Source organism: Rana temporaria, chromosome 13, assembly GCF_905171775.1.
Source record: "Rana temporaria chromosome 13, aRanTem1.1, whole genome shotgun sequence".
Lineage (NCBI taxonomy): Eukaryota > Metazoa > Chordata > Amphibia > Anura > Ranidae > Rana > Rana temporaria.
Window position 1 is genome coordinate 49,957,740 of NC_053501.1, and position 110,930 is coordinate 50,068,669.

A 110,930-nucleotide genomic window follows, 5' to 3' on the forward strand; every position below is an offset into this window, starting at 1 on the left:
ATGTGTGTTATTATCGTGATTTATTTTCATATAAAATAATATTCACATACATCTAGACACAAACATGAAAGTTTTATTTTATGTATATCTGACTTCTGTAGCACACTAGGGCCCAGATTCTCAAAGGGCTTACAACGGCGCAACGCAATGTACGCCGTCGTAAGTCCTAATCTGGGCCGTCGTATCTATGCGACTGATTCTTAGAATCAGTTACGCATAGATAACCATTAGATCCGACAGGCGTAAGGCTCTTACGCTGTCGGATCTTAAATGCAATTTTTTTTTTCGCCGCTAGGTGTCGCCTCTGTCGTTTTCCCCGTCGAGTATGCAAATTAGCAAAATACGCGAATTCCCAAACGTACGCGCGGTCGACGCAGTCAAGTTACGACGTTTACCTTAGATTTGCGACGCGTAAAGTTGCCCCTGCTATATGAGGGGCAACCAATGTTAAGTATGGCCGTCATTCCTGTGTCGAAATTTTAAAATTTACGTTGTTTGCGTAAGTCGTCCGTGAATGGGGCTGGGCGCCATTTACGTTCACGTCGAAACCAATGACGTCCTTGCGACGTCATTTGGAGCAATGCACCCTGGGAAATTTTTCGGACGGCGCATGCGCAGTACGTTCGGCGTGGGAACGCACCTAATTTAAATGCTCCACGCCCCCTACCCGGCTCATTTGAATTAGTCGGGCTTGCGCCGGGGGATTTACGCTACGCTGCCTCAACTTTACAGGCAAGTTCTTTGTGAATAAAGCACTTGCCTGTAAAACTTGCGGCGGCGTAACGTAAATGACATACATTACGCCGCCGCAGTTTTATGCCCATCTACGAGAATCTGGGCCTAGGAGTTGTAATACCTTAGCTTGTCCCCTTATTAAGAGTGATTGTAAAGTCTTTTTTTTTTCACATTTGTTACAACCACAAAACGTTATAAATAGCATAGGTATACAGAGTGAGTGAGTAACTTGTATAGCGCTACAAATGCGAACTAAATCGCATCAAGGCGCTTTTTGCATCCAGTGTCAGCCTGATCCTTCAGAAGAAGTGGGTCTTTCGTTTTTTTCCTAAAAGCTCAATGGTTTTCTTCCATGCGGATGGTCGTGGGTAGAGTGTTCCAGAGCCAAGGTCATTGAACTGCAAATCTTCGATCTCCCGGGATTTGGGGATTTGGAGGAGGTTTTGGTTGGTTGACCGGAGGACGCGATTGGTGACATAGGGTTTTATTTTCTCGCTTAAAGTGGAAGTAAACCTACCCATTTACCGGTTTCAAAAAACTGTTTCATTTCCGGCACGTTTCCCGGAAATTTAACACACCCTTTGGTTTTGCTCTCAACCAAACTGTCAATTCATCCAATGGCTGGTGTCATAATGATCATGTGCAGCATCATTGCAGTTGTAGATTAAACAGAGGCAAAGATGGCAGCTTCCTTGGTTAAAAAATATAGGGGGTTTACTTAAGCTTTAAGTATTGAGGAGCGTTTCTTTGTTAGCATTTGTGAGTGAGGCAGAGGGTCTTGAATGTGACCTGATACTTTACGGCTAGCCAATGGAGGGTCCTCAGAACCGACTGACAAGTATTACAAACCGATACATGTGACATAACTTGAGGTTGAATTCCAAAATACAATGGAGCGAAAGGCAATTACAGTAAGTCAAATATTACAATAGGTAAACAGGACCACTGTAGTGTTCTAGCATTTCTCCCCCCCCCCCCAACAAAAAAAAAAGTATAATGATCAGTAGAACCAAAAAACGAAAAATAGAAGAGCTAGAGGCAGCCAAGCCTCAAAACTGTGAAGAGAGGCACTGAGTTATAACCCGCTCTCGGCTGCTAAGCCGGGAGGATGTCAGTCAGTTGATGTGTATAGAGAGATATGGTATGAGAAGGACCTCTTTGGTTAAGAAGAGTGAGAATGCTGTATAAGAGTAAGGGCCCTTTCACACGGAGCGGATCAGTAATGATCCGCTCCGTGTGTCCGCAAAGCTCAGCGGGGATCCTCCGTAAAATCCCCGCTGAGCTGGCAGCTGACAGGGTGGTCCCCGCACACTGTGCAGAGACCGCCCTGTCTTTCCTCCGCTCTCCCCTATGGGGGGATCGGACGAACACGGACCGTATATCCGTGTTCATCCGATCCAGCAGACGGAAGAAAAATAGGATTTCTTCCGTCTGCAAATGCAGATCTTTGCAGGGGTGGACAAATTACGGGTGTCAGCGGATGTTCATCCGCTGACACCCGTAATCACATAGGGACCCATGTATGTCCCGTTTTCATCTGCAAACGGATGGATGAAAATGCGGACATACGGTCTGTATGTGTGAAAGGGCCCTAAGGAAAGTAAGAAAGAGAAGAAAAAAAGAAAGAAGGGGAGAGAGAGAGAGAGTGGTCTCAGAGGGCAATGTGCCTAATCTAAAAGTATAACAGTATCAGTAGCGTTTGGTCAAGGCGTGAAGGATGAGCGTAGGCTTTACAGGGTTGCCAAACTCGCAGAAACTGGTCATGGGTATCAGAGAGTATAGCTGTTATTTTCTCATTGACCATAGTGTTGTTCATGCGATGTTTCACCGCTTCAAAACTTAGTGCTGGAGTTTTTCCAGGCTTTCGCTATAGTTAGTTTGGTTGCAACAAAGAGGTGCGTTGCCAGCTTGCGTTCTACTCGCAATAAGGATTCTATAGGTTGGAAGAGAAGGGCTTTGCAGGGGTTTCTCTTTACATCTGAATAAGGTGATGTTCATAAAAGCACATAAAACACGGATCCACAATCAGGTGGCCATAGGGCAGTACCACCAGATATGGGACATCCGTGATAGCAGGTTGATGGGTATTGGGGAATTATTTGTGCCAGGTGTGTATAGTACCATCGGTATATGACCTTTTAAGCATTTTCTAGAATGACTATGTCTGGAATTCTTTGAAGCACACTGGAGCATAATCTGCCAATCCGCCGTGTCATCTCCACAGCTAGTTCATGTCCCCAATGTTGTTGGTAACTGTAACACATTTTCATTATTGAATTTCAAGTATTTGAAATGGGGTCATCTTTTATGTAACACACTGTATAATATCTGGGACAGAGTTATCTTTTCTGTACTTCTGGTGAGTTCTGTACATTTTCTCAAGCTCAATATCGTGGGCAATACATAGCCGTGTTGTTATTCCATGTACACTAACATGCCTACAATCACAGCACACAGCTCTTCCTGCCCCTCCTTTACCAAGATGGCGCCCCAGTAGCCCCGCCCCTACCACTGCGCACGCGCTCTCCGCCCTCTTTCGCGCGTTGCATGCTGGCCCTCGCGAGCAGCGCTGCGGCGTGAGTGCGGCCTAGTTTGTGGATCGGAGACCCGCCTCACAGGAGAACATACCGACCGAATCTGAGAACACGCCGAACTTTCCCGCCGGTGAACTGTGGAGCCTCAGGGAGAGAAGAAGCGCACAGTCCTCTGTTCAGTCAGGTGACCCCATCCATACCGGGGTAGGTGAGTGAGTCTGGCGGCCGCAGTGTGCCCGTATACGGGGGGCCGGGGAGCTCCGGGGGGACGGGGTGGCATGTGTGGTGCGGAGAGGGGCGGCTGTCTCACGTTGTCCGCCTAGCAGTGTGCGGGGAATCTTTATTGTCTGCAAGGGGAAAGGCCTCTCCACCTGGCCGGACCGAGGGCATGGCGGGAAGACCTCCCAAACCATCCACCTACAGCCCGGCTATGTGTGTGAGGGGCAGGCCGCCCATTCATCCTCCAGTGTGGGAGATCGGGGACACAGCCTGGGTACATGTCTGGGTACCCCCATTATAGTGCCCTCTACCCCCCCCACATGTATGGGTACCCCCATTATAGTGCCCTCTACCCCCCAACACATGTCTTGGTACCCCCATTATAGTGCCCTCTACCCCCCCACATGTCTTGGTACCCCCATTATAGTGCCCTCTACCCCCCCACACACATGTCTGGGTACCCCCATTATAGTGCCCTCTACCCCCCCCCACATGTATGGGTACCCCCATTATAGTGCCCTCTACCCCCCAACACATGTCTTGGTACCCCCATTATAGTGCCCTCTACCCCCCCACATGTCTTGGTACCCCCATTATAGTGCCCTCTACCCCCCCACACACATGTCTGGGTACCCCCATTATAGTGCCCTCCGCCCCCCAGCACGTGTCTGGGTACCCCCATTATAGTGCCCTCCGCCCCCCCAGCACGTGTCTGGGTACCCCCATTATAGTGCCATCCGCCCCCCCAGCACGTGTCTGGGTACCCCATTATAGTGCCCTCCACCCCCCTAGCACGTGTCTGGGTACCCCCATTATAGTGCCCTCCACCCCCCTAGCACGTGTCTGGGTACCCCCATTATAGAGCCCTCCGCCCCCCTAGCACGTGTCTGGGTACCCCATTATAGTGCCCTCCGCCCCCCAGCACGTGTCTGGGTACCCCCATTATAGTGCCCTCCACCCCCCCAGCACGTGTCTGGGTACCCCCATTATAGTGCCCTCCGCCCCCCAGCACGTGTCTGGGTACCCCATTATAGTGCCCTCCGCCCCCCAGCACGTGTCTGGGTACCCCCATTATAGTGCCCTCCGCCCCCCCAGCACGTGTCTGGGTACCCCCATTATAGTGCCCTCCGCCCCCCCCAGCACGTGTCTGGGTACCCCCATTATAGTGCCCTCCGCCCCCCCCAGCACGTGTCTGGGTACCCCCATTATAGTGCCCTCCGCCCCCCCAGCATGTCTGGTTACCCCCCATTATAGTGCCCCCTGCCCCCCCAACGTATCTGGGTACCTTCATTATAGTGCCTCTGTCCCCCAACACATGCCTGGGTACCCCCATTATCGTGCCCTCTAGCGCCCCCCCAACACATGTTTGGGTACACCCATCACAGGGCTCTCTTCCTACCCCCCAAAACATGCCCAGGTACCCCCATTACAGTGCCCTCTACCTACCTTCCCAATACATGCCCGTGTACCTACCTATCACCCAAGATTTTTTTATAGTATTTCAGCACTCCTGGTCTTTAGATGTGGTGGCTGCATTTGTATTTTTTTTTTCACATTTTACTGCCTTTATTTCCAACTGATTTGCCATCAACCAGTTTCCTGTACTATGGGAACTACAGTACAGAGCCGCGTTGTCAACTATGGATTGGGGGACTTGTCAGCAGAAGGCAGAGAAATGGTAGGGGTCCTGCACTGTATGCCGGCCCTTTAGAGCGCATGCGCCAGTAACGTCATCCACTGCATGCACTCTGAATATCTTCTAAACGGCGCACGTTTAGGAGATATTCATAGTACCTACAGGTAAGCCTTACTATAGGATTGCCTTTAGGTGCCAGTGGTAGAACTGAGTTTACTACCACTTTTAGTATGTAAATGACGATAGATTGATGTTGCATGTTAAACCTAGTACACGCAAGATCATCCGTTTTTTGTATGCTAATCTCATATCAAAAACAAATAGGTTACTAAAGTATAAAAGTAATGTAATGTAGTGTATTTGTATTTTCAAACGGAAACTGTATTCATTAAACTAAAATCATAAGACTTGGTATCGTAAGAGGAAAATGTTTGTCCCTTTAGAAAATTTCAGACATAAACTGTATACCAACGATCAGATTATCGTACGATCGTTTCGAAAGCGGTATTTTTTTGTACGATATTCTGATCATGTGTATAGGGCTTTGCCCATAGCAGCCCATTAAAAAAATCTCCTTTTATTGTCACACTGGCAAAAAAAAACGTAGTATTGGTTGCTATAGACAACTAACTTTTCAAGGATTTTATTGGGTTTTGAACATGCTATGTCATAGATGGCTGTGGACCCTGCCTTGAGGGTCAGGTTGCAGAGGTTTATCAAATAAGTGGGGAAAAAAAAGAGAACGTTTCCACCTATAAAGGCTTCACTAAGAACAGGCCGATGGGTAGCCCGGGACAGATTTTGCTATTCGATGTGGCACTAGGTACCATCTTAATAATGCTTTATATAGAATGTTTCCTGGGCAGAGATGGCGCTATATCTTGTGATTTGCTTGCCATATGTCTGACCAGTTAACGGCGTAAGGTTCAAGTCTAAGTCAGTTGCCCAGTTGGAGGTGTAAGCTGGGAGAGGGGGGTCTTTGGCGTGGTTAATAAAGCAAACAAGAGTTTGGTTATTACTCCTTGGTCAGATGTACAGACGTCGGTATGTAGTCATAATGTTGAGGCAGTTTGCTGGTGGTGTAAAAAATGTTTTATCTGAAGGCATCTAAAAACCTTGGAGCCAGAGTTTTTTTTTATTTTTTTTAAAGTGACATATATGCTTCTGTTTCTGCTCTCCTTAAAAATGCTAGTTAACTAGCTGTCCCTTGTTGTAATCATTGAAAGGGAACAAGTAGGCTGTGGGGTCGGTGCGCAGGGGGTAAGATTTTTCGGGGCAATAGCTGGTGTTAGCGCTTCAATCATCATGGCACCATGGTTGGTATGGTGTCAAAATGATTGAAGTGCATTATTTTTTACAGTATATTTCAATGTAATCAGTGAGAGCCCCAAGTGTGTCACGCCACGCTGCCTGCCACCAGGCGGGGGAATGCCACGCTGCCTGCCACCAGGCGGGGGAATGCCACTTTCCACGCTGCCTTCCAGTGCCACCAGATGTGGATTGGATTGTCGCTGCATTGGTGGCACTGGTTAATTTGGCACAGAGGAAGTCCTCTGTGCAGTGGTCGTTCTTGAGTGAGGGCAGGTTATGCGGGGTGGGCGGTGAGAGATGTTTTCTCTCTGCTCCCGCTACACCTCCAACATTCCGCACGCTGTGAGGGCGGAAGAACGGTGATGCTAGGCGAGCAGATAGAGATGTCATGTTTATAAAGCGCAAAAAATAAAGACTGCAGAGGTGATCAAATATCACCAAAAGAAAGCCCCATTTGTGGGAAAAGGGACCTCAATTTTATTTGGGTGCAGCATCGCACAACCGTGCACTTGTTAGTAGGGTTGTCCCGAGATGCCGATACCAAGCATTTGTGCGAGTACTTGTATTCGCACAAATGCTCCCGATGCCTGACCCGATACTTGGTCGGTGGGCGGTGAGGGCGGGCGGCGTCAGTAGGCGGATCGGGCGGAGTGGGTGGGCAGTCTCAGTGGGCGGAGTGGTCGCCATCAGCTTGGACATCCCAACACCCATCTTGGCACACCCTGCCCTTGGCCACAGTAAACCAGCAGCTCATATAGTTTGGGCTGGGTGTAACAAGATGTCTGCTGATACCGAGTGCAGGGTGTACCAAGATGGGCGCTGCAGCATAGCATTTCAAAATACTTTCCTCATGTCATTTATTGCTGCATTTCAGTGCCTGCCCATAAATGCCAGCCACCTGTCAGTGCCATCAGTGCCAGCCACCTATCAGTGCCCATCAGTCCGTTCCATCTATCAGTGCCCATCAGTCAAACTGTCACATGGCATTAAAAAAAGTATTAGTAATTGGTTTCGGGGAGTACATGGGAAAAAAAGTATCGGTACTTGTACTCGGTCCTAAAAAAGTGGTATCGGGACAACCCTACTTGTTAAAGCGACACAGTGCAAAAAATTGCTCGGTCAGGAAATGGGTAAAACCTTCAGGGGCTGAAGTGGTCAACGTCTGAATTAGGCTTGAGATACCTGGCTATTGGCCATTTCTGCTTATGATGTTTTTAAGCGTTTGAGTCTTTATGAATGCAAGTGAAATTCTGGTGTTCATAAATGGTAACAATGACATGTTTTTGTAAATCATGTCACTTTTCCATTTTTAGGTTTTTCATTGAAAATAATTTATGTAATTCACACAGTAATTTGAAGTTGAAGGTAATCCCTTAGTACCTCATCTTTAGCCAAGGCTCCAGATGCCCGTGGTAAGGAACCTGGCAGATTTAGATGTGTGACCATTGGATGGTCTTTGGAGCAGGATCTTTGAAGTGATGGTTGGCAGCACACAAATACAATGCAGACTTTAGCCTTTTGTACCCAGGGCATCTAGCATCTGTGTTTCCCATCCCTGAGTTTGTGTGCTCGTGAGGCACAGGTTTAACACTTGCTGGTAGTTATGTTCATGGTGCTATGTGTTGAAGGACGAATGTAGGGCCCTAGATGAGTTCCTCTCACTGCAGCTTCTGCCCTGTCAAGTCGCAGTCTGCCACATGCTTTGACGTGCTGCAGGTAGCAGAGCTGGATGCTGCCCATATGCTCCCCTCTGGCATGCTAAAACACTGGGATATGATACTCAGGTGCTAGGTGTCCACTGAACCTCAGTCTATGGGTGCAGTCACACCTACGAATACACTCTGCAAGCGATTTACATATGAGAACTCCAGCTGAGTAGACAGCCCCATTGAAAGGAAACAATCTCTGTGTCTAGGAGATAACGGACTCAGTCCGAGGGGATAAAAAGACCATCTTGTGCTTATGCTGTTATAGACACCAACTGAGTCTTAGTTGGAAGGGTGATAACAAAACCAAAGAGACGTGCACAGAGTACCAGGATGTGTGGTAATATGAGGCCACAGTATATGGACATTCTAATGTGGGCTACATATCAGTGCTCCCAGACAACAGCATTGAGCCTCCAGCCTATTGAATGTCCTTGTATGCCTATGCAGAATCATAATGTGCTGTACCTGTAAATCAAAGTATGGACAGTCCCAGCGGTTGGGTCCCAATTAAAGTTTTACAAGTCTTCTAAGTAAATGAATATGTCCACTTTATTGGAAATGAATAAAATCCTCTCACATGGGAAAAGGGTAGAAAAGACTCTCCTGCATGCCCGCCAAGCAGTGCTGTGATGTTGAACATTGCACTCCCAAAATCTTGTGGCCAATCAAATGGTGAATGTTGCTCTACTGACAGCCCAAGTGTGGGGTAATGGAAATGTTCAATCTACTGCTGAAGCGCTCTTCCGTAAAACCCGAGAGTGATGTCACTGCCAATACTCCAAGCCACTTCCGAGTGGAAGAGGAACGTCTGATTCTCCAGGGCAATGTGTTTTGAAGAGATGGCTTTTGTGAAGCCCTGGGTTGAAGGCTAATGGAAGATTTAAATAGCTCAGGACACTGAAAAAGATGGGAAGGGGCAGAATAAAACATTTGTGTGAAGCCACCCACAACACCACAGCATTATTTGTGTTCAAATCGATAATCTGGAAGACTTGACTTGTTATCATTGAGATACAAGTGCCCAAAATGCAATTATATTATGGAGCTTCAGCCCTCAAACTGTGGGATGTTGGGAATATACAATATGTGTACAGAAATGTGCTTTGAAAATGTGACAGGTGAGTGGGCCCTGATTAACTTACGGAAGCCGGAAACCTCCTGTTGCTTTCATTGGGGCTGCCTACTCGCTGCTAATCACAGGAACCACCACTGGCAGGAATCGCTGTAATCGCTGGCAGGATGCATTTGCAGGTGTCAATGCACCCTAATATTTCACTTTGATAAATGAGCTGGCAATTTCCGCTTCTGGTGAAATTAACCATATACAAACAAGAATTTTTGTCTTACAATTTTTTGGTTTCTAGGGCTCAGTATAATACTAATATTTATTTATATTTATTATTTTTTTCCTTTTGAATAGGTTGCTATTGCAAATATGTCTTACCCACCGCATCTGAATCGACCCCCAATGGGGATTCCGACTCTTCCTCCGGGAATACCTCCTCCACAATTTCCAGGATTCCCTCCACCCCCTGGTAAGTACACTTCTTCTCGTTGTTCAAAATTCATATTGAGTATAGAAAACTGATTTTCCACCCATCCATGAAAAACATTGCCACACTCAAAGTAGAGTTACACAGGAGCTTCATTAAAGGGGTTGTAAAGGTACAACTTTTTTCCCCCTAAATAGCTTCCTTTACCTTAGTGCAGTCCTCCTTCACTTACCTCATCCTTCCATTTTGCTTTTAAATGTCCTTTTTTCTTTTGAGAAATCCTCACTTCCTGTTCTGTCTGTAACTACACACAGTAATGCAAGGCTTTCTACCTGTTGTGGAGTGTCGTGCTCGCCCCCTCCCTTGGACTGCGGGAGAGTCAGGACGCCACTAACACACAGCTCCTTTCTCTACCTGCAATGTAGAGAGCGTCCTGACTCTCCTGTAGTCCAAGGGAGGGGGCGAGCATGACACTCCACACCATGGAGAAAGCCTTGCATTACAGTGTGTAGTTGCAGACAGAAAAACAGGAAGTGAGGATTTCTCAGAAGAAATAAGGACGTTTAAAAGCAAAATCAAAGGATGAGGTAAGTGAAGGAGGACTGCACTAAGGTAAAGGAAGCTATTTAGGAAAAAAAAAATTGGACCTTTACAACCCCTTAAGTGTTTTTTTTTTTTTTTTTACCACTTAAAGTCCAAGTCCACCCTAAAACTAAAATCCCTCCATGTACAGACATCCACGGTCTACCACTAACATATCTAACCCTGTAAAGAAGAAATTGGTATGCATACCTTTTCTGAAGCCGATTCAACCCGCTCCAACGCTGAGCTATCATCCGTGGCTTCGCTGTGGAGACGGGTGCAGAGGAGGCAGCAGACAACGGAAGCCTCATAGTAAGTCTATGGGTGACATCACTCCCCATTCATTTCACAGCCGTTGTCGGTTGTGTCCTCTGCAGAGCTTCTGCCGCTGGAGACTGGACTAGCTTCAAAAAAGGTATGTGTGCTAATTTCTTCTTTACAGGGTTAGATAGGTTAGTGTTAGATCGTGGATGTCTGTAGATGCAGTGATTTTAGTGTTGGGGTGGACTTATCCTTTTAATGCTTTGCAGTCGCATAAATTGTGCTATTTTAGCACTTATCAGTAGTGATGCACTTAAATTTAAGCCGTGGAAAATTATCGACTGAAAATAGGGTTTTCAGTGTTGTGCCGAAAGGACTAAAAGCGCTGATAAAGGCAGCTGAAACTGACAGCAATTTTACTTATGGTTGTTTTTCGTAGTTCATGAGACTCAAAAAATGCATCAAAAACGCAACACAGTTGCATTTTTGATGTGTTCTTGCTGTGCTTTCAATGGGTGGGGGGTGCATTTTTTTTTTTTAGTGCAGTTTGCCAAATATGCACAAAAAAAAGCAGCATGCTGGATTTTTAACACTGCTTCAAAAGGTACCGATATTGACCAACAATAAATTTATATTCATTTTAATTCATGATATTAAAAAGTCAACTATAATAAAATTGGTTATAAAAATATATAATTATATTTTTAAAAAAACATCAATTAGGGGTTCGGCCAATTGCATCCTGAATTTTCGGTTTTGGTAGCAGAATTTTAATTTTGGCGCACCACTAATCAGATCAGTGGGAACCTTACAAAACGTGACATTTATCAGACAACTGGGACATACAGTTTCAGAAGAAGGATGGGGCACTATGCATTATGCCTCCTCATTAGGCTTTATCCTGCAGAAGAAGCGAGGACTCTGTATTAGCTTGGTGTTCTAAAAGCTTTACAATATTGGATTTTTTGGAACAGACGGTTTTCAAAATTTCTTTAACCTTTAAAGTCCTATTTTTTTCATTCTACTTTACCCTTAAAGTGCAATATATTTTTGTGCCTTTTTTTTTTACATTTTCATATACTTATTATTTTTTTTCTTATAGGAACTCCAATGATTCCTGTACCAATGAGTTTAATGGCTCCAGGACCAACTGTAAGTCTGTTTCTACTGTACCATAACGTTCAGTCCTAAATAAAGTTACTTCTGTTAACTGCATTTAAAATGCATTGCATCCAGCAAATATACCCTTGCATCTTCTTCTCTTTTGAGAGTTGTCACCAAAGGCCCAAAACCAATGTAAACCTTGTTCTGTTTATAGTCAGCTTGTCTGCATCGTACTGTAGACAATAATATAAGAAAAAGATGCACAGAAACAAATCCTTTGGTGGGTGAAACGGCTATCGTATCTGTATTTAACAAATGTTTTGGGTGTGTGTGAAAGCAATTAGGCGGATGCAGAGATGCCCAAATGCTTTTGTCTGACAGACCGCTTGTCAGATTTACACACTCCCACCTGCTATAGCGTTGGCAGTGAAAGGGGTTAAATGCATAGACAACTTTTTTTCTTTACTTTTTGGAAAGAGAACTGTCAGTTTTTATCTCAATCTGGCAATCTCCCTCATTTACTGTCTTGACAATTTTACCAAACACTGGGTGAAGAAATCTTGAACAGCATCAGACCAAAACAAAAATGCATTTTTTTTGTAGAGTAGTGAAAGGCTTAGCACTTGGATAGAAGTAAAACCCAACAAATGTTTAAACCTTTTTACACTTTGTACACCTAACCTTTAATATTGCAAACTGCTGACCGCTTTTTATACATCATACCAGTACTGGCAAAGTGTTCTGTAGTTTAAAGAGACATATAAAGTAACATCCAAGTCTGAGCAGAAATGGTATGCAATGAAAACAAAGATAAAATGGAGATGGTGGCGCTACCTGCACTTGATAGACCAAGGGGTCTAGAGGGATAAAAGCCTGCAGCAGGCTCAACCTAGGCCCAACCCCTGAGACCAGGGGTAATGCTACAGAAAAAGACTACCTCTAGGACAGCAAGGGGTCCTCATAGACAAGTGTAGGTATTTGCAAAGAAATATGACTGGTGTAATATAAACTACCCTAATGCCCAAGTCATACAAGCTGGCACAGGGTAAACAATTCGTCTTAAGCTGATGAACAATATGTGAATAATAAGTGCAAACCTAATCACAAGTTAATAATAAATAATAAGAAATAGGTGATGCGATCCACTAGATAAGTGAGTGAACCTGTGGTTAGACCCCAAAAGTGAAAAGGGGGAGGGGAATCCTATTGGTTCAGACAATTATATATGTATAGAAAAGTGTCCTTAAACCACATAAAATAAATAATGCTCCCTCAAAGATGGGAGATGTCTTGTGAAGCACAGTGATAAAGCAATGTGCAAAAAAGGCTAACTGTCCATTAAATAAACAAGGTGTGGCAATATTAAAAAGTGACTTAGTCCATAAACATAAAAAATAGTGTCCAACACTGCATGTAACCCCAAAAGGCTGAGTCAAATTGAAAGGATAACTAAGCATCCATAAGGCTCCCAGAGGTATCCACAAACTGGCAGTGTATGGGTTAAATATTCGAGAAGGTTCTTTCAACAGTTCATAAAGTGTCTGGTGCTCTGTGCTGACAGGGGTAAACGGGTGACTTCAGGTGCTCCCCCACATGTGTCCCCACTCACCAGATGCTGCAGCCCCTGCAGGGGAAAACTGCGTTTATCAAATGCGGCCCAGGACCTCCTTGCCACCACTCACTGGAATTCCAGTATACGGATCTCCAAGTCCAGAGGTGAAAGACAAAAATGTTGGGCACTTCGGTATTCACCAAAGAAGAATGAAATTTGCATTATCTGCAAAATTTCTTTTAGCTGTTTTGACAGCCTAAATTTTGTTGCACTTCTACTGATTGGACTTTACCAAAACTGAGAGAATGACACTCTTTGGCAGTGGTGACGGGAATGGGAACCCTGACACACTTCTCGCTGCTAAAAATTTTGAAACAGAGCGTGTGACTGACTGTCTAACATTCAGTTATGGAGGGCCGATTGTACACTGAAACAACCAAACCGGCTTTTATACACAATAATTCAGTTTTTCATCTAAGCATAGGTGTTGTCTACTTATAAGAAGATCGTCTCCTCTGCTGACCAGATGTAGGTCTGCTTTGAAAGTTTTAGGGCCCATGTAGGTGGGCTTGGTTGTGCTATGTTTTATGTGCATTAGAAGTGCACATGAAAAGTAGAACAGATCAAATCATTTATCACAATCCTTGGCTCCCAAACAAAATTTACGTCCCTTTTTTTTACCCACAAATATAGCTTTTTTTGGTGGTATTTGATCACCTTTGCGGTTTTTATTTGTGCCATGAACAAAAATAGAGCGTCAATTTGGAAAAAAAACAAATATTTTTTACTTTTTGCTATAATAAATATCCCCAAAAATATATAAAACTTTTTTTCCTCAGTTTAGGCCGATACGTATTCTTCATATGTTTTGGTAAAAAAAAAAATCGCAATTAGCGCTTGATAGGTTTGCACAAAAGTTATAGCGTCTACAAAATAGGGGATAGTTTTATGGCATTTTTTTTTTTTTTTTTACTAATAATGGCGGCGATCGACTTTTTTTTTTTTTATATCCTGACTGCGACATGGCGGACACATCGGCCACTTTTTACACATTTTTGGGACCATGGTCATTTTTACAGTGATCAGTGCTATAAAAATGCACTGATTACTGTGAAAATGACACTGGATGTGAAGGGGTTAACCACTAGGTGGTGCTGAAGGGGTTAAGTGTGCCTAGGGATGTGTTCTAACTGTAGGGGGATGGGCTGTGTGCGACAGGACAGTGATCACAGCTTCTGATTACAGGAAGCTGTGTACACTGTCCTGTCACTAGGACTGTTTACATCAGCATTCCCCACTTCTTCCTCACCGTGACACGATCGCGGGTATGCCCGCGGACATCGAGCTTGCGGAATGCCTGCGTGCACAATGCTGCTTCTTAAAGGGGACGTATATATACGTCCTTTTGCATGCCTGTGCCATTCTGCCGACGTATATCTGCGTGCGGCGGTCGGCATGTGGTTAAACTGCCTGATCAAGTTTTTTTTTTTCTTACATTCTTTGGCTTGCATTGCAAAATTAAAAAATGCATCTTCTGTTCCATTGTGGTTAAAATGTGTTTTTTTCCTATTGAAAGGTTTTACTACCTACAGTATCTATGGTTGGAAAACATCTCGGGCCTCGGAAGGATCTGATGGGTCTTAAGAACAAAGAAAATGATGAGAACAGCGGACCAACAACCACTGTTTTTGTTGGCAATATTTCTGAGAAAGCCTCTGATATGCTTATCAGACAACTTTTAGCAGTGAGTACAGTTTTAAACACATTCACCAGTAAGTTGTGTGTTCATTTTTTTTTTGGACCTGTTTTCAGGGCATTCAAATTGAAGAATAAATTATACTGGTTAGAAAATGAAACAAGCATGTAGCTGCTGTAAACAAGTACACTTTTCTTCCCATATATGTGGAAGGCCATTTTTTTCAATTAAACACTATAGCGCTGATGCTCATTTAGCACTATAATGTGTTAAATGTAAAACTAGAAATATATTGGCCGCTGCGAGTGAATTTAAATAGCTAGGAACATGTTCTATTAAGGCAGACTGTCACTGTATGAATTAAAGGAGATGCATTTTTTTCCCTAAATGGCTTTTTACCTTAGTGCAGTCCTCCTTCACTTACCTCATCCTTCCATTTTGCTTTTAAATGTCCTCATTTCTTCTGAGAAATCCTCACTTCCTGTTCTTCTGTCTGTAACTCACCACTGTAATGCAAGGCTTTCTTCCTGGTGTGGAGAAAGCCTCTTGAGGGGGGAGGGGGCGAGCAGGCAAGTCAGGACACTCTCTACTTTGCAGATAGAGAACGGAGCTGTGTGTTAGTGGGCGTCCTGACACTCCTGCTCACCCCCTCCCCTCTCAAGAGGCTTTCTCCACACCAGGAAGAAAGCCTCGCCTTACTGTGTGGAGTTACAGACAGAAGAACAGGAAGTGAGGATTTCTCAGAAGAAATAAGGACATTTAAAAGGAATCGAAGGGTGAGGTAAGTGAAGGAAGACTGCACTAAGGTAAAGGAAGCTATTTAGGAAACATTTTTTTTTCCTTTACAACCCCTTGAAGCACTGAATTTAGTAGTAGCCGCTTGTACGTGTTTTAACAACATTTTGGAATAAAGAGCAATGCATTATTTATTCACATGACCAGTGTCATTTTAGTTTTTTTTACAAGTTTTTTTCACATTTAATTTTGTTTTAGAAATGCGGCTTGGTTTTAAGCTGGAAACGTGTGCAAGGAGCATCTGGGAAGCTTCAAGGTAAGTGTGGTATGTATGAGCATCATTCCTCTTCTGTTACTGAATTCCATAGGTATGTATTTCATAAAATGAATGTATGCTGATGTGTTTTTATGCATACAGTAGTGTGTGTGTGTATGTGTGTAAGATAGATAGATATATATCTATCTATCAAAAGTGAGTACACCCCCCACATTTTTGTAGCAATTTTATTGTCTTTTCATGTGACAACACTGAAAAATTACACTTTGCTACAATGTAAAGTAGTGAGTGTACAGCTTGTATAAGGGTGTCAATTTGCTGTCTACTCAAAATAACTTGACGCACAGCCATTAATGCGTAAACCGCTGGCAACAAAAGTGAGTACACCCCTAAGTGAAAATGTCCAATTTGGGCACAATTAGCCATTTTCCCTCCCGGTGTCATGTGGCTTCCACTCAGAACAGGCCTCACCATGGTCGACCAAAGAAGTTGAGTGCATGTGCTCGGCGTCATATCCAGAGGTTGTCTTTGGGAAATAGAGGTATGAGTGCTGCCAGTTTTGCTGCAGAGGTTGAAGGAGTGGGGGGTCAGCCTATCAGTGCTCAGACCATATGCCGCACACTGCAACAAATTGGTCTGCATGGCTGTCGTCCCAGAAGGAAGCCTCTTCTAAAGACGATGCACAAGAAAGCCTGCACACAGTTTGCTGAAGACAAGCAGACTAAGGACATGGATTACTGGAACCATATCCTGTGGTCTGATGAGACCATGATAAATGTATTTGGTTCACATGGCGTCAAGCGTGTGTCACAGCAACCAGGTGAGGAGTACAAAGACAAGTGTCTTGCCTACAGTCAAGCATGGTGGTGGGGGGGTCATGATCTGGGGCTGCATGAGTGCTGCCGGCACTGGGGAGCTACAGTTCATTGAGGGAACCATGAATGCCAACATGTAATGTGACATACTGAAGCAGAGCATGATCTCCTCCCTTCGGAGACTGGGCTGCAGAGCAATATTCCAACATAATGACCACGAACACAAATCCAAGACCACTGCCTTTCTAAAGATGCTGAGGGTAAAGGTGATTAACTGGCCAAGCATGTCTCCAGACCTAAACCCTATTGGGCATCTGTGGGACATCCTCTGTGGGACAGTAGGTAGAGGAGCGCAAGGTCTCCAACATCCACCAGCTCTGTGATGTCATGGAGGAGTGGAAGAGAACTCCAGTGGCAACCTGTGAAGCTCTGGTAAACTTGATGCCCAAGGCAGTGCTGGAAAATAATGGTGGCCACACAAAATATTGACGCTTTGGACCCAATTTGGGCATTTTCACTTATTGTTGTACTCACTCTTTTTGCCAGCGGTTTAGACATTAATGGCTGTGTTGAGTTATTTTGAGGGGACAGCAAATGTACACTGTTATACAAGCTGGACACTAACTACTTTTATATTGCAACAAAGTGTTATTTCTTCAGTGTTGTCACATGAAAAGATATAATAAAATATTTACAAAAAAGTGAGGGGTGTACTCACTTTTGTGAGATACTGCACACACACTTGGACACAGGCACAATTTTAATACTTTTGGCTCTGTTGCCACCAGAATAAAATGAAAACGAAACAATCCAAATGAATTTGAAGTAGACTTTCAGCTTTAATTCATGGGGTTGAACATAAAGTACAGATTTTAGGAACTGCAACCTTTTTTATACACCCCCCCCCCCCATTTTCAGGGGCTCAAATATAATTGATCAAATTAATATCATATTGAAAATGAACATTTTATTTTGTTGAGAATTCTTTACTGGCAATGACTGCTTGAAGTCTGGAACCCATGGACATTACCAAAGACTGTTTCCTCCTTTCTGATGCTTTGCCAGGCTCTAACTGCAGCTAACTTCAGTTATTCTTTGTGGGACTTTCTGCCTTTAGTTATGCCCTCAATTGGGTTAGATCAGCTGATTGACCCGGCCATTGCATAAAAATTCACTTATTTTCCTTCAAAGGGTCCTCTGTTGCTTTGCATTGTCCATCTGTACTGCGAAGCGTTGTCCAATCAACCTTGCTGCTTTTGGCTGACAGTATATCTCTAAACACTGCCAAATTCATCTGGCTGCTTCTGTTACATCAATGACCCAGTGCCACTGGAAGCCATGCGTGCCCGTGCCATCACACTGCCTCCACCATGTTTTACAGATAACATTGTGTGTGTGATTTGGATCATGAGCTGTTCCAAGCCTTCTCTGCTTTTTTTTCCTTCCCATCGTTCTTGTACAAATTAATCTTAGTTTCATCCGTCCAAAGAATGTTCTTCAAGAACTGGCCTGGCTTTTTAGATGTTTTTTGGCAAAGTCTAATCTGGCTTTTCTTTTCTTCAGGCTTAAAGGTTTGCACCTTGTGTAGTATTCTCTTGATTGTAGACATTACCCGTGATACACCCACCTCCTGGAGAGTGTCCTTTAAATGTCTGGATGTTGTGAATGGGGTTTTCTTTACCATAGAGAGGATCCTGCGATCATCCACCGCTGTTAATCTTCCGTGAATGTCCAGTCTTTTTTTATGTTGCTGAGCTCACCAGTGCATTCTTCTTTCCTCCAATGTATAAAACTGTTAATTTGTCCACTCCTAATGTTGCTGCTTTCTCTGTTGGATTTGTTTCATTTTTGAAGCCTTACAATGGCCTGTTTCACTTGCATGGACAGCTCCTTTTTGAATGCATGATGCAGGTTTACAGCAATAGATTCCAAATGCAAATACCACACTTATGCCTCTTACACAGTTCGATTGTTGGAAGGGTATTGTCTGTTGACAGACTGTTGTCCTAAATTCTTACCCTTAGTACGCTCCTTTAGACGATTGTTGTCCAATTTTAGGCCAACAAATGTTGGCTGGCAGTAAATTTTTGGCGGACAACATGTCCACGCCTAATTTTCTTATGGTCCAGTACACAAATCCGTCACACATCCATCGAAAGTACAAACACGCATGCTTAGAATCAAAGCTTGCCAAACACGAAATTCCTCGTACGTTACTACGTTTGTGTACCGTTGGTATGCAAGACTAAATCCTGCCACACGCCCTTTTGAAAAAATCAGACGCTCAGTTGGCCAACAATCGTACCGTGTGTACGAGGCTTGAGAATCGACCCTTTACATGCTCAATTGAAGAAGAAATAACAAAGGAGTAGCCCACACCTGCCATAAAACCACTTTTGATTCAATTGTCCAATTACTTTTGGTCCCTTGAAAAGGGGGGATTGCTATTCTTAAGATCTGTAATTCTTAAACACTTCCTCTGATTTGGATGTACGTACCCTCAAATAAACCAGAGTGTGCACTTTCAGCCCATATCCATTATTTAACTATAGCTTGAATATGTTTTGGTAAATACCTGAAAAAAACTAAAATTGATCCTGTGTCCAAATATATATGGACCTTACTGTGTGTGTGTGTGTGTGTGTGTATTTTCCTCACAATTATAAAATCAATACCCCATAATGACAACATGAAAGAAGTTTGTTTGAAATCTTCTCAAATTTATTGAAAATTTTAAAATGCATGTACACAAGTATTCACAGCCTTTGCCATGGCACTCAAAATTTTGCTCCGGTGCATCCTGATTCCACTGATCAACCTTGAGATGTTTCTACAACTTGATTGGAGTCCACCTGTGGTAAGTTCAGTTGATTGGACACGATTTTTAAAGGCACACACACACACACACACACACACACACACACACACACCTGTCTGTCTAAGGTCCCACAGTTAATAGTGCATGTCAGAGCACAAACCGAGCCATGAAGTCCAAGGAATTGTCTAGATCTCTGAGACGTGATTGTATCGAGGTACAGATCTGGGGAAGGGTACAGAAAAAGTTCTGCAGAATTGGAGGTGCCAATTAGCACCGTGACCTCCATCTGTAAATGAAAGAAGTTTGGAAACACCGGTACTCTTCCTGGAGTGGGGTGCCTAGCCAAACTTTGCGATCGGTGAAGGGCCCTACTCGGGGAGCTGACCAAGAACCCAATAGTCACTCTGACAGAGCTCCAGTGTTTCTCTCTAGAGAGAGGAGAACCTTCCAGAACAACCAAAATCTCTGCAGCACTCTACCAATCGGGCCTGTATGTTAGTGGCCAGACGCAAGCCACTCCTCAGTAAAAGGCACATGAATGCCCACCCGGAGTTTGCCAAAATACACAATTCTCTGTTCTGATGAAACAAAGATTAAACTTAGGTCTGAATGGCAAGCGTCCTGTCTGGAGGAAACCAGACACTGCTCATCTCCTGGCAAATACCATCCCTACAGTGCAGCATGGTGGTGACAGCATCATGCTGTGGGGATGTTTTGCAGCGGCAGGAACTGTAGACTAGTTGGGATTGCAGGAAAGATGAATGTAGTAAAGTACAGAGACATCCTGGATGAAAACCTGCTCCAGAGCGCTCAGGACCTCATACTGGGGTGAAGGTTCATCTTCCAATAGGACAACGACCCTAAGCACACAACCAAGATAACAAAGGAGTGGCTACGGGACAAGTCTGAGTGGCCCAGACTTGAACATCTCTGGAGAGATCTGAAACTGTCACTCTCTGTCCAACCTGATGAAGCTTAAGTCCTGCAAAGAATGGCAGAAAATAGCCAAAATAGGCGTGACAACCGTGTAGCATCATACTCAGACTTGAGGCTATAATTGATGCCAAAGGTGCTTCAACAAAGTATTGAGCAAAGGCTGTGAATACGTTTTGTACATGGGATTTATTTTTTTATTTTTAATCATTTTGCAAACAATTCAAACAAACTTTTTTTCACGGTTTCATTCTGGGGTAAAATACTTTGATCCATTTTGGAATAAGGCTGTAACATTACAAAATGTGGAAAAGTGAAGCGCTGTGAATACTTTCTGGATGCACTGTATATACATTCACCGGCCACTTTATTAGGTACTCCTTGCTAGTACTGGGTTTGGCCCCCTTTTGCCTTCAGAACTGCTCTAATTCTTTGTGGCATATATTCAACAAGGTGGAAACATTCCTTAGATACTTTGGTCCATATTGACATGATGGACTAACGCAGTTGCTGCAGATTTGTTGGCTACATGATGCAAATCTGTTCCACCACATCCCAAAGTTGCTCTATTGGCTTGAAATCTGGTGACTGTGTAGGCCATTGGAGTACAGTGAGCTCATTGTCATGTTCAAGTGGTGATGATTTGAGCTTTGTGACATGGTGCATTATCCAGCAACATGTGCATCAAGGTTCGATGCGTTGGAAGTTCAGAGATGGTATTTTGCATTTCTTGGTTGTAATTGGTGGCTTTTTGAGTTACTGTTGCTTTTTTATCATCTGACATCAACAATGCATTTTTCTCCACACAACTGGATATTTTCTCTTTCAGACCATTCTGGTTGTGCGTTAAAATGCCAGTAGATCAGCAGTTTTTTTAAATAAACTGAGCCAGCCTGTCTAGCACCAACAACCATGCCACATTTAAAGTCACTTAAATCCCCTTTCTTACCCATTCTGATGCTCAGTTTGAACTTCAGCAAGTTATCTTCACCACATCTAAATGCCTCAATGCATTAAGTTGCTGCCATTTGATTGTCTGATTTAGCTATTTGTGTTAACCAAGCAATTGAACAGGGTGTACCTAATAAAGGGTTCCGGTGAGTGTATAAGTATGTGTGTATAGATGCAGTAGATAGTGTGTGTGTGTGTGTGTGTATATATGTGTAAATTGGTGAAAATGAGCTTAACAGTTTTTGCTTAAATCCCATTAATTACTATATTTAACCCTAAATCTCCTGTATACACCCAAATGTTCATGTTTATCCAGGGATTTGTCCCCTGAAAATGTACGGCGAGTAGAAGATTTGCATGTCCATTTTACTAGGGCAAACGCACACTAGATGCTAATATAGAAAAACATAAACTTGGTGTTTGACACTGTTGAAATTTATACATCATCCTTTAAGCTTATAGTTCATTTGACCACTTATCCTTAGGTGGTCATCATATGACATCCTTGACGGTGTTATCTAAATCCTTATATAAAGGAAGAATACTGCGCATGTGTAAAAACATAATGTCAATCGCCGCTATTAAATTGTCCAGCAGCACCACAAAAGTGAGATATAATCCCAATAAACATGTAGGAAAAAATGCGCTAAACAAAAATCTCATTGGGTTATTAAAATCCAACTGTAGAAAACGCACAATCCGTGATAAGTATTTAAATCCCCTTAAAAAATACACCTCGTGCCTGCACAGTCACCACAGGCAATATAGACTCTTACCAGAGAGCCTGGACCCTTTATTATGAAGTGTCAAACAGGCTTGATGTAGAAATCTTTGCAAGGGTGATCAGCTGGAGATGTGTCCTCAGATCAAATAGGGCAGAAGCAGCATATTCAAACCAAGCTCCATCCACCCCACGATCAGTAAAATTCTAAAAGGTTTGTTTAATATAAAGTATTGCACTTAAGACAGGGGTTGACAAATTTGCTCGGAATCTAGGAGCCAGCTAAAAAAGTTAGGAGCCAGAAAATCACCCCGTCCCGACGAGCTTGCGCACAGAAGCGAACACATACGTGAGCAGCGCCCGCATATGTAAACGGTGTTCAAACCACACATGTGAGGTATCACCGCGATTGGTAGAGCGAGAGCAATAATTCTAGCCCTAGACCTCCTCTGTAACTCAAAACATGCAACCTGTAGATTTTTTTAAACGTCGCCTATGAAGATTTGTCGGCATTCCACGAGCGGACGCAATTTTAAAGCGTGACATGTTGGGTATGAATTTACTCGGCGTAACATTATCTTTCATAATATAAAAAAAAAATGAGGATAACTTTACTGTTGTCTTATTTTTTAATTAAAAAAAGTGTAATTTTTTTCCCAAAAAAGTGCGCTTGTAAGACCGCTGCGCAAATACGGCATGACAGAAAGTATTGCAATGATCGCCATTTTATTCTCCAGGGTGTTAGGATAAAAAATATATATAATGTTTGGGGGTTCTAATTAGAGGGAAGAAGATGGCAGTGAAAATAGTGAAAAATTACATTAGAATTGCTGTTTAACTTGTAATACCAACAGCCACCACTAGATGGCGCCAGCTTACACATCTGGTGGTAATACCTTGTAATACCAACGGCTCACCAGCAGATGGCACCAGCTCACAAAAAAAAAAAAGTTTTTTTTGCCCCCCTTCCAAGCCAAGTCGCCAGGACCCTATTTCTAGTCGCCATGGCGACCTGGCGCCCGGGATTTGTCGAGCCCTGACTTAAGATATCCAAGCATTGTGCAAACAAATGCGATGGCAGGAAACGGCTCCCAACGCGACTGGTTTTATCACAAGGACTTCTTCTATTCTAGGGCATCAAAATCTTTACATCAAGCCTGGTTGACTCTTCATATAAAGGGTTGAGGCTCTCTTGTAAGAATCTACCTTGCCTGTGGTAACGGTGCACACACGAGGTGGAAGTGTTTTTGTCTTGTTTTTTTTTGGATTCAACTACTTGTCACGGATTTGTGTTTTCTACAGTTGGATTTTGATAAACCAATATAAGATTTTTGTTTAGCGCGTCATTTTTATCTAAATGATGCCTGCAGAATTTTATTTTCCCAGAAGGCAATTCCCTGCAATGTTAAAGCAATCATAGCGGCTGTTTAAGCCGCTTGATTGCTTTTACAGGCAGCAGGACTGGGCGTCCCTTCACCGCCCTCCAGTGCTTTTCCTGACTCACCCATGCGATTGGGAAGCTGGAGAATGAATACCCTGGCAGTGGCAGTTTACAATAGAGCTGGTCGTGGACCAGATAATCCCAACCATCTTTGACTCTTGAAGGCCCGAAGCGGCATCATGACATCGCTGCTGACCCGGCAGGTGTAAACGCTGCCTTTTTTTTTCTGGAAAGTCTGAGCGCCTTTCTATATTTGTTTTATGATCTCAGGCTTTCCAGCATAGAGAAGAGATCTGGGGCCTTAGTTTAGTCCCCAGAGCTCTCTGTAAAGAGGACCTGTCACGCCCTATTTCTATTACAAAGGGGTGTTTACATTCCTTTTACTAGGCATAAAAGTGATCCAAAAATTTAGGGGAAAGTGTAAAAATTACAAATAAAATGTATTTATTTTTTTTAAGCGCCCCCCCCCCCCACCAATCCCCCTTGTGCTAGCACACAAACGAATGCATGCATAGGTCACACCTGCATATGTAAACAGCGTTCAAACCACAAACGTTAGAGCGAGAGCAATAATTCTAGCACTAGACCTCCTCTAATTCTAAACATGCAACCTGCAAAATAATTTAAAGCGTAGCCTATGGATATTTTTTTAATGGAAGTTTGGTGCCATTCCACGAGCTTGCGCAATTTTTTTAAAGTGTGACATATTGGGTATCTATTTACTCGGCGTAAAAAAAAGCTAATTTGTAAAATTGTTGCGCAAATACTGTGTGACATAAAAAATGGCAATGACTTGACATTTTTTAGAGGGTTCTGACAATTCGTTTTTAAGCAGAATTTTTGTAAAAGAGCAATGCCAGAATTGGCTTGGGCTGGAAGTGGTTAAATATTACATTTGTGATTGATTTTTTTATATTTTTTTATAGCTTTTGGGTTTTGTGAGTATAAGGAACCTGAATCCACTCTTCGAGCATTACGTTTGCTTCATGACCTGCAGATTGGGGAGAAGAAGCTTCTTGTGAAGGTCGATGCCAAGACAAAAGCCCAGTTGGATGAGTGGAAAGCAAGCAGGCGTGCTTCCAACGGGGTGGGTAACAAATTGGCCCCTGTGCAAAATGGAGACCATAGAAATTCAGACTTTTTTTTTTTTTTTGTAAATAGTTAGGATGGGGTAGATTTTCTGTCTGCCATAACATTTTGTACCATAAGAGAATCTTCATAATTATAAAACTTAATTTAACTAAGGACATTCTGAAATTTACGTTCTGTTCTGCAGCACGGAGTGGCTCACAGCAGGGGTTCGGTGCGTCCCTGTGCACAGTTTCAGGTCTGATTCAGTCCGAATTTTTGGCTGAATTCAGACCTAAAACGAACAAGAAAATGCACATGACTCCGGAGCCGCCCTGGAGATGTGTGAACTGGCTCCATAGAGCTGATTACAATCTCCTGACATGCGAATTGGATGTGGCTAAACCGCATCAGATTTGCAATAGTGTGAACCCAGCCTTAAAAAATGTCTATTTTTCATATGTAGACTGCCCGGCCTGAATCAACAGCAGAGGAAGATGATGACCTTGATGAAGAAACAAAAAGACGAGATGGAGTCATTAAAGGTGCAATTGAACTCTTAATAAAAGAGTACTCCAGTGAGCTAAATGCCCCTTCTCTGGACGCTGACTCGCATGCCAAAAAGAAAAGAAAGGACAAGAAAGAAGAAATCTCGGTAAGTGGTTAACACTTTTATCATTGCATTGTAAGTAGAATCTACTGAAACAGGCTTAGAGTTGTAGTGAACTGTCTTTTGGAAAAAAACACTGACGGCCATGGTTTTTATAACGGACCCTAGAGGTCTTTTCTGTCATAAATGACCACCCCTGCCTGTCAACGGGTAATGCGAGCTGACCCACGCCATGCGCAGCTCAGACTGCATTTACAGTCCGCTGTGCGTGCCGCGGAGGAGTGACTTCTGTTCGTATGCATGGGAGTGGCGTCACTGCAGCCCGGCTATTCAAGCACCCAAAGGGTTGGAAACCAGAAGAAAGACCTTACAGCAGTATTGAACCCAAAAGCAAACTTTATTATATTGCATCTTACCAATTTTTCCTTTAGGCTTTTTTCTATTTTCATCTGGTGATCCAACCAGTAAGTCTGGATTTTCAACAAAAGCTCTCTTTGCATGTACAGGGATGAGAGAGCATTTAACACTGGCAGGGGTGCTTAACCACTTCCAGCCCAAGGACGTCGATACGACCACCTTGACTTTCATTGACGATATCTGAAAGAATCTGCTGTCGCCAGATGAAGAGCATAGAGATCTCTATAACCGTTGGAGGCCCGTGCGCGACGTTATGAAGTCACGCCCGGGTCGCAGATGTAAACAAAGCCGAGATCTCGGCTGGAAAGCATCAGATCTGTCTTTTGATCTGATGCTTTCCAGCCTGGAGAAATGCAGGGTCTTATAGACCCCGCATCTCTCCATAAATAGGACCTGCCATTACTATTACAAGGGATGTTTACATTCCTTGTTATAGGAATAAAAAAACAAAAAAATTAAAGAGAAAGTGTAAAAGTTAGAGTAAAATAAACAATTTTTATTTATTTTTTACGCACCCCCGTCCCTGTGTGCTTGCTTACATTTTGGTTTTGGGTTTAATACCTGAATATATAGTGGAGATTGTGATGTCTTCCGCCCACCTCTCCTCAGCCAGTCATAGAAAGTCATGTATTGATGAAATACAGTGCTTCCAGGTGATGGCTGAGCAGCATCCAACTTAATTTTTATTCTGGGAGCGAGAAAAAAAGACCCTACCCCTCTGTTGAAATATATTCCAATTAAAAAAAAAAAGTTCCTTAGTTTAGGCCGATGTATTCTTCACATTTTTAGTAAAAAAAATAGCAATAAGCGTATATTATTTTGAGCAAAAGTTATAGCATCTACAAAATAGGGGATAGATTTAAGGCATTTTTATTATTTTTTTTTTTACTAGTAATGGCGGCGATGTGCAATTTTTTTTGTGACCGTGACATTAGGGCACACATATCGGACACTTTTGACATTATTTTGGGACATTCACATTTATAAAGCGAACAGTGCTATAAAAAATGCACCGATTACTGTACAAATGTCACTGGCAGGGAAGAGGTCAACACTAGGGGGCGATCAAGGGGTTAAATGTGTCGCCTAGGGAGTGATTCTAACTGTTGGGGGAGGGGACTCGCAAGGGGAGGAGACCGATCGGTGTTCGTCTGTACTGGGAACACACTGACGGTTTCCTGTCACCTGACAAGACATGGATCTGTGCGTTTAAACACACAGATCCACAGTCCTGCTCTGTTACCGGGCAAACGCGGGTGCCTGGCTGACATCGCGGCCACCGGGCACGCCCATGGGCTCACAAATAGAATACTGTTAATAAAGATAAGTTTATTACTACACAGTGTGTATATATGGGCATATCTGTTCTTTCGTGGTTACTCTGCTGCTTTCAAACTGATCCGCAGGTGCAGAGCAGTGCACCTGCAGTTTACTTGTACTGAGCCATAGACTTATATAACTTGTAAGTTTGGTGATTTTTCTGAAAATTCACCACACCTTCAGAATATATTAGCAGTCTATAGCAAAGTGCAGCTAACTCACAGGAAAGCCACAGGTGTACTGCACCCGCTGTGGGGGCAAACCACAGCACATCAGGGTGAAAGCTGCCTTAGGCCCCTTTCACATGGTCAATCTGACCCTCCATTCACCTCTAAGGAGTAGCGGTTGTAAACGGACTTCTGTGCTCTATAGAGTAGTGGGCTGTGTCCGCTCAGCATATGCAGAGCGAACGCGGATCTGTCATCCGCCCACTCCACTCATTGTGGCCCACAAGTGCTTACCTAGTCGCTTAAGTGGCCCTCGCTCTTTAAAAGGTTTGGCACCCCTGGTTTCCATCCACTTTAAGGCAAATGTATGCCCCAGCTTTCGGCCTGTGTCCAACTGTAAAGAGGGTAAAGCAGTGGAGGAATCCCTGTTCATCTTCAAAACAAAGATCTAGAGGAAACAAGCAGATTCTCTCAGAAAACACTACAGCATTCACATATCTGAATTGCCATGAAGAAATCAAATCCAAATCTCTGAGAACTACCTAGCAGATCCTATTGTTTTGATGTGTCGAAAAAGCCTTGAATGATTGATGGCAACTTGCATCGAGGACTCTAAGAACTTTATGTATCTCCTGAGCCCTCAGATGGGCGCCCCACCAGGGGATCTTTGAGCTCCTAGTCTGATGCTGGGGCCTCCTTCAGAAAGCCTTGTTTAAAACGGCATAAAACAAAGAAATGTTTTTATGAGCCTGTAGGACAGGGGTCTCCAAACTTTCTAAACAAAGGGCCAGTTTATGGCCCTTCAGACTTTAGGGGGCCGGAGGACCATTGGGTGTAAAAAATGTCCAGTGGGAGTAAAAAATTCCATATCTTTGGTGACAGTGGGAGGACTAGTGCCCCATCATTGGTGTTAATGGAAAGAATTGATGGTGTCCGTTGGAGGAATAGTTGCCCCATTGGTGTCGGCAACAAGGATTATGCCCCATTTAAAATGGATGGAATAATGCCCCAAGGGCCGCATTAAGGAAAGAAAAGGGCCACACCCGGCCCCAGGGCCGCAGTTTGGAGACCCCTGCTGTAGGATATCTTACAGCTCTCCTGGGCAAAGTAGTACAGAAACGCAGCCTATAGAGTTCTAAAGTAATCCTAATAACCTTTTCTGTGTCCGCAGAGGACATGATTCTTGGCTCTACAGCACATGTTAAATGATCCTTTCTCTCAGGCTTGACCTGTCCTAAAGACAGAACTTACTACCACAAATTGGAGAACTACATTTGTTGGCCTAGATCAGGGATATGCAATTAGCGGATCTCCAGCTGTTGCAGAACTACAAGTCCCATGAGGCATAGCAAGACTCTGACAGCCACAAGCATGACACCCAGAGGCATGATGGGACTTGTAGTTTTGCAACAGCTGGAGGTCCGCTAATTGCATATGCCTGGCCTAGATCGTGCAAGAAAATTTCTCAGAAATGACAGCTAAAAAGTAATCCCCATCCTCTTGTAATACAGGAAGCCTGTCACCACAGTAGATTACAGGAAGATTTGGAATAAGTATTCTGCTTGGAATAAGCACTGCATATTCAACCCAGCAGATACTTCTCTTGCCCAAGACTTCTTTCAGAGGGAAGCAGGATAAGGGTAAGGGTCTTGCCATCAGTATGTACCCTTAAAGTGCAGGTAGCAGTACTATGAGTATATTGCAAAAAAAGGGGATTTGAGGCATATTGCAGAATGTGGCATCACATCCAAGGATAATTGAGCGAAAAAAGAAAATGGAGGCAACTTTGAAGGTTGTAGTTATAGTGGCAACCTTACAAGTCCATTTTTTTTTTTTTTTGACATTCTGATCATTAGATTCTTCAAAGCATTTCAGACTCAAGCCTCTTTGGAGTTTGATGGTACCCTCTTGAAAACTCCTTTGATACTAGACCGTATGTCCCAAAGCTCCCTTGAACGAAAGGAAGAGAGGCATTCCTGAAACTGAATTCTAGTGACCTGACCACTGTGTCAGTGTGAGAAGTCTGAACTCCAGGCTTTTTCAGTGAAAGTACTGTTTTATACCCTGCTTCAAGACGGTCATCCTTAAAACGGATCATACTTTCCTCCCCAGTTTGGTCGCTAAATTCCACAGAACCCAGGAGTTGGCCTTACTGTCGTTCTGAATAAAATGCCGCAAACCCAAAATTAGTAGCGTTTTGCCTTACTGGATGTTCGCAGGTGTATTTTTCAAATCAAAAATTTATAAATGGGGTGCTACAGCGCTACAAGTATTCAATAATTATAGTGGACAATCAATAAATAAATGATAAAGCTGCAATTATAAGCGGTGAACCAAACCAAAAAGACAAAATTATATGCAGAGAAAAGAGAGAGACCAACATAGTATAGTACTGCCAGGATAGATAATGGCATTCACAGTATAATGAATATCACTCACGAATCCCCAGTTTGTATAAGGCTGCAACGTTGTGTGCATGTGTTGCTCAGTTTGTCAGGCTCCTCATCCGGCACCTCCGTGCGTCCCGTCACTCAAGCTCCTCCCCCACACGTATCGTCACTAGTCAGGTGACTTATTCATGGGTCAATGTTTGACTGAAAATGAATGAAGCTATAAATAGCCAATCACACGCCCGCAGGAGCGGACCAATGGGGAGGCACCAATGACTACATCATTGCAAGCAACACCAACATAGCACGAACAAATGTCATACATTTTAACAATAGATACATCCATGTGATAATTTTAATCAATAAGAAACTGCTTAAAAACAACAATCCACCCAGAAGGATCAGCTTCATTCCTATTACTACCATGCGATCCACATAGCGCGGCACTCAGCCACTCTTGTTATTATGTATACATATGCCCCTAGGAGACGCATGTATGAACTAATATGGTGCAAACAAACAAAAAATCTAATTCTTAATGCTGCATATATTGCACCACTGATCCCCAATATATTAAAATCGGTACTCCTTATAAAATAAAGTATTTCATTAAAAATACATGGATTTACTTGTATCATAATACCTTTTAAAAATACATATATATATATATATATATTTTTTATGTATTTTTTATTTGTATATATATAAATATGTTCAAGTGTGTACCATACTGCTACAATAGGCACTGTTAGAATAATAACCACTAAAATGCATATAGAACCATCAATAATATCCATATAAAAATATATAAATATAAAAACACTATACCAACAAAATCAATCTCTAAATAATTAATAATCAGAAATAAAACAATTGAGATCAAAATCAATGTTAAGGCAATTTGGCCAGAGTGACCTCATCTCATGAATCCATCTGGATGCAGCCTTGCTGATCTCTCTCACCTTATGGCTTCCTCTCCAGTGGGGGCTATATTTCTGAATACCCCAAAATGTCATTCCCTTGGGGTTTTTTTTGATGGCATAGCTCAAAATGGAAATGCCTTTAAAATATTCTGGACATGCTCTCTTAGGCGTTTCCATAATGGATGTTTAGTACGCCCTATGTATTGTAAAGAGCATGGACACTCCAGAACATACACAACGCCCTCTGTTCTGCAAGTGATTAGATCTTCAATAGTGTACTCCTTCTTGGTGACATTAGATGAAAATTTTGTACATTTCTGACCATTGAAATTGGTATTTTTACATGCAAAACACCTCTTGCATGGAAAGAATCCCTTTCCCTGAAAGAAAGTAAGTGCATTGTTCCTTATTGGTGGATCAGGAACATTTTTAGCTACTAGATCCCTCAGTGTCGGTGCTTTTCGGTATACTACCCTGGGATTCATGGGTAGAATACCCTGTAACTGGCGATCAGCTTTTAGAATTGGCCAGTGCTTTTTGACTTTAGGTTTGACTTTATCTTGAATGAGAGAGGATCTCGGTGTCTCATATACTTTAAGGATTTGTTCCTCAATAAACTTCTCATTGTACCCTTTATTAACAAATTTTATACCCACTGATTTAGCTTGCTCCAGGTAAACTTGAGGGTCGGGACAATTTCTACGTATTCGTAACAACTGTCCTTTGGGGATGTTTATTAGCCAGGGTTCGAAGTGGCAGCTATCAACTGGAATGTAGCTATTACGTTCCACTGGCTTAAAATATGTTTTAGTTGATATTTGTTTATCTTCCAGAGTAATTTCTAAATCCAAGAACTGTACAGTATGATTGCTGATTGTATAGGTCAAAGAGATATTTTTTTGGTTAAGATTCAGATTCTCAAAAAATGTTAGAGACTGTTCATCACCATCCCAGATAACTATACAGTCATCTATGAATCTTTTATACAATATCAGCTGATTGGGCATATTGTTATAAATTGCCGACTCCTCCCACTCTGACATAAATACGTTTGCCACGATAGGTGCATATTTTGCTCCCATTCCTATGCCATTAAGTTGCCTGTAGTACTGGGATTGATGCCAAAAATAATTATGCTGTAAACCATAAGCTAGACATCTCAAAACAAACTTTTTTTTGTCTTGAGATGAGTTGAAATTATTCATCGCCCACTTAGTGGCACCAATCGCTTCCTCATGGTTGATATTGGTATACAGCGATGCTACATCAGCTGTTGCTGTCAGGAACTTGTTCTGTGGGGAGATTGCTTTTTTGTTGTTTTTAAGCAGTTTCTTATTGATTAAAATTATCACATGGATGTATCTATTGTTAAAATGTATATGACATTTGTTCGTGCTATGTTGGTGTTGCTTGCAATGATGTAGTCATTGGTGCCTCCCCATTGGTCCGTTCCCGCAGTTGTGTGATTGGCTATTTATAGCTTCATTCATCTTCAGTCACACATTGACCCATGAATAAGTCACCTGACTAGTGACGATACGCGTGGGGGAGGAGCTTGAGTGACGGGACGCACGGAGGTGCCGGATGAGGAGCTTGACAAACTGAGCAGCACATGCACACAATGTTGCAGTCTTATACAAACTGGGGATTCGTGAGTGATATTCATTATACTGTGAATGCTATTATCTATCCTGGCAGTACTATACTATGTTGGTCTCTCTCTTTTCTCTGCATATCTGGTGAGCATTGAATATCTGGTGGAAAGCACATTCTGACATGACTGCTTGATTTTTGTGATCACACTGCTGCAAATCATCAAGTCGTTTGAATCCACACACAGTGTATGTGTGGTTTGGCAGAGTGTCACTGAGCTGATCCATGATTGCAACATCAATGGAACTATACATCATCATATGAACTGTGGAACCTAATGGTTCATAATATATTGATCTCCTCCTTTTTAGCATTTTTTTGCGTGTTGCTATTTCGCATGATCAGTTGATATAACGCTATATATAATTTTTCAAATCAAGCCTATCGGAAATTTCAGGAAATCCTCTATTCATTCTGCTCAACAGTTGCAGCAAATAAAAGGGGCACCAAAAGCCTCTATAGTATGGAAATCACTGTGCCTTACAGGGGGCAGGGTCAGCCAGACCCTGCCCCCTGTGGATCACAGCACTCTAATGGAGCATTGTCGATGTCCTGGGCGTTTCTGTGGTTAAAAGTGCAGTTATCTTGCTACTACTGAGGTTGCTGCCTCCTGGGAGCTGTTTTTTTTTTAACGATCTAGTCTTCTATTTCCTGCAGGTGGGCGGAGCCATCTCTCTTCTGTCTACAGTCCTGGATGATAACTGGAAAAGGGGTTATCAGGTAATAACTTTTTTTTTTTTTTTTTACTTTAATACCGCAACTCTCCCTTTTAAGGTCCCTTTTAGACCTAGTGAATAAAAAATGGAAATTAAAAAAATCCCTAATTTTTGCAGCAAGAAGACATTAGTGCAATAGAAATGGAGGAAGATAAAAGAGACCTTATATCTCGTGAGATCAGTAAATTCAGAGATACACACAAGGTAATTTTCACTTTTGTTTTGTCATTTAAAAGAACGTGCTTTTTTCAGATTGAAGAACCACATAGTTGTAGCACAAGCATCATCCCTATATGTGAGAAGATGAATGCAGGCATTGAGGTTGAGCGGTATATGTATATACTTTCTTTTCTTATTGTTCAGCTTGAACAAAGTAATTCATGGTAGTTTATCAGCTGATATGCTATGCCGCAAGAAATTCAAACAGTCTCACACACTTGTGTTCCAAATTGAAACATACAGCATTTAAACATTTGATTAAATTAATCTCACTACCATACATTGTCATATCTGTAACACCATCACACTTCACTGATAAAAAAGCTGATTAAATTCAAAGCTTTTTACACACATTTTAGTGATTAAAAATAGATAAGTGGTTTCCACATGTGCCACAATTAAGATGCATGGAAGAATTGTAAATTCCCTTTAAAGCTAATCTATTCATTGACCCCCACCATTATGATAGAGATCATATGGTGACTAATGCAAGATGAAACTCACAGCTTGGAAAGTAACATGGAATATGATTGTAAGTATGAGCTCCTGTTTATATTCTATATATTTCGGATACCCCCTCTGAAAAGAATATGCAAAGTGGCAACTGGCTTTGCTAGTGTATAATATACGTAGCAGGCTCCCAGTGTCCTTAACCAATTCAGTGTAAGATTTTCAGTTTGAGTCCATTAATTGATTGCTAGGGCTTTTCATGTCCTTATTGGCTAAGAAAATCTTGTGACTTTTTGGTGACAGTAGTGTTTGAACCTGTGTTTGCCTGAAAGAAGCACTCCAAGTATGGTATCTTTCTATAGGCTCAGTGTTTAGTTTCACTCAAAGGTTTGAGTTATGTGAGTTTTGGTTTTCAAAAATTTAAATAATTCAAAGTGTATTTTGCTGAATTTGGGCTATAGGTTGTTCATTTTAAATGCTCTGTTGTGATTTTCCCAGAGTCAATTCCCAGAGCACAGTGAACCTTTGCATGTTTGTGTTAGGGATGTCTAAAATAACACTGTAGCCTCCTTATGGGCTGTCAGGGTATCAGTAATGTAGGGGGTGTCCATTTACAGCACTGATGAATCTGAAGACAATAAGGTAAGAGTTTTTTTTAAATAAGTCCTCTATCTCTCTGGTTTTACTTCCTGTCCCTTTGTTTTTTCCTCCCCCCCCCCCACATTCCTTTAACAAAGTGCAAGTAAATTTAATTGGGCCCTTGTAGCATATTCGGCAAATTATTTCCCTAAATTTGTTATCATAGATTGCCAACCTGCTTTTTGTCTGACTGGCAGAAGGTCTTATTAATTGCAGAAGCCCTTAATATTACCCTTTAGTTCCTAGATGGTAAAATTGCCTTCTAATACTTTTGGATCATTCCATGAAACCTGGAGCATGTAATGTAAGTATTGATTATACTGGTTCAGTTTCACTTTTCAATTGTCATACCTGAAAGAGGTAAGTTTTTTTTTTTTTTTTTTTAATATATAGCTTAAAATACCCCAAATGGCAATGATTAATGTAGACCTATAATATAGAATCAATTTGATCATCCATGGTGTGAAGCACTTTGTACTTTTAACTCTCCCTTTACCTTCCTTTCCTTTGCCATTTATGCCTGTCCTTGTAACATTTGCAAAACACAAACACACTATGCTAACCTCCCTTGCATTTGTGGCCCTATACATTTGCTTGCGAAAGCTTTCACCTTTCTGTCCCTTTCACCTGTACACAATTTCCTCCTGGACTCCGAATACAGCTGGGTATAAAGGTAAGATGTTTTAAAGATTTATTTTATTGCCTTTATCTTAAAAACAATGTGTTTTGCTATGCCTGTATTGCAGTAGTTTACTTTAAATTTTCATTTCAGTGATGTTTAAAAACATACCATTGGAGGGATTTAAGTATTTGTTAGGAAATGCCATGAAGTGTAAAATATTTGTGCCCTAGAATGGTCTTGTCTGTCTTTGAAAATGTACTTGCTCTTCCTCCCAGAATCATAGCTTGTAGGCAAAGTTAATCCCGTGTTGGAGAGCCATGTCCTAGCTCATCATCTGTAAGTTAATTCAAACAATTGCTAACAAGGATGAATATATGATCTTTGGATGTCTTGTTCCCAATGTGTTCAAGGTACTCTGGGCGTAGACACTTTTGTTTTTGTTTTTTCCACATTAAACTGATATTTTTGGCCATTGCTATGGAACGAATGGATTACCCCTGTAGATTCCATGTTGCAAGCGATTTCCAACCTTCCCGACTGTTTCTAAGTTTAGCAACACCTCTGTGAAGAGCTTTGCCAACATTTGTAAGTGCTGAAATTCTTAGTCTCGCTGTAGGTAAATGTTGCCATTACATTCAATCGATGTCCACCAATTTTTTGTTTTATTTTTTCTTGTACAGCTTGACCCAACACCCCACACTGTGTGCTTAGCTAGTGCACACATTTTTCTCTTTTTTTTTAAGATGCTCCAAAGCAGCATTTCATGTTTGTTTTTTCCCTCCCAACATGTAATCATTTTATGTAGCCATTTTTAATAAAATATGTAGTGGGTGTTAAACTGAAAGCAAATAACTAAAGAATCTCATCCATCAGTACAATTTTAATAGTTCTCATATGGCCAGCTCATATTGAGCCTCAGGTCATTCCTCTTGCCTTTCGGTTGTTCTTTGGGAGAATAAAGATAGAAATTACAGGTGCTTTCATTTAAGAGGTCAGGCTGGTCTACTTCTTTGTTGGGCTACTTCTTGTTGGGTAGCACTTCAACTGTTGCTTATGTAGTATATCCCTTGCTTCAGTGGCTGTATTACAGTTGAGCTTATTGGTTGAAGGAGTAGCTTTAACTTTCCATGGCACCCACCACACTTACCCATGGGAAACGATTTAATCCAGAGCAGTTAGTGTTATCGGAGAGTGACAGCTGCAGAGAGAGAAGCAGCTTCTTCAGCAGGTAAGCTCTATTCAAATAAAATCATTTTAATAGAACCCATTCCAATATTATATTGTTACTAAAATAGTTTTTTTTTGTTTCTTGAATAATAGACTGAAACAAGCAGGTGCTTGAATACCAGGCATTTTTCATTCACATAGTATCTCTTAACTTGCACATCACTTCAGTTTTTTCACTCAAATATGAAGTGCTGCTTTAATTTAAGCCCAAGTCCCCTTACAGAAATCATGGTTGGAGATTGCTGTTCCTTGTAGCTATTTACTTCTTGCACGGAATCTAGTCTTGTGCCTTTTTTCTTTTTGCTACACATTTTGATTGTCTTTTTCTTTTTTTTCTTTTTTGATCCCTTGCTTTCATTCTCAGTGAATTAATACTTTCTATCTCTTTTTATAGAAACTGGAGGAAGAAAAGGGCAAAAAGGAAAAGGAGAGGATAGAAATTGAGAAAGAGAGGCGCGAAAGAGAGCGAGAACGGGAACGAGAAAGGAGAGAACGGGAAAGGGAAAGAGATAAAGAACGTGAGCGAGAGCGTGAGAAGGAGAAAGAGCGAGAGCGTGAACGAGATCGTGATAGGAATAAAGACCGAGAAAGAGACAGAGATCGTGATAGAGAACGAGATCGCGAAAAGGAGAGAGAACGAGCAAGAGAGCACAGTAAAGACAGAAGCCGATCAAGGTATGGGCATTTAATATTGCAGTGTTCAGTGGTTCCCAAATGGAATAGTATCTGGGGGATGATTTCATGACATTCTCACAATCTACAGCACCTATTCATAAGCTTGGATAATGCGCGTGGCTATACGTTTTTTATGCTTGCTAAACATACAGATTGAATGTGGTGGGGAAATCAATGCTGGATTCTTGTTCAGTAATGTCTGTAGGAAAACACAGGGGTTTTATCTGTTTTTTGCTTGTGAGAACTCAACCCCCTCCCCTTTTTTTTTTTAAGAGAGAAAAGCAGAGACCGGGAGAGAGAGAGAGAAAGGGAGCGTGAAAGAGAGAGAGAACGAGATAGAGATAGAGACAAAGAGAAGAAGCGAGACAGAGAAGAAGATGAAGAGGAAGCCTATGAACGCCGAAAACTGGAAAGAAAGTTGCGTGAAAAGGAAGCTGAATATCAAGAGGTAATCGCATGCAAAAGTCTTGAGGGGATATAGGGGGGCAGGAACATTTTAGTTCCTCTCCCAGGGTGTTGGGCAGTGGTTTCTGAAGGCAAGAGTTGTAAATTCGAAACCCTCCCTTATGAACTGTGGTAGATATAATAAAGTGCAGGCATATTCGGTACTTGCACATAACTAAAGCATCTTAGGCAGGCATTTCCTGGTGGTTTTGAAGCTTGTCTGTCCTTTGCTTCCTTCTACATATTCCTGTTGCTCAGTGAGACCGCCCATTATAGTGATTGTGTTACTGGAAATTGTGAGGAGTCTGGGCTTAACACAAAGTTCCAGCATTACCCACAAGTATCAGAACGGTATTGGTTGTCATAACAGCAAGGGATTCAAATGTGACAAAATGAGTGCTGAACACCCAAAATTTAACCTTAACAGGTAAACTAAAAAGTATTACACTACTAAAGTAACTCTGCAGCAGAACTACCTTAACTTGTATTGGAAGCAGTCACACCAATCTCCAAGCACTGAAAACAAAATTTAGAATCTGTCGGTTGTGTAAAAACTGAAGGAACTTGATGGGAACCATTTGTATTACTTTTTGTATCATGGCACATCTGTAGAAAATGTGTAGAAGATATTAGTTTACAGTAGGTATAGAAAAGATTTACCCCCCATTAAAATAGAATTTTGTTGCTTTTCAGCCTGAAATGAAGACAGTTTTTGTTTTATTATGCAGCTTATTTACTCAGTGCAACTTATAAACATCCACGTGAAAGATGACACCAACCTGTCAGAAAAAAAAACACTGAGTTGGAAAAAGAATCGGCTCCTTGTGTCAGTATTTAGTTGAACCACCTTTTAATTACAGCCTTTTAGATTCCTTTCACACAGACATTTTAGCGCTAAAAATTGCGGCTGTAGTGAAAGAGTCCAAGAGAAAGTGCGGTTTGTGGCTAGGCAAAGCTCTGCGTGGGAAAAGCCCTTATGTCGTAGCTGTGTGGGATAGTCTGGTAAAGGAACAAATCCATGTCACAAAATTCTTTCATCAGTCACGGATGAAATGGTTTCAACCTTTAAATCATTTAAAGGTATAATAGAAAAGATGCAGGGCCCTGCGCAGTCCCCACGCAATCGGTAGAGGATACAGAGGAGGATAACGGATCCTTATTCGGCTTCAGAGAGTGAGTTAAGAGGGGGCTAAAAATAAAAATTGTCCCTTGATGTTGACAATCTGCCTAAAGCCATTTACAACACCTTAGAGATCAAGAACGGGTACAGCTGTCTAAGCATGACCAGTTGTTTGAGAGATCTCATGCTAAGAAATCAAGGATGTTCCCAGTGCATAGCTCTCTAGTGGATTTCAGTACATTGATGTGGCAGAATCTTTTTTAAGGGGGCCTGGAAATGTTCCCCTTTGAGGAAGATGCTTCCCAACCTTGGATTAAAGTACCGAAGCTAGACGCACACCTCTCTAAGATCTCTAAAAAAATCAAACTTGGCCTTCGATGATATGGGGGCTCTATGGGATCCAATGGACAAAAGGGGAGATGTCCTACTTTGCGGAGCTTGGGATTCTACCTCTGTCAGCCTAAAACCAGCCTTGGCAACTTGCGTTGCCAGTAATCTGGAGTGTTGGCTTTTCCAGCTTCAGTCACACCTGTCGGCTGGGACCACAAGGCTACGGATTTTAAAATGAAGCCCTCTGCTTTTTAAGGCAGCAGGTAACTTGGCGGATGGCAAAAAGTTATACTGCGCTATTTAAGTAAAAATGTCAAGCAGCAACTAAAAATGTTGTACAACACCGAAGAACAATTATAAAAAAGAAAAAGCTGTGCATAAAAATAGAAAAATAAAGAGTGAAAAAACAATCCTCAGTGTTGGCAATAATAGTCACTATGGATGATTATAGATGGAAAATGTTCATATAAATGTAAACATCCACGGTGCAAAAATTAATCCACAGCATTTGGATAGAAAAAAAAAAGGGGCCTCCACCTGGGTGCACACTGCTGCTTACCAAATTGGTGTGATCTCCTAATTACAGGAGATCAGTGCACGCATATGGCTAATAACCCAGCCTAAGGTCTGTCTTATGCAGTAAGCGCCTCAGCTTCCATTGGTGTATGTCTCATACAGCATGTCGGATTCAAGGTATCGCCACATAAGGACAAAAAAAGCTGACCTAGCCTAAAACCCTTTTAGTGTTTATTTTGATAACTTGAGGAATGGACACTTTGTTAAGAAGTTTTAAAATCGGCATGTAGAATACAGCACAATCGAGCCGGCCGGCTCTTCGATTTAGCAGCCCGTATCTTTCGGGTCCAGCACACAAAGCCGCAATGTCAGAATGTTGTTCCTCCCAATGTTTTGTCACTAGAGGGACGTGGTCACGGGATACCGGCGGGTTTCTGATTCACCGCTTAAGTACAGACAATGGGTGACGCAGCCTCCATGTGAGTCCCGAGGAGCCGCTAAAAGCGCCGTCTTAACTGATGGAAAATATAATTAAAATCCATATATAAGGATACCTATAAGGGCAAAATTCACATATAGAGCAAAAATACAGATAACGACAGGCTGTAGCCATAAAACCCGTAAAAAATGGCATCCTGCCAAAAACAAACATGACAGATGGTATTAAAACCAACTGGTTTTTCACTGGAGTCATCAGACTCAAGTGAAACATTATTACAAGGCGATTATAGAGTTGCCCAAAAGAATAATATACATAACTGATTCACACTGGGTCACATAATAAACCCCAATGAAAATTGGCTCAAAATTAACAGTAATAGCAAAAAATGCACACAAATGTAAAATGATCAAATTGCACATACAAAAAAAAAAAAAACTTTAAATTCGAGGCGGCATATGTGGGCGCATAAATGCACACAAACATGCCAGTTAAAAAAATAATAAAGGAGTTGATACCCAGCCATTCAAGACTCTCATCAAGTTTACAAAGTATTAGCATATAGAATAAACCAACATAGACTAAACTAAGAGTGGTCTGAAAAGGGGGTTTCACTTAAAGTGAGAATAATAAAATGAGTAAAAGATTTGAAACTAAAGTATATAATGAAAAGGATTGTCACTCAGTTATCAATAAAACAATTTATGTCGACATTCATGTTTAAAACGAAAAGTGTATATCATTTGCGCTTATGCACCCATGCCATCTCTAGTTTAGAGATGCCCCTAACAAGACAGCTACCCCTCCATGGGGGTTATACTTTTCAATGCCTAAAAAAAACTGTTAGTTGGGTCCCTATTATGCACTGCAAGGTAGTGTTTTGACACAGAATGTTTAGTAAAACCTCTCCTGATATTGTTTTATATGCTCATTCAAACATACTTGTAGTGGGCGCTTGGTCCTGCCCACATATTGCAGGCCGCACTGTTCAGTGCAATTGCGCTTCAATCTCAAGTACTGGCTTTCGGCACAGATTTAAGCCAAGAGGCATGATAACTATCGCTCGGGATAAATGCATTCCTGTCAGTGAAAGAGGTTGATGTAATGAAACCATCAACACCGACAGAAATGGTCAAATCTAAAAAGTAAATTGTTTCCTGACTTGGCTGATGCCTCGGTAGAGTCAGTCGAATTAGCAGCCAGATCCGCTGCCCTTGTAAACTCGGCCAGATGAGCCCTGTGGCTAAAAACATAAACAGGGGACTCCGCGTCTAAACTATGCCTTTGCAGCATCACCTTTTTCAGGGGATACTCTTTTTGGATCAGGCATAGAGGAGTTGCTGCAACGTACTGTGGACAAAAGGAAGACCTTCCTGGAATCTAAAAAGAAAACAAGTAGCCGGAGGTGCTTTCGTGGCCAAAGGCAGAAAGCTCAACCCGACTGGTATAACTGCAGACAAAGGTTCTAACCACCGATACTAGTCATTTGGGTTGGGTGCATCTGGGAAGCAGGGTAGCTCAGGGGACCTAGTCCCCCAAGAGAAGCCCAGTAGTCTTCCAACCAAAGGGCATTGTTGGCAGTCCAGTGGGTGGTGAGTGCTTTTCAGGTAGTACTGGAGGGTTCTCATCTTCAGACCCACTTGGACAATGTAACCACGATTGCATATGTTAACAAGCATGGTGGTATGAGATGTCAGCAGCTGCAGGCAATTGCAAACATTTTTGCTTGGGCAGAACAGAAGTTGGCCTCAGTCTCAGCCATACACCGGAAGTGGTTCTCTGCATCTCAAAAGAACAAGGTTTTGAAGTTATTTTCTCTAGACCTGCGGGATCAGGCGATGGGTGTTAATTCTGTTGGTTATTTTGGAAATTCAGCTCGAAAAAGCACAACCTCATCTTGGTGGCCCCTTATTGGCCCAAAAGGTCATGGTTCTCCATGCTGTAAAGCCTCTCTGCAGTCCCCCCCCCCCCCCCCATCCTCCTTCCACAGAGGAAGGACTTGATCTTGCAGGGACCAGTTCTTCACCCCCAGGTGACAACATTGAAGCTATCAGCATGGCTTCTGAGGAACAGCTTCCAACATCAGTTTTTTCTGGAAAAGGTAGAAAAGACCCATTTACCAGGGCTATTTACTCCAAGATGTGGAAAAAGTTCAACTCCTGGATGTCAGATTGGGACCACTTAACCCCAGGTATTCCTACAATATTGGAGTTTTTTCAAGATGGGCAGACAAAGGACTCTGTTGGCACCCGTTTAAAGGTGCATGCCTTGGCCCTCTTGTGTGTTTCTTCAGACCCCTCTGCAACAAGATCATTTTTGTATCAAGCTTCTTTAAGGCTTTATCCAAATCTAAACAAGTGTCAGTCTAGTCCTTTCCAGGCTGGGATCTTTCTCTGGGACTTAAGCATTAATGTTAAGCCCATGGAGCATTCATCCATTAAACATTGTTTTTGATAGTCGTCACATCTGCTAAAAGGGTCCAGTGAGTTCCAGGCTCTCGCCATTAGCGAGCCATTTTTGTCTATTTTCAAGGATAGGGTACCTCAGTGGATGCTAACCCTCGCATATACCCAATGAAGTGAACAGCCTAAGGTGATACACAAGGGTGACCATCTCCTGTAGCATGTTTGCAGTCTCTTATCATCTCCTGTAGCATGTTTGCAGTCTCTGATCATCTCCTGTAGCATGTTTGCAGTCTCTGATCATCTCCTGTAGCATGTTTGCAGTCTCTGATCATCTCCTTTAGTATTTTGGGGGGAGAGCCATGCGCACTTGTGCTGCAATCGTGATGCATCATGGAACCCAATCGTGGATTTGGTAATCGTAATCGAATCGTGAGACCGGAGAAGATGCGCACCCCTAATATCGGCTGTCTTCAGCTTTATATACTGTTTAGAAAGTGCACATCCTGTTAGAATTTTCTCTTCCATTTTCAGCAGGTGGAGGGGAGTTTGTCATACACTGTGAAACGGCTAATTGGAGGAAAGACACATACTCCCTCTCCTCATAGGCGCACACACTCTCCTCATAGGCGCACACCCTCTCCTCATAGGCAGAAACGTGCAGAGCTGTGATGTGAATTGACCAACTGTCTGCTAATTATAGCACCTGCCCTGGGACAAATTTCATGCTGATTTTATCACGTCGGAGAACTTGTTGAAGGTTATCATGCTGATAACAGAAGAATGGAGCAGGAGAAAGCCTTGGGACTTGGGGCTTTAGGGAGAGATAATAAAACACTACTGATGTATGTGCTCTACTCAAATTTCAGAAATCTGGTTAACATCCACTTTAAGACAGATCCTGTGTCTTTTATGCTACATACATTTTTCTAAAGAGTTTAGAAAGTCCATCTTTTTTTTTTTTTTTTTTTTTTGTAGTTTGTCAGTGCACGCAGGTTAAATTTAGTTCTCGTGGAAAGTTATAGCCGGCAGGGAACCCCGTCTCCGTTTATCAACGCACACTCAAGCAGAGCCTTGTCAGCATCATGGGCAGAGAGGGCTGGTATTTCGTCAAGAGCAAATATGCAAAGCTGCAACCTGGTCAAATTACCTTTCTGAAGCATTATCGCATGGATCTGCTTGCAGGTATAGATCAGACGTTTGGACGTAAGGTCCTCCAGGCCGTGGTCCCACCCTAAATAGTAAGTTCTTATGAATCGTCTCAGAGGCTGTCCTGGAAGATGGCGAATTTGTGATTGTCACATGCACACAATGAACCACTCTGTCATACATTTCTGCAACTGATTCAGAGTTGTTGTAGGCCTCTTGGCTCTTTCATCCAGTTTTCATCCTGATCCAGGGAGGGTCTGTGTTGGACCAAATACCTTTTCACTTTTTAACCACTTAAGCCCCGGACCATTTTGCTGGCCAAAGACCAGAGAACTTTTTGTGATTCGGCACTGCGTCTTAACTGACAATTGCGTGGTCATGCTATGTGGCTCTCAAACAAAATTGATGCCTTTTTTCCCCACAAATAGCTTTCTTTTGGTGGTATTTGATCACCTCTGCTGTTTTTATTTTTTGCGCTATAAACAAAAATAGAGCGACAATTTTCAAATTTTGCTATAATATCCCCAAAAATCTATAAAAAAAATCCACAGTTTAAGCTGATACATATTCTTCCACATATTTTTGGTAAAAAAAAAATCGCAATGAACGTATGTTTGGTTTTGCGCAAAAGTTGTAGCGTCTACAAAATATGGGATAGTTTTATGGGATTTTTATTTTTTTACTAGTAATGGCAGTGATCTGTGATTTTTATCGTGACTGACTATAGCGGACACTTTTGACACATTTTTGGGAGCATTGTCATTTTTACAGCGATATAAATGATTACTGGGAAAATTACACACAGGCAGTAAAGGAGTTATCCACTAGGTGGCGCTGAAGGGGTTAAGTGTGTCCTAGGGAGTGCTTCTAACTGTTAAGGGGCGTGGCTGCTCCCGATGAGAGGGAGCATACGATCAGTGACGGTGTCACTAGGCAGAATGGGGGAGAAGCTTGTTTACACTTGCTTCTCCCCGGCCTGCAACTCTGACCCGATGGCGGGCATCGAGTCCACGGTCTCTGATTTTGCGGCAGGCGCGCGCTACCACACAGCGGGAGTTTTAAAGTGATGTGTATGTATATGTATGTGTGTGTGTGTGTGTATGTATGTATGTATGTATGTATGTATGTGTGTATATATATATATGTATATATATGTATATATATATATATATATATATATATATATATATATATATATATATATATATATATACTTTGCCCAGCCGTGCAGTTCTGCCAACGTAAATGTACAGGAGCCGGTCCTTAATCAGTTAATAAGACTTCACTGTGCTTCTAGGCATTGATAAAGCCTTTTGCAATTTGTATTAATTTTCTGATCTGTGCCTGTCCACAACTTTATTCTAGAGATGTTTTAACAGTGCCTTGCCTCCCATAAATGGTTGATTGCTTCAGTTGCACTACCAGGGACTGAAATGCGTGATTCTGTTGAATGTTTTTTTTTTTTCTGATATCTTTCATTTGCATGTTATAAGTTACACAGCTGGGTGTCTGTCTTTGTTTCAGGCTGCAAAGCAACAAAATGTGATTAGGTTAGAGATAGTGGTGGGGGGTTGTGGATTCTTTTCTATACCCTCTGTAAAAGAATTATGGGCAAAGCTTGTTTTGACATGCAGTACAGACCAAAAGTTTGGACACACCTTCTCATTCAAAGAGTTTTCTTTATTTTCATGACTATGAAAATTGTAGATTCACACTGAAGGCATCAAAACTATGAATTAACACATGTGGAATTATACATAACAAAAGTGTGAAACAACTGAAAATATATTTCATATTCTAGGTTCTTCAAAGTAGCCACCTTTTTGCTTTGATTGCTGCTTGGCACACTCTTGGCATTCTCTTGATGAGCTTCAAGAGGTAGTCACCTGGCGCAGCACCCCATCACTCTTCTTCTTGGTCAAATAGCCCTTACACAGCCTGGAGGTGTGTTTGGGGTCATTGTCCTGTTGAAAAATAAATGATGGTCCAACTAAACGCAAACCGGATGGAATAGCATGCCGCTAAGATGCTGTGGTAGCCATGCTGGTTCAGTATGCCTTCAATTTTGAATAAATCCCCAACAGTGTCACCAGCAAAGCACCCCCACACCATCACACCTCCTCCTCCATGCTTCACGGTGGGAACCAGGCATGTAGAGTCCATCCGTTCACCTTTTCTGCATCACACAAAGACACGGGGGTTGAAACCAAAGATCTCAAGTTTGGACTCCTCAGACCAAAGCACAGATTCCCACTGGTCTAATGTCCATTCCTTGTGTTCTTTAGCCCAAACAAGTCTCTTCTACTTGTTGCCTTTCTTTAGCAGTGGTTTCCTAGCAGATATTCTACCATGAAGGCCTGATTCACACAGTCTCCTCGTAACAGTTCTAGAGATGTGTCTGCTGCAAAAGGTGACTACTTTGAAGAACCTAGAATATGAAATATATTTTCAGTTGTTTCACACTTTTTTGTTATGTATAATTCCACATGTGTTAATTCATAGTTTTGATGCCTTCAGTGTGAATCTACAATTTTCATAGTCATGAAAATAAAGAAAACTCTTTGAATGAGAAGGTGTGTCCAAACTTTTGGTCTGTACTGTACTTCTCTTATGATTCAAAGGGGTGCACTTACATTTCCTCTCCTGTAGAGCTGCACGATTCTGTCCAAAATGAGAATAACAATTTTTTTGCTTAGAATGAAGATCACGATTCTCACGGCGTAAAATCTTTTACATTTATACAAAAAAAAAAATGGGCTAACTTTACTGGCTAGTTTTTTTTAAATTCATTAAAGTAATTTTTCCCAAAAAATTGCATTTAAAAAGACTGCTGCACAAATACAGTGCAACATAAAATATTGCAACAATAGCCATTTTATTCTCTAGGGTCTCTACTAAAAAAATATATAATGTTTGGGGGTTCCAAGTAATTTTCTAGCAAAAAATAATGATTTTAACTTGAAAAGAGCTGTCAGAAAAAGGTTTGGTGCTTAAGTGGTTAAACGTTCCCTAATTTACATACAGAAGTTTATTCCTTTGAAGTGATACAATGTTTAGACTTAACTTTCCACTGACACAGAATGTTTTTAAAACTTGGCAGGCTGCCCAAACTTGGCAGATTGCCCAGACTGACTTTTGGCTGAGAGCAGACAGGAAATTCTTTGCATACCAAAGTGCAGAGAGAAAATTATTTTCATGTCAAAGATGCCAAACCCTGTGTCAAGAATTGCAACGGGAAAAAGATCGCGATAACGATTCTTGACGATTAATCGTGCAGCTCTACTCTCCTGTGACTTAGCTGACAGTGGGCTATTGCCCTCTCATAGCGGATGTAACGGGCTGCCTCAGGCCCCGGAAAGAATCCCAACCATATAGTCTGGATCCACCCATCTGCCTGACCATCTCTGAGCGCACGGCTGGGAGCTGGAGGGGCAGAGCGGTGAGTGATGACTGACAGTCACTCTGAGCAGACTGAGACCTGAGTTATCGGTGGTTATTATGTGAATGCTGATTTCTCTGTCTTGGAACCAGATGTGGGTCAGCTGTAGCATCATACTGATGAGTATGTATGTTTGTTTTTTGTGCGCCCCCCCCCCCCCCCCCCCAAATTCCTATACTGCTTTAAAATAGTTGCGTAACTTGTATTCGATTCAAAATTGTGTAGGTAGAAGAAATGTACACCAAAAGTGATTGTAAAATCTCTCCATTTAAAAAAGATAAAAAAAAATAATCCAGTTCTTGCCTGAGCTTCTCCAAACCACCTCTGCTCGGTTCCCCTGCCAGCACTCTTGGCTTCTCCCTTCCACCAAGTGTCCTTTGTAGAAAGCTGCTTTAAATCGTGTCACTTGTGTGGGCTCGCTCCCGTGCCTCACTGTTTGCGTCCATTGACACAGACAACGGGACTCGGCTAAAGTTCCCCCCGCACGCTTCCTCGTCACTGGCCAGTGGCTCCCTCTGCAATGCAAGTGAGACCAGGAACTGAGGGGAGAGAAGAGCTGCAGATGGGCACAGTGAATGGATACTAATGCCTAAACCTTTTTCATCTTATTGTAAAATGTTTAGGCATTCTAAACACTTCGAAGGGTTTATTTTTTATTTATTTATTTTTTTTTACAAATTTTGCTTCTTGGTTTTTCAGCGTCTCAAAAACTGGGAAATCAGAGAGCGGAAAAAAGCCAGAGATTATGAGAAAGACGCAGAAAGGGAGGAGGAAAGACGGAGGGACGTGGTATGTTTTGAAAGGTTATCTAACCCAGATTCTTATTTTTAATTTGTTTTATGGCAACTAATCTTCTGTTATCTGGCCTATAATAGGCAAAAGAAGCCAAAAGGTTGAAGGAATTTTTGGAAGATTATGACGACGACCGAGATGACCCAAAGTATTACAGGTAATTTTACATGATTCTATGCAGTCAGTTCAGTCAATTATCTACACAGGTATATAGTGCTTGCAGTATAACCATATTATGTTATGGAGAATGCCTGTAACTGTCTTCATTGGTGCTTTACACAGCACCTAGCAGTTTGCATATGTAAGTCTATCACGTGTCACTCTCCAAGAGTTCGGCTGGCTTCTGAATCTCCAGAAGTCAGTGTTAGTTCCGTCCCAGAGACTGGAATACCTGGAACTAGTCCTGGACTCCGCTGAGGCGAGAGTGTTCCTCCCGACGGAAATACTGAAGACCATGCAATCTGCAGTGAAGCAGTTGTCAACCCAGAAGTGGTCGTCTCTTCGCTTCTGCATGAGAGTTCTGGGTCTGATGGTGACCTCCTTCGAGGCGGTTCCATATGCCCAATTCCACACCAGGGATCTACAGCAGGACAAGCTCCCGTCTTCTTTGGATTACCAGGTCCAGGTTGAGCCATCTGGTCAAGTCTTCCCTAGTGTGGGGGCTGACCTCTCCGGTGCTTTGGACCGGGAAGTATTTTCTGCCGTGTCGTTGGACAGTGGTCACAACGGATGCCAGCCTCTCCGGCTGGGGGGGGCATTTGGGGCACTCAGTCAGCCCAGGGGAGCTGGACTCAGGAGTCCCGCCTGCCGATCAATATTCTGGAGCTCCGAGCAATCAAGCTGTGCCTTGCCAGGTGGTCCCTGGATCTGCAGGACCGACCGGGCAGGATGCAGTCCGACAACGCCACTGCCGTGGCGTACATCAATTGTCAGGGAGGCACAAGGAGCTCAGCTGCATCGACGGAGGTCGCGCACATCCTTCGGTGGAGCGAAAGGTCCGTTCCGGCTCTGTCGGCCGTGTACATTCCAAAATTGGCAAGCCGACTTCCTAAGTCGCACAACTCTGGATCAAGGGGAGTGGTCTCTCCACCCGGAGGTGTTTCAGGGTCTGTGCCGAAAATGGGGCACTCCAGACGTGGACCTTCTAGCGTCCCGCCTCAACCGGAAGGTGCCACGATTCGTGGCCAGGTCGAGAGACCCGTGGGCGGACGCGTCAGACGCGTTGGCTCTTTGGGGTCGCTATCGCCTAATTTACGCCTTCCCTCCTCTGAAGCTTCTTCCTCGCCTGCTGCGCAGAGTGGAAGCCGAAGGGATTCCAACAATCCTGATCGCCCCAGATTGACCGCGCCGCTCCTGGTACGCGGACCTGGTGCGTCTGGTGGCAGACGTCCCCTGGCGTCTACCCCTGAGAGAAGATCTTCTGTCGCAGGGTCCGATCTTCCATCCTGCTTTACAGTCGCTGGCTTTAACGGCGTGGCTGTTGAGAGCCAGGTACTGAAAGACCGGGGACTGTCGGGCTCGGTGATCTCTACCATGCTACGTGCATGGAAGTCTACTTCACAAAAGATTTACCATCGTACATGGAAAGCATACATCTCTGTGTGAGGAGATGAAGTGGCACCCCCGTAAATACGTGGTGTCCCAGATTCTGCTGTTCTTACAGCGGGGAGTAGATCAGGCTCTCACCTTGAGCGCGGTCAAGAGCCAGAATTCTGCTCTGGCTGTTTGCTTTCAGCGTCCCTTGGCAGCGCACTCCTTGATACACACGTTTGTGCAGGGGGTCCGCCATGTGGCTCCTCCGGTGCGCCCTCCACTGCCCACATGGGACTTGAATTTGGTTCTCTTGGTGCTTCAACAAGCTCCCTTTGAGGACATTCGGAAGATCCCTTTGTTGACTCTGTCACAAAAGGTGATTTTTCTGGTGGCTATTACCTCAATCAGACGGGTGTCTGTACTGGCGGCCTTGTCCTGCAAGGCCTCCTGCTTGGTCATCCATCAGGATAAGGTGGTGCTGCGTCCGCAGCCCTCTTTTCTTCCTAAGGTCGTTTCGGCCTTTCACATTAATGAGGACATTGTTCTTCCATCTTTATGTCCTCAGCCGAAGAACCCGAAGGAGGCCACTTTACATTCCCTGGATGCGGTTCAGGCCCTTGAGTGTACTTATCGGCGACGGCTCCGTTCCGGAAGTCGGACTCACTGTTTGTGTCGGTGTCTGGTCCCAGAAAGGGCCTGGCAGTCTCGTCGGCCACCATTTCCAGGTGGATCCGACAGGTTGTGCTTCAGGCCTATGCCCTGAAGGGGCGGGCGCCTCCTTTTTTGGGTAACGGCGCATTCGACCAGGGCGATCGGTGCCTCTTGGGCTTTCCGACATCAAGCCTCTGTGTTACAGGTGTGTAAGGCAGCGACCTGGTCGTCTGTCCACACTTTTTCAAAGTTTTACAAGGTGGATGTGAGTGCATCTTCTGATGCCTCCTTCGGCCGCAGGGTATTACAGGAGGCAGTTTAAGGTTGGAGTTCCTCCGTTGAGTAACTCCGGTTTTGTTTGGGGTGAAGCTTGGTTTGCTGTTGTTTTTCCCACCCCTCAAATTTTTTTGACACTGCTTGGGGACGTCCCTACAGTCAAAGGCTGCTGTGTCCGTCCATGAACGGAAGAGAAAATAGGATTTTTGTACTCACCGTAAAATCCATTTCTCTGAGTTCATGGACGGACACAGCACCCACCCCTCCTTTGTTTGTACTGCTTGTTATGAACTGAGGCTGCTAGAGCAGGGTGTGGATTATACCTGGGGAACCACGCCCCCTGGGAGGAGCTGCACTAAAGAAAGGTTGTTAACACTTTAAGTGCTGTAATTCTGCCTAACTCTCCTAGAAGGAAGCGGATATAACCCTACAGTCAAAGGCTGCTGTGTCCGTCCATGAACTCGGAGAAATGGATTTTACGGTGAGTACAAAAAATCCTATTTTCTTCGAAAAATTGCCCACGAAAAGCTACATAACAACCCAACCCCCCGGCCTTGGCCCGATTTCTATTCCACAACGCCGGTCCTCAGTGCCAAAAAGGTTGGGGACCACTGACAAGAGGGGTTTCTGAGTTGGCGGTCTTGTCTTGCAAGCCGCCTTGCTTGATCCTCCATAAGGATTAGGTGATGGTGCGCCCGCGACCTTCCCTTCTTCCGAAGGAGGTTTCGGCCTTTCATACTTTAGGCGTGGTACGTGCTTTGCGGGTGTAACAGCCTACCAAGGCTCCGTTTCGGAGTTCTGACTCTCTTTTGTGTTGGTGTCTGGTCCACAAAAGGGCCTTGGTGGTCTCGTCGACCACCATTTCTCGGTGGATCAGGCAGGCCGTCATACAGGCCTATGTTTTTAAGGGGCGGGCCTCCCTTTCCGGTCACGGCACTTTCGACCAGGGGAATTGGTGCTTCCTGTTTTTTTTCCCCGACATCATGCGTCGGTCTCGCAGGTGTGCGAGGCGGCGACTTGCTCGTCCGTTCACGCTTATTCCAGAATTTACATGGTTGCTGTGAGTGCATCTTATGATGCTTTTTTCGGCCGCTAGTTTTTGCCGGCGGCTGTTTAAAGTTGCACCTCCTCCGTTGAGAGCTCTGCTTGTTTTGGGGTGAAGTTAAAATTGTTTTTACTGATATATTTCCCACCCCTCGTTTTTGACACTGCTTGGGGACATCCCACTTGTCAAGATTTAAGGAGCTGTGTCCGTCCATGGACGATAAGAGGAAATAGGATTTTTTGTACTCACCGTAAAATCCTTTTCTGAGTCCATGGACGGACACAGCACCCACCCCTCCTTTTTTAGGTTTGTACTGCTTGTTGCGAACTGAGGCTACATGCTGCAGTGAGGAGGGTTCTGTCTGGAGAGACCGCCCCCTGGGCATGGCTGTTCAACTCTGTTAATGTAACATGTATTTAATTATCCAACATGTTTCTGCCTAGTCCTCTCCTGTAAACGGGGAACATAACCCACTTGTCAAGATTTAGGGAGCTGTGTCTGTCCATGGACTAGGAGAAAAGGATTTTACCGTGAGTACAAAAAATCCTATTTTTCATCCCTGCCTCCTCTCTCTTTACCATCAACTCTGCCAGCTTCAGACCTAAGGAAGGGATTTTTACTGCCTTACACCAACTTTGGGCACGAGGCACTGTTGTACCAGTTCCTTTAAAGGGGTTGTAAAGGTTCGTTTTTTATTTTCTAAATAGGTTACTTTAAGCTAGTGCATTGTTGGTTCACTTACCTTTTCCTTCGATTTCCCTTTTAAATGTTTTTTTTTCTTTGTCTGAATTTCTCACTTCCTGTTCCTCCTCAGTAAGGTGTTCAGTAAGCTGTTCTAAATGATTTTCCACTGTTCGAATGATGGTGGAAAGCTTACTGAGGAGGAAAAGGTAAGTGAACCAACAATGCACTAGTAACCTATTTTAAGGTTTCATGGGGAAATGCAGTTGTGGAACTTCTGGCTTCCATGTTCAACAAGCTGAACCAATTCATGGCCAAGGCAGGGGACCTCTAGCCTTCACATTAGATGCTCTGGATATTTCTGGCTTTGATTTAAACTGGTTATGACTTCCCTCTAATGCTGACCTTTCCTCACCTGCTGTACAAGACAGAGGGAGTGTCCCAGTGATTCTCATACCAATTTGTCCCAGAAGAACATTGTACATAGACATACTCGGTCTTCTGGAAAACCCTTGGCCGCTTTCAAACAGGCCAGATTTACTGGTCAAGGGCCCTGTTCAATCCTGCAGCTCAGTCACTGGCTTAACGGCATGCCTGTTGAAACTCAAGTCCTAAAGGATCAGGGGTACGTTTTTAATTTGGTTGTTTCCTCCTTGCTCTGAGCAAAGAAATCCAACTTCTGCAAGATTTACCTTCGTTCATGGAAGATATTCTTTGCATAGTGAGAGGACAGGTGGCTTAACCTTGGGGAACACATGCACTCATATTATTGCCTTTCTTCATTCTGGTCTTGACCCGTGTCTGGCCCCAAGTACCCTCTAAGGCACAGGTTTCTACCTTATCCATAGTCTTCCAGAAACCTCTTGCTTTGCAATCCCTTTAAAAAGTTTTCTACTTGAAGTTGCTCTTATTTGACTTTGTCACATTTGCATCTAAACCTGATGCTCTGTTTTTTAGTTGTTTCCAATGTAGCAGCTCTCTAGTAAAGAACTTTTTTCTTGCTTTTAAGAAAGGCAAGGTCATTTTGAAACCAAAAACGTTTTTTCTACCCTAAGGCAGCATTTTTCCTCAGGGAGGACGAATCCTTTCTTCACACATTGTCCAAGTTTTAACAGGTGGACGTTTGAGCCCCAGTGTATTAAAGAATGGGCAGTGTGCTTCAAGTTATCGGACTATTTTCTTCAGGTTTTCTAAACCCTGGGTATTTCTTGTGGGCATGTTGGCAGTTCCATGTTGTCCACCCCTCGGTTTTATTGCCTGGGTATGTACCATGGTCTATGAAAAGTACTGTACGATTAAGGTAAGTTTTAATGTAAATTCCTTAAATTGGAGTACATAACACGGGTATCTCTCCTTACTGCTTGCTAAAAAAAAGCCTCTCAAAGTGGGCAGGGTTATATATAGGTACATTCTAGGGGCTGCCTTGGTTATAGTTTTTTCAGTATCCTGTCACCTGAAAGTTGCAATATATAAGTTATAATCTGTAAGTACAAGTCCTGTACAGTACTCCAAGATTGGGTAATTTACAGGTTAGTCAAAATTCCAAATTTGCATTAGTGTATTATAATTTTTCTTTGTAACTAGGATGAATTGTAAGAGTAATACGTTTCTGCAGGATGTGCATGCATTCAATTTTATTTTACAACTGCTGGCTCTTTTACAGCTATTGACGTTTTTTTATAAACGTATTTTTTTTTTATAATACTGCACCTCCATAAAATTATGTACTTGTATTGTAGAGGGAGTGCACTCCAGAAGCGATTAAGGGACAGGGAAAAGGAGATTGAAGCAGATGAACGGGATAGAAAACGAGAGAAAGAAGAACTTGAGGAAATCAGACAGAGGTTATTGGCTGAAGGACACCCAGACCCAGATGCTGAACTTCAAAGGGTCAGTATTGAAAAATGCAAAAAAAAAAAAAAAAAAAAAATGTCCAACAGTGTTAGAGGGGGCGGGGAGAACCTAAAACAGAACCTCCCTGCTAGATTGAAGTTCCTCCTTAAGTATAATGTTTACTGACTACCACCTTGGAAGATGAGAATGCCGTTCTGCCCTGGTTAACTTTTGTATTGTTTAGACCTGTGGCGTTTCCAGCCATAGTTGAGTGTTCTATAATCTCTCTGTAGGTTGGGCCTGGTGGGACCTCTGCAGAATAGATGTTAACAATTTTGCTACTGGGTGACTGAAGTTGATTGGTCTAACGTGAGATGAATGAGTGCCTAAAAATGGTGCTCTGCTGGACACCTTTTCACATAACATCCTACAAGTTTTATGAAATGAACTTGCCCAAGTAAAGGGGTCCAAAGGATGCTCTACAAATTGACTTGAGGAGCCGCCATTCAGGTGCCGCCCTAATAAACTATAATCCTTTGTTATAATGGTCATGACAACATGGAGGACATCAAATCCTTCCCCTCAATTCATTGTGCCCTTTGCTAATCATTAAAAGTGGGGAAACACTTCCTGGTTATTATATATTTTTTTAAACTTGGCAACTTCAAGCACTGTAGCTGCTGACTTAATAAGCACACTTACCTGTCCAGGGACCCCCCGCAAGGGCGATCAGTCCATCAGATCAGGTGCCTGCGCCGCCATTCCAGCTAAGGGAAACTGTCAGTGGGACTTGCGGCTTCACTGCCAGTTTCCCACTGCGCATGCACGAGTCGTGCGGTGCTTTGTGAATGGCCGGCTGTCTTATGTGACACACAGGTCCCCACACAGACTGACTGACCGAGTGGATTTATAACTTAAAAACAGGGTATTGCGGTGGACTGTTCAAGGCTGCAGATGACCCGCAAAAGAGATTAGTATACAATTTTTATCGCCCAACTCCTCTGTTCGGATGGAGTGGAGCTAGACCCCAGAAAATACTTGCCAATGTCCCATAGATTCTGGCTGGCTTATGCCTCACACTCTGTTCTACATTTTTACTATGGTTGTCTGAGAGGCGGTTTTGAAAATTAATAAGTATCTTTATTTTTTTAAGGCATGACTTTAGTGAACATGAGTTGAAATCAAAAGTACCAGATTTCTACATTTGAAGCATTTCATGTTTGAAGTATATTGTAAAAATGTGCTTGGAGAAATTGGATGTTTTCTACCAACAGAGTATTCAAATGCTTAGAATTTTGTTTTTGCATTTGTGTATTTTAATCTGCCTGTATCGATTTTTATACTTGATGCTTAGATGGAACAAGAGGCAGAAAGGCGACGACAGCCACCACCACAGATTAAGCCTCAGCCAGAATCTGAAGAGGAGGAGGAGGAAAAACCTGTAAGAGAAGTAAAAGTTGAGGAACCAGTTGAAGAGGAGGAGGAGCCTGAACCAAAGCCTTGCCTTAAGCCCACCATGAGGCCTATTAGCTCTGCCCCATCTGTCTCATCTGGTAGTGGACATGCAACCCCCAATTCTCCAGGGGATGAGTCTCCATGTGGAATCATTATTCCACATGAAAATTCACCAGAGCAACAGCCACAAGAGGAGTACCGGCCAAAAATAGGTCTGAGCCTCAAATTGGGTGAGTTGTTTGTTTCTAGGTACTTGGCTAGTTTTTGTGTGTGACTGTTTTCTGAATATTGAAGTCTCATTACTTTTTTTTCTTTTTTTTTTTTTTTTAGGAGCCTCCAGTAGTCCGAGTCAACCAAACGTTGCAAAAAGGAAGAAACTGCCAGTAGACAGTGTATTTAATAAATTTGAGGATGAAGATAGCGATGAGGTGCCAAGAAAAAGAAAACTGGTTCCACTGGATTATGGCGATGATGACAAATCTTCAGCCAAAAATAATGTGAACACAGAAGAGAAACGCAAACATATCAAGAGTCTTATTGAAAAAATACCTACAGCTAAACCAGAGCTGTTTGCTTATCCTTTGGACTGGTCTATTGTAGACACTGTGAGTTTTTTTTTTCTGCTTTCAGTTGCTCATAGCAATTGCTGATGGAAATCTTCATCTGGCCAAGCTTTCTAAACTGGAAATATTTACAGTAGTCTGAGGATCGAAATCTACAAATCTATTTATTTTTTTCATATACTATCTTAGGATATAATCATCCCTTTATTTGCAGGATTTCCTCATTTCCTGTTTTGGCTGGGGGATAGAAAGTGGATGTAAATCTTCCCCTTACTCTTTCCAAAATGAAAACAATTTGCCTATAGTAGTACTTCTTGTATTTATAGTTAACCAACACTCCAAAGCTTATCTCTCTATCTCAGCACCAGAGACCATACTTATATTCAACGAGAAGTGTCTCTTGTGATGATGACTGGTATCTTACTTGTAATCTTCTGTCCTCTGGAAGACAGATGAGTAAATAGTTGTTTATTCGTAGAGCACTTTTCAATTATGGTAGCTAGTGCAGCTTCTATCGGAGGAGGAGGGTGAAAAGGGCGACCATAGTCAGCACTCTTGAGTGCCTATGGCCTGAAGAGGAGGCTTGGAGATTTTCAACTAAGAGACCAGCTGCCAGCACAAAGGATACTTCTCATCGAATGAAAGTACTGTCCCTTGGGCTGATTTAAAACAAAAAAACACAAACTCAACTTTGGCACTGCGTTACTTTAACTGACAATTGCGTGGTCGTGTGACGCTGTACCCAAATAACATTGATATCTCCCACCCCCCCACACACGCACACAAATGGAGATTTATTTTGTGTTTTTTTTTTTTAAACATTTCTGCGGTTTAAATTCTTTGCTCTATAAACAAAGATTGATCATTTTTTAAAACGATTTTTTACTTTTATCCAAAAAATATAAAAAAAAATGAATTCATCAATTTAGGCAAATATGTATCCTTCCACATATTTTTGGTAAAAACGCAAAACCTATAGCGCCTACAAAATAGGGGATAGATTTATGAACTTTTAATTTTTGTTTTTACTTGTAATGGCGGCGATCTGCGATTTTTAGCAAGACTGACATTGCGGTGCACAAATCTGACCCTACGTGACACTTTTTGGGGACCAGTGACACCCATACAGTGATCAGTGCTAGAAAAATGCACTGATTACTGTATAAATGACAGGGAAGGGGTTAACTACAGGGACGATAAAAGGGATTACTGTGTTCCCTCAGTGTGTTTCTAACTGTGTGGGGGAATTGCTGACAGGAACACAGATCGCTGTTCCTGATCACTAAGAACAGCAGACCGCCATGTTGTCCCCTGACAGAATGGGGATCCGCCCTGTTTACATAGGCAGATCCCCGTTCTGCATCTGTACTGCGATCGCGGGTGGCCGGTGGACATCTGACCTGCCGAATGCGCCCATCAACTTCTACGTGCAGTGGGCACGCACGCCCATACGATCGCATGAAACTACGTACAGGTGCGTTGTTTCGCCCAATAGAGCTGCCATGCAGCAGTATATATGCAGGTGGGCGGTGTTTAAGTGTTTGTTTGTTTTTGGATAGAGTGGCGAGGGATTTGAAGGCTTGTCAGTTTTTACTGCTCACTATGCCCCTGTTGGGGAGATTCGACCTCTTAATTCATCCTGTTTACCATTATTGAAAGTAAAAAAAAAATCCCAAATTTTGGGCTGTCCACAGAAAAGTAATGAAGGAAAAATCTTCCAATCAAGACACTAGTTCTGGTGGCCTGGGGGTCCCCTAGAAATTCCCTTAATTTGCACAGATTTCCTCACTTCCTGTTTGGATATGGAACAGGAAGTGAAGGAAAATATTCGCAATGGAACAGATGGCGAAAAATCTGACGGGTTTTCGCTCATAGTTCTACTTTAACCTATTAGTCGTAAACACCTCTTCTTTGCCCTTTTGATTTAATGTTGCTACGTTATGGGCTGCAATCTCCCTAACTGCCATCTTGCTTTGCCCCCAAGCAAACATGATTCAGTGTTTTGCAGTGCCATTCAATTTAATTGGCATTCCAACTCACATTAAGTGTGCAGAGGTGCCTGCCCAATTGTGAACCCTCTATGCAGTGCTGCATGCTTGGTTTATGTGCATTGAAAGGATATTGAAAATGAATGACCTGTCTTAATGTATTGTGTTGAAAACAATTAGTGTGAACATGCTCTTGGGGACTGACAGACCCTGATGAAGTGAAATTTTAAATCGGACTAATGCCTCGTTTCCACTGAGCGGATCGGTTCGGTTCGCTATTTTGGGTGTTTCCATTATGAAAGTGTGCCATTAAACCGAACCGTACCGGACCATTCTGGGTCCTGCTTCAGATGTGGGGCCATAGAAAATGGAACGGTTCCATTAGGGGAGGAGATGCAATAAATCCCACTGATTGGTGGACGCGCTAGGCATTTTTTCTAAATCCTTTATGGTCCCCGACGGTCCGATTTGAAGTGGAAACGCTCACCAGAATAGACCGGTCCATTCTAAACCGTTCCAAACCTACTGACCCGAACCGTTCCATTCAGTGGAAACAAGGCATATGTCACTGAAGAGGACTTTCAGGATAAAGAAGATAATTGCAAGCATGCGTCTTGTAACATCTTCTCATAGGCAGTACGTTTGCAGTTTGTAGAGAAGGTTCATTTTTAAATGGTATTGAACAAAAGGTTTTCAGTTTACTCTTTCCTTTGTTGTTCAAGCAGCTGGAAGGCTTAAAGAGCCGACTTTAGTCTGCTGGTAATGTCTTTATCAATTGGGTTCTTAATGTCTAAATTATATTTCCCTGACTACAGTGGGGAAAATGTATTTGATCCCCTGCAGATTTTGTAAGTTTGCGCACTTACAAAGAAATGAATAGTCTATTTTTTATCATGTATTTTAAATGATAGAGGCAGAATATCAACCAAAAATCCAGAAAAAACACATGATACAAATGTTATAAATGGAGTTGCAGTTCAGTGAGTAAAATAAGTATTTGATCCCCAAGCAAAACATGACTTGGTATTTGTGGAGAAACCCTTGTTGGCAAACACAGCAGTAAGACGGTCTTGTAGCCACTCCATGACCTAAATGTTCTTCTTTTTGAGCCACTCCGTTTGCCTTTGGTATGTTTTGGATCATTGGTATGTTGGAAGACCCATCCATGACCCATCTTCAGTGTTCTGGCTGAGGGAAGAAGGTTCTCATCCAAGTTTTTACAATACTTGGCCTGTACCTGTAGTAGAAAAACAGCCCCAAAGCATGTTTCCACCTACATGCTTGGCTGTAGGGGTGGTGTTCTTGGGTTACTAGTCAGCACTTTTCTTCCTCCAAACACGGTGAGTCCAGTTAAAGCCAAAGAGCTACATTTTGGTCTCATCTGACCACAGAACTTTCTCCCAATCCTTCTCTGAATCTTTTTGAAGTTCATTGGCAAACTTCATAAAGGCCTGTACGTGTGCCTTTTTGAGAAAGGGGGACCTTGCAGGTGCTGCAGGATTTTTTTTATTTTATTTTTTTCTGTCTCTATCATTTAAAATACACCCATGATAAAAATGTATAGACCCTTCATTTCTTTGTAAGTGGACAAAGTTACAAAATCTGCAGGGGATCAAGTAATTTTCCCCACTGTGAAACTGAGAATCTGCTTAATACATTTTATAATTAGTACTGTAGAGGAATCGGGCTTTTGTGTTTTTCATTAAAAAATAAATAAATAAAAACATGCGCTGCTAATGGTGAATTTCCATGATGACAACACTAGTTGCCTGGATCTCACTTTAATTCACAAACTTCAATCTAGTCACTGACCTGCAGCAAGTGTTCAGATCTGTGATTCGTACTAGGTTCATAGCCAGTGCTGTGGAGTCGAGGAGACTGAGGAAATTTTGCGTACCTGGAGTCGGAAAACAATGCACCGACTCCAACTCCTACTAAATTTAGATTGGAATAATAGAAAAAAAAAAGCAAGTTTAAATGTCCCAATTCAAAAAAAGTTATAATTAATGACTTCTCTACTGTAAGAATAAAGACCAATGCATGCAGTGCCTCACGTAACCGCAAAACAAACACAAGTGACCGTGAAGAAGCACGCAACGCACAATTAGGAGCGCCAATACTTATACTTTCCATAGTGTTGTGTTCTGGTGTTACATGGAACGCAGCGCCCATGGGTAACCTAGCCTCTCACTGATAAGGGATTAAGTAAATATGTTTTTTTGCAGGACTAGAGCAACTTGTATAAGTGAAGGGAATGGAGGGTCAATAGTTCAAGACTGAAGCTGTAAACCATTGGAAAAACGTCTGTCATTCAGCTAAGGCTATAAAAACGTGTAAACTCCAATTGTTAGCTTAAACTTTAAACATGACTATAGGATTCTACTAGGGAAATCACTTTTTATAATAAATGCCCCTTCCTGGATCCTCCCACTGCCCTATCTTCAGCAGCAGATCAGCACACAAAAAGGAGAAGGCGGCAGCTTCTGCCCAACTACCTCTCTCTGCTAGAAGAACTTAGAAGAACTTCAAGGAATGTATAAAATACATTCGCATATTAATACAGGAGTCGAAAAGTACAAAAAACTGAGGAGTCTGAGTCGGAACATTTATCTACCGACTCCACAGCCCTGTTGGTTGCCAGGCACTTTTCTGGAGGCCAACATTGATCATTTTCTTGAACCGTGTTGGGCAGTGGCACTGTTTTTTTTAGGGGATAGCGCGTTCGGCAGTTTACAGGATATTGCCTTACGGCTTGATGACTATTCATAGTATAATAGTGAATAGTTGTCATGCTCCTGAATCACAAGAGCAGTGTAACATTGAAGAGCAAAGTAGCAGTGGCAGATGTTTGTTTCTGCTGACTTGTAAATGAAAGCTTGGAAAGCTTGTGTTTCATGTCCTTGGACCCCTTTCACACTGGGACGTTTTTCATGCGCTTTTGGACTAAAAAAAATAGTGCCAGAAAAATGGCTCCCCTGCAGTCTTGGTGTGAAAGCCCGAGGGAGGCGATGCACTGGCAGGACGTTAAAAAAAAAAAAAAAACTGCTGTTAGCAGCATCTTTGGAACGGTGTGTAAGACCGCTCCTCCACTGCTCCTGCCCATCAATAAGCAGCGCAGCCGACCCGCCAGCAAAGCACGCTAATTGCGGTGGTTTTAATCCTTTCGGCCGCTAGCGAGGATTAAAAGCGTCACACTATCTGACAAAAATGGCGGTAAATTACAGCGCTTTACCGCTGAAACCGCCCTAGTGTGAAAGGGGTCTTAGGGACTACAGACCACTGTGTGTAATGATTACACAGGCCAACACATGTTTTTTGGTGCCTTGAATGTTAGACCTGTTCCTGGGTATATTTGACCTGTTGCCAAAAATGGCAAATTCCCCATCTACTCCAGCTTTTTGAGTCTGGTCACCCATCCGAATAAAAATACGGCAAAATACACTAGGATGATTCAGATTTGCATGTTTTACTGCACTTAATTATATAGCACAAATTGTGGGATATGGGATGTGGAAGTACAAGGAGTAGTATACATTCAGTATTTTGTGTAATGTAGAAGGAGAAATTGTAAAATATGGACTAATTTTGTGAGTTTTATATTCATATAACACACTGTCTCTTCCTACTTCAGACATTAATGGAGCGAAGAATTAGGCCCTGGATTAATAAGAAAATCATAGAGTACATTGGTGAAGAAGAAGCCACGCTTGTTGATTTTGTATGTTCGAAGGTAAGGCATTTAAAACCTGTGTGGGTCAACTAATGTAGATTCTCATTTGTATAGCACTGATGCAGAGGATAAGAGATTATGGAGACTGTTTGCATTTCCTTGCCATAAGGGCCAGTTCACACCAGACGCAGTTCCGTTCAGTTCCGTGTGCTTTTTCCTGCACAAAATGCATGCACAGTGTTTTCCATGTATTCCAATCGCTCTAGTTCACACCATGCAGTCAGTTTCTGCACCGGAAACTGACTGCATGGTGTGAACTAGAGCCATTGGAATACATGGAAAACACTGTGCATGCATTTTTAGTGCAGAAAAAGAATGCACACGAAACTGTATGGAACTGCGTCTGGCGTGAACTGGCCCTTAAGGCCCCTTTCACGCAGGGGAGGTGCGGTTGCGATATAGCGGTGCAATTTTTAACGCAGCTATACCGTAGTATTTACCGAGATATTCGGCCGCTAGCGGTGCGGTTTTAACCCCCGCTAGTGGCCAAAAAAGGGTTAATACCGCCCGCAATGTGCCTCTGCCAGAGACTCACATCGAGGCTTGGTTTTGTATGTTTACTATATAGAGTGATGAGTCGCCTCTTTCCCATTGACGATCTGTATCTGACACGAAACGTACGTCGGGAGGTGGACGTAAATTACGTCATCACCAGTGGACAGGCGTCTGCAGGCCGGCTTTTCTTATGGACACGATTTTATCGTTTCTGTTGTGTGATTTTGTTTTTTTAATAAACCTTATGGTACTGTATTACACTATTGAGTGGTGTTATATTCTGGGGCATAACTGGTGGTCTTCTGAAAATTGAACGCACTTATTCCCATTGGATTTGGATTCTGATGATTGACTGGAGTGTTAGATTTCTTGACAGGCTTGGCACCCACTTGCTCTCTGTTAAGCGGTTCATTCTGACGGTGGCGGAGCACGGGTGTTTTTATGGTCACTTTGAGTCTCTTCTCCTCAATATTCCACCATCGCCTTAGCAGAAATGGAAAGGACGAAAAACTGGACTGCCGCACTCCAAAATCACTTAAAAAAGAGGTCTTTTATTTTCAACTGTACATACAGTCACTGCAAACCAACAACATTCAGTATGGCCGACGCGTTTCGCACTGGCAGTCAGTGCTTAGTCATGACTACACACATGACTAAGCACTGACTGCCATCTCTTTAAGTGATTTTGGAGTGCGGCAGTCCAGTTTTTCGTCCTTTCCATTTCTGCTATCATTAGCATTGCCAGCACCTTGGTGGTTCAACAGCCCTTGATTGCCTACGGGGCTCACCTGGAGCGGTGAGAATTTTGTCTGTCTATTCTGGATCGTCCACCATCGCCTTAGGTGGCTCGTCAAGGTTTTCTTTGATTTTAAGATTTGGGACTTTGTTAATTTTTTATGTCACTGGATGTGATTACACTTTCCCCAATATTCACAATTTGTTTCACTAGTTTAATATGGACTTTCAATTGTCCTTTAAATATTTATGATCATATTCTTTAATTCATGGTCACATATTTTATTATTGGTATATGCACTTTGTCACATGATGGACTGATTACAATATTGGTTCTTACTTTTGTAGCGCAGCCTTTACTGTTTTCTTTACTGATTTTATGTTTATCGCATGATAGAGCTGCTGCTGTGTTTTTTTTAGTTACATAGTTAGCGCAGTATTTTCTCCAAATTTTTCCAATTATTGAGACTGCATATGAACTCCATGCAGATAGTTTCCCATGTAAGAATTCAGTCCAGAGCCTTGAAGGACTCAACTTAAGTTTTTTTTTTTTTTTTTTACTTTGAGTGTTCAAACTGTAAAAATGAAAATGCACAATAGTACTCAGACAAGCACATTGTTTTTAACTCTGTAAAGCAGATATTGGAAAATCGCATTGGTCATTATTTCAGTGTCAAACTCAATATGTATACGTTCATTTTGCAAGTAAGGCCTCATTCACACGGACGGACCGTTCGGGTCCGCCTTTCAGTTTTGACGGCGGACCTCAACGGCCGCTCCATGCATCCCTATGGAGCGTCGGATGTCAGCGGAGACATGTCTGCTGACATCCGACCCTATCCGATCCGCTAAAAACAGACGTTTGGGGACACGTCCCCATCCGTCCATATCGGATCGGGTAAGATCTGATGAAAACTGACACGCTGTCAGTTTTCATCAGATCGCTCCATAGGAGACAGTGGTGCCCGACAACGGAGTCCGCCTCGTGTGAATGAGGCCTAAAGGTTTAATCCGTTCCAGAAGATTCCCAAAAATGACACTAGCAGCTTGCTTTGTAGTAGTACATATGTACAAAACAGTTATTCCTTTTAGCAGAATTTATTTTGTATTCTGCAGCAAATCTCACATTATAGTCGTATGTTCCAACTAATAAATTCAATGTTCTTTACTTAGGTAATGGCGCACAGCTCTCCACAAAGTATATTGGACGATGTTGCAATGGTGAGTACACATTTATTACTCAGTATATTTAAGAAATTGGGAAACTCCCTCCAGTTATTTCTTATCAAGAGAATTTGAACAGTTTATAAAGATAGACCGCCACATTAAACTACGGGTGTACTTTTATTCTAAAACCTTGTACAGGATATAATCTTGATTTTTACCAAATGGCAATTGCTACAACCAGTGCTGGTAATTTTTGGGCATTGGGGGAAAGTTATTTTATTACATTTTTAAATGGCTAAAATACCCGCCATATACTTTAAAGTGAAATAGGAATTCAGGGTAGGTGAATAGGAGGAATTGGGGTCGCCTACATACAAGGCCTTATTTACTAGCAGCTTATCCCGCCAGTAATCCAGTGCCAGCACACTTTTTCACCCCTTTTTTGTTAGCCCCCGTTTTGTTAGAACCACTGTAAACCATGTCAGGACTTTAGGACAAAAGATTGAGGATGAGTACTAAAGGCCCCTTGCTAACCTCCCACTAATCCCCCCCCCCCCTCCCATAGCCCTTCCAGCCCATATGCCCCCCCCCCCGTCATAAAGTTATACCTGTCGCAGGACTCCTTAACCACTTGACCACCGCCCCATGTCAAAAAGACGTCCTGTTTTTAAAGTTGAATATCTCGATAACGGCAGCAGCTGCTGCCACAACCGAGATATTCATCTTTTCAGGGGGCGGTGGTGTACACGATAACGGCGGATTCGCCGCGAGATCGCCGTTATCGGTGGCGGGAGAGGGCCCTCCCGCCGCTCTCCCGCGCCCTCCGCCGCTTACCGGAGCCGTCGGTAGCGGCGGAGGGGATCGGATGTGTCCGGCAGCTGAGCGGGGACGGGACTGAAGGAGAAATCTCCTTCACCCGTCCTCATAGCTCTGCTGGGCGGAAGTGACGTCAAAACGTCAGTCCCGCCCAGCCTCTTAAAGAAACATTTTTTTTTTTGTCATTTGAAAAAATGACATTTTTATTTTTTTTTATTTGTTTTGCATTTAAGTCTAAATATGAGATCTGAGGTCTTTTTGACCCCAGATCTCATATTTAAGAGGACCTGTCATGCTTTTTTCTATTACAAGGGATGTTTACATTCCTTGTAATAGGAATAAAAGTGATCAATTTTTTTTTTTTTTTATTTCAGTGTAAAAAATTATAAAAATAAATAAGAAAACAAAAAAATTTTTTTTTGCTTCTGCGACGAGCTCGCGCGCAGAAGCAAACGCATACGCGAGTAGCGCCCGCATATGAAAACGGTATTCAAACCACACAAGTGAGGTATTGCCGCGATCGTTAGAGTGAGAGCAATAATTCTAGCCCTAGACCTACTCTGCAACTCAAAAAATGCAACCTGTAGAATTTTTTAAACGTCGCCTATCGAGATTTTTAAGGGTAAAAGTTTGACGCCATGCCACGAGCGGGCGCAATTTTTAAGCGTGACATGTTGGGTATCATTTTACTCGGCGTAACATTATCTTTCACAATATATAAAAAAATTGGGCAAAATGTATTGTTTTATTTTTTAACCACTTACCCCCCGGACCATATTGCTGCCCAAAGACCAGAGTACTTTTTGCGATTCGGGACTGCGTCGCTTTAACAGACAATTGCGCGGTCGTGCGACGTGGCTCCCAAACAAAATTGGCGTCCTTTTTTTCCCACAAATAGAGCTTTCTTTTGGTGGTATTTGATCACCTCTGCGTTTTTTATTTTTTGCGCTATAAACAAAAATAGAGCGACAATTTTGAAAAAAATGAATATTTTTTACTTTTTGCTGTAATAAATATCCCCCAAAAATATATAAAAAAAATTTTTTTTCCTCAGTTTAGGCCGATACGTATTCTTCTACATATTTTTTGTAAAAAAAATCGCAATAAGCGTTTATTGATTGGTTTGCGCAAAAGTTATAGCGTTTACAAAATAGGGGGTATTTTTATGGCATTTTTATTAATATTTTTTTTACTAGTAATGGCGGCGATCAGCGATTTTTTTTTCGGTATTGCGACATTATGGCGGACACTTCGGACATTTTTGACACATTTTTGGGACCATTGGCATTTTTATAGCGATCAGTGCTATAAAAATGCATTAGATTACTATAAAAATGCCACTGGCAGTGAAGGGGTTAACACTAGGGGGCGGGGAAGGGGTTAAGTATGCCTGGGTGTGTTCTTACTGTGGGGGGGGGGGGGGTGGCCTCACTAGGGGAAACACTGATTTTCTGTTCATACATTGTATGAACAGAAAATCAGCATTTCCCCTGCTGACAGGAACGAGAGCTGTGTGTTTACACACACAGCTCCCGTTCCCCGCTCTGTACCGAGCGATCGCGTGTGCCCGGCGGCGATCGCGCCCGCCGGGCACACGCACGGGAGTTGGGGGCGAGCGGGGAGCGCGCACGCGCCCCCGGCGGCGCGCACGCGCCCCCTAGTGGCGGCTATACGATAGGACGTATAGCTACGGGCTCTCGCCCAGGAGAGCCGACCTGCCGCCGTATAATGACGGTGCGCGGTCGGCTAGTGGTTAATTCAAAAAAGTGATTTTTATCCAAAAAAAGTGCGCTTGTAAGACCGCTGCGCAAATACGGTGTGACAAAAAGTATTGCAATGACTGCCATTTTATTCCCTAGGATGTCTGCTAAAAAAAAATATATAATGTTTGGGGGTTCTGATTAATTTTCTAGCAAAAAAATTGTGATTTTCACATGAAGGAGAGAAGTGCCAGAATAGGCCTGGTGGTCAAGTGGTTAAAATGCAAGTTGCCTGGCATCAGCAGTTAGACCTGGAAAATGCATGTTATAAGTAGGTGTTTAGGAAAATAAAAAACAAAACTCGTTATAAATTTCCTTTATGCTCTGCTTCGAGGATTCAATAAGCATAGTGGCCAAAGTATCATTCTCAAAATGAGATCAAGTTAAAGGGGTTGTAAAGGTTTGTTTTTTATTTTCGAAATAGGTTACTTTAACCACTTAGGGACCGCCTCCTGCACATATATACGTCGGCAGGATGGCACGGCTGGGCACAAGCACATACCTGTACGTCCTCTTTAAGTGCCCAGCCGACCGGGTCCGAAGCCCTGCGGGACCCGATCGCCGCCGGAGTCCCGCGATAGGTCCCTGGAGCTGAAGAACGGGGAGAGGTGTGTGTGTAAACACAGCTTCCCCGTTCTTCACTGTGGCGCTGTCATTGATGGTCTGTTCCCTGATAAAGGGAAAGGCGATCAATGACATCACACGTCCAGCTCCGCCCCTCTACAGTTAGAAACACATATGAGGTCACACTTAACCCCTTCAGCGCCCCCTAGTGGTTAACTCCCAAACTGCAATTGTCATTTTCACAGTAAACAATGCATTTTTTTTTTTGCATTTTTTTGCTGTGAAAATGACAATGGTTCCAAAAATGTGTCAAAATTGTCCGATGTGTCCGCCATAATGTCGCAGTCACGAAAAAAAAGCTGATCGCCGCCATTAGTAGTAAAAAAATAAATAATAAAAATGCAATAAAACTATCCCCTATTTTGTAAATGCTATAAATTTTGCGCAAACCAATCGATAAACGCTTATTGCTTTTTTTTTATACCAAAAATGGGTAGAAGAATACGTTTCGGCCTAAACTGAGGGAAAATTATTATTTTTTATATATTTTTGGGCGATATTTATTATAGCAAAAAGTAAAACATATTGAATTTTTTTCAAAATTGACGCTCTATTTTTGTTTATAGCACAAAAAATAAAAACCGCAGAGGTGATCAAATACCACCAAAAGAGAGCTCTATTTGTGGGAAAGAAAGGACGCCAATTTTGTTTGGGATCCACATCGCACGACCGCGCAATTGTCAGTTAAAGCGACGCAGTGCCGAATCGCAAAACCTGGCCGGGTACTTTACCTGCATTTTGGTCCGGGTCTTAAGTGGTTAAGCTAGTCCATTGTTGGTTCACTTATCTTTTCCTTCCATTTCCCTTCTAAATGTTTTTTTTTCTTTTGTCTGAATTTCTCACTTCCTGTTCCTCCTCAGTAAGGTGTTCTAAATGACTTTCCACCGCTGGGATGATGGTGGAAAGCTTACTGAGGAGAAACCGGAAGTGAGAAATTCAAACAAAGAAATTAAACATTTAGAAGGGAAATTGAAGGAAAAGGTAAGTGCACCAACAATGCACTAGCTTAAAGGAACCTATTTAGAAAATAAAAAACAAACCTTTACAACCCCTTTAAATGCTCTCCTGAAAAGTATACCTTAAAGTGGTTCTAAAGGCAAATGTCTTTTTTATCTTAATGCATCAGCAGCTCTCCCCAGCCCCCCTAATACTTGAGCCCCATCTTGATCCAGCGATGTGGATGAGACCCTATGCTCTGTGAGGACTCTTCCTCCTCATTGACTGAGAGGGCAGGGGTGCCATTGATTCCTGCTGCTCTCAGTTGGTGAGCCAATTAAGAGAGGGGTGGGGGGGCGAGCTGTGGCACTGTCTGAATGAACAGAGAGAGCAGTGGCTCAGGTGCCCCCATAGCAAGCTGCTTGGAGGTTAGGAGCCAAGAGTGCCGGCGGGGTACTCAAAGAGGACGACCCGGCTGCAAATCCACTGCACAGAGCAGGTAAATGACTGTTCGTTAAAAAACAAACCTAGCCTTTAATACCACTTTAAGGAAACTGGAAATGTTATTACAGTGGTGATAAAGGAGATAACTAAGGGCTAGTTTTTGGCATTTTTTTAGGCACGATTTGGTTGGTCAGAATATATTTACACAAGAAAAGATTTTCTCTAAAAAGTAGGTTTGTTTATTTAGATATAAAATATCGTAATATATAGAACAAATAAAGAAGAAAAAGTATTGCCGTTTCCAGCACAAAAAACTATCTAAGAGGCTAACTAGGCAAGCCTATCCATAAACATTGACAGGAATTATAAATAAAATATAACAATGTATCCACAATGAGATTGAACACTTCCAGAAGGATTTGGAATAAAGTGCATAAACATAATTAGTAATCCTGTCAAGTTGTGGAAATGCAGGCAAAGATATGTCTGCGGTGGTTTGGCTTGCTGCGTTGGTAGACTCGATCGGTTTCGCGCTTTAGCAGCGCTTCCTCACGGAGTCAGCAGTGTAGTTTTAAAGACAGTATTGATTGGTAGGGGGATCGATACATAAATTTTCTGGCAATAATAAAGGAAGAAACAGACTGTGTCCGGGCTGCTGGACGTTGTAAGGGGTATAGGGGAAACGACCCAAATAAAATGAAAAGTAACAGTCTTCAATGAAGGAGGGCAGGGCTTGAGGAAAGGAAAGAAGGGAGAGAGTAAACAGTACCCTCTATCAATCCTCAATAAATGCTACACTTCCTGGTAGCAGAAGTGAGCAACCAGATCTGGGTGCCGGCTGATAGCCAGGTATTAAGGCAGTGGTAAGCCTGGTTAAATATATGCGACAGCGATCTCCTCCACAAGTCTCTCGGGAGACTTGTGGAGGAGATCGCTGTCGCATATATTTAACCAGGCTTACCACTGCCTTAATACCTGGCTATCAGCCGGCACCCAGATCTGGTTGCTCACTTCTGCTACCAGGAAGTGTAGCATTTATTGAGGATTGATAGAGGGTACTGTTTACTCTCTCCCTTCTTTCCTTTCCTCAAGCCCTGCCCTCCTTCATTGAAGACTGTTACTTTTCATTTTATTTGGGTCGTTTCCCCTATACCCCTTACAACGTCCAGCAGCCCGGACACAGTCTGTTTCTTCCTTTATTATTGCCAGAAAATTTATGTATCGATCCCCCTACCAACCAATACTGTCTTTAAAACTACACTGCTGACTCCGTGAGGAAGCGCTGCTAAAGCGCGAAACCGGTCGAGTCTACCAACGCAGCAAGCCAAACCACCGCAGACATATCTTTGCCTGCATTTCCACAACTTGACAGGATTACTAATTATGTTTATGCACTTTATTCCAAATCCTTCTGGAAGTGTTCAATCTCATTGTGGATACATTGTTATATTTTATTTATAATTCCTGTCAATGTTTATGGATAGGCTTGCCTAGTTAGCCTCTTAGATAGTTTTTTGTGCTGGAAACGGCAATACTTTTTCTTCTTTATTTGTTCTATATATTACGATATTTTATATCTAAATAAACAAACCTACTTTTTAGAGAAAATCTTTTCTTGTGTAAATATATTCTGACCAACCAAATCGTGCCTAAAAAGTCCAAAAACTAGCCCTTAGTTATCTCCTTTATCACTTATACTAGGACGTGGCACCCTCTTTTTACTTTATAATATCCACATGCACACTACATGTGAGGATATTGTCATCCCTCCTCTCTCAGTTATTACAGTGGTAATTGGCTGTCTAGCTTGTTAAAACGGCTGCTTAATGCAGTTGACTGGTTTTGTGAATAGTTTTTAGGCTATCGTGTTTTATGAACAGAAGTTGAGAATGTTTTGTTAAAGCCAGATTGGGCAATGTTGACTTCATCAGTGTTCACTGCAATTTGGACCTTTTTTTTATTTACTATCTTATATTCTCCTTCAGGTCCTCGATGAAGAAGCTGAAGTATTCATAGTGAAAATGTGGCGGTTACTAATTTATGAAACGGAGGCAAAGAAAATCGGTCTTGTGAAGTAAAACCTTGCCAAAGTGTATTGGGTACCATCCAACCTTTGCTGTTAGGGCCTACAAAACATTGAACAGTATATTGCAGTCCCAGATTCCAGCAAGGTCATTCATACTTTCCAAAGTGATCAGACATATGTTTGTTTTTATTTGTAGGGATTGTGATTTTGTTTTCTCTTTCTCTAGAGTCTCAGCTTTCTCCTAACTAAAGTTATCTGCAACCACAGAATAGGTGCACAAAGTAAACCAGTGTCTTACTGGTACGGTTTAAAATATTCAGCTGCTGTACAATGGTCTCTGGTAACAATGTTTGTCCATACTCTTGTACATATTAAAATACCCAATTTTTGCAATTTGTTTGCACTCATATACCTATTGGATAACAGCAGGATGAATGGCTGATCTTGTAAATTTCGGTTTACAAAGTCAGTGTCTACTTTTTTGTTTTCTATATTTATTGCTGCAAAATTACCTACATTTATTTTCTGTACAAATGGGCATGGCTGGCTGGTTACCTGGCAATATTTTTTCCGTATTGTGCTGTAAATATTTTTCTTATGGTCCCATATCTGAAAGGGAGACAACGCTTTTATATGTAATTCCTCATGGGAGCTCCTATTTCCTGCTATTGAGTAACCCCATCTCCTGCCTTCCCACCTTTTGATTTGAGTAAGCCATATCCCATATAAAAAGCTGAGTTCCTATTTGGCAGGCCCTATCATATTGCACCTTTTTGAAAGCGTGACAAGTGGCTGCAACATCCTTCTCTTGTCAGTGCTAATGTTTTTTAGTCTTTTTTTTTTTTTTATTGTCCATTATTTAATAAACTCCTGCACTGGCTAACTGCAGTCTAAAAACATGCTGTCCAACAATAAAACTTTTTTTTTTAATGTATGTTCTCATCCTGCAGCAATTTAACATTTGAGGGGATTGCATTGATCTACTTTTAATACTTGTGTAAGGAGTGTGATTCAAGTATATCAGCAATAATTGCTGAACACATAAGCACATTTCTAAGTTTTCAGCAAGGCCATAAATCCAGCACATGGTTGAAATGTATAAAACCTTTAAAACACTGGCATTATACGTTTATGTATACAAAAAAAATAACCTACATGCTTTTGAATGTAAGTTCAGTGTTGCTCTCCTAGTGAGCAATAGTGTCTGTTGAAGAACACACATAACTGCTTATCTTTGTCATGATATATACTAGGGGTTGCACTCAGTTATTCCCATCCACTCAGAACTAAATCTTGGTGTAGCTTTGTGTAGGGTTAATATACATCTGACCAATATTTATTCACCATTGGGACTGATTAACAAATGAACATGACCTGCTGTTTTTGTAAACTGCTGCGATAACAGTCTATTCTGTATTTAAGGCATCGGTTTGTCTGAAATGTTGAAGCTGTGATCTATGATTGCCAGATACCTTGCATTTGCAAACTGTGTTAAGCCATCAAAGGCTCGCTCTGTAAATAATTCAAACATTAAAGTGTATATATTTGATATGCGGGCTTGGTGTCTTACAAGGTTTTCAATTCAGGATTGAAAATAATCGTACCAAGTGCAAGCACATCATAAGAGGTACCCTTTTAAAACCATTCTACGAAAAAATCTGTGTTGGAGACTTTGCCTGGGAGAAGGGGGAGCATGCGGCTGCAGTTATGAAGTGCAGACACCTACATGCAGCAGCCACCCAAATCTTTCTGTCACAGCTTCAGTCAATGCGGAAACGTACCTGTCCCACTTTGTGTCCTGTGCATTCCTATGGGCCTTTGATGCTGCCCATTGTGGTGTCAAGTCAAAAAAAATGTAGGAGGGAAGGCCAAGCAGGAAGGTATGGCTGGCACAGTTTGACCTGAAATCCCATGGATAGAATCTTTTTAACCACTTCCCTACCGCAGGATGTCGTGGACTTTGGGGGGGGGGGGGAGATATCTGAATGATGCCTGCAGCCAGCGATTCTGTGCACCATAAAAACGCTCATAGTGGCAGTTCCACCATTAGTGGGATGTTTACATTCCTTGTAATAGGAATAAAAGTGATTTATAAAGTGTAAAAATTAAGTATAATAAAATTAAACGCCCCTGTCCCTGGTAGCTCGTGCTCAGAAGCGAACACACACGTAAGTCCCGCCCACATATGTAAACGCTGTTCAAACCACACATGTGAGAAATCGCTGCGTGCGTTAGAGTGTGTGTGCAACAATTCTAGCACTGGACCTCCTCTGTAACTCTAAACTGGTAACCTGTGAAAAAAATGAAAGCGTTGCCTATGGAGATTAACCAATTAAGGACCTTTACTGTTTTTCAGATTTGGCGTTTAGAAGACTAAAACAGTTTTTTTGCTAGAAAATTACTTAAAACCCCCAAACATTATATATTTTTGTCTAACACCCTAGAGAATAAAATGACGGTCATTGCAATACTTTTTGTCACACCGTATTTGCGCAGCGGTCTTGCAAGCGCCTTTTTTTTTTTTTTTTGGGGGGAAAAAAAAAAAATCACTTTTTTGAATAAAAAAATGACAACAGTAAAGTTAGCCCAATTTTTTTTTATATATTGTGAAAGATAATGTTACGCCGAGTAAAATGATACCCAACATGTCACGCTTCAAAATTGTGCCTGCTCGTGGAATGGCGTCAAATTTTTACCCTTAAAATTCTCCATGGGAGACGTTTAAAAAATTCTATAGGTTGCATCTTTTGAGCTACAGAGGAGGTCTAGGGCTAGAATTATTGCTCTCGCTCTAATGATCACGGTGATACCTCACTTGTGTGGTTTGAACACCGTTTTCATATGCGTTTGCTTTTGCGCGCAAGCTCATCGGGACTGGGCGCTTGAAACATATATTTTTTCTTATTTATTTTTATTTATTTTATTATTTTTTACACAAAAAAAAAAAATAGATCACTTTTATTCCTATTACAATTAATGTAAACATCCCTTGTAATAGAAAAAAACATGACAGGTCCTCTTAAAGCGGAGGTTCACCCTGAAAATGAACTTTTTCGCTAACCTATCTCCAGCCTTAATAAAGACTTGTAGCGTGGTCATTTTTTTTAAAATGTGTGTACTTGCCTGTCTTCGGCCTCACATCCGGGTCTTCTTCCTTGCGGGGAGTGGGCGTGTCGCTCCTTTTCCCCGACGGGGAGCTCTGCGCAATGTCTCCTGGGAGTGAGTGTTGATCCTCCCAGGAGGCGATTGACGTGCGGGTAAAGCGCGTCATCGCCTTCCGAAAATATCCAACGGGGACTCGGCTCTTTACAGCGCTATACGGCGCCTGCCGTGTAGAGCTGACTGTGCAGGCGTTGTAAAGTGCCGAGTCCCATCTCGGATATTTTCGGAAGACGTGACGCGCTTTACACGCACGTCAATCATCTATGCCTCGTCTTAGGAACGCCTACTCCCCGGGGGAGCGAGAACCAGGAAGCTAGGTGAAAAGACAGCGAAAAAAAATAAAAAATCCAGCATACTGTTGTCAGCAGTATGCTGGAAGTAATGGTATATAGATATTTTATGGTGAACCCCCGCTTTAAATATGAGATCTGGGGTCAAAAAGACCTCAGATCCCATATTTAGACTTAAATGCAAAAAAAAATTTATTTGATAAAATGACGACAAGAAAATATTGCTTTAAGAAGCATGGGCGGAAGTGACGTTTTGACGTCACTTTCGCCCTGCTATGCGGGACGGTTGGGGGCCATCTTGCCCTCACTCGCATACACAGCAAGGAGGAGAGAGGACCCGATCGCCTCCGCTGCTGCCGACGGCACCGGTAAGCGGCGGGAAGGGGGGGCCCTCTCCCACCGCCGATAACTGTGATCTTGCGGCCAATCCGCCACGGAGACCACCGTTATCGTTTTACAGGACCACTCAAAGAAAAGATGGATATCTCGGTTGTGGCAGCAGCTGCTGCCGTTACCGAGATATCCATCTTTAAAAACAGGACGTATATATACATGAGCAGGTTTTTATGTAGTTAAGTCCCGAAGTTTGGCGCCATTCCATTAGTGTGCGCAATTTTAAAGTGTGACAAGTTGGGTATCTATTTATTCAGCGTAACATCATCTTTCACATTATACAAAAAAATTAGGCTAACTTTTACTGTTTTTTTTTTTTTTTTTAATTAATGAAACCCGTCCCCCAAAAAAAAGGCGTTTGAAAAATGATTGCGCAAGTACCGTGAGAGAATAAAGTTGCAATGACCGCCACTTTATTCTGTATGGTGTCTGCTAGAAAAACATATATAATGTTCGGGGGTTCTGACTAGTTTTCTAGCAAAAAAAATGATTTTTACATGGAGAGAAGTACCACAATAGGCCCGGTAGGAAAGTGGTTAAAGAAGGCGCAATAAAAGGAACTTGGATGTAACCAATAACATTTCACATGGTTCGCTATGAAAAATGTGTTCTGTGAGGGCATCGAGCGCACTCTGTGATTACTGTATCCTTTAGACAAATCGAGGTAAAGGGCCAATAACGGTGTGATCAGCTACAGTGCCTTAAAAAAGTATTCATACCCCTTGAAATTTTTAACCTGTTGTCATGTTACAACCAAAAACGTTAATGGATTTTATGTGCTAGGCCAACACAATGTGGCACACAATTGTAAAGTGGAAGGAAAATAGTTCGACTGCTTTTTTTTTTTTTTTTTTTTACAAATATCTGAAAAGCATGGCGTGCATTTATATTCTTTCCCTCCGATTCCTCTAAGATCTAGTGAAACCAATTGCCTTCGGAAGTTGCCTAATTAGTAAATAGTCTACCTGTGTGTAATATAATAGTATAAATACAGCTGTTCTGTGAAGCCCTCAGAGGTTTGTTAGAGAACCTTGGTGAAAAAACTGCATCATTAAGGCCAAGCAACACACCAGACACTTCAGGGATAAAGTTGTCGAATTTTAAAGCGGGCTTAGGTTATAAAATATCCCAAGCGTTGCACATCTCACAGAGCACTTGTCAATCCATCATCTGAAAATAGAGAATGGCACAACTGCAAACCTGCAAAGACATGGCTGTCTACCTAAACTGCCAGGCCGGGCAGGGAGAGCATTAATCAGAGAAGCCGCCAAGAGGCCCATGATAACTCTGGAGGAGCTGCAGAGATTCACAGCTCAGGTGGGAGAATCTGTCCACAGGACCGCTATTGGTTGTGCACTCCACAAATCCTGGCCTTTATGGAAGAGTGGCAAGAAGAAGTCATTATTGAAAGAAAATTATAAGTCTCGTTTGCGAGAAGCCATGTGGGGGACACAGCAAACATAGGGAAGAAGGTGCTTTGGTCAGATGAGACCAACATTTTACTTTCTCCTTTGTCCATGGACGGGCACAGCTTCCTTATACTCTTGACTGTAGGGTTATGTTCTGTCTATCAGGAGAGGACTAGGCAGACATATTGATGGTTAAAACCTGTAATCTTTAGCAAAGCTGAACAGCCCCGCCCAGGGGGCCGTCCCTCTGGTCATAACCCCTCTCATTGCAGTGAGCAGTTTAGTTATTTTTCTGCCTAGTAGAGAATGACCTGGCTCCCTTTTGGGCCCATGGTCCTGAAGAACTTTTTTATTTTTTGATCCTGGGAACAACTGGCTGGGTGACAGGCTGCATAATATAGATCCTTGTCATCTCCCCAGCCCGGCCATTGAGCGTAAGCAGGATTGGCTGCGCGCTGGGTCGGCCACGACATACCCCGTTTGCTCCAGGGGTGGCCGGTAAGCTCACATATGACCGGGCTACTGCTATCTGAGTCACAGTGAGCTGTGGCCGACAGCTACTCCGTACTGCTCGGAAGTGGGTCTGTCAGGAAGGCGCCAGCAGTCCGCGCAGCGACAGGTAAGTACTTTTCCTCCTGTCTTGGCAGGATGGAGAAGCTGGACTCTCCTGGGGGGGGGGGGGCGATTAGGGGGTCTCTTGTCCTCCCTTTCCTCTCCCCCCATCCCTTCCCTCCTCCCCATGCATGGGCCTGCTGTGACTGACTGGGGTGTACCTGTGGAGTTTTTTTTCTGTGTCCTGGCTGGGGGCTGCGGGGGTGTCTGGGCCTGCTCTGTGTGGGTGGTCTGCATTGGGGGGGCCTCTGCTCAGGGGCCACTGCCTTTTCTGGCCTTTTTGTCCACCTCAGTGCCTCTCGGTGCCGTTTTTTCCATTTGAACCAGTGCCATTTTCTTGTAGCCGCGCTGCTGCTATTGTAATACAGCTGGCGGCCATTTTCTTGTAGCCACGATGTGGCGCAGAAATTCAGTGTGTTTTTTCTATAGGTTTTGGCCTCTTGTGCTGAAATGACTTCCTGAACAGCACAAACAGCGCAGTTTACCTCTGTTGAGAGCGGGACGCGCAGTGCTGAACAGTTCTTATCTGGGCAGTGGTCAGTAGCAGCAAGGAGAGTGGCCCCCCCCCTTTTTTTCTGTGTACCTTGTGCTTGACTGTAGTCCCTGAGGCTGTCAAGTGAGCGGGTCAGCATGGTGTCAGAAGCTGGCGTTTCTTCTTCAGACATTCCGGTGGTAGCAACCAGTGCCCCTGCACCTGCGGTTCCTGTGGACGCTTTGCCGGCAGTCCTGGAGTCCTTTGTTGCCAGGGTGGAAGTGGTTTGTGGGCGCAAAGAGGGTCAAAAACGCCCCGAGGCAGTGGGTTGGCCACGGCACTAGTGTCAGACATTGACTGAGTGGGCAAAGTTATTGCAGCGGGAGTTGGAGGAGCATCATGCTCCCCCGAGCTGCATGGAACCTTGGTATCCGCGGTTGTTTTTCGGTGTCTGATCTGGCTAAAATGCTGGTCTGTGGACCAGACTTCCAAGAAGGCCCTGGCGAATTTGCCCTTCCAGGGAGGGAGGCTATTTGGAGCCTTGCTGGATGACATCATTAAGGATGTCATGGGGGGGTAAGAGCACGCTCCTCCCTCGGTCCAAAAAAGGGTAAGGAGCTAGGCCGTAGGCCAGGACCCTCCTTTTCCGCGCAGAAGCAGTATTTTCGTCAGTCAGGGCCCGCAGGTAGGCGTTTCCAGGACAATAAGGGGCCTGCTGAGAGAGAAAAGCGTCCCTGGGTTCGCAAGCCTGCGAACAAATCTGCTACTGTATGAAGGTTTTCCCCCACTGGACCCTCGGGTGGGAGGACGTCTTCCCGAGTTTGCAGCTCGGTGGACCTCCCTGCTTTCCGACCAGTGGGTTTGTGAAGTGTTTTCATCAGGGTACAAGATGGTTTCTTTCTTGTCCACCAAACAGATGCTTTCCCTCAAACCTGCCTCTTCTTCCGGCTCGTCGGGACGCCCTAAGAGGGGCAGTACAGGACTTTCTGAAGTGCGGGGTAATTATCCCTGTGCCGCTGCAGGAAAGGTTTCAGGGTTTCTACTGGAATCTGTTTGTGGTCCCAAATGAGGACAGAGTCCGTCCAATCCTGGACCTCAAAGCTCTCGATGCCTTTGTAAAGGTTCGGAAGTTCAGGATGGAATCTGTTCGCTCTGTGGTCGCTGCACTCCATCCGGGGGATTTTCTGGTGTCCTTGGACATCAAGGATGCAAACTTGCATGTCCCTGTTTTCATCAGGCATCAGAGGTTCCTGCACTATGCAGTGGGGGAAGACCACTACTATCAATTTGTGGCTCTCCCCTTTGGCCTGGCGTCGGCGCCAAGGGTTTTCACCAAGGTGCTTGCCCCGATTCTGGCCTTGCTGAGACAGCAAGGAATCATCATTGTGGGCTACTTGGACGATCTGCTTCTGAGAGCTGCTTCAAGCTCAGAATTGGAGGAGGATGTGACGATTGCCAGTCTGACCCTCCTAGAATTTGGCTGGGTGCTGAACTTCCAGAAGTCGGTGTTGGTAGCGACTCGGTGCCTAGAATATCTGGGTTTGAATCTAGACTCCTCAAAGCCATGAGTTTTTTTCCCTTTGCAAAAGTTTGACTCTTCGAACTGCAGTAAAGCTTTTGGCATCCTGCAAATGGTCGTCGCTCTGCTTTTGCATGCAAGTCTTGGGTCTAATGGTAGCCTCTTTCGAGGCGGTACCGTATGCTCAGTTCCACACTCAAGCTTTGCAGAAGGAGATTCTGTCCAAATGGGACAGATCCCTGTTGTCCCTGGGTTGTCAAATCCGGGTGAGCCAACTGGTCAGGCCTTCCCTGGTCTGGTGGTTGAGCTCTCCGGCTCTGCAGTCCGGGAAGTCGTTCCTTCCCTTTCACTGGACAGTGATCACGACGGATGCCAGCCTAATCCGGTTGGGGGGGTTGAGTTTGGGGTGTTCAGTTGACATGGTTGCTGGACACAGGAAGAATCTCGCCCTGCTGATCAATGTACTGGAGCTCCGGACGATCAGACAGTGCCTCTCCACATGGTCACAGAGGCGTCCGATCAGGATCCAGTCGGACAACGCCATGGCGGTGGCATAGGTCAACCATCAGGGAGGAACAAGAAGCGCGGCGGCAGCTTCAGTGATCTCTCACATTTTTGCGGTGGGCAGAGAGGGTACCGGCTCTATTGGTCGTAAACATTCTGGGTGTAGACAACTGGCAAGCGGACTACCTCAGTTGCTAAATGCTGGACCAAGGAGAATGGTCACTACACCCGAATGTATTTCACCTCCTTTGCCTGAGATGGGGCAATCCTGATGTAGATCTCCTGGCTTCTCGACTCAACCGAAAGGTGTTGAGGTTTGTGGCCAGGTCAAAAGATCCTTGGGTGGATGCGACAGATGTGTTGGTAGCCTCGTGGGGGCAGTATTGACTGATTTATGCCTTTTTCCCCCCCCACTGAAATTGCTTCCTCGTCCGCTTCACAGAGCCGAGTCCGAGGGGATCCCGATGATTTTAATTGCCCCAGCATCCCTGGTACGCCCATCTGGTAAAACTAGTGGCGGATGCTCCCTGGCGACTGCCGTTGCGAGAGGACCTTCTGTTACAAGGTCCCATTCTTCATCCTGCTTTAGTCGCTGGCTTTAACGCCATGGCTGTTGAAAGCCAGGTGCTGAAGGACGGAGGCCTATCGGATTTGGTAATTTCCACCACGCTGAAGGCATGGAAGTCATCTTCTTGGAAGATTTATCATTGCTTGTGGAAGGCTTGCATCTCTATGTGCGAAGTGATGGGGTGGCATCCACGTACATATTCAGTTTCTAGGATCCTGCTCTTTTTGCAGCGTGGTGTGGATCAGAAACGTGCCTTGGGCACCATTAAGGGTCAGATTTCAGCATTGGCTGTTTTTCTTTCAACGACCCTTGGCGACTTACTTTTGTTCAAGGGGTTTGACATGTGGCTCCTCCGGTTCGACCACCACTACCTCTGTAGGATTTGAATCTGGTGCTCTCTGCACCCCCCGAAAACAGAGAGATTCCTCTCCTGACACTCTCCCAGAAAGTTGCCTTTCTAGTGGCCATTACATCTGTCAGACATGTTTCTAAATTGGCGGCTTTGTCTTGCAAGTCCCCCTACTTGGTCCTCCATAGGGATAAAGCGGTGCTACGCCCCACAGCCTTCGTTTCTTCCGAAGGTGGTTTTGACTTTTCATCTAAATGAGGACATTGTACTTCCATCCTTGTGTCCGGCCATCGCATCCCAAGAAGGCTGTGTTACACCCACAGAGCACATACCACATCTAGGGAATGTATCTGTCTTCTACGGCTCAGTTTCGGAGGTCGGACTCACTGTTTGCATCAGTTTCTGGTCCAAAGAAAGGCCTGGCGGTCTCGTTGGCCACCATTGCTCGGTCGATGAGACAGATCGTGATTCAGGCTTACGCCCTGAAAGGGTGGCCGCCTCCCTTTCCTGTCACAGCGCATTCGACCAGGGCAATTTGTGCTTACCGGGCTTTCCGACATCAAGCGTCTGTCTCACAGGTGTGCAAGGCGGCGACCTGGTCGTCTGTTCGCACCTTTACAAGGTTGATGTGGGTGCATTTTCAGAAGCTTGCTTTGGCCGCAAATGTTTAAGGTTGCAACTCCTCCGTTGAGGTGAAGTTTGTTTTTGATTGCTGTTCCTACCCCTCTTGTTTTTTTTTTTTTTTTTTTGCACTGCTTGGATACATCCCTACAGGAGAAAATAGGATTTTTGTACTCACCGTAAAATCCTTTTCTCTGATGTCCATGGATGGACACAGCACCCACCCCTCCTTTTTAGGTTTGTACTTCTTTTTGACGAGCTGAGCTGCTCACTGCAGTGAGAGGGGTTATGACCAGAGAGACAGCCCCTTCGGGGCTGTTCAGCTTTTCCAAAGATTACATGTTTTAACCATTAACATGTCTGCCTACTCCTCTCCTGATGGACGGAACATAACTCTACAGTCAAGAGTATAAGGAAGCTGTGTCCGTCCATGGACTTCAGAAAAAAGGATTTTACGGTGAGTGCAAAAATTCAGTTTTTGGCCTAAAAGCAAATGGCTGTGTGTGTGATAGGAAACTAACACTGCACATCACTCTGAACACACTTATCCCCACCGTGAAACATGTTGGTGGCAGCATCATGTTGTGTGGATGCTTTTCTTTAGCAGGGACAAGGAAGCTGGTCAGAGTTAATAGGATGACTGAAGCCAAATACAGGGCAATCTTAGAAAACCTGTTAGTCTGTAAAATACTTGAGACTGAGGCGGAGGTTCACCTTCCAGCTGGACAACGACCCTAAACATACAGCCAGAAGCATCAATAGAATGATTGGGCCATTTTAACACATGAATATGCTTGGCTCTAAAACAAAGTCCAGACCTAAATCCAATTGAGAAACTTTGTCAAGGCTTGAAAATTGCTGTTCAGATGCTCTGTCCAAGCTTGAGCCATTTTACAAATTGGAATTGCCAGAAATGTCATTCTGTAGATGTGCTAAGCTGGTAGAGACATACTCAAAAAGACACGCAGCTGTAATTGCAGCGAAAGATGGGTCTACAAATTGAATACAAATGCATGCTACACTTTTCACATATTTATATGAAAACCATTTGTAATTTTCCTTCCACTTCACAATTATATGCCACTTTGTGTTGATCTATCCACGTAAAATCCCAATGAAATACATTTGCGTTTCTGGTTGTAACATGACATAATTGGAAAATTTCAAGGGGTATGAATACTTTTTCAAGGCACTGCATGTCCAATCACATGTAAACAAACTTGCCAGTTATCAGCATTCCTTTTCTCATGGGCTGTAACAGCGTGAGATAAGGAGAGCCAGTAATATACAAGTCTGGCAGGGCAAATTTACACAGATAATCAGGGCACAGATTATCAGTGCCCAGATTATTAGTGCACCCCCTCTCAATGTCTCAGTGCAGCCCCCTCTGTGTCACTTACTGCCCTCTCACCAGCGCACATTAGAAGACAAATTTATTATTTTTTTCATTCGACAGACTGGGCCTCCTTAATCTTGACGATTTGTATTATATGACCTCCACAGGAGTAGGACTAGGCAGAACAAAAAAAAAAACACCCGGCTACGCCCATGGGCTGTCCTCAGTCAGTATATAACCCCCCCTCCCTGCTCTAGGTGTTCAGTTTATTTCTGTCTAGTCAGGATCTAGCTTGTTGCTGGGATCTTGTGGTCCTAGCAAATTTTACTTTTGTCTTTCTCCATGCATTTTTGCCTGGAAGATCTGCAATCAATTGATCCAGTGGTCTCCCCAGTCCAGCCAGCGAGCGTGTGCCAGCCGCAGCTACGTGCTAGGGTGTCCGCGAAATAGCCACAATGGAGTGGCTGGTCTGGAAGGTCACCCGCACCATGGAATCGGTAAATACAGTCCCCCCTTTGTGTGGTTTGGGGTGGACCTGTGTAACCGACAGGGGTGGTCGGACCGGCCTTCAGGATCTCTCCTCCCATCCTAAAGTCCCTTGGTTAAGCTGGGTTTCCCCCTCCCATGGATTGGTGGGAGTTCCAGGGCAGGCATCAGAGACCCTTGGGGGTCTCCCTTGCCATTCCCCTTCTGGATGGTGTGTGTCCTGCCCTGGTGGTATTGGGGGGGCAGGGGTTTCCAGTGCAGAGGGGCAGTGGAGACCCCTAGGTGCATGCCCTGCTGTGTGGGCAGTTTGAGGTAGTGTGCAGTTTGAGGGTCCCAGTGCAGAGAGCACAGAGGTACAGAGTGCACAGCGGTGTCACCTTTTAATATTCACCCTGCCTGGTGGAGTACAGTACCTTTTGTGGAGGGGGGTCCCCTTGCAAAAGGTGCAGAGCTGTTCAAGGCACAGAGGATCCTGGCTGCAAGCTTCAGTATATCAAACGGCCGGTGGCCATGTTTGGGAGGTCTGATGACATCACTGCAGCCATTTTCCCTTGGTTTGGCTGCCAGCCATGTATGTGATGCCGATGTCACAGCGGGCATTTTTTTTTTTTTTTTTAGTCTAGTGAAACCGACAGAACATTCGTGCAGACACCGGAGCGCTTCCTGCTCTTCTCTTCCTGTCCCGGGATATCTGAATTAGTCCCTCCAAACCCCAGATGTATCCCGGTGGAAGTGGTTTGTGGGCAAAGACCCAGGAGGAAGCGTCCCCCGCCTTCCCCTGGTCACTCTGTCTCTTCTGATTCTGAGCCTGATGCTGCCCATCCAGTTACTGCGGTGCGGGAGACTCTAAAGATGGAGGATGTGACTGACAGGGCCAGGAATGTGGCTGTGTCCTTTGGTACGCATAAGTCACCTCGTACACCAAAGGTGCCCTATTTTAATAGGTTTACCTATAAGGAATGGGAACAACCTAAGTCACCCTTTTTGGTCTTCAAACTTATGAAATGGTCAACAGACCAAGCCTCTAATAAAGCAATTTGTAAACAAAATAAAAAAAATGTTGGGTACGGAAAGTATTCAGACCCCCTTAAATGTTTTACTCTTTGTTATATTGCAGCCATTTGCTAAAATCATTTAAGTTCATTTTTTTCCTCGATGTATACACAGTACCCCATATTGACAGAAAAACACAGAATTGTTGACATTTTTGCAGATTTGTTAAAAAATAAAATATCACATGGTCCTAAGTATTCAGACCCTCTGCTCAGTATTTAGTAGAAGCACCCTTTTGATCTAATACAGCCATGAGTCTTTTTTTGGGAAAGATGCAACAAGTTTTTCTCACCTGCATTTGGGGATCCTCTGCTATTCCTCCTTCCAGATCCTCTCCAGTTCTGTCAGGTTGGATGGTAAACATTGGTGGACAGACATTTTTAGGTCTCTCCAGAGATGCTCAATTGGGTTTAAGTCAGGGCTCTGCCTGGGCCATTCAAGAACAGTCACGGAGTTGTTGTGGTGTACTTAGGGACATTGTCTTGTTGGAAGGTAAACAAACCTTCAGTCCAGTCTGAGGTCCTGAGCACCCTGGAGAAGATTTTCGTCCAGGATATCCCTGTACTTGGCCGCATTCATCTTTCCCTTGATTGCAACCAGTCGTCCTGTCCCTGCAGCTGAAAAACACCCTGCTGCCACCACCATGCTTTACTGTTGGGACTGTATTGGATAGGTGATGAGCAGTGCCTGGTTTTCTCCACACATACCGTTCAGAATTAAGGCCAAAAAGTTCTATCTTGGTCTCATTAGACCAGAGAATCTTATTTCTCACCATCTTGAAGTCCTTCAGGTATGTTTTTTTTTTTTTTAAGCAAACTCCATGCAGGCTTTCATGTGTCTTGCACTGAGGAGAGGCTTCCGTCGGGCCACTGCCAAAAAGCCACGACTGGTGAAGGGCTGCGGTGATGGTTGACTTTCTACAACTTTCTCCAGACTGCATCTCTGGAGCTCAGCCACAGTGATCTTTGGGTTCTTCTTTACCTCTCTCACCAAGGCTTTTCTCCCCCGATAGCTCAGTTTGGCTGGACAGCCAGCTCTAGGCAGGGTTCTGGTTGTCCCAAATGTCTTCCATTTAAGGATTATGAAGGCCACTGTGCTCTTAGGAACCTTAAGTGCAGCAGACATTTTTTTGTAACCTTGGTCAGATCTGTTCCTTGCCACAATTCTGTCTCTGAGCTCTTCAGGCAGTTCCTTTGACCTCATGATTCTCATTTGCTCTGACATGCACTGTGAGCTGTAAGGGCTTATATAGACAGGTGTGTGGCTTTCCTAATCAAGTCCAATCAGTATAATCAAACACAGCTGGACTCAAATGAAGGTGTAGAACCATCTCAAGGATGATCAGAAGAAATGGACAGCACCTGAGTTAAATATATGAGTGTCACAGCAAAGGGTCTGAATACTCAAAAATCATGTGATATTTCAGTTTTTCTTTTTTAATAAATCTGGAAAAATGTTAACATTTCTGTGTTTTTCTGTCAATATGGGGTGCTGTGTGTACATTTAATGAGGAAAAAATGAGCTTAAATGATTTTAGCAAATGGCTGCAATATAACAGAGTGAAAAATGTAAGGGGGTCTGAATACTTTTCATACCCACTTTATATAGCCCGGAAGAACTCCAATTTCCCTGAGCCTGAAACAATTCCTATGAGATGAGCGGTTTCTGGTTTTATTTTTGTGAGTGCATTACCTAATACATTTTTAACCACTTCATTACTGGGCACTTAAACCCCCTTCGTGCCCAGACCAATTTTCAGCTTTCATCGCTGACGCATTTTGAATGACAATTGCGCGGTCATACAACACTGTACCCAAATGATATTTTTATCATTTTTTTTCCCCACAAATAGAGCTTTCTTTTGGTGGTATTTGATCATCTCTGCGTTTTTTTTTTTTTGCGCTATAAACATAAAAAGACAATACATTTTGAAAAAAAACACAATTTTTTACTTTTTGTTATAATATCCCAATTTAAAAAAAAGAAAAAAATTCCCTCGGTTAAGGCCGATACGTATTCTTCTACATATTTTTGTTTACAAAAAAAAATCGCAATAAGCGTATATTGATTGGTTTGCGCAAAATGTATAGCACCTACAAAATAGGGGATAGATTTATGATTTTTTTATTTTATTTTTTACTAGTAATGGCGGCAAGCTGTGTTTTTTTTTTTTTTTTTTTGTCAGGCCTGCAATATTGCGGCGGACGTATCAGACACTTTTGACACAATTTTGGGACCATTCACAATTATACAGCGAACAGTGCCATAAAAATGCACTAATTACTGTATAAATGTGACTGGCAGTGAAGGGGTTAACACTAGGGGGTGAGGAAGGGGTTAAATGTGTTTACTGGGTGTGTTCTAACTGTGTGACTACCGGGTACCAGGTAGTCACACAAAAAAACACTCCTTCCATGCTGGGTCTCTACCAGATTGACATTTTGGCCTTATTTGATGGGGTTTTTGGACATGGAGTTCTTCAGTCAGTTTTGTCCTCCCCCCCCCCCCCCCCCCCCCAGACCTACTTATTTTTGTTGTGTTGCCTTAGGCCGGTCCACATGATGAGATTATCGGATGATCGTCCGTTTTTTTTTTTTTTTGCATGCTAATCTCCGATTGAATCTGAGGTTACTAAAGTCACAAATTCGCGTATGACAGAATAAAAAATTGGAAGTGATGTCATGTGTTGTAATGCATTTTTGAATGACAGCTGTAGTGATTAAGCGAAAATCGTAGGAAAAAAAACTTTTTTGTGCATGTCCGATTAAACAATATCGGATGAAATGTCCTTATCGGTTCCCGAAAGCTCTGTACTAACGATCAGATTATCGTATGAGCGCTCTGAAATCTGTATTATATTTCTGATCGTGTGTACCAGGCGTTGGACTGCTTTCTTTTTAATTTCTGGGGGTTATATTTGTGTACCCATGCATGATAAAGTTGATACAATTTGTATTCCCCATAATATCCTTTTGCTGGAGTCTATTAACATACAAAAGTCCCACCATCTTTGTTCATAATCTTGTTCTTGGTACGGCTTTGCTGCAAAACTGAGGTGTGCTGGTAATAGGAGGGGTAATTCTGAAAGGCCAACAGTTTTTTTTTTTTTTTTTTTCTCTTCTTAGTTTACCAGCACCCAATCATTTTGTAGGTGGGAAGTATAAGCCTGAAGACTATCCCCCCAAAGCATTCATAGTAAAGGATTTAACAAGGAGTTAAAAATCATATTTTATGTACATAACATTTCACAAGGCTAATGTGATGTCTGCATCATACAGGAGACGAGACTGGTTCCTTCATGACCATGTAAAAGCATAGCTAGATTTTTAATGCTGCTTGATATCTGAGCATTCTGCACACATGGGCTGAATGTCAGGAGATATTTAGAGGGGCAAAAAAGGCTTAAAGGGTCACTAAAGGAATTTTTTTTTTTAGCTAAATAGCTTCCTTTACCTTGCTGCAGTCCTGGTTTCATGTCCTCATTGTTCGTTTTTGCTTTCATGTTGCTGTAAATCCTCTCTGTTCTGGACACTTCCTGGTTGCCTGTTTCCTGATGACCACAGTACTGGGAGATTTCTCACGGTGGTCACTAATCAAGGAGGTGTGAGTAAAACTAAACTGGATTGGTGCTGAGGAGTTTTAGACAAAGTATCACTGCTCTCTATTGGCTGACTGCCCTCTAGTGGCTCTCTGTACATCAGAGAACCAGGAAACAACAGCAAAAACGAAACTACACTGCAGGCACATTATATGATTGTTTTTTTTATCTATTTTTAATCATTTTTAAAAGGAATCAGTTAACTATTATGTCTCTATGCCCTGTAAACAGTCATTTCAGCAAAAAAAAAAAATTCCTTTAGTGACCCTTTAAGGTGAATGCTGAATTAAGGCCCCTTTCACATTGGAGCGGGAGCCACGGTGGTGGTATAGCGCTGCTAAAAATAGCTGCGCTATACTGCTGGGATTGCCTCGGGCTTTCACATTGAGTAGGCAGTGAAGGAGTTTTTCAGGCGGTATAGCAGCGGTATAGCAGCGCTATACCGCCTGAAAAACTCCTCAGTGTGAAAGGGGTCTAAGGCTGGCCATACATTTACAATTATCTTGTACAATTTTCCTTTAGTTTTGACCTCATATTATATGGTTTTGGGTAAATCTAAACAACTTTCAATTGTATTCAATTAGGCAGGCCCTTGCACCACATAGTTTAAAGTGGAGGTTCACCCGATTAGGTCACTTTGTATGATTCACTAGTCCCCCTGATGTACCTAACGATTTCGCTGTTCCCAAAAATTATAAAAATCTACATACCCTCTTTGTAGCAGCTCGACCAGGCACTTCCTGGTTGTAGGGTTGCGGGACTGGTCGTGTCGCTTAGCTCCGCAAAGGATTTTGGGAGCCATCACGTGTGTCTCTGGACGATGACGAGACACTTTTCATTTCAGCAAAAAGGATTTGTATGCTAGTCACAGCGGGGAGTTTCCTTTTCAGGACGCTGCCGACCGTTGTCCTAGCAACTCTGCAGTGTTGACGGCACGCCTCGCCGTCACACTGCGCATGTGCGGGATAGAGCGGTGAATGCTGGGACAGCATTCACCGCATCCCGGAAGATCCTACAGGAGGGCTTCAGAGTGCCCGGAGTAAAGATGGCAATGTCCATCACGATATTTTATAAAATATATTTCTGAGGGATATCGTCCTGCTAGCGGCTGCAAGGATTAGACTGGTGAGTACTATTTTCTTTGTACCACCAGCGTTACAAAAAGGTATTTAAAAAAAACTGTTTTCCAGCGGAACTCCCGCTTTAAGGATAATTGTACAAGAAACTTGAACATGTATGGCCAGCCTAACCAATATATTTTCATTATATGGCTTTTCATAGTAATCTACTGCAATGCCTATTTTTGCCCATAAGAAGATTTGCACTCTGGAAGATGTACCCAAAAAAGGAGGGCCAAAAATGACTAGACACCCGTATTGCCTTTTAGGCTCCTTATAGCTGATCTTTTGCCCACTGGAGACTTATTACGCTTTGTTTCGCAGTGTGTGTGGGGCAGCCACATTGGGACATCCAGATTTGGTGTGGGGGAAATCTGCATTTCAATTGGCATAGCAGGAGAATGTGACCGGCTCTCTATGTAGCCGATTCACATATCTCTGGGGTGGCTGCAGAGCGTACTGCACAGAAATGCTGTGTGCCTTGCTTAGTTTCAGGGCTGAATTCAGGCAAAGATTTGTCCCTGAACCAGAGAATGGGGACGCATAGGCTAAAGCATGCAGTGCAGGGTCTTTTTTCCAGTAGACAGCTCAGCAGTAACCCCTTCAAATCTCAGGAGATTGGCAGCAACAGGCAGCAGTGCTTTAACTGAACATATACAGCTATGATGCTGTAGGCACTCTCCCATACTTTGATGTGCACTGCTAGTTTTCAGGTGCAACTAAAGCCCAAAGGTAGTTCTCTCCAATCTTCCAGGGTAGCATCAGAGAGATAGGCTCCTCCTTCCTGCAACAGGAAACACATTAGACCACCATTATAAATGTGTTAGTCTCACCTGTGTGCCTCACTTGTTTTGTGTTTCCCCCGGACCTACAGGAGCTGCAAACATTTGTTATTTTATCCAGTCTCTGTGCTTTCTGCAGGGGACTCCCTAACCAGCATCCCATTCAGCCCAAGGGGGCTTTGGGAAGACGGACTGGGGCAGCAACCTGAGCCTTAAGGCTCTGCCCAAAGTTTCGCCCCCACAGAGGGGTATGCAACTCTCCCCCAAGCTGCATTACATGCTGCCAGCATTTTTTCTTACAGCTACTGCTCCTCGATGGTGGAGGGCCATCCATCCGGCCGAGCCCTGCACTCCAGGTGCTTTGGAGGTTCCATTACTGTGCAGGCGACCCGGCCGCCGATTGTATTCCACTCGCATCCCACAGACATCTCTGCAAAAGTCCCTCGTTCGTGGTCCTGGAAGGTGTAGCAAGATGACGCCGAGACACATCACGCATCATTTCCGGTCACGCTGTCCAGTCAGCCGCTATTTTGGTGGGGGCTGGTGTACTAAAGGGAGTCGCTTCAGGTAATTGAAAAAAAAAATTACAAAAGGCCTTTAAAGCCCTTTTCCCTAATGGAAACCCAGGAAGGAAGATGCCACGGAGGATGTGGCAGGTGCAGGCGTGTCCACCAACAACCTGCACAGGGTCGGCTATGGGTGGAGCAGGAAGCAGAAAGGGCTCTCCAAGCAGAGGATCCCAGTGGCTGGTCAGGTCTGACGCTTCTCCACCCTGCCCTGCAGATCCTCTATGTCACGACAGCTCCAAGGTAAGCCAGAGCGTTCTAGATTCACTTCTGTCTTTACCTTACTACAAACCATACATTTGCATTGTACACCGCCAACTTCACTCATGCCCTTTGTGCTTACTTGCAGGCAAAGGGCCCATAGGAAAAAAGCGCGCAGACCAGAGCAAGGCATGCGCCTCTTGCGGTCACTGGTCTTTTCCTGAGTGGAAAAAGCCACGCTGCTAAAAATGCATAAACAAAATGGTGGCTAAGGAGTTGCAAGGCTTCTGTAGGGACATATTTAACTCCTTCAAAAAGGAAATAAAGAGCACTATTGGGCCAATACGCTCAGCAGTAGAGAAGCTGGAGGTGCCAGCAAGTTCTAGCCCAACCAGTACACCATCTACCAGCAACATATCCCCTCGGGTAGCAGGAAAGCGGTGGATCAGCCAGAACAGGAGGTTGATTTGGATAACTCCAAACAAGATTCAGAGGGCGGCTTATGCTTGGATTCCGAGGGGAATGGCCCAGCATCAGAGGGCACCCTTTTTCCCCACAGAAGACACGGATAATCTTCTAAGGCTCGGTCTCCTCTAGTGCCACTTGTCATGTGACTTGGGACTGCAAAGTCGCATGAAAAGTCATACCCAATGATTTCCAATGAGTACTGTTCATATCTGTGCGACTTCAAGTCGCAATGACCTAAAAGTAGTCCCTGCACTACTTTGGTCCCACTTTGATGCGACCTGAGGTCCATAGACCTAAAAAATACACAGCTGGTATTGAAGTTGCAGCAAAAGCGCGTAAAAAAAATTGCTGAAAAATCGTGCGGCTTTCAGGTTGCAATAGTGGAAACCTAGCCTAAAGGCTGTAGAAGACGCACTGTGTATCCAAGAGCAAAAAGCTGCAGGGGTTTTCCTGCACAACAAAATATACAAGCGGTTGCAGCCCAGAAAACACAGAACGTTTCTGGTGCATTACTCTCAAAAGCATAGTCAAGAGGGTGTAGGATAAGCCAGAAGAGAAGTGCTTCATACCAGCTGCAGTCAAGCGCAGGTATCCATTTGCAGAGGATGACACCAAGACTTGGGCGAAATGTCCCAAAGTGGATACCTCCCTCATGGCAGTTGCAAACAAATGCGACTTAAATTTTGATGATGTGGAGCATGGAAAGCGGGCGGTTATTTTGAATCTGGCAATAGCTTCCATCTGCACAGCTCACACCCTGTTAGCTGGCTGTCTCAACTGCAAGAGTTGCTAGGAGACATGCCAAGAGAAGAGTTAGTGAGGACCATTACCACACTAACTAGTGGCAGCTTTCCTAGCGGTTGCTTTGGCTGCAATATAGTAAGATATCATCTAGGGCCACAGCTTTCATAAAGAGAGCCCTGTGGCTTAAAGTCATGGAAGGGGACATCACTCTCCAAGAATAGGGTGTGCGAGATCCCATTCACAGGAAATTTGCTGTTCGGGCCAGACCTGTAAATGGCCCTGGACAGGACCGCAGTGAAGAACAGGGTTCCCCCCAAGCAAAAAAGGGGAAGGCACCCTTTCGTCATTCCAGGTGATTTAACAAGGAAGCCGCTCAACAGAAGAGCAGGGGTATGCATGGCCACAATAGACTTGCAAGACACATACCTACATGTACCCATAAAGCAAAGTCAAAGATACCTAAGGTTCACGATCCAGGGGTCGGTGGCCACCCTGCATCTGCATTTGCCTTTCGACATCTACTCTGCGCCCAGAATTTTAAAGATTATGGCAAAAGCGCTAAAGGGCCTGAGACAGCAAGGCATAGGTGTGATACCATACCTAGACAATCTGCTGTTCTTAGGCGATACAGCGAAAAACCTAGAAAGCAATTTCTGCGCAAGTATTTCCTATCTACAAAACCTGGGGTGGATGGTAAATACATAAAAATCACAGCTGACCACAAGCCAGAGGTTGTATACTTGGATTATGTGCTAGACTCCAGAGTAACCAAAACCTTCCTGACGAAAGAAAAGAACGAAACAGTGCTAGGACTGATGATGTCCTCGATCCCAGCCATCACCTGGCACAGCTCCACAGGAGGCCTCTACAGAATCACATTTTGACCCAGTGGGATAGTGATCCATCATCCTTAGATGTCCATTCCTGTCCCTTGATTGGTCAAACAATCTTTTCAGTGGTGGCTCAATGCGCTCCGTTACGGCAAGGGGCGCAGTTGGATGCAAACCAACCCTCTGCGGATCAACACTGACACCAGTACCCTGGAATAGGGGGCATACATGGGGGATCTCTGTACACAGGAAGATCTAACTCCAAATGCTCTCGAGCCTCCTAGTATATGGGGGAATTAAAAGCCTTAGAGGAAGTGCTGAGAGCATTGCAACCAGCTATCCAGGGCAGAGATGTCCAGATTCAGTCGGACAACTCCATGATGGTGGTATACCTGAACAGGCAAGGAGGGACAAAATCCCCTTGTTTGATCTGATGTTTGTTTCAGCCTCAATCTCGGGCATCCACCTGAAGGGGACAAACAACACGCTGGCAGGCTTTCTATGTCAAAAGACCATAAAACTGAATGGTCTCTAAACCAGGCAACCTTCTTGTTGATCAAGCAAACCTGGAGAGTGCCTGAGGTAGATCTGTTTGCCTCAAAGACAAACGTGAAACTGCCAAGGTTCTTTTCGCTGGATCCCACAGATGGCAACATTAGAGTGGACATGTGTATTGAGTGTACAGCTTGTATAACAGTGTAAATTTGCTGTCCCCTCAAAATAACTCAACACACAGTCATTAATATGTAAACAGCTGGCAACAAAAGTGAGTATACCCTTAAGTGAAAATGTCCAAATTGGGCCCAAAGTGTCAATGTTTTCTGTGGCCACCATTATTTTCCTAAACTGCCTTACCCTCTTGGGCATGGAGTTCACCAGAGCTTTGCAGGTTGCACTGGAGTCCTCTTCCACTCCTCCATGACGACATCACGTAGCTGGTGGATGTTAGACCTTGCGCTCCTCCACCTGCCATTTTGGGTAGGCCCCACAGATGCTCAATTAGGTTTAGGTCTGGAAACATGCTTGGCCAGTTTATCCCCTATACCCTCAGCTTCTGGGGGAGCTAAAGGCCAGATTTGTAGAGTGCATGACCAATGGTTCCCACCTGAGCTGTGGATCTCTGCAGCTCATCCAAGAGTTACCATGGGCCTCTTAACTGCTTCTCTGATTAATGCTGAGCTTGGTGGAGGAGGTGGCGCCACGTAGGGCTCAAAGGACCCTTATTTCTCTTTTCCCTGTTTTATGCACGTAAAGTTATGCTGGAAAAAGCCTGAAGCCCCTTCCTTGTCCTACTGGAAGGGTATAGTTAATAAGGTATTATATATAAAACCACGTACTTGAGTAGGGGTTGTGCCAAAAAGTTTGACAAAGTATGGCAGTGCTGGCTTTCAGCTGATTATACTCTTAATTGAATATGTTAGGGGTATAGTCTCATTGGTTTGACGTTCCGTCAACTGTGTAGCTTGAGGTTTTAGTCCTGACCAAAGCCTTATTGTTTAACCACTTGCTTACTGGGCACTTAAACCTCCCCTGCCCAGACCAATTTTCAGCTTTCAATGCTCTCACATTTTGAATGACAATTACTCAATTATGCAACACTGTACCCAAAGTATTTTTTTGTCCTTTTTTTCATGCAAATAGAGCTTTCTTTTGGTGGTATTTGATCAACTCTGTTTTTTTTTATTTTTTTTGCGCTATAAATGAAAAAAGACCGAAAAATTGGAAAAAAATATGTTTATTAGTTTCTGTGATACAATTTAGCAAATTAGTAATTTTTCTTCATAAATTTTGGCCACAATTTATACTGCTACATATCTTTGGTCAAAATTACCCACATTAGTGCATATTATGTGGTCTGTGTGAAAATTATAGAGTCTACAAGCTATGGTGCAAATCATAACAAATAGGCCACCAATACATCAGATGTGATCAATCCCATTTCTTGAAACCCTAACAAGCCAGAAAAGTACAAATGCCCCCAAATGACACCTTTTTGGAAAGTAGACATTCCAAGGTATTTAGTAAGAGGCATGGTGAGTTATTTGAGGTTGTAATTTTTCCCCACAATTTTTTACAAAATTAAGATTTGTTTTTCACAAAATTGTCATTGTAATAGCTTATTTCTCTCACATGGCATGTGCAATACCACAAATGAACACCTCAAAATACATTCTGAAACTCCTCCTGAGTATAACGAGACCACATGTGTGGGACTTTTTCACTGCCTGGCCACATAGAGGCCCAACATGCAGGGAGCACCATCAGATGTTCTAGGAGCATAAATTACACATCTAACTTGTTGACTACCCATTACACTTTTGAAGGCCCTGGAGCACCAAGATAATAGAAATGCCCACAAAATGACCCCTTTTTGGAAAGCTAACACCCGCCCGCCCCCCGCTGCGTGCGGCGGGCGGATTCCCTCGGGGAGCGATCCGGGACGACGGCGGGGCTATTCGTTTATAGCCGCTCCGTCGCGATCGCTCCCCGAGGCTGAAGAACGGGGGGAGCCGTATGTAAACACGGCTTCCCCGTGCTTCACTGTGGCGGCGTATCGATCGAGTGATCCTTTTTTATAAGGGAGACTCGATCGATTACGTCAGTCCTACAGCCACACCCCCCTACTGTTGTAAACACACACTATGTGAACCCTAACTCCTACAGCGCCCCCTGTGGTTAACTCCCAAACTGCAACTGTCATTTTCACAATAAATATTGCAATTTAAATGCAATTTAAATGTGAAAATGACAATGGTCCCAAAAATGTGTCAAAATTGTCCGAAGTGTCCGCCATAATGTCGCAGTCACGAAAAAAATCGCTGATCGCCGCCAATAGTAGTAAAAAAAAAAAAATTAATAAAAATGCAATAAAATTATCCCCTATTTTGTAAACGCTATACATTTTGCGCAAACCAATCAATAAACGCTTATTACGATTTTTTTTACCAAAAATAGGTAGAAGAATACGTATCGGCCTAAACTGAGGAAATTTTTTTTTTTATATATGTTTTTGGGGGATATTTATTACAGCAAAAAGTAAAAAATATTGCATTTTTTTCAAAATTGTCGCTCTATTTTTGTTTATAGCGCAAAAAATAAAAACCGCAGAGGTGATCAAATACCACCAAAAGAAAGCTCTATTTGTGGGGAAAAAAGGACGCCAATTTTGTTTGGGAGCCACGACGCACGGCCGCGCAATTGTCTGTTAAAGCAACGCAGTGCCGAATCGCAAAACCTGGCCTGGGCATTTAGCTGCAAAATGGTCCGGGGCTTAAGTGGTTAAAGTACATTTTTTTTCTAACGTTTTTGGAAAATCCTTTTTCTTTTTTTTACACAAAGTTGTCCGTTTATAAGATATTTTCAACACATAGCATTTACATAGCAAAAATTACACCCCAAAATACATTCTGCCACTCCTGAGTATGGCGATACCAAATGTGTGAGACTTTTACACAGCCTGGCCACATACAGAGATCCAACATGCAAGGAACATTGTCAGGTGTTCCAGGGACACATAGCATGCACATGCCAAGAATTACACCCCAAAATAAAATGTTCTGAGCAAAGGGTAAACAAAAGATTACCTGTGGTTTTAGTATCAGTTGTCCACAGGAGGATAGCACTGGTCCAGGCAACAGGCAGTGACTTGGTCAGCAATGGCAAACACAATTGTCCAGGCAGCAGACAGGGATACTGTCCGTATACAGTCCAGGCAGAAATGGTGTCAGCAGTGCCAGAAATATTGGTCCTGGTAGTAGGTAGGAACGTGGTCCATGTGGTGTGGTCAGTGCAACAGGCAGAGGCATGATGGCAGTAAGTCCTACAGGCAGAAGTAGGGCCTCATTCAGGACACCCAAATCTCTTTGAAGCCTCCAAGTCTCCAGACCCTAATCTAGGAATGAGAAAACAAAAAAATTGTTTTCATCCAGAAATACTTTTCTGGGGCCCCTCACATATGTGAGACTACTGTGTTGAATCCCACTAGTCCAGTAGCAGGGTACAAGATCAATCCAAGAGGCAGGCAAAAAACATGGTCAAACAGTCCAGGGTCAGTTCCAGATCAGGCAGAGGTGTGTACAGAATCGGCAGGCAGAAGTGTGGTTGAATAACAAGCCAGGGTCAGTTACAGAGCAGGCAGTGGCATAAGGGGTGTCAAGGCAGGAACTGAGGATTACGTTTTCCAAACTTCACTAATAATTTACTGAAGTATGGTAACGGCAAAAACAGTCACCTATGCAGAGACCTGGTTGGGAAAGACACTGGGCACAATAATAAGATGTCTTTTCTGACTCCTCCACTGGTACACACCTTACATCTTTTTTGAGGTTGTTGGTCTGGGAGGGATTTTATCAGGAAAGTGGCGTTCAGAGAGTCGACTAAGAACATATGATCGGATGATTTCTGGTGGGCTGTTCTGGAATATAAGGGCAGTAAAAATGTCATACTGGTAGCCAAGGAAGGGTTTTGGGTGGAGTTGCGGTAAATAATATAGGAGTTGTATATGGCCAAATGAAAAAAAAATAAATTGCTACTTTTTCATACCAATGGTATGTCCGTCTTGTGGCAAGGTAGGGTTCGAGCATTTGGTCGTTGAAGTAGACTCCCCCCCCCCCCCATGAGCAAATTGTATTCTTGGATGCATGTGGGCTTTTGGATGGGGGGCCATTCCTTCTGGGGATTTCCACAAAGGTATTATTGTGGATCGAAGACAACATTCTGTCCCTCCACTTCACTGCCAGAATCTCCTTGTTTCGCAGACTTGCCAATTCTCCTCTTCTCAACTTCTTATTGACAAGACTTTGAGGAAAGCCTTTCCTGGTTTTTTCTTACGGTGCCACAAGGTTGTGGAACAGGGGCAGAGATGTGTAGACGTTGTCTACGTACAAGTGGTAGCCTTTCTCCAGTAGGGGATATATGAGGTCCCAAACAACTTTCCCGCTTAATCCCAAGTAGTCTGGGTAATTGGGGGGATGCAGCTGGGTGTCCTTCCCTTCGTACACTTTGTATGCATACATGTACCCTGTGGCTCGTTCACATAATTTGTACACCTTCACCCCATAATGAGCCCTTTTGCTGGGGATAAATTTCTTGATTTTAAGCCTGCCACTAAATTGAATAAGGGACTCATCCACACATATGTGTTGGTCCGGGGTATACAACTGGGGGAATATTTCTGATTTTTTTTTTAGTAATGGCCAAATTTTGAAAAGCCTGTCATAATTTGGGTCATTTTGGGGAGGGCACTGGGGGTATTATCATTTAAAATGTAGGAACCTCATGATCATGAGGTATCTGGTTCTGGGCATTACCTTGAAGAAGATTGGCATGTGGTAGATGGGCGGGTTGACCAATAGGATCGCAATACGTTTTTTTTGGTGTGTCCCATACAAAATGTGAGGCCCAAAAAAAACTTCAACTCCTCCCCTGTTAGGTCTCTCGACTCGTAGGGACGGGCATAATAGGATTTTGGATTATTGGAAATAAATTGTTGTGCATACAGGTTGCACTGGGCCACAATTGTAGATGACATGTCCTCAGTAAAAATGAAATAAAAAAAATTGATTGGAGAAAAATTCTCTGTGTCCACCTGGACTCCTGGCTGGGCAGTGAAAGGGGCAATGTTGGCTTCTCCTGAATTAGGAGGAAGCCACAAGGGGTTCTGAAGAGTATAGGGAAGGCTGGCATGGGTCCTTGGCCTTTCTTGCCGAGGTACTGCGGTGCTGGTGGATGGCACTGCGGTGCTGGTGGATGCCACTGCCTCTTTACCAGAACATCTTCGTTTGGCGGGTAGAAGATCTTCCTTGTCTGAGTCTGAGGACTGGCTCATAATTTACGTCCAAGTCAGAATCCGAATTTGAAAGGGAATCCGAAAAAGAGAGCTCCCCGTTGCTCTCGTCGGTTGTGGAAAGTATTTGGTACGCCTCGGCGGAAAAGTATCTTTTGAACAGTTGCTGGTGGTGATGAGACTGCACAGGTGGGCACTGATGAGGCTGCGCAGATGTGTGCTAATAAGCCTGCACTGATGAGGTGGCACAGATGTGTGCTAAGCCTGTACTGATGGGCACTGATGAGCACAGATTAGGCAAATCGAATGGACGCTGATTGATCGCACAGATGTGCACTGTTGAGGTGGCCCAGATGTGCACTGATAAGGCGGCCCAGATGTGCACTGAGGCGGCGCAGATGGGCACTGATGAGGCGGCGCAGATGGGCCCTGATTGATTGCACAGATGTGCACTACTGAGGCGCCACAGATGGGCACTGAGGTGGCACAGATATGCACTGATGAGGTGGCACAGATGGGCACTGATGTGGCACAGATGGGTACTGATGAGGTGGAACAGATGTGCACTGATGAGGCGGCACAGATGTGCACTAATTGCACAGATGGGCACTGTTGAGGTGGCACAGATGGGCACTAATAAGGAGGTAAAGATGGGCACTGATTGCACAGATGTTTACATTTGAGATCACCTCTCATTGGCCACGTCGATCGCGTTGTAAATGGCCGCTGTGATTAGCCATTTACAACGATCTGTGATTGGCTGTGTCCAAGGGACACGGCCAGTGCAGAATTTCCCTGATGCGAGGAAAGGGGAGGACGTCTATTGACTCGCTGTAGCCGTTATTCGGCTATAGCGGGGACAGGAAGTGGTTAAGTGTGCTCATGTTTCAAGACTGTTTTAGCATAATGATGATTCGCTGTAAGGGCTACTAATCCTTGTTTAACCACTTGCCGACCGTGGACATTATATATAACGTCCTCGGGTTAGTGGGGCTATATCTGAATGATGCCTGCAGCTACAGGCATCATTCAGATATCATCATTTTCAGCCAGCGATTCCCTACACCATAAGAATGATCATAGCGGCTGTTCCGCCACTTGATCATTCTTACAGGCGGCCGCCCCTCCCGCCGCCCTCCGGTGCTTCTACCGACTCTCCTGTACAATCGGTGAGTCAGTGACAGGATCCGCCAGCCCCGGATGTTGATCATAGAGATTTTCGCCAGACCAGATGGGTCTGGCGAAAATCTCTTGTCGGAGGCCGGGCACGATCTTATGATGTCACGCCCGGCTTCTGCATTTAAAAAAAACTGCGCCGCTTCGGCTGTGAAGCAGTGATCGTTTTTTTTTATTATTAATTTAGTCTTCCCAGCCTAGAGGTGAGATGTGGGGTCTTATTGACCCTATATCTCACTGTAAAGAGGTCCTGTCATGCCATATTCCTATTACAAGGTATGTTTACATTCCTTGTAATAGGAATAAAAGTGATCAAAAATTTTTTTTTTTTTTTTTAGAGTTCAGACTCACTGTTTGTTTCGGTGGCTTGTCCCAAGAAGGGCCCAGCGGTCTCATCAGCCACCATTTCAAGGTGGATCTGACAGATCGTGATCAGGCTTACGCCATAAAGGGTCGGTCGCCTCCCTGTCACGATGCATTCAACCAGGGCAATAGGTGCCGCTTGGGCTTTCTGACATCAAGCGTCTGTTTCCCAGGTGTGTAAGGCGGCGACCTGGTCGCCCAGTCACACTTTCACTAAACTTTACAAGTTGATGTGAGTGCATCTTCGGATGCTTCTTCGGCCACAAAGTTTTGCAGGCGACTGTTTAGAGTTAGAACTACTCAGTTGAGGAGCTCTGTTTTGTTTGGGGTGAAGTTTAATTTTATGCAGTTTTCACCCCTCTCTTTGACACTGCTTTGGGACGTCCCACTTTGCCAAGATTAAGGCTGTGTTTGTCCATGAACGAAAGAGAAAATAGGATTTTATACTCACCGTAAAATCTTTTTCTCTGAGTTCATGGACGGACACGGCACCCACCCCTCTTTTTTAAGTTTATACTGCTTTTGACGAACTAAGCTGCTTAGTGCAGGCTGAGGGGATATAACCAGTAGGACCGCCCCCTGGGCGGGCTGTTCAACTTTGAAGTTTTTAACACTTTCTGCCTAGTCACTCCTAAAGGAAAGTTAATACCCACTTTGTCAAGATTAAGGCTGTGTCTGTCCATGAACTCAGAGAAAAAGATTTTACGGTGAGGATAAAATCCTATTTTTACAGTCTCTAGATCTAAGCAAGCATTTACATTGTAATGCGCATCATCCTCACTTGAAGGATTTTTAGGCTACTTTCACACGGAGGTGCTTTGCAGGCACTATAGCGCTAAAAATAGCACCTGCAAAGCGCCCTGAAAGAGGCTCTACTTTCATTCCAATGTGAAAGCCTGTAGACACGGACCATGACCATTCGGACAGTGAGGATGATTCCGTGTCCGGGTCAGCGCACGATAGGGCACTTGTTGGAGTACTTGTCACCGCGGTGTGGGATAGTCTTAAATTGGAGGCTAAGACAGATGCCTCTACAGAGACGTTGGTCCCTTTCGGGTTCCGCAAGCCTACCCGCACTGAAAAGGTGTTTCCTTGTGTTCCCTACTGGACAAACTTCTATACAAGGAATGGGAACGTCCGCAGAGGACCTTTTCGGTTCCCAAGTGTATAGCGCGGCCTGTTATCCTTATGAGGAAGATTGACTTCTTCACAGATTTGTAGACCCCCGGGTGTCCAGGTTAAATAAGGTAATCACGCTTCCGGTGGAGGGGTCTCCTGCCTTCAAAGACCCTACGGACAGGAGGGCTGAGGCAGTGGCCCACTCCCTGTTCACGGTGGTGGGGTCAGCAGTGCGTCCGGCTGTGGCTGGGGCCTTGGTGTCTCAGACGCTTACTGAGTGGGCAAAGATGCTGCACCACGAGTTAAAAGAGCAACAGGCTTCCCCAACCTGTGTGGAACTGGCCGACCAAATGGTACAGGGCCTTAAGTTTGTGTGCGAGTCGGCTTTGGATACGATTCCGTTGCTGTCCAGGGCCTCGGTCTCTGAGGTGGTACTGCGGTGGTACTGATTTTGCTAAATTGTTGGTCCGCGGACCAGGCTTCTAAGAAGGCCTTGCTACCCTTTAAGTGTGAGAGGCTTTTTGGAGCCTCGCTGAATGACATCATTAAGGATGCCACGAGAGGTAAGAGTACTCTGCTCCCGCAATCCAGGAAGGATAAGGAGCCACGTCATAGGCTTGGGCCCTCCTTCTCCGCTCATAAGCGGCTTTTTCGTCCGCCCGGAGCTGCAGGTAAGAGCTCCCAGACCGATAAGGCACCTGCTGAGGGACAAAAGCGCCTGGTTTCGCAAGCCCAACAAGCCTGCGAACAAACCTGCGACCGCATGAAGGTCTTCCTCTGCCCGACACTTGGGTGGGGGGTCGTCCTCGCACATTCGCGGCTTGGTGGTCTTCACTACTCTACGACCGGTGGGTTTGCGACGTAGTTTCCTCAGGGTACAAGATAGTTTCTCTTTTGCCCTCCAAACTGATTTTTTCCCTCAAACCTTCAGCTTCCTCTGTCTCGTCGGGTGGCCTTGTTTGGGGCAGTACAGGATCTCCTGGCGCGCGGGGTGATCGGAACGGTACCAGTGCGAGGTAATTATCCCTGTGCCGCTGCAGGAAAGGTTTCAGGGTTTCTACTGGAATCTGTTTGTAGTCCCAAAGAAGGAAGGGGTCCGACCGATCCTGGATCTCAAGGCCCTGAACTGCTTTGTGAAGGTTCAAAAGTTCAGGATGGAATCGGTGCACTCCATCCGGGGGATTTTCTGGCGTCCTTGGACATCAAGGACGCATACTTGCATGTCCCCATATATTGTCGGACAACAGAGGTTTCTGCGTTTTGCGGTCGGGGACGACCACTACTAATTTGTGGCGCTCCCTTTTGGCCTGGCATCGGCACCAAGGGTTTTCACCAAGGTGCTCGCCCCGATTCTGGCTGTGCTGAGACAGCGAGGTATCGCTATAGTGGGTTACCTGGACGACCTTCTTCTGAGAGCTGCTTCAAGCTCAGAATTGGAGGTGCATGTGGCGATTGCCACCCAGGCCCTTCAAGAATTTGGTTGGGTTCTGAACCTCCAGAAGTCGGTGCCGACTCAGCGCCTAGAATACCTGGGCTTGGTTCTAGATTCCTTGGAGGCAAGTTTTTCTCCCCTTGGACAAATTTCAAACTCTTCAGGCGGCGGTGAAGCTGCTGGCATCCGGCAGATGGTCGTCGCTGCATTTTTGCATGTGAGTCCTGGGCCTCATGGTAGCCTCTTTCGAGGCAGTACTGTATGCTCAATTTCACACTCGTGCCTTACAGAGGGAGATCCTGTCTAAATGGGACAAGTCTAAGTTGTCCCGGGATTTTCAGATCCGGGTGGGCTATCTAGTCAGGTCTTCCCTGGTCTGGTGGCTGAGATCTCTGGCCCTTCAGTCCGGAAAGTCGTTCCTTCCCCTTCAGTGGACGGTGATCACGACGGATGCCAGCCTGACCGGTTGGGGGGGGGTGTTTGGGGTATCCAGTCGGTGCAGGGTCGCTAGACGCAGGAATAATCCCGCCTACCGATCAATGTGCTAAAACTTCGGGCAATTAAGCATTGCCTCGCCACGTGGTCTCCAAGACTTCAGGGACGTCCAGTCAGACAACGCCACTGCGGTGGCGTATGTCAACCATCAAGGGGGGACAAGAAGCTCGGCTGCAGCCTCGGAGGTCGCTCACATTCTGCGATGGGCAGAAGGGAGCATGCCGGCACTGTCAGCAATATATAGCCATGGCCAAAAGTTTTGAGAATGACACAAATACTAATTTTCACAAAGTCTGCTGCCTCAGTTTTTGAGATGGGAAATTGCATATACTCCAGAATGTTATGAAGAGTGATTAGACAAATTGCAATTAATTGCAAAGTTCTTCTTTGCCATGAAAATAACTTAATCCCATAAAAAAAATTTCCACTGCATTTGTGAAGAAGGCTTCAGGGTGCCCAAGAAAGTCCTGGACCGTCTCCTAAAGAGGATTCAGCTGCGGGATCGGAGTGCCACCAGTGCAGAGCTTGCTCAGGAATGGCAACAGGCAGGTGTGAGCGTATCTGCACGCACAGTGAGGCGAAGACTTTTGGAAGATGGCCTGGTGTCAAGAAGGGCAGCAAAGAAGCCACTTCTCTCCAAAAAAAACATCAGGGACAGATTGATCTTCTGCAGAAAATATGGTGAATGGACTGCTGAGGACTGGGGCAAAGTCAAAGTCATTTTCGAGAAGAAAAGGTGAGCGCTACCATCAGTCCTGTGTCATGCCAACAGTAAAGCATCCTGAGACCATTCATGTGTGGGGTTGCTTCTCATCCAAGGGAGTGGGCTCACTCACAATTTTGCCCAAAAACACAGCCATGAATAAAGAATGGTACCAAAACAACCTCCAACAGCAACTTCTCCCAACAATCCAACAACAGTTTGGTGAAGAACAATGCATTTTCCAGCACGATGGAGCACCGTGCCATAAGGCAAAAGTGATAACTAAGTGGCTCGGGGACCAAAACGTAGACATTTTGGGTCCATGGCCTGGAAACTCCCCAGATCTTAATCCCATTGAGAACTTGTGGTCAATCCTCAAGAGGCGGGTGGACAAACAAAAACCCACTAATTCTGACAAATTCCAAGAAGTGATTATGAAAGAATGGGTTGCTATCAGTCAGGAATTGGCCCAGAAGTTGATTGAGAGCATGCCCAGTCAAATTGCAGAGGTCCTGAAAAAGAAGGGCCAACACTGCAAATACTGACTTTTTGCATAAATGTCATGTAATTGTCGATAAAAGCCGTATGAAGTGCGTGTAATTATATTTCACTACATCACAGAAACAAAGATCTAAAAGCAGTTTAGCAGCAAACTTTGTGAAAACTAATATTTGTGTCATTCTCAAAACTTTTGGCCACAACTGTACATTCTGGGCATAGAAAACTGGCAAGCGGACTACCTAAGTTGCCAGATGCTGGACCAAGGAGAGTGGTCGCTACACCCGGATGTGTTTCAACTCATTTGCAAAAGATGGGGCACGCCAGACGTGGACCTCCTGGCTTTGGACGTGGACCCCCTGCTAAAGCTTCTCCCTCGTCTACTTTGCAGGGTGCAGTCCGAGGGGATCCTGATGATCCTAATGGCTCCAGATTGGCCTTGGCATCCCTGGTACGCCGACCTAGTGCGTCTGGTGGCGGATGTTCCTTGGCGACTACCGATGCGAGAAGACCTTCTGTCTCAAGGTCCCATACTTCATCCTGCTTTACAGTCGCTGGCTTTAACGGCATGAGGGACCGAGGCTTGTCTGATTTGGTTATTTCTACCATGCTGAGGGCGAGGAAGTCCTCCTCTAGGAAGACTTATAATCGTACCTGGAAGGCCTACATCTCTATGTGTGAGGAGCTGAAGTGGCGTCCACGTGCATACTCGATTTCCAGGATCCTGCTGTTTTTACAGTGTGGAGTGGACCAAAAGCTTGCCTTAAGTACCATTTAAGGGGCAGATTTCAGCCTTGGCTGTTTCCTTTCAACGGCCCTTGGCGGCTCACTCACTGGTGAGTGTGTTTGTTCAGGGGGTTTGACATGTGGGACCCCCACTGCCTCCGTGGGACTTGAATCTGGTCCTCTCGGTACTTCAGAAACCGGCGTTTGAGAACATTAGGGAGATTCCTTTGACACTCTCTCAGAAAGTTGGCTTTTTGGTGGCTATTACGTCAGTCAGACGGGTTTCTGAGCTGACGGCCTTGTCTTGCAAGGCTCCTTATCTGATTTTCCACAAGGATAAGGCGGTGCTACGTCCGCAGCCTTTGTTTCTTCCTAAGGTCGTTTCGACTTTTCATCTGAATGAGGACATTGTACTTCCATCCTTATGACCTCGACCATCAAATCCAAAAGAGGCTGCGTTGCATTCCTTGGACGTTGTCCGAGCTCTGCGGCTGCTAATAAAAGTGAAAGCTTTCGCGCCACTAATGAGTAAATAGTGAATGAGAGCGAAGTGCGTGAAAGCGTGTTCTAAAGCTGCAGAATAAATGAAATAAATACAAAAGGTGATTAGCGCTAAAGAAATTCCGTGATGGGATACCTAAAATATGTAACAATAAACACAAAATATTGAATAAACACTAAGTGCAAATAATGAATAAAACACCAAAAATGCCCATCAAAGGTGTGTGCATAAATGTTCAATGTAATTCAGTGAATACACTGAATGATGGAGGAAGTCCATTGCACTCGGTGGTGGATTCACATAGGTAGATTCAGGTAGATAGGAGCAAAGTTACGGAGGCGTAGCTTAGCGTGTTTAGGCTACGCCGCCGTAAGTTAGCTAGGCAAGTACATGATTCTCAATGTACTTGCCTGCTAATATACGGCGGCGTAGCCTAAAGCGGGCGGGCGTAAGGGCGCCGGATTCAAATGTCTTGGAGGGGGGCGTGTTTGATGGTAATGAGGCTTGACCTCACGTTTTTTTTCACTGCGCATGCGCCGGGCGACTACATTTCCCAGTGTGCATTGCGGTTAAGTAGGCCGCACGGGCCTATTGATTTTGACGTGGACGTAAACGACGTAAATCCCGTTTCGCGGACGACTTACGCAAACGACGTTAAAAATTCGAATCTCGCGGCAGGAACGGCGGCCATACTTTAACATTGTTATTCCACCTAATAGATGGAATAACTTTAGGCCTGTAATGCGTTACGGAAACGGCGTAAAACTACTGCGGCGGCCGGGCGTACGTTCGTGAATCGGCGTATCTCCTCATTTACATATTCTACGCTGACCACAATGGAAGCGCCACCTAGCGGCCATCCGAAATATTGCAATCTAAGATAGGACGGCGCAAGCCGTCCTATCTTAGATATGTTTAAGCGTATCTCTGTTTGAGCATACGCTTAAACATAGGTCGGCGTAGATTCTGAGTTAGGTCGACTTATCTACTGATAAGTCGGCCTAACTCTTACTGAATCTACCTAACAGTGTTTGTCTGATATTATTCTGAAGCTTGAGTTATTCATTCACCCTTTCATATTGGAGATGATTCCGCAAGAACTTTCTTCCCTTTGGACAATTTAGAAATATTTCTCTTATAAGAACTTTTCCATATATATTCAAGAGAGGATTATGTTTATTAATTTTTCACTTTTGAGTTTGCAATATTACGTCATTTTGTGCATATTTTTTTTCTCACAGGGATTTATATACAAAATTCACTTAAGACCTTTCTTCACTTTGTTTGCCTTTTTGCATCATTGTTTGTATTATTCAGTTTACAGTGGATACATCTATTAAGAGTTCATACAGGACTATTTATCAGTAATAGTTGGTTAGTGTTTTTCACTTATGATTTAGTTAGAGCATAACCTTCATTTTTTATTATGGATACATTTATGCAATGCATGAATGTATCCATTATACACAGAGGGGATGGCTGGAGAGGAGGGATGGTACCCGTGCGCCCTTAATGGACGCACCGCTACTGCTCGAATCTTGTCGGAGATTCCGATCGTCTGTATGCAATTTCAACGCACAAAAATCATACACATGCTCGGAATCATTGAACTTCATTTTTCTCTGCTCATCGTAGTGTTGTACGTGACCGCATTCTTGACGTTCGGAATTTACGACAACATTTGTGTGACCGTTTGTATGCAAGACAAGTTTAATCCAACATTCCGTCGGAAAAAAATCCACGGTTTGTAGTTGGAATGTCCGATCGTGTGTACGCGGAATAAGACTTTGAAATCAGTTTTATGAGATATAACAATATCTCCCTTGTTTTAAAAGCAAAACAAATTCATACTGCAGTTAGAATTCACTTCACTCCAAAACTGAACTAACAATGGATTGGATTAGTCAAGCATATGCTCAACCAAACTACAATTACCTAAAAAGGTAAAATAAACATAATAATACTTTACCAGGACTTTAAAGATTCTGTCATTTTTAGAAGCTTCAGTTATGAGTCCCACAGGACTCCTTTCAACCTCCTACATCTCTGCGTTTCAAAATCTCCCAGTCTTCGGCCAAATTCCTTCTGAGATCTTCCTTTAGCCTAGCATCTCCTCGCATTCCAGCATTTTTAGAGATATCTGAATTTTACATCTAGAGAGACCCTTCTGTTGTCTGTAACTCCTTTTTATCTCACCCCAAAAAGTGTGTGTGTGTGTCACAACTATGTAATATGACGATGGGGTTTATATGACAACCAAGTATGCGGCCATCTTGAATAATTACTTTTTTTTACAATTTTTTCACTATTTTATATAAGAAGTTACTTCTAATATTATTTTCATGACCTTCTGCCCTTGGCTTAGTAAGGTACTATTAATTGTGTAATGGTTGACAATCGTGTGTCAGTTTCCTCCAGACATTCTGGCGTCCCCTGGAAATATATGGGTTGAGAAAATCTGCCCCACATAATTAGCTAAAAACTGTGAATACCATGAAAATTAAGTCATCATTTTAATGATAAGCAAACAGTTATTCATGAACATTATCACTAATAGAATACCATGTTTGCAACTTTTATCATAATAATATATTGTGGCAGCATGCAGGTTAAATTCCCTGGTTGCATCCAGGATGCAGTATATATATGTCCTAGGTTCAGGCTTTATGCCAGTTTTTACCTCTAGGGGGAGTGCTGGGAGGACTTGATGAGCCCAGCTGAATTAGGTGGGCTCATTAGGTCCTCTACAAAAACTCCCAGCATGCTAGGAGAGAGGCTCCAACCTGGAACCAGATCTGTGTGGATAGTCTGGGGAGTGTGATCTCGGTGCGGTGAGACAAAGCCTGTGTGACTACTACTAAGACTCCAAACAGCAGGGAGTTAGGGACTGGGGCAGCACTAGGCTGTACCCAGGGATACCAACGTGTTTAGTGAGCGGTCAAGTGACCAGGGTTTCTTTTTGTGTTTTTTATTGTTTTCTGTTATATTTTTCTTTGTATATGGTTCAAATAAAACCACACCCTTTTTGTTTTTCCACCTACCATTGTCTGCTGAGCCTAATCTTTGTGTGGTGATCCCATCCAGGGGGTCACACACGCCTGTTGACGAGTTAACCCCCTCACAATAAATAAATATATATATATGTATTTAACGGTTTTATAATGTTAAAACAGATACATTATAAACATTTTATGAAAGAAAAATTATTATTTAAAATATATAATACGATAGCTTATTTGTGAATAAGCCCTCTGGTTTTGTTCATGCAAAGAACACTACTGTGAGCTCAGGTGAAACAAGAGCTTCTTACCATTTTCTTATCTTGTTTATTTTACTAAGTTTTCAAACCTTTGAATTATAACCTTACAGTCTGCTTGTGAGACTTCTTGTAACAATATCTATTCATGAGCTATGAACTTAGTTTCAACTTTAGAGGGAAAATGGCTTCCCTCATGTCCATATGAAAAATATACACATAATATAAAGGCCTATATATATTATTTTAAACCCAATAATCCTGACATACCAGAACAGGCCATTATTAATACCTCGTAATGCCATTTGGCCTTTGTAACGCTCCGGAAGTTTTCCAGGAATTTATTAACGATGTCCTCTGAGATTTTTTGCAGTTGTGTGGTGGTTTATCTCAATGATATCCTCATATTTTCCAAGTCCCTAGAGAGCCACCAAACCGATGTCTGTCGTGTGCTTCAGAAACTAAGAGAGAACAATCTCTATTGTAAATTGGAAAAGTGTGAGTCATTGTGAACAGGTTAAATTCCTTTCAGCAGTCCTACAGTGGCCCTAACCCGTAGGATTACATCCTCTGCAACGTTTTCTTGGTTTTGCCAATTTTTATCGGAAGATTATTCGTAACTTCTCGTCTCTGGTCAAGCCCCTGACTGATATGACCAGAAAGGACGGTAACTCACAGAATTGGTCTCCGGAGTCCATTAAGGCCTTTGAGAGTCTCAAGGCTGCCTTTTGTTTCAGCTCCTGTGTTGGCACATCCTAATCCTAGAGTTGACAGCCTTCTGTCTTCCGTCCTACCTCAGAGCGCTATTCATCCTTGTGGCTACTTTTCCAAGAAATTGTCACCTGTGGATTGCAATTACAAGATTGGGGACAGGGAGCTGTTGGTGATCATTATAGCCCTAAAAGAATGGAGACATCTCCTCGAAGGTACCATGTCACGGTTCTCATTCTTACTGACCATAAGAATCTTACATTCTTGTCTGAGACCAAATGCCTTTCTCCCAGAAGGACGCAATGGGCTCTTTTCTTAAGTTTTAATTACATTGCCTTATTCCTACCCAGTTCTAAGAATGTAAGGGCTGATGCTTTGTCACTACAATTTTCCTCCACTACCAAGATGGAATCTGTTCCTGTGATTCCTCCTGATCGTATTCTGGCTACGATTCGCACCAGTCTCGCTTCTCCTTGACAAAATTCTTGCCGCTCGGGTCCATGCTCCTCCTGAGAAACCATGTGACCGCTGCTGTGTCCCTGAGAGTCTCCGTACTGCCATGCTCCAGATTAGCCATTCTCCCAAGGCTGCTGGTCACCCTGGGAAGAATCAACTCTTTTAGGCCATTTCTCAACAATTCTGGTGGCCTAGTCTACGTGCTGATGTAGCCACCTTCGTAGCTGCTTGTTCCGTGTGTGCTCAGAGTAAGACTCCACGACACCTTCCAATGGGTTTCCTACAACCCATACCCAATGGAGAGAGGCCTTGGACCCTCCTGTCTATGGATTTCGTTGTGGAGTTACCCAACTCCCAGGGCAACACAGTTATCCTTTATGGTGGTTGACCGGTTCAAAAATGTCTCATTATTCCACTTAAATAGTTGCCCACATCTTAGAACCTGGCTTCCATTTTTGCGCGAGAGATCTCCCGCTTACATGGGCTACCCCAGGTGATCGGTAAAACAAAAAGAAGAAAAACTCTGCACTAAACCCAAATGTCAAGTGAAGATTAATGAAAAAAATCCTAGTAAATTTAGGAGGTAAATAAGCAAGTGAAAAAATATATGATTCAAAAAGGGTAATGCTGCTGCTTATAAAAGCCAAAACACATAAAGCTCAAAGAAAAACAAACAGAAAAATAAGCACGCAACCCAAATATTCAAGTGCAATAGGTGCAGAAAAAAAAAAAAAAACGAGTGCATATAAATACATAAAAATATTTCCACTTTAGTGAGATGGTACCAGTGTATCAATGCACACAAAAACTAATTAACGCACGCAAAAATTATTGTAGAAAACACAGTGTGGTTGAATAAACCAAATGTTAACTACCCAGAGGTAGTATAAACAATAAATAGTGTAAAATAAAGTCCCAACAATCTAAAGGAAATCGTTAACAGCAGGACACTCCCAGGGATCTATTCACCGATCGCTGCAATACTCTGTACATAATTTGCATATATTTCCTCTCACTTCCTGTTTGGCTATGGGACAGGAAGTGAAGGGAAATCTCTACAATGAGACAGGGATGGTAAAAAATTAGAAGCGATCCCCCCCCCCCCCCCCCACAGTTGCAGAATGCCAACCGCCCACATATTGGAAGCAGTGCGGCCGATTTATGGGGGCGCTTAACTAATTTGCCCAACAGTGTAGCGCAAGCCGGCGGGGACACTGTCCGTGCTGCCCCCCTGCAAAGTGCTGCCCTAGGCCTGGGCCTTGTTGGCCTAGGCCAGGTTACAGCATTGGCGAGATGTGTGTTTTCCATTCCTTTCAACTGAGCTATTTGAGACCGGTATCTTAGTTCTCTGCATTGCTCAAGCTTGTGAGGTTAGATTGGGTAATAGAGAGGTCTGTGTGTCTGATCAATGGATTGATAAGGTATCAGTGAACAGTTTTTGTGTATTGTATAAAGTAAAGGATGGAGAGGGGGAAAGGTCACTGTGGCTATGTTCTGGAAGGGGGGGGGGGAGAGAAATCAGAGCTGCTGGATCTCTGGTTTTAACACTAATTACAAAAGAAATGTAATGGCTGACCATGAATAAAATGGCTGCTACACACACAGGTATTCATGTGCCCAGTACGCATGACCATTACAATACCATCTGCTCATCTTCTCCAGTCACAGCAGTACACAAGCCGCATGTGGCCACAGAAATGTAATTTATACAAAGCTCAACCTCCCAACACAGGACAATGATTTGAAAACGAATGAGGCCCCTTGACTGCAATGTAATTTTTATTATAAAAGTGAAGTAACCTTTGAACCCTTTTACTGCCACTGACATAACCGTGGCAGCGGGGGTGGTTACACACACACACACACACTCTCTGCTGGGTGTGTGTGTATATCTGACAAGCTTGTCAGACTGTTGGTTGTCAGATGGAAGTGATCTCGCAGCGCTGAAGCCGCAGGATCACTTCCACACACCCTGGTAATGTAAGGTGACCAGATTTTTTAAATGAAATCCGGGGACATATATTTTTTCTTTACTAGTAATGGCAACAATCAGCGACTCTCTGCCCGTCGCCGCCTGCCTCACAGCCTCTCAAGTCTTACTCTTCGGGCCCCGGCTACTACTGGATGGGGAGCGGAGGAAGATCACTCCGCCAGGGAAGGCAAGGAGATAGGCAGGTGGCTGGCCAGGATTTGAGCCAAGGCAGAAGAACATGCAAGCGAAGCTGAATGGGCATGCGCCCGAAACTGAAGAAATATTCCCTCCGCTCCGACCAGCACATGATCATCAGAAAGGAGCACAGATAATGGGAAAAATACAACCCCCCCTATGCTAGTAGGCAGGAGGGGGGGGGGGTGTAATTCTATTTTTTTATTTTAATTCTGCACTGACTGCCTTTGAAATTGCCCCTGCCCCCTATTAAATACAATCTGGGGACAAAACCAGGGACAGACTTTGTCCGGGGACAGTGTCCTCAATCAGGGGACTGTCCCCTGAAACTGGGGATGTCTGGTCACCCTATGGTAATGGTCACATCCCCTTTGCCAGCACCATAGTTCCAAAGCTCTGCAGGCCCATTGGCGGACCCAGAACGAGCTTTACAGGTGCTGCCAGGAGCTCAG

General features: G+C 43.6%; 1 protein-coding gene across 3 annotated transcripts; it reads left to right on the plus strand.

The window, feature by feature from the left end:
• The first annotated feature begins 3,276 nt into the window (after nt 1-3,276).
• On the plus strand, nt 3,277-71,557 carry RBM25 (RNA binding motif protein 25). 3 transcript variants are annotated; one of them, XM_040331970.1, is made up of 19 exons: nt 3,277-3,477; nt 9,565-9,679; nt 11,583-11,632; nt 14,713-14,880; nt 15,826-15,892; nt 24,450-24,610; nt 25,058-25,246; nt 32,729-32,791; nt 32,905-32,991; nt 36,339-36,619; nt 36,893-37,067; nt 47,158-47,247; nt 47,334-47,407; nt 53,176-53,326; nt 54,624-54,954; nt 55,055-55,329; nt 60,907-61,005; nt 63,409-63,456; nt 69,968-71,557. In XM_040331970.1, exons 2-19 carry the CDS (start codon nt 9,580-9,582, stop codon nt 70,058-70,060), a joined length of 2,502 nt encoding a protein of 833 aa, XP_040187904.1. In that variant the 5' UTR covers nt 3,277-3,477; nt 9,565-9,579; the 3' UTR covers nt 70,061-71,557. The 3 variants fall into 3 exon arrangements, with proteins under 3 accessions (XP_040187904.1, XP_040187906.1, XP_040187905.1); XM_040331972.1 differs by having other exon boundaries at nt 15,826-15,883; XM_040331971.1 differs by having other exon boundaries at nt 3,277-3,473.
• The last annotated feature ends 39,373 nt before the right edge of the window (nt 71,558-110,930 follow it).

What these genes read in the sequence shown, in the direction of transcription:
- RBM25 (XM_040331970.1), top strand. Translation starts at nt 9,580, where the DNA reads ATGTCTTACCCACCGCATCTGAATCGACCCCCAATGGGGATTCCGACT. An exon ending in CAGATGCTGAACTTCAAAGG is followed by an intron (nt 53,327 to 54,623) that starts GTCAGTATTGAA and finishes CTTGATGCTTAG; the next exon opens with ATGGAACAAGAGGCAGAAAG. An exon ending in TTGATTTTGTATGTTCGAAG is followed by an intron (nt 61,006 to 63,408) that starts GTAAGGCATTTA and finishes TTCTTTACTTAG; the next exon opens with GTAATGGCGCACAGCTCTCC.